The sequence below is a fragment of the Apis laboriosa genome, unplaced genomic scaffold, assembly GCF_014066325.1.
Source record: "Apis laboriosa isolate Shangri-la unplaced genomic scaffold, ASM1406632v1 scaffold42_cov153, whole genome shotgun sequence".
Taxonomy (NCBI): domain Eukaryota; kingdom Metazoa; phylum Arthropoda; class Insecta; order Hymenoptera; family Apidae; genus Apis; species Apis laboriosa.
The window spans coordinates 1,490,764-1,634,942 of NW_025223257.1; the positions used below are offsets into that span (position 1 = coordinate 1,490,764).

At 42.2% G+C, this 144,179-nt stretch overlaps 5 protein-coding genes across 18 annotated transcripts; 2 read left to right on the plus strand and 3 right to left on the minus strand.

The window, feature by feature from the left end:
• Positions 1 to 29,588: 29,588 nt before the first annotated feature.
• LOC122716079 (dual serine/threonine and tyrosine protein kinase) lies at positions 29,589 to 34,422 on the plus strand. 6 transcript variants are annotated; one of them, XM_043938807.1, is made up of 5 exons: positions 30,042 to 30,150; positions 30,616 to 30,785; positions 30,875 to 33,301; positions 33,376 to 33,621; positions 34,248 to 34,422. In XM_043938807.1, the coding sequence occupies exons 2-5, from the start codon at positions 30,662 to 30,664 to the stop codon at positions 34,277 to 34,279; spliced, it is 2,829 nt and encodes a 942-aa protein (XP_043794742.1). In that variant the 5' UTR covers positions 30,042 to 30,150; positions 30,616 to 30,661; the 3' UTR covers positions 34,280 to 34,422. The 6 variants fall into 6 exon arrangements, with proteins under 6 accessions (XP_043794741.1, XP_043794739.1, XP_043794740.1 ...); XM_043938803.1 differs by lacking the exon at positions 34,248 to 34,422 and adding an exon at positions 30,295 to 30,334 and having other exon boundaries at positions 30,057 to 30,150; positions 33,376 to 33,987; XM_043938806.1 differs by lacking the exons at positions 30,042 to 30,150; positions 34,248 to 34,422 and adding an exon at positions 29,589 to 29,712 and having other exon boundaries at positions 33,376 to 33,987.
• Positions 34,423 to 34,646: 224 nt separating this feature from the next.
• On the minus strand, positions 34,647 to 35,261 carry LOC122716131 (COMM domain-containing protein 7-like). The gene is made up of 2 exons (XM_043938916.1): positions 35,207 to 35,261; positions 34,647 to 34,940 (listed from the first exon to the last, which is right to left on the minus strand). The coding sequence occupies exons 1-2, from the start codon at positions 35,253 to 35,255 to the stop codon at positions 34,765 to 34,767; spliced, it is 225 nt and encodes a 74-aa protein (XP_043794851.1). The 5' UTR covers positions 35,256 to 35,261; the 3' UTR covers positions 34,647 to 34,764.
• Positions 35,262 to 35,967: 706 nt separating this feature from the next.
• Positions 35,968 to 85,903, plus strand: LOC122716075 (lachesin-like). Of its 9 annotated transcripts, none has more exons than XM_043938788.1 (10): positions 35,968 to 36,150; positions 36,575 to 36,630; positions 37,684 to 37,879; positions 40,574 to 40,807; positions 41,741 to 42,076; positions 42,148 to 43,916; positions 50,590 to 53,345; positions 59,343 to 59,539; positions 69,900 to 70,113; positions 74,450 to 85,903. In XM_043938788.1, exons 7-10 carry the CDS (start codon positions 53,210 to 53,212, stop codon positions 74,860 to 74,862), a joined length of 960 nt encoding a protein of 319 aa, XP_043794723.1. In that variant the 5' UTR covers positions 35,968 to 36,150; positions 36,575 to 36,630; positions 37,684 to 37,879; positions 40,574 to 40,807; positions 41,741 to 42,076; positions 42,148 to 43,916; positions 50,590 to 53,209; the 3' UTR covers positions 74,863 to 85,903. The 9 variants fall into 9 exon arrangements, with proteins under 9 accessions (XP_043794723.1, XP_043794724.1, XP_043794728.1 ...); XM_043938789.1 differs by having other exon boundaries at positions 37,821 to 37,879; XM_043938793.1 differs by lacking the exon at positions 37,684 to 37,879 and having other exon boundaries at positions 50,590 to 52,080; positions 52,924 to 53,345.
• Positions 85,904 to 90,435: 4,532 nt separating this feature from the next.
• LOC122716076 (transmembrane reductase CYB561D2-like) lies at positions 90,436 to 93,591 on the minus strand. The gene is made up of 3 exons (XM_043938797.1): positions 93,414 to 93,591; positions 91,631 to 91,900; positions 90,436 to 90,981 (listed from the first exon to the last, which is right to left on the minus strand). Exons 2-3 carry the CDS (start codon positions 91,883 to 91,885, stop codon positions 90,499 to 90,501), a joined length of 738 nt encoding a protein of 245 aa, XP_043794732.1. The 5' UTR covers positions 91,886 to 91,900; positions 93,414 to 93,591; the 3' UTR covers positions 90,436 to 90,498.
• Positions 93,592 to 117,017: 23,426 nt separating this feature from the next.
• LOC122716072 (fez family zinc finger protein erm-like) lies at positions 117,018 to 118,232 on the minus strand. The gene has a single exon (XM_043938784.1). It carries the CDS (start codon positions 118,230 to 118,232, stop codon positions 117,042 to 117,044), a length of 1,191 nt encoding a protein of 396 aa, XP_043794719.1. The 3' UTR covers positions 117,018 to 117,041.
• Between the last annotated feature and the right edge of the window lie 25,947 nt (positions 118,233 to 144,179).

Genomic DNA, 144,179 nt, shown 5'->3' on the forward strand with positions numbered 1-144,179 from the left:
CGATATTATTTGAAGGCACGCGCGACGAAGAGAAATTTGACTAACGCGATGGAATGGAAGATAGAGGAAACGGCAAATTGATTAAAAAAGATAAATCGAATGGAAAGAATCTCGATTTAGGACGGCCCTGGACACGTAAGCAGGCATATCGCGAGTACACGACGGAGTTGTTGAGGATGGGAATGGGTGGACGCAGGGTCGGTACACAGAACGAAGGGGTTGCGAGGAGCGAAGGGGTGTCCAGTGGTGGTAGCGGGGAATGGGACAGCGAGGAGCGGTAGGGGGTCGAAGGGGACAAAACCCCGTTCTATACTATACTACTCTACAATAGTTGTTTACCAGAGTCATACTGATCGATACTCAGTGTTTGCTATCACAGGGAACCATGCATGCCGGGCGCTACTTGCCCAACACCAAAAGTAAACACCCACCCCCGTCCGCTATCACCCCAACAACACTCCCACCGTTCCTCCACCGACTGGTTAGCGGCGAATTCTCGCTCGCACGTGCTATCGTCTCTCCTCCCTCCCTCTCTCTCTCTCTCTCTCTCTCTCTCTCTCTCACTCTTCCAATCTCTCTTAGCGTCCCAACCGATCTTCCCGTGGAATGCATAGACATTCGGTTTGCGTGTTGCACGGTTCATGCATACGTACGTACGATCATAAGTGCAAATGTACATTTCGTACATCGATAACGGAAGACCTCGTACACTGTCCACCTTGGGATCGACGATTCGATCTGCCGGTAAACCAATTGTTAACATATTGATTCTAACGTTCCGTCTTAGGGATTCGAATCGAGCGAAGGGGTTCGCATCGGACGAATGCGAACGTTCAAGGAGGAATTTTTACACCAATTTCACATGGGTGTGAACGCGTGTATCGCATCCTTGTGTCCGTGTGGCGGCTTTCCACGTGTTCAACCATCCCCGTTCACGATATAAACCCGCAGGAACGCGTTGGGGGTTGTCTCTGAACGATGATGGCTAGGTCCAGGTCGTTTCACCTCGTGCATTTGCATAATAGGGGCCTCCGATACTCCGCGTGTCCGAGAACGCGGCACCGGGGGAAATAAGGGCGTTAAATGGTGTGGTAGGGGGGAGGGGAGGGAAAAAATTGTACGCGTCGTAAGATTTTTCGGCGAGCACGGAGATTTTGACGCGACGGTGAACAATGTCGTTAGCGCGGGAGTAACGGGGTATACATAATCATTTCGTGGAGCGAGTATTTGCATAATACGAGAACGAGAATAAGGTTTGCTCATTGTACGGAAGTATGGAATTATCAGTGGTAACGAAGTAATTAACGATATCGTTGGTTATTTTTTCCGTATCTTTCTTCCTCGTCGATTCGCCCTCGATCGATTCTCGCGACAAGACAAGAGTGTTGGCGCGATAACTCGTTATGGTAAACGGCATTCCGAGTAATGATTTTAATACAGAGTCCCGCGAAGAGAGGGTGAGACGCGGCAAAAGCCGGAAAGTCGCCGCAAATCCTGCGCAGAAGGGAACAGAATAGGGAGACCGGTAAACAAACAGTGAAAATAATATAATTTACAGAGGATTAGGAATGGTCGGAACGGTGCAAGGGAGGAAGGGTAGAAAAGGGGCGGAAAAGGGTTTCGGTGCACAGAATAACTGTTTCTGGTTATAATTGATATCCTGGCAAAGCTCTATAATCCCTCCCAGCCGAGCCACCACCCTCTTGAAAGTCGAAACCGACTACGGCAAAAGGTGGAGACCCCAAAACCGCACCACGTTTGGTCATGCTTCTATTTACGGAACATTTTCATAATGGTTTATTTCCGCTAATGTCAGCCGACCAATGGAAAAGACCGTATTTTCTCTACAAATTTCACGGGCAGCCCGTTCCTACGTTCATTTCGATTTATCCCGTGAAGACGAAACTGCAAAATACGTTATTTCATCGTCCAACTTGTTTCAACTTGCGGGTTGCGGGTTTACATGGCCCATTTAGTCCCCGAACTCCCTCCCCTCGACATTTTTCTATGACGTATCGTGTTTTTCCGTAATAAAGCACACGGATTTATCATCGTGGAATTTTATTCATTATTTCAATTTATCCGCACAAAGGATTTCCACGAATCGACCCGACGTCTCTCTTCAAAAAGGGAAGCTGGTCTCGTGTGTTTCAACGTTCGTTTCCGGCATTGAAAATTGCTGATCGAATTAACAAAAACGACGAGAAACGCGGAGGGGGGAAAAAAACATAAAAAAAGAAAAAAAAAAAAAGAAAACGCGGAAAGAAATGCCAACTATAAAAATGAGCAGTAACGAAGTGTAGACGGAAGAGGAGCGTGGAGAAACGGGCGAGAGCGGTGAAAGGAAGAGAGAAATGTAATATCTAGCGAGCACGTAATTATGATTCCATTGAAAAGTTCGCTGGACCGGCCCTTCGCGGACGCATTAATGCGGCTGACCGTCTCTCTCCAATTATAAAAGTCTTCGAACAATGGAAACCGCGAATACCGACATCGGGATGAACGCATGCACGAGCGGGTAAATAATACTCGCATCTGTCCACCTCCGTTTTTCAACGTTTGTTCTTCCGCCCGCCATCCGGATGTCTGTCTCGCTGCATTTCCCTCCCAACGGGATCGCCCTCTCTCTTCTTCTCTCCGCCCCGCTTCTTTCTTCCCTGCACAAGGTTTTTTTTTTTCACAAAATGCGTAATAAGACGAATTCTAGCCATTCTAGAAGGAGCAAAGGGGGTCCAAACGTTGGCAAACGTGATGATAATCCCCCCTCCAGTCGTGCAATCTCCTTGTTTTCGAAGGAGGATGCGTAATTATCGGCCGAATTAAGGATACAATAGGGGGTCGAGGGTAGAGGCGGAGAGTCAGCTCCATTTCCATCGTGACGCGTTGACGAAGAAAAACGAAGGGGTTGACATCTAGCGAACGAACGGGAGACCAAAACGCGGATGAGAGTCGTACGAGAATGACAAATTAACGAAGCGCGGTTTTCTCGAGAACTTTCTACGAAATGGCGCGAATTTCTCCCCCTTTGCTTCGACCAACCAACGATCTAATCCTTCGACAAAACTTCGACGATGCCTTTAAAAGAGATTGATCGTCATCTCGTCACTTGTCCTCGATCTAATTCTTCCTCCCCCTCCTCCACCCAAATGAACCCCGGAGACGACGAATGAAATCTTCACGGTAAATACTTGGCCCAAGTATCGAGACATTAGTCACGTCCTTAAATGTAGATCAACCCTGTAAGGGTACCCCTCTAGAACCGAGGGGTACATTTGCGTAAAAGAAGAAAGCATTAGTAATTCACCCGACGACTTCCAGCTACGATCAACCCGATTTCCAAGGATTTCGACTTATCGAAATACCTAACACTTTGGATCGATTATTAATGAGCCGTCGATTCGAATCGAGCTCTAATCGTGTCAATTTTCAAATTCCTAAGGACACGATCTATATTGTCTCTTCGTGTCAAAAAGTTCGATGTATCCTGTCCAATTATCCACGACAAAATCGAGTAAAGATCGCGTATAAATCGTGTAGTTGAACCGATAATTCTAAAGAGTCGAAAATTTCACGGGAATATCAACTCAAGAATGAATTGCGGCTATGAAAGTGGGGAAGGGGGGGTGTCATTAGAGATCCGGAGGGGTTGCCAACCACCTCTCCAAGTCTCCTACCCTCGCTGTGCCCTTATCCGAGGGGAATTTCTAACTGATTTACGAGAAAACAAGACTGTTTAATATTTCTCTTGGTCCCCTGGCGCCACGGTTGAGACTCCTGCCTCGACGCGTGACTTTCGCGACACGTCCAAAGTCTCGTAACTTGGTTAAATCAGCGCGTTGCGATACGTTATTTTGTTATAATTATATCGTACAAGATCTCCAAGACTTTCCATATCTTTTTTTATTCTTTTTTGAACGAAGAAGAAAGAAATGAAACGCGAGAAGTCGAGAAAATTTCTTTAAAATTGTTTCATTCCGTATCGAAGTGAAGTTTGATCCATATCTCGGCAATGAAATCTCTATCGATCGTTTGTATAAATCTTTCATTTCGGATCTATTCAAAGACACCCCAATCTCGATGCTTTCAACCCTCCGTAAAGTCCTCGTGATTAAACAAGTCGCTCTTGTTTCGAACCCCGCCGTTAAATACGAACGTTAGTTCGTGAACTATTTCCTAAAAATGAAAATTTCCTTTTTTTCTAACTGTATTATTTCTAACTGTACTTTTCACGAAGTAGTTTTCATTTCATTAACAATTTTGTTCTCGTATTGAAAGAGAAAATTCATCGTATAATTACCGTTATAATTTATACAGTGATATATTTTTTTTTATTTTTATCGAAGCAAGTTTGAAAATACGCAACAAGCCTAGAGTCGAGTCGAATAAAATGCGCTTCGAAAAGTTGAAAAGAACACTGTGAAAACATCGATTATCATCAATCTAAACCATCTTTAAAAATTTGATAATTCTTAATCGCTCAGTATCAAACGTTTAAGAGAAAAATTTGCGCTTGCAATCGATATAAATAAAGTTTCTCGTTTTAGATATAGGAATCTCTTCGAGGAATTATTTATATCCATGGCGCCAAATCATTAATAAGACGTCTAACAGACTTTTAGCTTCGAAGAAACAATTGAGAAGAAGACTGCAAGAAGGACTGGCAAAAAGGATTGCAAAAGAGTGGTTCTAGAAAAACTCGCTCAAAGTTAGTAAAAATTAGAACGTTAATGAACGAAAACTTAAAGAACATTAACTCGCGTCGTAATAAAATTCGATACGAAATTATATCGTAAGAGATATATTTATAAAATAAAAAAGAAAAAAGCTTCCCTCTTGTAAGCAAATAAAATTGAGAGACGGGACGAAACAAGTTCGTGCAGTGGTATATGCCGATCTGGGTCAGACGAGGAGATGCTGCCCAATTGTCGTTTCCAAATAATTAGCCACGAGGCCAGAAATTGTCCTCGTTCAAACATTAGAATCTCCGTGCATCGATACGAGTTTTAATAATTTGAAAACGCACGGTCACACAGGGGAATTGATAATCCCACGATGAACCCTCCTAATATTTTTCTCCGCGTTTCCCGCTATTCTCTATCGGGAGAAAAATGGAGAGAGGGGGGGAAAAGGGTAATAGCGGCATAAACACCCGCGATAGCGGGCTCTCGTTATCTCGAATAAATCAAATGACTGGTATGGATGTATAAGCGGACAAAGCAACCCCCGCGGCATTTATTTTCTAGTAAACTTTCCCGAGGAGGTGTGAGCCAAGAGAGATAATAAATGCATGTACACGATACGAAGCAGCCAATATAACACCAGTGAAATTTATATAGACTCCGCACACGACTCCGTGGCCCGCGTACGTGCACAAGGGATGCTTCGTTTTATTGTGCTCTTCTGGCAGCTGCCCGCGGTAAATAGCCCGATTATAAATAACAGTAGCGGCAATATTACCCTTGCGGCACAGGGTGCACCACACCAACGTACATCTACCATCGTTCGAAACATCGACGATGCACCCTGCAACAACCGCCGATGCAATTGCAACTGATAAGAACGTTTGCCAAACGTTGCGCGCTGCTCGCGGATCCCTCTTAACGAATTCGTCGGTTTCCATCCCATCCCCGCCCCTCTCTCGGTCCAATTCGACTTCATTCACCCACACCGGCACAACACTGGGCGGTCTCCAGAGTTTTTCCCTTTAACGAACGACCGTTATAAATAATTTCGATGCTTTGTCGTATTGCGTCGGCCGAGCGTGCCGCAAAACTGGATAGGGGGTGACTTCTCCTCGTCTCTCCTTTCTTTTTCTCTTTTTTCCTCGACCGCTTCGCGCGCCAAAAGAGGGTGAACCCCCCGTTCCGGAACAGGAGAGGGGAAGGGAGGAAAGGTTCTCGAGGTTCTCGCTCATTTATTCCTTTATCTCGTTATCAAAAAGAAGAGAAAAAAAAAGAAAGAAAGAAAGAAAGAAAGAAAGATATCCCGTTAAGAAAGGATTAATTAATTAATACAATGCTCGATAATATATTTATGGCATCGACACGGCCACCCGTCCGCGTACCATGGCCGGTGTATTTCATCGAAATTGTTTGATCTAGCTCGCTAGCTACGTTTCGCGGGAATTTATGAAGGTGTGCAATACAGTTTATTGAAAATTATGTGGATCCCAGTTCCGCGAGCGAAAAAAAAAAAAAAAAAGAAAAAAAAAAGAAAAAAAGAGAGAAACAACCAGATAGCTATTCTAATAATCGTGTGTACCGCACTTATAATTCATGGAAGCAAAAGCGCGGCTCAAAGCACAATGCATATACTTGGCCGCGCGATAAATAACCGTTGGCTGTATGAATCATCGCAATTTATATTTCGCCCGGCTATTTTTATCGTTCGGTATATTATTTTTTATACGCCAGAGTATAAACCCCCATAAATCTTTTCTAATTAAAGGATTTAACGTAGGATGTGCGGGGGGAGGGACGAGAGGAGAGAAAGAATAGAGCGCGAATAGAGAGCGAATAATTCGGGCGAAAGTAGCGAAAGGTGACGGGAAAGAACAATAAGTGGTTAAAACCGAGCGAGGCAAGACGAGGAAGAAAGACAGAGGCGGCGAAGATAGAAGCGAAATTAGCCCAGGGGGACTTCTTAACAACTGGTGGAGGATAGTAGGGGGTGGGTGGCTTTTACACGCGGCTCTAACCACCCTTACGAGATACAATCCACCCCCTTATGCCTCGCTAACTCTGTCGAATTTGTAGTTAAGGTTGTAAACGTAAACCTGGGAATTCACCCCCGCTAAGATTCACCCGCCTCACCGTTCCGCGCTTTCTCATTCCAACCCTTTTCCATCCTTCTTCGCGCTCGCCAAGTATATGTATGTACGCGTATACGCGACACTGCTACGCAAATGTTAGACTATGTTTGCAAACCCTCTCGTACGTAACACGCGCCTCGTCCTTCTACAACCCTGAGTATATGTACCTCCCACATCTTACAACCTCCCTCCGTGGATAACGAGCACGATGTAAATCCTCTCCTATCTTCTCTCACTCTCTCTCGACATTCCTCTTCCCGCAATAACTTTTCGAACACGCGAAATTATCCAAGGGCGATGCACGCGGGAATATTTTCTCCTGCTGGGAAAACACGTGTTCCTTGTGTGCTCGATTCGTTAATCCGTAAGAGAGGACGACGACGACGACGACGACGACGACGACGACGACGATTCCGACACGTGCTCACACCTTTAGGAAAAATCTACGTACAAACTAGCAAAGAGAGAGCCGGATGGGTTATACTCGCCATCGCTGAGTATATCGAATCCGCAGTGGAAACGTGCTCGGGAAATGGTTGCGGATATTGGCCATAGATATATTTCTGAGGGAGCAAAAGGGAGCGCGTTGGAACATAAAAAGATCGGCTCGCCTTATAGCAAACGGCAAACCACCCACTCACCCCCATCCCCCTCCGCCACCGGCGTTCACAACCACCCTCCGATTTATGGAGCATTCTGTACATTCGATATTTTCTATTGTCGATCGCCCCTATTTGTCTTATTTATGTTTCTTTTAGGGACCACCCTCGGTCACCCTCCGCCGTTTCTGCCTTGGCTTGGCCGCCGTCCACCCCCTTCCCTCCCCGGCCAAGTATCGCGTCCACTCTCGTGCGAAATTCACCCCCTACGGATACGGAAGGTCCGGACCGGCCACTGGATATTCCCAAGGATTTGCTCGCGATGCAAACGCGCCGCTATATTAAAACGATATATTTCGGGGAGGCGTAGAAAATTAAATACGAGGAGGGGAGGGCGTTTAACGCGATGTTCGAATAATTTTGAACGACCAGTATTTTCCTTTTCGAGAGAATATGAGGGGGAAGAGAGAAGGAAACAAACAAGCGTAAAAATGCAATGTGTCACCATATGATGATGGTGATGGTGATGGTGGTGATGGTGTCGCCGAATTGACGATGATCCGGCACATTTTGTACAAAGGATACAAAAGGGGCAAAGCTATTTTCTGCATAAATGGATAAGCGTATTTTATACTTGATGTACCGTGAAAATTGAAAATACCAGAGGAGGGGAAGAAACTAATATAATAAGTTATCAAGGAGCCGAGACTCTTTAGCTCTCGTGAAGACAAAACAATTGGAGGGAAAACGAACGAGCGTCTTACTACGAAATCCAGCTCAGCCGATAGTGTCTTCTTCCTGTACGGTGTACACGATTTGTCTTCGGCTAGTTTAGACTCGGTGTTAATACGAGAATAAACAGCGAGGTAAGATCCCTCTTGGCTTAACGCGTCTCTCCTTGAGTAAGCCCGGTTAAGACTAGAGGGAGGTTCGAGATTCGAGGTTCCAGGTTTCAGCTCTGGACGGCCTCGAGGTGGAATGAGCGAGGGCTTTCTAATTAAGATCGTTAAACTGCCATGAAATTCAAATTACGTTTACTGCTGTCCTTACTTCCCTTCGCGGACCCTTTTGCGGACGATGGCGAAGCGCCGTTTCTTCGCCGGAATCTTCGGTCAGAAATTAACCGTATCTTTTTATTTTTTCCTTTTTCTTTTTTTTTTTTTTTTTTTTTAAAGTTCCTCGAACGTACGAGAAACGAGGAGGCGCGGCCTTTTCCCCATCGTGGGAAAAAAAATACGGATACGAGAATAGATAGCTCCGATATCCTCGACGATATTTATTATGTATGCACGTTGGACGAAACGAAAAGAAACGAAGCGTTTTGTCATACGCCGGTGCAAGAGATTAATCGATATCGAAATTTCAATAATACTGCAATCTGTGAGCACTTGCCAGACTAATCTGACGATATTAGCATAGATTCTCGGACGTTAGATAAGTTGGAATCTTGAAGGGTCGAGAGAGGAAGGGGGTCGAGGGACGTCTGATAACCGCCCCTTGTAAGTTAGCGTATCAGCCAGTGAGAAAGGGTAAGGAAAGGGCTGGTTTAGGGCAGCACGCGTCCCTTCTATTAAATTAACGTAAGGTAAAGGGGTGGAAACCACCTCCTCCCCCTCCTCCTCGGATACTAGGTCAACCGATTCAACCTCTGAGAATCCCAAGTGGTTCGTACATCGTCCCCCTCCCCGTGACTTCTCGCATAAGACAAATTTTCGAAATGACGAAAGAAGAAGTGACGGCGTGAAAGTTGTCCAACTGAACGGTTAACCTATACCCTCCCCCTGCCGAATTCGAGAAGTGAAGGAAATAGATAAGAGCAGGTTCCTTGCCCTTGACAAACACTGAATTTCAAGGAAGTTCTGGCTCGCTTGCACCCGCAGACGTGATGTCAGAAGCGGAGCAACTGATTAAACTATCACTCGTTATACAAACTACCCCCATAGACAAGGGGTCGGCCAGTTGAGCTCACGTTGTCCGTGAGCAAGAGGCGATCACGGGTGTCCCCCGCATAATGCGATCAAATATTATTAATCATTTATATTATTAATCATCGTTAAACGAAATCGTTTCAATTTTAGAAGGAAAGTACGTAAGATCGATCGAAGCGGCAAACGAGACACGTTCGTCGTTCGCTGGTTTTCATATTTTCACCGAGAAATATATGGATCGGACAAACACGAGGAGGATGTTTTTGAGATAAGCAAGGAGTACATCAGGGTAGTTGGGACCCGTACGAGTTCGAACGAAGAAAGGGTGTGTCGGGCGACCGTGTCCTGTCATGTTCGATAGCGATATACCTTGGGCCTCTTGGCTCCCTTAGAATTTCCTGATTCCCGTTTCTCTAATTGCATAATAGGATGCCCGCATGTAGGGAAAAGATGGGTGGTTAGTATAGACGTCGGTGATCCAAGTATGAGGGCAGCAATGGAAATACGAATCAGAAACGCTTTGCCCGTTATCTGTTACGTTATCTGATCAGAGATCGAGATCTCCCCTTTCTGCGTCGATTATATCGTCGATTGCTTCGCCTTTGTCGTTAAATTATTTCTTTTTTTTTTTTTTCTTTTCTTTTTTCGTTTAATCGCCAATTCCACCGATACCGTTTCTTTTCCGATATCGTGCAACTCGAACGCGTTATCGACACACACAGGAACCGACTTAAACGAACGAGTGACCACACACCATTGTTCCATTAACATGGTAAGAATGAGTACAGGGGAGAATGGGATGGCGATAAAGCTCTTGTACAGACAAAAGAGGAAGGTTTGTTTACGCAACGCTTTATCGTTAGAGGGTTGGTCGGATTTTCTTGTTGATCCTCCCGCTTCTTCTAATAGTGATTTTGGTTTATTTTGGTTAACAAATTAAAGTGCTTCCTTTCCACGCAGCGTAAACCTTTAAAAATTGTTCCTCTTTCGTTTCCCTCGACTCGGTAAATATTTATGGAACTTTAACTTTAAGGGAGAGAGAAAATTGGCCGGGAATATTATAAATTTCCATTATGCTGGAAATGGTTGGAGGAGGCAGAGAAACCGAGAGATCGTAGTCTTCCAAGACTTTAGTTCGCTTTAGAAACGAGACCATGTCTGTTTGCTTATTTGTCGAGACAATTAGCATCGCGTCACCTCTCGCAGATTGGAAGAACAACGGTACTCGATCGTTTCGTTTTGACGTTATTCCGCGCTGCAAACGCGCAAATTACAATTACTATAAAATACACGATGACCGAAAAGCAACCGATAAGGTCGGTTTCGAGTTGAGATCGACCTCGATCTATCCTCCTATTCCTTTTGAAATTTAAAACGTTAGGAACGATCGACGAATGAACAACTGACGAAAGAAAAGTTTCGTCCTTGTTGAAACGAAAAGGATTAAAAAATACGAGCTATTAATTCGAAGCATCTCTGTAGGTGAAATTTGTGAAGTGGTTGAGAAACGTTAAGAATAAATTGATGAGGCACCGCCGGTCTCGCGATAAGATGAATACGTTATAAGGATAGGACACTCGCCGTGTTATTAATTAACACTTCACCGAGAAAGTCCTCATCATTCTGCTTCGACATATCCCGTGTTACCAAGTAGCCCCGATAAGTGCTCGACTGATCGATATTATGGTCTCGAATGTACATGTGGTTCTAACTTCTTCGCTCGATACGTTAAAAAAAAAAAGAAAAAAGAAAAAAAAAAAATATTTTTTCACCGACAAAATTTCTAAATTTTCTCTTCGCGTTCATTTAAAGGAAAGGAAAAATATGGAGGGGGAAAAAACCGAAGAACGATCGATAATTTGAACTCGAGGTTCATCTTGTAGTTAAAGATATTTTTTTTCTTTTTTTCTTTTTTTTTTTTTCTTTTTTTTAAAGCGAGGAAGCGACTAAGACCGAGGTAACGAATGAAGTTTTTCATCGTTACGCCTATGAAAAAAGACTTGGCCCAGGAAATAAATACAAATTGTCGGATTACCGGAGACTTTTCACACCGATATGGGACCCCATGCTCTTCACGCGACAACGTTCTCCATTTTCCGAATACTCCGCATAACTTACGACAAGCCGCTTCATGAAACCCAAATGCGCCCCGGAATGTTTCCTCGGATAATAATAGGAAAAAATATATATCGAAACAAAAGGTCTAATTAGCGAAGCGAAATTTCAAGGAAAATATTTGCGAATATGTTCGGATATTTCAAATGAAATGCGAGTTATAACGTTGGTTAATTTATTCCGCCATTAATAAAGTGGACGTTTAATGGATGTTTTTGTCGTAAAATAGCCTCGAGAGAATCCGGATTTGCCTCGCGATGAAAGGCGTTAAAAGTTCCGAAAATATTGCACTCGTTTGTGAAAAAATAAAAAAGAAAAAGAAAAAGAAAAAAAGAAACAACAAAAGGAACGAGATTTCGTTCCAACTTTTATAATGAATGAGATAAAAAGCAAGAGACGTATCTAGTCAAATTTCCAGTTTATCGTTACTCGTTTACTTATCGTCCCTCGTAATTTTATCCTCAATAAAGGAGGAAGTTCGTAAACGGTTTTGTCTTATTTTCGAGAGATTCGAAGTGAATTCGATCGAGCGAAGCAAGTAAAAGATCTGTACAATTATCGGTTCATATCTCATCCAATCCTCTGGCATTCGATGTACAAAATTATTCAAATTTCCGTTTAACCTTACGAAATCTAAAATAATTATAATTCATGAATATGTTCATCGAACGTTAATCAGAATTTTAGCCATTTCTCGTTTTTGACGTCTCATGAATCGCAATGGAACCATATCAGAAAGATCTGAAAGTCAACCCAAAAGCGGATTAACCTTTTAAAATTCTTTTCTTATTTCCCAAGAAAATAAAGGTATCCTCCAGAGCGATAATTTAAATTTCGATAAAAAGTTTCTTATTAACGTTTAAAAAAAAAAAGAAGAAGAAGAAGAAGAAAGAGAGAAAAAAAAATCGCTCGGCGGTTTCGATTCGTGCTTCAAGTTGGTCGCATTTTTGAAACGTTCGAAGCATAGGCGGTGCGCAGGGTTCGAGGAGCGGGGCATGTTAATTAAATAGCCGGAAAGAGTTTACCAATAACATGCGGCGGCGTGTGACACGTGGTCTCGGCAAAAAAAAAAGTCGCCAGGGTTTTCCGACGTCCGGAAATATGCGGCACTCTCTATGGCCATGGACTTTCGATCTTTACTTTAATTAAATATTTTCCACGTGTCAGAGCGTCGCTTTAGCTTCCAACGATCCGTTGCAAGACGAGCCGCAACATTGCCACAGACCACGGGATCACCACGCTATCTTTTTTATTTTAACGATGAAAAAAAAAAAAGAAAAAATAGGTCCTTTTACACGCTCTCCCTTTTCTCGAATTAACGAAAAGTTGTTACGATGTACATCGATGCATGGAGAATTCATAGCTTTCTCGTGATACGGGAATAAAGTGGAGAAACGGATTTAACAACAAAGAAACGTAGAAGAAAAAGTATAACGGCGCTGTTAAAAAATGTACATCTTAATAGATTAATTAATATAATCTCCGACGGTGGTCTTCTGGCAGACGAACAACTTCGTCCCCCGGTATGAAAAATGAATATTGTTGAGGTTAATTATAATTGGAAGAAACCTTGAGCAAATATTTCAACTGCTAAGTCGGAGAACGAAGAAAAAGATAGAGAGAAGAGAAAGGAAGGCAGGAAGTGCTACTTTCTTTGTATCAAAACCAGAGATTTTTCATCGTCTGGCTACGCGAAGAACGTGAACTCGTTGAATCTAGTACGAGCCTCGTTTCGTTTCTTTCTTTTTTTTTTTTTTTTTTTCTCCTTCCCTTCCCTCATGCTCGTTTTATCAATTACCGTAATAATATTTTTACGCATTTTACACGGCCATTCCTTTTCAGACGAGCATACACGACGCGTACGACGTACATACGATATCTGAACGCTAATTAAACCAATTTAAACCATTCCGTCGGCTCTCTATTGTATTTCCATTAATATAAGTTGCTACGTATACTTCATTATGCGTAGAAGGAATTTCAGATTATTACATCAAAGTAAAGAGGGACGAAGGGGACAAAGGATTTTCTGAAAACTTCAACTAAACTCCACTGTCGCCTTCTTCTCAAACTTCCTCGCCACAATGCCCGGATATTAAATGTGGATGAATATTTATGAACAATAATTGTATTTATACAATGTGTCGACGCACACCCGGCCAACCAAGCCGACGCTCTAATTAAATTCATGCTAATAAGAGTACATACCGAGCGGAAAAAATAACTTTCGTTTCGACGTTTGTTTTAAAGCAAATTCGAATTTACGAATGTATAAATAAATGAACAAGCGGTAAAAAGTTCAAAACGTGAATAATAATTTCGATTTAATGCATCGGGAGGGGAAAAAAGGGGGGAAATTACGTGGCCGTAAAAACACGGAGGAGTACAAGACAATGCGTAAGTTATTTATATAACCCTGAGACGCCACCCTCGTTCATGGCAGTTAATTATACGTCTCCAAGGATATAATCAACCACTCTTTTCAAAAGTTGTTCCACTCGCTTAACGCTTAAAAGTAAGTCGATACAAACGTCCGCGGCAAAAGTAAATTAATTGTTCCAATTGTTTAAACGATTGACAAACCAACGAATTACGAATCGTACATAACTTTGCGATCGATCGATCAGGAATAATCTTATCGCTGCAACATGGAATACAACATGGAATTTTCGAGTTAATGCAAATGACGAAGACCGAACAACGAGGACAGCAACGAAGCCGGACAAACTCTGTTTTCGTATGCACAAAGGACTCGTAGTCGGCAAAGGTTTTGCCGACCATATGTGCTACAACCACCCTCAATTGCTTCACCCCTCCTAAGTTTCATTATCTCCACTGTCTGAGGAGTTTCTTCTATCACGTTTCACTGGTGCTAATAATTATACAATCCCATCACGATGTATTATATCCGAAGACAAGAAGGAAGATAGAAAAAAAAAAAAAAAAGAAAAAAAAAGCAATTAGCGTTCCTTCCCCTTTGTTTTTCATTTTCAGCATCCATTAAATAAAAAAAAAAAAAAAGGAAAGAAAGGAAAGAAAGAAGTGAATAGACCGGATAGGACGGATGACGAAAGAAGAAACAATAAGCTTCCAACCAGACAATTATCGGAACCCTTTCGTGCAGAATCATTTGAAAGTTGCACGGCTCGAAAGCCCCACGATCGCTGGAAATAATTCGAACTTTCATCAACAAAGAATCCAATCAACGGAGACAAATGTTCGAGTGGTATGGCAAAAATTAAAAAGGATAAAGAGGAAGACTCGTGAAAACTTCGGCGGGTACTCGAGGCCAAATTGACACCTACGATCCGACAGAAGAGGAGGAAGTGCCGTTGAGGTAAATTGAGGGCTCGATGGGAGGACGTCGGGGGTGGAGTGCCGGCAGTCTTCTTCGAAGGGTTGGCGAGGGTTGTTCGTAAGCAGTAGGGAGGAAGAAAAAGGAGGAAAAAAAGGAGGAGGGAAGGGGAAAGAAGGGGAGAAGAAAAAGAAAGGTGGAGGCCCATTACCGGTGAGCGTGTGTCTCGAAACTGCCTAAAGCGGATCTAAAAGAGGGTAAAAAAGAAGCGACGCTCGCATGTCTCATTGCAATCTGCAAATATTGAGAATGTTTTCCGGCATTGCGGGATTGCTGGGGTAGCGCGCGCGCGGTTTCCACACTTCCAACCAATTGCGATTATCTGACAGAGATACCACCGGGTGGATCCATCGTTTCGCTCGTATAATCCGAGTCCGCACGCGGAATTAGGTGTTCTCGTGTGTCCCGTGATACAAGGAACAAAAAAGATTAGCTAATAGCGTTTCTATCGGCCCGACTATTTCCTATCCTTATCCCCCTTTTTCCTTTTTTTATCGATTCTACATAGTTTTCGATAAAACGTATGATACCTCTTTTTTTTTAACTTGAAATTCCTTCTCTCTCTCTTTCTCTCTTTTTCTTTCTTTCCTCAAAGCGTGTACATTACGCGAGTGTTACATTACATATACATACGTAAAGTTGCAGTAACTTGTCTCTGTCAAATTTCGTTTCACACTTTCCCCTGAAAAATCTCTTACGAAGGAGAAGGGGAAGGGGATGGAGCAATTAAGATCGTAAAACGATAAGTTGGCGAGGCAAAGATACGTAATGGGACAAAAGTCACATCCTGAACCCTTCCACCGTGTTCATACCCTCGACTGATCTCGGTACGCCGTCATTACGCCTGGTATCGGGCATGTCCGTCACCGTAAAGAAGAACAATTAAAATATGACAATCGTTAGATTTAATTATCGGGACAAAGGGCAGCGGGTAACCCTCCGATTGTCGGGCAAGACTGCTGCGCGCAGCTGAAAACTTGAAAGACATTTAAAAGCGCGGCTAAAGGGATGGAAGGGTGGCGGCTCGCCTTCTCACGCCTGATTTCGCCGCCATCCGACTCGAGCTCGCTCTTTTCGCCAAGATATTATTAAGTACAGGGCATAACAATCAAAGAACGAATCTTCCGAATCATTTATAACAGGCGTTATGGTAATAACAATTATCGCGACGACCTCTTATCCACGTTGGAAGATTCTTCTCGAGAAGAAGTTCTTGTCCCTTCGAGAACATCCAGCTTGCGGAAAAAGAAGAAGAAGAAAAGAAAGAATCTGATATTTATGATGCTGTCATTATATCTTTGCCTCGCTCTTTTGCTGCACCATCGATCCGCTTAATCGCGACACGAGGATGGAAATAGGTCCTCCTTCCACCATACTATAATTATTTCAGTCGGTATCGAGGACCAGCTGTGTCATTCTCGTAGGGGTGAGTTGGTGTATTCGCAATTAAAAATACGACTCACAATTGCTAAAGCTGCGTGACGTGTCTATAAGGAGAATCATTCGAAAATACTCGTTCGTGACATTTATTATTGGAGATTGACATGCAAGAGGATATGATGCAACCGTGTCAATATATCGAATTCGAATATCCCCATTTTCTCGTATATCAAGAAGATATACAAAAATGCTCTTCGAGTAGAAAGATCGATTGTTATTATTTATTATTAGTTTTTTAATTTTTTCCAACATCGATTTAGGAGGAACGCGCTCTTTAATAATCGTCCTCTTCAAACTTTTCCTCCATCACTTACATTCACCGTTCTTCTTCAACAGGATATATTTTACCTTTGGAAAAACTTTTCCACCCTTACCGAATTTTATACCGAAACAAGTTTACTTTGGTTTAAAAGAATAGAAGGAAAGGAAGCATTGCGATAATAGTCTTTGATTTCAACGTGCAACGAGTGTCTACGCGGAACATAATTATCTCGTGGGATTAAAATATTCAAGGCGAAATAGGGGAAGGCCACCGTGGAAAACTAGTTTACTGGAAGCCGAGCGAAATTACACGATTTAAGCTCGACATCTTGGCAGTCGCGAGGAAGACGGAAACACGGTCTTCCAGGAATGTGAACAAGACGTCGCCGATGTTATTTTCCACCGTCACACCAGGTTAATCATCCTCCAAAGTTACGAAAACGACACGACTGACGAGCAAACAAGAACGGCGAGGAGGATCGTCGCTCTTGCGCGCCCAAGTTTCCTTCCCGCTGTAGTGTTAAACCGCGACAAAACACGCTTAAAAAACTTTTCAAATTTAACCCCATCCTGGAGCCAGCCCCTTTTTTCACCGAAGAAAAATGCGAATGCAGTATACACGAGATGACGAGCAGCATCTCGGTAGACTCTCGTAAAAAGGAGAGTCTCTTCAAAAAAGTTACATCGAATTGATTCCTTTAAAAACTTTCTCTACTACCGTCTATTCGAACGGACCCCTCGTTTCTTTATCATTTTCACCATTCTTTCCTAGACCCTTATTATATATTTCTTTCTATACCTTCGAAAATCTAATATTTAATTTGATTTGTACAAAGAAGAGACGATGATATGAGAAATCGCGCGCATGATTCCATCTCGCAATCGACCGAATTAAATCGGTATCGAAATCGGTATCGAAATCGGTATCGAGCGATATAAAAAGATCGGGCAAAGTTCGATCCCGTTCGTTTCGTTTCGTTTCGCGGAGAGCGCAGAGAAAGTAATAGGACGAGGATCATCGAAAGTTGCAGAAAACGGCGTAAACGCAAAACTGTTGGGTCTGGGGGAGTCTCTGTTCCTCTCGAGGAACGGAGCCACAATGACTCTGGCGCGAGACGGGGAGGGAGGGTTTGCCGCGATTCGGAGTTTTGCCTCGATTTGTATCGAAAAGGGAGACGGCGACGTGAAGTTTTCCAATTAAACGCGGATTATATCGCTTTGTCTCGGTATTGAAAATACATCGATACCGCCGCTTCGACCACCGCCATACCTGTACAGAGTAGGGAGGGAACCCCAGGCAACCGGCCTCGCACATAATCGGCCAGGCACGAGTTGAATCTTTCTCTCCGACCAGAATCATCGAAACTTCGGTCAACAACGACTCGGCGATATCTCGATGTATCACGAAGCAGACGAGAAGCGGGATTACCCCTGGCCTTTCCCCCTTTTTTTTTTCCTTCCACCTCGTTTTCCCTTCGGCGATTGTTTAAACCGTCTGCCGGCTGCCGCCTAGCCGCTGCCGCCCCGATTCCACGTGGAACGATTGTACGCGAAAGAGAATGTGAAAATTTCAAGCAGGCTTGCACACTTGTACACACCATCCGCGATACCCGATGTTTGCCCAAGTTCAACCAAAACGGCCTACGCTCTGTCAACCCTGAATCCGATTAAACATTGTTCCTCTCCCCCCGTCTATTCAAGAAATTTTCAATCTTTCTTCGCGATTTATCATTACACACCGGAGCACCGATATCGATCCGTGTACCCTACGACACCGATCCTCCGTTCGTATCGTTCGCAACGCGTGTAATCGAACGAAGAAAGAGGGGAAGGGTGGGGGAAGAGGAGGGAATATTATAGACAATTTTTTTCCCACGCGATACACTACACCGTTCCATTTCGTCGAAACGAGAAACGAGCGGAGGAACGATGCAATTTGAATTCGATGTAGGAGTACAAGACTCGTATGGCTCGGCTAGTGATCTGTAAATACATCGGTTGGATTGGATTGCCCCTTCCCTCCTATCAACCTAACTCCCCGTCTACGACCAACTTTCGTACTTTTGCAAACTCGCTCCCTTGGAAAGAAAAAAAGAAAAAAGAAAAAGCTCGCGTAATAGCCACTCCGCCCAACTGTTCGCAACGGAATTCCACGTTTCGGTTTCGAAAAATCGGGCGAGAATCGGGGAGAAAAATATTAATCGCCGCGAACGCTATCTCGAGGGGCAAATCATCTCGGGAGAGTTATTTAATTTTTACGAACACGATCGAAACGACGAGGAACTTTTAATAACCCGATCTCTGCTCTCTCTCCCTCCTCCCCTCCCCTCCCTCGCCTCTTCCTTCCCTTCCTCCCGATCCGGCTACGTTTTCTTTACGTCCCAAGATTAACGATCCCTTACTACCCTTCCCTAGGAAGCGATCGCGCGCGGAGGTGAAAACGAGCGTATGCAGGCACGCGTATGAACACTATCGATTCCTGAAATTATGGCAGTGGGTCAAAGAGGGGTGAAACAGTGCCGGGGGCGGAAAGAGGAGCAGCATCATCGAGCATACTCAGACGGGGGGAGAGCAGAGTGGAGGGTGGACTTTTTGTTCTGAAAAGGATGAAATGATCCTCTTTAAGAATCGTCCGTACGCAAATAAAACGCTTTGACAAGCCGGTTACTCGGCTACGGTCTAATAATACCTTTCAAACGCACGAAAATATTCGAGTTGCCTGGCAACGTTTAGGGAGAGAGGGGAAAAAAAAAAAAAAAAAATGAAGAAGAAAAATAGAGGAGAAAAAAAGATGGGGGAGGAGGAAAAAAAAGAAACGCAACAGGAACGAGAACGAAAAAAAAAAAAAAAATGGCTCCCCTTTTATGCTTTCGATTTCCAAGCGGTACGGGAACACCCTCCAATAGGAAGCAGGCAAGCAGGCAGGCAGGAAGGCAGGCAGGCAGGCAAAAGATATTAAAACAATCGGGCGTTGTAGGGACCTTCCCCCTTCCCCTTCGGTTCCCTTTAAAATTTGCAAATACACGAGTGAAGTGCGAATTTATTCGTCGCTCTCTAACCGCGCGCGGCTTCTCCTCCACGGCTCGAACTCGATTCAACGCCGTGAGCCGTTTGCGGCATCCGCGAAATGGAAAAACGGGTTTTCCTTCTCTCTGGGAGAGGAGAGGAACGACTGCGTGCCGCGAGAGGGATTAGCATAGCCCCCTCATTAAAATACAAACACAATTCCATCGGTCCGTACACCCGCCCTCCACCCACCAATCTCAAATACCAACCCGTTTCTACGCTCGGTTCAACGTCCCTTTCTCTTTCGCCATCTTCGCCCCCTCCCTCCCCCCTCTCTCTCTCTCTCTTTCTCTCCTTCACTTTTTCTCCGTTTTCACTCCCCTCCTCATAGTATCGCCTCGAAGAAATTTTAATCCACATTCGTTAAGTCTCCTCCGAGCAACTTTTGACATTTAAGCCGGTTTATTATTTTGTTGAAGGGGTAAAAAGACAATAGGGGACAAGGGGGAGAGGGATGGTAAATGGAGATTTTTGTCGATTCTGAAAATTGAATTGGGAAAGCCGGGTGAATTAACGGGGAGGGGAGTACGTGAAAAGGGTTGGGCGGGGGGAAAAAGGGAAAAGAAAGAAAGAAAGAAAAAAAGCAAACCGCCTAAGAGCAAAAGACGATGAAAACGACGTTTCTTCCGCATGGTCGATCGGCACATGCAAATGCTCTCTACCGTCGCGCTACCCTTAAACTTAACTGCGATATTTCCCGTCCAATTCGGTCCCATTGTTTTTACTTTCGCGGTGTTCCCACATCTGATTTTTACGAAGGGCGCATCGCACATCACGGCAGCTTCGCTAATAAAACCTCTCTGAATGGTAAAACCGTAACATCGTCTCTCGAACGATGAAAAGCAACAAACACGAAAAGTTTTCCAGCGGGAAAAACGAAGCGAAATCCGCGCACTTGTAGAATAATCAAAAAATGTTTCGCGGATGAAATTCGTAGGGCGAAATATCTGTATCTGTATTCGAAAAAATGGGATGGGATGGGCAAAGTTTTATCCTTCGGAGGGAAGGAAATACGGTAAAAAATAGTCGTTGCAACGTCAGCAATTAGGAAAACTGGATGGACAGATGGACGGTCTCTAGGGGTGGTTAAACCTTATTGACCAGAAAAAGAAAAGTAGCCGTAAACAACCCTCCTAAATACCCCCGGCCTCTTATTGGCCTCTATAGTCATCAGTTTAACCATTGCTGTAACGACCCTCGCTTGTTTACCGATCGGGGATACCCTTACGTGATTGAAGCATCTACTTGGTGGTGAACGAACAAATCTACTCCTCGCAAACGACCCTTTCTCGATTTACTTCGAAACACCTGAACTTTTCTCTCTCTCTATCTCTCTCTTTCTCTCTCCTTTCATCTGGTAAATTCAACTATCGGGATAAAATCGAGACAATACGCGATCTTGACAGAGAAAAAAATCACGTAAATGTATATAAATATATATACACATATATATAGAGAGAGAGAGAGAGAAAGAGAGAGAGAAAGAAAGAGCAAACATATGTCAGGGCTGATACGCGAGAATTTCGTGTACTCCGTAAATACCGACGGATCTACCTTGGAAATTGTTAAAAGCTACACCCCCAGCCGGAAGTTGGAATATTTTCAACGCAAACAACCCGCTTACCGGCACTAATCGTAGGAGAAGCTTATGCCGAGCACGTGGCACTTCTTTGAAGGGGTTTGGACGAGTGTAGGCCTTGCCAAATACAGAATCCGTTTGACCGTCAAACGTACAGAGCGGAAAGCTTTTATCCTTTCTACCCTTTCGGCTCATCCTGCCGCCTAGAGGAGCCTCTTCAACCCCTTCGGATCTTTGTCCCGAAAAAGGGAAATATTTACAAATATTTCGCAACTTATAAAACCGTTTCGCACCGCGGACCAGTTTCCATCACCTTTCAAGAGCGAGTACACCGACGTTTTTACGTTTCCTCTTCTGTTGTCTTTTCGTTTCGATGTTTCAGCGTAGATATGAAATTTTCACCGGCAATTTTTTTGCCAAAACGAATTACCAGTTAATATTTTTAAAAACGGAAAACTCCGAAAAACTTTTCCCTCCAAATGTGTTATATTTTTCCGTTCGATCGAATGATAGGTATTATTAGAGAAATAAAGAGTAGAAAAGGGAGGCCTAACTCGATTTCATCCCTATAGATCTCTTTATGGAGTATTCGTTGCGTTGATACATATGCAGACTCGATATCTTTGGTAGTTATTCTTTCTTGGCTTACCAGGGAGAGAGATAAGAGTAAACCCGCCAGTAATTTGAACTTAAAGGAAGCCACCGATAAAACGGCAGCTTTGATGTCTTTGTTAAACGTTTAGACTATTTTCACTGTGAAAAGCGAAAGTTATTTATATTTCAACTCGAATTTACATATTTCTTCAACGAGTAAATCTAAATCTCGATTAGCATGGAAGACAAAGGGATGATGAGAACTCATCGTTGAAGGCCAGTAGGGTGTGGCTAACGGTCGAGTAAATGAAGGGTCACATTACGAGTTAATGTTCAGCTGTTACGTTTGTGTGACTCGCCTAATTGTTCGGCCCGAGAGAGAGGTTTCGAAATAACCTTTGTTTCGTGCACCTAATATGACGATCTGCAATTACACCAATTACTCGCGAAATTTAAGACAAACGTATTATTTCATCGATATATAAACTATTAAAAAAAAAAAGAGAGAGAGAGAGAGGGAGAGAGAGAGAGAGAGAGTAGGCGCCACCCTTAAATATTCACAAAGCGATTGCCTCTGGATATATCGCTTTCATTAATAAAAATGAGCGTGCAAAATTGAAACGAAGATTAAATTTTCACTCTGTTAAAAGCTCCGCAAACCTGAACACTCGATCGACTGAAAAAAAATATCGAATCAAATATGTTTCGATCGATTCTGCTCGACCTAGAAAAAAGAAAGAAAAAAAAAAAATCTCCACGAAAGTATAGAATTTGCTTGAAAAAAAAATCTTCGAGGAAAGATCGAGGAGAAGAATGAAGGAAAGCATCGCCGATGAAACTCGCGTGTCGATACAGAAGAAAAAAAAAAAGGAGAAGAAAAAGAAGAAGAAGAAGAAGAAGAAGATGTAGCGTAGGTAGGACTGTCGGGACAGGAAGCTAAAGAGGGCGGTTAACAGGAGCTTCGGGGCAATAAGCGACTCTACAAGCTTTGGGAGGCGACGAGAGATGACCGCACAGGAAAAGCCGCACTGGTCAGCAGAAACAGCTCGCAAAAACACGGTCGGCCAGCCTCTTCTCTGCCCCACAGCAGCGGCAACCCCAGGGAAAGCTCCACCGACCACCCACACCTAAACCCTACTCCCACCATTTCCCTTGCTAGTGGCTCTTCCCCCCCTCCTCCTCCTCCTCCTCCTCCTCCTCCTCTTCCTCGTTCTTCGTCGTTTCCTCGCTCCTTTCCGCACCAACTACCGCCACACGTTAAGGGTTGCTTAGGTAGTTGGTACAGGGGTAGAAGAGAACCGAGTGGAGGAGTTGGAGGGGTTTGCTCGGTGGCAAGATTACGGCGAAGTTGCGCTCATTTAAATAATGCGCACAATAAAGTATGCAATGGCTAAGAGTGGAGAGAGAGGGGGAGGGGTTGGCCTGGGGTTCCGTTAGCGCTCGATGTTCCTGTTTCAAGAGTAGAAGGGATGGCGCTCCCGGGTGCAGTCACGTACTCTTGAAGAAGGAACGTCTGGGAATCTAGGCATACGTACACGCGCTAACGATTGGACGTGGAAAGTTTATACGTGCGCGATTAGATTTATGATTAATATTCAAGTGTGGAAAACTTTGATTGGAAAAAGCGTTGATCCTTTTTTTTTTTTTTTTTTTTTTTTTTTTAATTAATTAATTATTACGAGAAGAAAGAAAAAGAAAAAGTTCGGAAACGATTGATTAGAAACGATCCTTTTGTAAAATTTGCATACTGGTCGTGCAAGCATGCGTGAGATTACTTTCACGTCGAACGAAACTCCTATCGCGAATGTATCAGAAGGGTGAGTTTGAGCGTTCCGCCCCAAAGGTTTCGCCGATCGATTGCGATTCCCAAGGTCATCTAAGTTTTCCGACCATGGACATTGCGTGGAATGACCCGCTTCGATAGGTTACAGGGATTCCGGAATAAATCCCTCCTAGTCGAAGCAAAAGTTTTTTTCCACGGTAATCTTGCATCTCCGACACCCTAAATTCGCTTTCTTTTTCTTTCCCTCCCCGCCTCTTAGACCGAAATGCGATCGTTCGTCAGGATGAAATCGAGTATGCTAAAAATGATTTTACGCGTTGATTTCTTTTTTTTTTTTTTTTTTTTTTTTCCCCTTATCAACTTTAACGGAACGTTCGTAATTGTCCGGTTTTTAAAGGATAACGCACGAACGATCAATAGAAAGAAAAGAAGAATAATAAGAGATATCTCACTTTGAAAGGATTTAAAAAATTAAAAGAACGAGAATAACAATCGATTTCCTTTGGTCGAAGGAAATAAAGTGGGAGAAGTGCCAAAAATGAGAATAGTAAATAATATATTCGAGTAATAGGGGTGTTCTTTCTTCGCTACTATACCCATTCCGCCGGTGTATCTTATGAGAATAAAAAGGGAGGCGTGAAGATGAATGTAATGAAAAACTGGGGCTGCTTAAATAAAATAAAGCTTGTTGGCATATTATTGGCGGGAGGGTTGCATTTTATCTTCTTTCTTTCTACCCTCTATCCCTGTCTCTTATACTTCATTTTTTCAGTTTATTCTTCATCCACGAGAAGAAGTCTTTCATTTGCTCGATAACGTTATATCTCGCGACGGATTTTTAACGATGCAAATACTACCGAGCCGTTTCATAAACGTCACATTTTTATCCTAACCACTCAATTATGTAACAAGAAGAAATGTATATTGGAGCATTGCCAGCTAAGAATACACGATCTACTTCACCGCGACAGTGTTAAACGATAACTATTTCGATTATCAAACGATGAAACTGTTAAACGATATTCGCGAATCTAAATACGATAAATACTAATCACATCGTAATGTCATCGTAATGAGACATGAATTTATTTGTTACGCTGCCCGTAATAACATAATTGAAACCCTGACTTTAACTTTTCGTTACGCAATAGCTTCTTCTTGTTCCTGTATCCCCAACAGATTAACTCGACAAAAATGACAAATAGCGTGGCAAAGGAGGCGTCTAATTTACATATCCACTAATCTCTGTCTCTCTTGGTGTCTCCTGCTCTAATTCCACGCTAATTTGCCACCCTACAGGAAAACAGCGATGAGATCGTTCGAAAAACACGATACTTATCACTCGTCTGGTCTCGAAGACAGATAAATAAAATTTCAAGTTCGTTCAAACATAGAACGTAATTATAAAAGAATTAAAAAAAAAAAAAAAAAGAATTGAGATAATCTTTGAGGAGATATCAGATCAAGCTTCACGTTTCACTTTCTAAGCGTAATTAACGATATTAATCTAATTGGGCATCAATTAAACTCGAATCAGTGTGTCGTTTCATCTATGCTTCATCCTAATGAAGGATGTAACAGCACCGCCCCATAAACATTTCGAAATTGTGCAGGTGCTGTCCTTGATTTATGATAGGCAATTAGAATCTGACTACCTTATTTGCCGTCGTTGCCACTAAGAAGTGCCGCCAGCATGTGAATACGACGCATCCTAATCTATGCCCGAACACCCTAATTTTGAACGGACGCCAGATGTTATAGAACGAAGAAAGAAAATTTAAAATATAAATAAATTATTGAAAAAACATACCATACCATATATTGATTAGAACAAAATTTTTAATTGAATATATTGGACGCATCGAGAATACAATTAATTGTCACAAACAATTAGTTGTATTCTCGATGCTAATTAAAGATCAATGTATATGATTAATAATCAATGAACACGATAAATAATGAAGGTATGTTAAGTGCAGAATAAATAATGTGAATCGCGTAATGAAACTATGTATACCGTTAGCTGATTATAGAATCTAAGGGTAAAGTCGATGTCGGAAGGAGATAAATGAAGAGAGATGGTTTGTGGAAACTGGAAATGCAATATTCCGTGAAACCTGTCACCAGGAGGATCGTAAAATAAATAGATATACGCGATTAGAATTCTTTAGCTAATTCGAGAATTTCGTCATTCTTAATTAAAGATAGTTGATGCCTGTGTTAATGGATTCTGATTGATAACAAATTATCTTGGAAGGAAAAATAAATTGCATAACATTATACAGATAGATAAGAATGAAGAAAATGATTAGATCCTACATTGTTCCTAAATTCTATCAACGTTATTGTAATCAACGATTGGACGATTCGAAGAACTCTAAGCTAATTCTGCCAATCCGCCCCTCTTGCTCTCGGTAATATCCAGCGGAAGAAAAAACATTGTGCTTCGATAAATTCATCTCTGCGGAACAAGTGATTGTTTTCCCAATGAACCTGATAAGGACAGAGGCGGAAATGAGTAAAAGGGGAACCAGTCCGACAGAAAGCTCCGAGAATAGTAGAAAGGAGTAAGAGAAGGAGATGGAGACGACGGAGTATAGGAGGACTTGGGGTAGAGATGGCCCGGCGTTCATCGGACATTTATCCAATTAACCGATTCGAGTTGAGTAACCGGGGGTCAGAAGATCGTTCGAATACCTATATAGACAATGCACACGGTTTGGTATACGAATGTACCCCAATAATAGATACGCGTTCATACGGAAAACGAGGAAGCTCGGTTATGTAATGTCGAATGTTGATCTGTTATGTTTAATTACGGAAACTGATATTGACGGGTCGGTATGTACGGAATAGAAAAGGAAGAATCGTTAAAACGAAGAGGATGGAGGGTGAGATCGGTGCTAGATGCTTGTTCGTAAAGTTACCCCTTTCTCTGCGTAGGGTTAGCTCCGAAAAGGGGTTCGGGAACGGAGGAGAACTACTGAGGCGCTTGGGCACTGTCGAACGAAATGGCCAGCAATATTGTCGTCGTGGTTCGGGAGATTTGCGTGGGGCAGATCGAGGAAGAGCAGGGAAAGGGCTCAGAGTGACATGGGAAATTAATTATACGCTCCTGAAAATCCTGACCTCCGTCTGAACACTAAAACGGATCATTGTCTATCTCCATGTATCTTTGTCTTATTTTTAATCCCACCAATTACGTTTGAATGATGTAAAAATTTTTAACGAGTATCTAACTTCCAATGTTACTTATAAATATTATATCAAATTATTTAAAATAATTTTGCATTGATAAATAATTTTGATATATAAATTTACTAATTTAAAAAGTGAATAAAAATGTTAAAAAATAAGTTTGTAGTTTCAAGCAAAAATTAAATTAGTTTTTATGAATATATATAATAAAAAGATACGCATATTCATAATATATAAATTCTATGATAATACAACGAATAAAATATTTTAAAAGCGCATAAATGCATTCTAATGTAACATAGAATTTGTTCATCATAGAATTTGTATCAATGCAATGTATCGATATCGTGAGAGATAGAAATAAAGATAGACTCACGAAACAGCAGCCCTGGAAGTACATCCGGGGATCCATTATCCAGATCTTGGAATTCAACTGCCCGAAACGACCATAAGATTTGTGTTTGCACTTTTGTGTAAGAGTAATCTGCCTTGATGTTTGTCATTCTAATAGTTTCATATTCACTTTATAATTAAGATATCTATGATAAAAAAAATAAAAAATAAACAGTAAGTTATATAAAAATTTATACTAAAATGAAAATAAACATAATTTAATAATTTAACAAACCATACTTAGTAACTTTGATGATGTTAAATCGTTGTTAAATTTCTTAAATCGCTTTCCAAACTTGAAATCTAAAAATAAAAAACAATATGTTTTAAAATATGTTTGATTTTATATATTGTTATGGGATAAACACAAAAAGAATTTTTCTATTTCTTTTCTCATATTTCATTACTACATTATCAATTTTCCTTCGTAAATTTGTATTAATTTACTTTATTAATAAATTTTATAATAACCTATATAAATCTTATGTAATACTGTATAATATCTATGTACATAAAAAATTGTATTTGTAAAAAAAAATTATTCATATTCATATTACATCACTTTAATATCTTTAAGGCGTAGCTTGCAAAGTTAGCGGCTACTAGCGAGTCCACTAAATCTTGTACCCTGAACCACCTTCCCGTACCATCTCTAAAATCACCCTACCTAGCCATTCTTATTCCCTCGTTACTTGCAGCTTCGCTCGAGGCGGCTCTCTCCTTATTATATCGTCTTTCCACGCCATAAAATCGGAAAAGAATTTCGCTCCCCAAGACAATAGAAACTAATAAATTTGATTACTGATTACTCTTGCGAATTTTTTAGATTAAAAACTGATTGTAAAACAAATCGTAATTAAAACAAGATTTTTATATAATTATTGTATGCATATTGTGCGTACATTTTAATTTTGCGGCCATTTTGTTTCGCTTTCATGCTATCGAAATGCTATATATACGTCGCAATATAACTCCTAACCATAAAACCAATGAATAAAACAATGAATACTTTAAATTCTAGAAATTAGAAACTATTTATGTTATTAAATCTAAACACCTTAAAATACAGAATAAACTTATTTTATATCTTATATAACTGCAGAAATTGCATATCATTTTGTTCAAACTAACCACAAGCAACAATGATAAATAATTACAAGTCAATGAAAAAATTAAAACTAGAATAAATACAACAATATTAATATTCGTTTTTAAAAAGATATATACTTACATATTTCAATTAATCAATAGTGTAACAGTTGAAACACACTTGTATTTTTATAAATTGTTGAACTCTACGACACTTTGACGAGACAAGAAAAAGTACTAATGGTTGCCTAAAAGCGCGGTAATTTCAAGTTTTGTATGCGACACCTAAACAGTAACAGAAAATACATTCAGATCCATCTATAATGTTACTAGATCTTATAATTCATTTTAACCTCACGTTGATAATGTAGAAAGGATAATGTAGAAAACAAGGATAATGTATAATACAAACAAGATAAATTTTCTATACAATGTTTTTACTATCATACAGAAAATTTTAGTAATAATTTTAGTAATAATTTTAGTAATAATTTTATTATAATTTTAGTAATAATTTTAGTAATAATTTTATAATTTTAATTTAGTAATAATTTTATATATATAAATTTGATTATTATAATATAAATTATAAAATAAAACTAAAGTATTAATAATAAGTAAAATTAAAACTAAATATTATGGAATTGTAAATAAAATATAAATATTTATTATCCAATGCAATCTTTATCTGATGATGAAATAACGACTAAATGATTGAATAGTAATTTCTGATCTAGTAACTTTTGTTTAATGTTTTAATTATTTAACACTATTTTTTTCATTGAAAATAAATTAAAGCAGTTAAAATCTGTATTTATCAACAACTGTTAAGTAAGCTATCGTAACAGAAATAAAGATTAAAGCACAGACGATTCTGATTCGATTCTGATTGATTATTTAATACTAAATTGACTGTTGCATTTGTAGTTATTTTCAATAGCAACAATAGACAATTATCAATATTTAAATTTAATATTTATTACTAAAAATTTTCATGATTAAAGATTCCACTAAAAATATTATATCAGATGCTAAAAACATAGAATATAAAAATTAATAATATTATATATAAAAAAATATTTGAAAAAAATATATGTAAATTATCAATATAATACAAATATAATAATAATGTTTAAGTTATCACACAATACAAAATTATTTAATAAATAGAACGTATTGACTTTATTTTTTTATATTTATTATGCTCAAATTTTATGAACAAATTTTAATATATATATATATATACACACACACACACACACGTATATACACATTAAGAAATGCATAATATATAACGATTAATACATAAGTATTATATTATAGATTAATATAAACGTATTTATGTATATTCATTAAAATATGTGCATGTGAGAAAATCTGTTGTAGATAAACATTGATACGAATTATGTGTATAATATGTACATATGTATATTTATAATGAAGTATTTTTTTAAAATATTCGATAAATTATTTTTAATTGGTATAATAAATATTATGATACGTAAGTATATATTATTATAGCTATAAATTTTTTACAACTATTAATATGTAATATTAATATGTCAAAGGATATTATTTCTTAAAATAGAAGGAATCTTGTTTACTCTACATTTTTTATTCGTGTTTTCTTAATCGTATAAAATGAGGATACATATGCATATGTTAAAGTAGTATATCATTTCAAGTAAATGGTGCATACGATTTATCATCCAATTCAATATTTTCTTGTCATTTGTAGTCAATACCAGAATACAAACGCAGTTATAATAAACGGTTTATGTTTGAGTCAAAATAACCGCGCTTCATCATGTATCAAGTGTGTACTGTTCGTAAAAACTTTATTTTTAAGTAAATAATTCTTCTAATTTAAGTAATAATTGACATTAATAGATTAAGTGCTTAAATTTTTACTTGATATTTATATATCAGTACATATGTGGTGAGAATTTAAATAGATTATTTTTATATAAATTAGTTCAGTAGTGTAGTACATTTTCAGTAATAAGGAAATTAAAAATACATTAAATTGATATTACATGGATAATAAAATATTAAAAAAATATATTATTATGTCGATAAATAGGTCTTCGATTAAAACAATTAATATATTGGCTGTTTTAATGGTTAGTAATTTAGTAAAAGTATCAGATTTTAAAAATAGCATATTACGATTTATAAAATTAATTAATAATAATATTACATGATTTGATTTTATCTCAATACATTATTTTTCATTTTAATCAAAAAATTTATTAGTAGAATACTTAATACTTTATTTTACTGAATATTATGATTCGAGAAAGAAAAGAAATATTTAAAAATTTATTTATATTAATGATTTAAATATCAAGTATTAACAAAATTTTTATAAAAACATTTTTATAAAACATGAAATTCTTAACAGGATAAAGATTTTGAAGTGTCAAAAATTTTAAAATAATATTGAAAAAATGGTAAGCAAATTACCACAAGAATTTAGAAGGTATTTACGTAATCGAAATCAATTACAACATGTTCTTGAAGAAACTCAACAAGCATTAGAACTTATTAACCTAGAAAACTTTTTTCCTGAAGGTAAATATTTGACTTTTTAAGCTATAACAATATTAGAATAAAATTTGATTCAATTATATTATATCAATTATATTCAATTATATTTACAGAAAATGTTGTGGAAGAATTATTACCTCCTTTAACATTGAACAGAATCACGCATATTTTAGCAAATTCTCCAGCTATTATAATTCTTGGACAAGATAGCAAGGCAAAGGCAATAGTAGTTAATACATTAATATCTAATGATATTTTACCAGTATGTAATGGATTATGGCGATGGATTAGACTTACTTATGGTCAAACAAATCACATTAGTCTCACATTAGATCTAGAATATGAATTAGTTGAAAATTTACAAGCAAATGAAAAACCTTGGAGTACTCTTCCAATTGAAGATTTAACAAAGTCTGATAATGAAGATATAACTTATCCAACTGTGCTTGAAGTTCAGCTTAATCTGCCTATATTAAAAGATGGTGTTCAAATTTTTATTGCTCCAAATAATGGGGCAGTAAAAGTTCTTGCAAATGAATTCTTATCTATTTTACCAATATTTTTATATGCACTTGGTGAACAACCTTTAACAGAACAAAATTTAGAAGAATTAAGAGATTTAAAAGAAACATATCCTTTTAATCCTGTACTTTTTATCTCATCCTTGGAAAATATATCATTGAATGGTATTGATCCTGAATTGACAGAATCTGAACAACATAGACTTCAAAATCGATTATATACTAATGATTCTACATCAAGTAAAACTAATGATGATAGTATTGATTTTGACAGAATGAATTCACTTGGATTATCATGGTTAGATCAACTAACAAATTTAGGTTTTCTTGGAATGAAAGAATCTGTTGAAGTTGATCAATTATCTTGGCTAGGTAGTGGACAATATATAAGTGACTTTGTGGGTTCATGTAGAAAAACAGATCAAATTTTATATTTTATTCGTGGATGTTTGCAAACTTATCTTATTAATGCTAGCACTTATTTAAATGAAGTACATACAGCAAGCTTAAGAAAATTCATTTTAAGTGCTTTTGATATGGCACGTATAATTCAAATAACTCCTAAAAGAATACAATATGCTCAACATAAAGAAAATGAATTGTATGCCAATCTAATGAAAATTGTTCATGAAAAACAACAAGAAATAACTGGATTAATACAAAACATTATTCAAGAAATGAAAAATGATGTTTTATTATCTAATAATGATGTTTATTTGTATCAAAACACCATGTCTAATAATAATCAAAGGACAGAGTGGTCTGCAACTGTTAAAGCTGCAATTTCTGAAGTTCAGAGAGTAGTGCTTGGTCGTCTATGCGAAAAAGTCGCAAAACAACTTGTAAATTCCGTGAATTGTTTGCGTGAGAGTTTTATTGGTACATTACAGCGTTGTTTATTAAGTCTTGAAAAAACATATGAACGCGATACTTGTTTATTAGCAAGTGATGCTTTGAAACAAATACTCTCAGCTGCATATAATGTTGAATTACATAATTCTTCACCATTTTCAATATATTCATTTTTAGAAAGATTAAATTTAATTTTTATGTCTTCATCCTTGCAATGGTCATCAACTCACACCTTAGATGTAGCTTGGAGAAGAAAAGTGACAATAGAAATATTAAATTCTTTATCTGCAACAAAACTATCCAAAATAATATTGATGCAATTTGGAGATAAACTTGAATCATCACATGATTCATTTCAAGCAGCTCTCAGATCTATAGAAAATTATTATTCTGGAAAATTAGAAAGAACAGAAGAACAAAGAATAGCTCTTAGAAAATATCATGCTCCTAGATTAGCTAAATTAGCATTAGAATCAACTTCAATGATAGATGTTGTTCGTTATGGAAAACCTCATTGTGCTGAAGAAATTGGCCGTGGCCAATATGGAATTGTATTTGCTTGTGATGGTTGGGGTGGTAAAGCTGGTCCTTGTGCAATTAAATCAGTTGTTCCATCAGATGAAAGCCATTGGAATGATCTGGCTATGGAATTTTATTATAATAGATCTATTCCTGATCATAAAAGAATAGTAAAACTTAGAGGATCAATTATTGATCATTCTTATGGTGGAGGATTTGGATTTGGATCTGCTGTTCTTTTGATATCAGATCGTTTAAGTCGTGATCTATATTGCGGAATACGTGCTGGCTTGTCGTGGTTAGAACGTATACAAATAGCATTAGATGTGTTAGAAGGAATACGTTATCTTCATTCTCAAGGACTTGTACATCGAGATGTTAAGTTGAAAAACGTCCTTCTTGATATTGAAAATAGAGCGAAATTAACTGATTTTGGATTTTGCATCACAGAAGTTATGATGTTAGGAAGCATTGTGGGAACACCTGTCCATATGGCACCAGAATTACTTTCTGGTCATTATGATAGTAGTGTTGATGTATATGCATTTGGGATTTTATTTTGGTATTTATGCGCAGGACATGTAAGATTACCATACACTTTTGAACAATTCCATAATAAAGAACTATTATGGACCAGTGTGAAAAAAGGTAATTTTGAAAATCAAAATAATTATTTAATTTCGTATATTTTTTTGCAATAATGATTGCATTAATGATTGTAGGTATACGTCCAGAAAGATTACCTTCTTTTGATGATGAATGTTGGAGATTAATGGAACAATGTTGGTCTGGAGAACCATCTAAACGTCCTTTACTTGGAGCTATTGTACCAGTATTAGAATCTATTCAACAAAAAGCAAAAAGAAGCAAATCCTTACAAGAAGTCTCCTCAGATAAATTACAAGAAAATTCAACAACAGATTCAAGAAATCCTGCATTAGCACTAGCAGAACCTTATAATCAAAGAGGTACTGTAGTCAGTCCTCCTCCTACAAAACGTAGGACAATGAAAGTTGTGAAATACCATCTTTTTCTTACTAATTTATACATTCAAATGCGGGAATTATAAAGCATTTATTTTCTATATATTCTTTGTATTTGTCATATGTCTAATGATTCAACTTTATGTAATCTCAATTCTAAACGTATTTTCAAAAAAATTTATAATATTTTACTGCATATATTTGACGCTTTTTAAATAGTATTTTAAATGAGTATCAGTATTAATTTGACAACTTTCTTATTACTCTTATACTCTCAATAATTTTTTAATCTCATATTCATCTTAATTGAACTATTAATAATAAAGTAATTAAATTATGTAAATATGAGACATAATTAAGTAATTATAAAGATTGTATAAATTTATTTTTATATTAGAGACATAAGTAATTATGATATTTGATGAATCACATATGTAATTAATGAATGATATACATTTTATTGTGATAAAAAAACTAATATGATAGAAAATAAGATAATCAAAGATTGTATATTCACTATTGAAAAATAAATAAAGGTTCCCAATTTTCTATTTATTGTTTCAGTATTGTTATAACTTTTTTTTATTTATAAAAATTTATATTGTTTTCAGATGACAAATTCTTCAAAACAAAATCTACATAAACCTTTAAATGGAATTTCAAAATGTGATAATGTTTAAATACTTTTATCATTTGACAAGAAATATTGTTTTTATCTTTTGGATTATAGTATACATAGATTCTCAATTAGCAACAGCTATTAAATCAAACGATTATATATTTTAAAACTAGTGGAAGCATTTCTCTAAGGTATGGTATTTAATGAATTAAATTTATTTATATTATAATATTTTTATTTACATTTAAGTAATAACATAATGAAATATACTTTTCTTATATTTTTATATTTTAAATTTTTTAATTTTTGTATAAAGTCATAATGGATTTGTAAATATATGTTATTAATCATTTCTTAATATAATAATGCTCTTATTTGATTAAAGTTTATTTCTTGTATGTATTTTTCTTAAATGATATGAAAAATATTGTTAATAATATAATTAAAAATAATACATTATTAAAATATTAAAATGATTCAATTCACAACTAAATTATTGTAAATATTATCTAAAGTAATAAATCAAGATTACACTTTGCTTTTTCTAAATCATGCACAAATTTATAAAATTCACTTATTGTCATTTCTATAAAAACATTCTTAGTTTTGCCATTTTTTTCTAAACTTAATTTTAGATGAAGAAATGATTTTCCCATGTTGTCAGATTCATTGCTTGCTGCAGTTACTGTAAAAATTTAGTTTCAATGCTACATTATTTTATACACATATATTTTATAACTATCCATAAAAAAAAAAAAAAATTTTTTTTTATCATCAAAGAGAAATATTATGTTAAGAAATTATTACATTTTTATTTGCTTAAATTTTAATTACAAAAACAAAATATTTAATTTTTATTTAATAAAAAACAAATTTATTATTTATTAACTTAAAAAGATATTTAATGCATAAGAATTTTTTAAATAATTTGTTTTGAGGTTAGATTCATACCACCAAATCTCCATGAAATATCAAGAATTTTTACAATATCTTTAACCATTTTGAATATAAACTTAATTTTTTATTAATTAATTATTATTTTATTTATGGTTTATTTATTAATAAATATCAAATATATTACAAATAAGATATAGAATAGACTTATTAAATTATTACGAAATCTCACGTCCAAAAAAACGAAATGTATCATTTATTATATGTTTGTTACTATTGTACATTAAATTAATAATTATTAATAAAATTAAATAAGTAAATTATATGAATTATAAAATAATATGAATATATGAATAAAATATGAATTTAAACATTTAGATATAAGTTAAAATTTTTTACTAAAAATATAATTTTATTTTATGTTAACAAATATTGTCTATAATTATTTCCTTTATTCACTAATCAATATTATCTAAAATAAATCAATACATACAAATTTTCAAATATATTATGTATTTATATCTTAAAATTATAATTTTTTTAATGAAATAAAATATTTTAATTTTCGCGCAATATTGAATAAAAACTTTCAGCCAATAATAAAATTTATGTGGGTTCGACTGAAAATTTGCAACTAATAAGAAATTCGCGTGATTCTGATTGGAAATTCTTAACCAATAGAAAATTTGCTAGACAAATTGCGTCGTTCTACCGATGCCACGATACTTATAATCAGTGGGTTATTAAAAACCAGTGAAAATTCTTTCAAAATTTTTGTAAAACTTTTGTTCTTCGAAATAATTGAATATATCAAGAATAATACTGTAATATATATTTTTTTCATTTATATTGTCGTGAAAGTGTCATTCGTTAAAAGTTAAAAGATTTTATGGCATTTATTTCTTTTTTAACTATTTTATTGAAACATCGTTCGCTAATTTTTGAATGGCTTAAACAAGTTGTATAAATTCTTGCATCATGGATACATATTTTTCAAGTAGGTACGTTATTCTTTCAAAATTTTATTTTTTTAACATATATATGCTATAAATATAATATATATTATTTAATATTTGAAAATAATTTATAATTCAAATTTTTTTTTCGATTATAAAATTTTATTAACGATTTTATTAAACTTTCGAGTGAGTTTCAATATTCTTTTCAGTATCATTATTATAAGTTATTTTTTCTTTAATATTATCCTATTGAAAGGATATTTTATTTATTGTTTTGTTAGTTTTCGTCTCTTTTATTCGTTTTCCATTTGATCATACAAGTAATTGCGTAGTAGTAATTAGTTTAGTAATTACAGTAGTTTTTATCATGAACTTTTGGACTTTAGTATAATTATTGCTATTTTATTTTAATTTTATGCACTTATTTTAAATCTTTTATTATTATTATTTTTTTTTTTTTGTTCAGATTATTAAGGATGCCATGATAATCAATGAGCCAAATCGATGTTTGCAGTAAAGCAGGTACGGTAACATATTCTTTATCAATAATTTATTTTTATGAAGATTATTTTATTCATATTATCGGATATGTTTGAATTCAACATAAAACGCGGTTTTTATGTAATAATATCATTTTTTTTTTATTTTTTTTTATTTGAACGTATTGATTTGTCGTAAATATTTTCGAATATTTATGAAATGTGACAGTTTGAAAGCATGTTTTAAATTCTAATAACGAACATTTACGTTGAATAATATTTCGTATTTAATATATATATATTTTTTTATATAACACACACACACACACACACACACACACATGCACGTACAATACATATATAATAATTTCTTTTCATATTCCCTAAATACGACAAAATATCTTATGATCTCTAATATATTATAATTTCGTATTATTAATGATATATAATTATTTATTAAAACAATAGTCTTCTGAATACTTTGATAGAAAATAGAAAGAAAATATGAAAAGAAAATATTTTTTTATTTCCTTTTCTATCCTATTTTTCTTTTACTAACACAGTTTTACTCGGTGAATTATCACGCGATCAATCAGAATCAGAATTTTCTGATTTATTTTTATTATTTTTATTATGTAATGGAGATTTAAAAAAATCTTTAATCTATAAATATAAGAATTATAGAAATAATATAATATATAATAATATATAATAACTTTTCTTTAAGTTATATTAAGTTATCAATATATTATTTTTAGGTTATTTTAAGAATTTGTTAAATTCAAGAATTTATAGATTTCTTAAATGTAGAAATTTTATGATATAAATAGATAGATTATAATTAAAACTGTTTAAAATAGAATAGATTTGTAATTGCATGCATAATTTTGATAATAAAATGATATTAATAGAAATGAATCAATAAAATATGGAACATACGTGGAACATATTTTATTTTTTTTTTTTTTGTAATTATTATTTTCAAGGAAATGAAAATATAAAATATTGATATATATATATATGGATTTATGATACATATTTTAATTATAAAGTTATATATAATATTTAGATTACAAGATGTAATTTTTGTTTTCAGATTTAGTTTATGACATCGAATTTTTTTTAAAAATCTTTTTATTTTGCACAACAATCAAAGATTGAACATTTTACAAACTCAAATTAAAAGAAGATTTATTATTGATATTGATTAATTAAATTTTTGCTTATTAAAAGAACGTGAATAGGATCGCGGATAGAATGGATCTTCATCCGTAACCTAATTTTCCTGCTAGGTTAGTATTATTTGATAATATTAATACTTGATAATATTAATTGATAATACATTATTATTTATGAACAATTATTATTTTTTTGTACGCTATTTTTTAGATATATTTTTTAAATATATTATTTATTAGATATATTAAGATTAAATTATTGTGATTTTTAAGACATAGATTGTAAAATGCATTTTATATTTTTTTTCTAATGTACATAATGTACATAGTTTATGGTTATATGGTTAATGAATATTGTTAGCTATCTCTATAGTTAAGAGAATGCAACAAGTGTAGATTATGAAGATATGAATATGTAAATATATGTCACGCTTAAGATGCGCAAATTATGAAAAATATTTCATAGATTCTATTAATATTAAAATTATTTTTTATATTCAAATTTAACTACGCAATTTTTATTTTTATTTTACATTTATTTTATTTAAAAAAGATCATCAAATCACAATGATTATTTGCCAAATTATATCGAATACTTTGTTTATAGCGAAATACATATTCATGGTCAGAAACTTCAATTTTCATTTTATATGTTATTGGACTGTTTATCGCGCATTATCATATTTCGATGCTTCGTTTGCTTCTACAATATTATTCAGGGGACTAACTTTATAACAATTAGTTTTTTTGAGCTAAATACAATTTATTGCGTTAATTTTGACAAATCAGAGAAAACAATGAAATATTTCAAATCTATATATCTATACGTAGAGTGTTGGTAGTTTTAAAACGCTTACCAGAAATCTTTCAAAAGCGAGAAAATTGGTTTAATAAATCCTTCGGTTGTCATGATTGTTCGGTTTAAAACAAAAATATCTAAAATCAAGAAACAGGATGCAATAAAACCTAATATTAGTTTTCTAGTATCTCGAATAAGATTGCGAGATAGATTTACAAAAGCTAGAGTTCATTTCTTCCATATCTCTACCGTGATATGTTGAAGAGAAAACTCGAAACTTGCTGCCATAACAGTATCAAATATAATTTAAATTTTTAGAATAATAGAAGTTGAGATGGAAAGCGGATAATATTCATATCAAGTTAGAATTTTTATTTTTTTCTTTTAAATATGGATTCGGATAACAATAATAATGAGATCTTTGTAACTTGTATAATCTTTTTTTATCATTATATAAGAAAACATCGATGTAAATTTAGTCTTATTATAATAAAATAATATATAATTAAATATAAAATCGATGTTATTAGAAATTGATTGATAACCGTTAATTGGATTTTTAATTACGTAAATGTTTGCTCTATAATACGATACGGACTTCATTCGTTATTCGTAGTGAGATTTCTTTCGTTCCATATTTTCTCAAAGGTAGGTTCGTTATATTCTTTCGTAGTAATAACTTATAACAAATGCAGGGCAATTCGCAAAGTGTAGCAGTATTTAATTTAATTCTTGAACTATAGTCCTCGAAGAAAATAATCTCGGATTTTTGTAAAGTACGGATATTTCTTATAGCGAAATATTCGCGACAAATCCTACAATCGTAACAAATATAAATGCTCCTATATAACCGACTGCAAACTAAAAATAATATCCTCCGGACACAACCACTTTGGACAGTGAACGTTATCCCAGATATTTTTATATGATAAAGAATGGAAAAGAATATATCATAGTTCCAGAGAGACGTCGCGATTAGAACTTACGAAGTAACTCGTCGGTCATGTTTCGTTCGGTTATTCGTGTCGATTAAGGACGAGAGGCATCGTACGCCGTGCTCTTTGAATTTATATGCAAATTTTCTCTATACCGTGCCATTGTTTTCCAGACATTCATAAATAAGGGATAGTAGAATCACGGATGAATCTCTTAACCAAAAGACCGTGGTTTAGTTTCACGCAAACGGTACATCGGAACTTTCGAAATACGCCATATTTGTTGCTCAAGCTTGTTAGAATTTCTAATTAAACCACACACCGAAATGATAAATCTGTCTTAAGCTACTCCGGCTTTAGGTCACTTGGTAATAAGTTCGCAAAGTTTCTTCGTGCGTACTAGCTCCAAGACGGCGAAGATTATGATCAAGTTATCATAATTACCAGAGCCTAAACGTTATTTTCGTTCCTGGCCTACGGGGAAAATTTAAGCTTCCGACAGTTTCTTATTGATCCTTGCATTTTCTATCTTTTATATCTCCTCTCTCAATTCGTTGCAGAAGATATAAAAAAAAAAAAAAAAAAAAAAAAAATGAGAGAGCGTACCACTGATTATATTACATTGTTAGAATATATGTTACTAGGAAAATAGTACTTGATATTTGTGGAAAATAATTCAAACATCTCATTTCCATTCCAGTTTCGAAACGGACTGATGATTAAAACTTTTAAATGTTACGTTATACTTCCCTTGATGTATACATACACTTATAATTTATTCTCTTCAATTATTATTGAATTATTTTCAAAGTTATGGATACTACTATGGATACTAATGTTAATACTAAAACTACATAAATGCAATGCTAATTTAATAAATTTATACGTATAAATTTTTCACGTATTCTTGAGAATATTATATATAGAGACATTGATGATTTTTTCATGATTTTTTAATAATTAATATTAACTTCAGTATATAATATTTTTTCATTTGATTTTTATTTACCTCATCAATTATTTTCGAGAATAAACAAACTTTGTAAAAGTCATTCAATAGATTTTTGATTTCAGATACATACATCTTTGGATTTTTGTTAATCGAGCTACGTTTGTTCTGGTTGACGACAGTCAAACATTTGACAAAAGGGAACTGGAGTTAGGTGATTCGATTAAATAACTCGGTAACAAGAAGAAGGAAAGAACAATAGCTATAAACTCGAGAAAAGGGAACAAGACATTACACAGTATCCCAGCTGAACATCAGTTCAAGCAGAAAATTCGCATAAGCAGCAGCTTTTTAAAAAGGTGACTATTTTAGGACATTTCTTTTTTGTCTTCTTATAGTCTTGACATTTTGCACACTGTTTCAGTATTTTATACTTCATCATTGTCTCGTGATAATTTGACAAATATTGAGTCGCTTTGAACTTTGTAATTTTTTCCGTTTGTTCACGACAGAAAGAAAGTTATAATAAGAATTTCAAGTTAAGATAAATTCGGATAATATTCCTTTTCTTCTCGTACCATAGATTATTAAAAGAACAATTCGTGCGTTCGTATATGTGAATAAAAGATGCGTTATCGAGATTTTTAATAGATGTTTTTTAATATTGGAATAATTTTGCGTGGGAGATAAAAAGAGAAAATTTGTGCGACAATCGTTTGCAAAAAGTTGATCGATCGGTTGGTAAATTTTGCAGGCCAGTTTTTCAGCGAGAAATTTTTCTCGGCTGTGAAATGACATATAATAAAGCACACAGTGTATAATTTAGTAAATTATCGTCGAATTAATGCGGCTATGTATGCAGTTTTACACTTCACCCAAGTTTAATAAAATTCATCCGGTAACCGTAGCCACGTGCATCGCGTTGTGCACACAGAGGATCCTCTTCGTGTTCCTTCAATACCATCGCAGTATCACGATGGTGTTGGTGACGATTCCTGCAATTCTGCTGGGTGGGGCGGCGCGCGGGCGCCTGCGTCAGATAAGATATCCAGGAGCGTGTCTCTTGGGTTATCCTTAAAATATCCAAGCTACCCTATTACCACGAAATTCGAATCGGTAGGTTTATCATTAATCACGACCTTCCTTCGACGAGTGTGCTCGCACACCACTTCTCCAATATCCTTTTCCATCCCTTCTCACGGTTTAGAACGCGATCGTCATGTTTCGACTTTCCCTTCCCGATGTTTTCCTTTTACCTTCTCTTTTACGATATCTTTTCGATTTCTATACAGGTCGTCGTTTGGCCGTCGTTTCTCCTCGAGAAAAGAGACGATTCACCGCTGAACCACTGAAAGAGAACGAAGCGGCGATAAATCTACGAACGATGAACGGTAGTGCTCGGCTGCTTGCTCACTCGATCGACTTTTATTTCAAAGGCGGCTGGAAAGGGATAGTCGAAAGAGGAAGAGAAAAGTACGAGGCTGGGAAAGAGATAGGGAAATAGCAGGTTGAGCCTAAGGGAAAAATAAGGGCGAAGAGGGAAGGGAAATCGAGGGGAGAGTTTGGATGCGCGTACGACGTGAAACACGGCCCAGTAATTTGGAGAAAATTTAAAGCGCTCCGTCGGGGTAATTGCATAGGCGTCTCTATGCCGTTCTCTTTTTTCCCTTCTTTATTTTTTTTTTTCTTTCTTTTTCAGTGGGTTTGTTTTTCATCGAGAGGCGAGAAGACTGAAAGGGTTTAATTAAATGATACGCTAGCGCGTTCCCGCCGACAAAGAACGTATCAAACGCGTGTACGAGATGAAATTCTATGGAAAAGAAGAAACAGAGGCGAATAGAAAAGATGAAACACGTCCGCAGATACAAATATGGGACGATCCACTTTTGGACAGTGTACTCAGCTTTGCTCGCGATACACGGAAACTTATTACTATAGAGATCCACGTTACTTATCGTGGCGGATGTATTATCCCCGCGGCTTCGTGTCACAGAAGAAAGAAAAGAAAAAAGGGAAGAAAGAACAGGCAGGTCGTACAGAGAAGAAAGAAACGGATAAATTTTGGGCAAGCTTGGATAAATCGCGATTGTCTGACAGGATCAGACAACCGATCGTTAAAACACGAGGGATCCAATCCTTTTCATTTTTAAAAAATGGCGCGTTCCGAGAAGTTTCTAAATGCGGTGCACGATGCTAACGAGTCGTCTCCACTCGGAAAAGTATCCTAGGAGCCTACGTCGAGTCGTCGCGTAATTTCCACCGCCGAACGTGTACGCCGACGCGTAATAAACGACAAAAAGAAAGAAAAAAAATAACTCCACCCAGCGGGAAAAAGAACAAGTTTGCGTGCATGGACGGACGGAGAGAAGTGTACGGTTCTGTAAGACCAGTGGCAGAGAAAAAGAGAGGAGAGAGGATAAATGCGAATGTAAGCGGGAAGGAGAAAAGACGAGAGGAGTGACGGCGTGTGTAGCGGTCCGTTCCGGAGCGACACGATGTGTTTCCCCACGTTTTTTGTTTTAATTTCATAGAGGCCACCAGCTCTCGCGCCTTCTTTCCCTCATCCCTCTCTTTTTCTCTTGTTTCCTCTCTCATGGGAGCCCCGCGAAATGTACCACGGTGGTTTTCAGCACTGTGGATGCTGCCGCCTATATATCCATCCTCTTCCCCTTTTCCGTCCTCATCCTCCCACCATCCCTCTTCTCTCTTACTATCGCCAACCCCCTCTTGCTTCTCACTCTTCCCCTTCCCTCCTTCTCTCCATCCTGTTATCCCTTCTCCTTGCACGCTTTCGTCGCCACCCCTACGAGTCGGTAAAGGGCTGAACCGGCCAGTGCAATCCACGACGAGTTCGAGGTCGAATCCACGCGTCTCCCGCGTCTCGTTATTACGCGATTTTTTCACGCGTTGCTCGAGTTTTGCCGCGCTGTAAATCGTTTCGTTCTATCATCGTTCGTTTCGTCGTTTCGCGTCCCGTTTACCGTGTCGATCGGCTCGCTTTGGTCCATTCGTTGATCCGGATGCGAAGTGGGAAAAAAACCACGTACGTACATGCCACGTTCCACGATTCACGTCGAGCTCGTTCCATTAGAGACGCTTTTGTTCGCGCCTATGGCTCGTCTTCTCTCGCCTCTTACTTTCACATCGTTTCGAACAGTCTCGTTACGCGTCTCCTCTCCTCTCGTCGCGTCGTCGCCCGTATTTATCCTCCCTTAGGTTAATTAGCGTGCGGCCCAGTTTAATGATCTTTCGAAACGTCATTAAACTTGCCGCTCTATCGGAGTGCACTCTGTGAACTTGGACTGGGGAACAAGTAGCTGGAAAATGATACGTTTAGGACGACGACGTAACTTCTAGGGTCGTTAAGCGCGCCGACAACTTATCGGCGGGATGTCAACATCGTGCCTGTCTCCTGTCCAACTCGACGATCTCGTAATCTATCGACGCCACGAAATGTCTTCGCGACACGTAAGTCATCGGTATTTTCAATTTGTCGTTTTCACCCCCGCTTTCCAATCCCCTTTCGTCTCACGCTCCCTCTCGATTCATTGGTTGATTTTCGTTGGTCGATTTCGATCCTTGGGGGGTGTATTCGCGATACAGTCGCCGGTCCGTTTAAAGCTGTACAAAGTGCGATTGTCGAGAAAGGAAAAAAAAGGATCGGTTCGAAAGGAGTCAATAGCGGTCGGGAAACTTGGAAAAAAAATGTATAACTCGGATAATCTCGTGATTCATTGAATATATTTTCTCTCCCCTTTTTCCCTTTAGCGGCGGTTCAGGTTTTTTTACGGCTTGGGAACTCGTTGAGTATTCATTCAATACACGCGTTTTTTCTGCGGCCTGTACCTCATCCTCCTCCTCCTCCATCTCCTCTTTTTCTTCGACGTGTATAGTACAAGTGTCTGTCTGTGTAACAACGTCCGTATCTACTTGAATTCTTTTCGAGTGTCAGACGTTTTTTTTCGTAAAAGCGGGTCAAAAGAACGGACGGAATCTTTCCGCACATCGCGTTATTCGCAGTGTTTGTACGTGTATATATGTATATATGCGTGTAATTGTACGTGCATGCATCTCTTTCTCTCTTTCTTTTTTTTTTCACTGCCTCTATACGCGTTGTTCGTGAAAGATGCGTGTAATTCTCGAAATTTTGTTTAACGTTTCAAAGTAACCATGTTACATCGCATACGTACAGAGAGTGCGCGCAATACCGTGCTAGATTCGCTTTAATTCTTCGACCTGGAAACTACTCGACGAAACTGAATTTTAACTTGGATTGATAAATTTTCATCGAGCACCTGTGCGTCTGTTGACTTATCCATCGAGTAATCGAGTGACAATTCAATAACCGTGATTATATAATTGGAGAGTGTAAATAGTCTGTAAATGACGTAGAATGGGTAGATGAAACGAAATTATTGAATAAATGGAAACTTGGCGGAATTGTTTGGCAGAGGGTGCGGGATTGCTGGTTCGTTGTCAAGCGGAGCTTAGAAAACCGGGGAAAGGAAACGGTGTATTCATGCAAGGAAACAGTTACGCTATATTTCTATCGTCGACAGGATACAACTAAAAACCGGTGACGTGTTTCGCTTCGTTCAAGGATTGGAGAGGAATGGGAGGGGGAGGGAGGGAGGAAGTTTGAAGTTGCAAGAAGCGAGAAAAGAGTTAGGAGTAGCGAGGAGTAGAGTAGGGAAGAAAAAAAAAAGAAGGGGAGGGGGGACTCATTAATTCTGTTTTTTCGTGCACGATAATGGAAACCCGGTTGAACTTTCTTATTCCTTCGTTAGCCACTCTTGGCGCCGTGAAAAGGCAGAGTCTTATTTCGTCTAGAACCGACAAAGAAGAAACTTGTCATCCGAGAGGGTAATTAAACGGCGATAATTGCGGTGATTACAACCGGATAAATCGTTGGGTTATCGGAAGTTTCACTCGGCATATTAATTTTATCGGCATGGCATCCGATCGCTGCTCAAACGATTACTTTAATTGGCCCATCGTGTTTCATCCGTGTTTCGTCCGATAATTCAATAATAAAATAACGCAAGACTATGCCATCGGCTTCGATGCTAGCTGGATTAAACTAGCGTTGATTTCGGGCTACACGCGATAGTGTGACCGGTGAAATTCATTCGATCTCAAAACGAATCGTTTCACCGTGAAACGAGACTTTGTGGTCGTTAAAATAACCCGTTAAAAGTACTTCGTGATTCGAATTTCGCATTTCGAAGAAAAAAAAAAAAAAGAAAGAAAAAGAAAAAAAAGAGGACCGCTAGTTTGTAAACGGGTAATTAAATAGACCGGCCAATAGAGTGCTCGAAACGTGATTATGTCTAATGAGCCACTTGGAAAACTTGGTGTGAAATTAGGATTAGGAAACGGAATTTTAAATCGGATCGGAAAAATTAATTCCCGGTGAAACAACAAGGAAATTTTTCCCTTGCCCCTCCCCATTTCTTATCACCCTCGTTAATTCTCGTCTTCTTTCCATTTTCTCTTTCCCCTCCCCCTCCCGTCACGAATCGACAAATATTATTCTTGGGAACACGGTAGTACGGTTGATTTACGCGTTATGTCGTTTAACTTTAAAAAGGTCCATTCACGATGGATTTCATTGCTGTTAACACCATGCTCCGCGTTTGTCATTGACGTGGACTCGTGTACGCTTTGTCAGTGGGACAGCTCGAACGTCCCCGTTGATTGCTTTCTTCGATTCCACGCTTCTACGCTATGATCAATAACACTGTCAATAGGTGATGGACGACTGGTAGAAAATATATTTTCACCCCGAACGGGTCGTACGTTCCAATAATCTGCCCTCTACGAATTTCATTCGTAGGAATCGCCGCCTTCCCCATTTCGATCCCATTTCCAATTGATTCACGTTCGGACTAATTTCACGGGGAGATCCCCGTGATTGTTCTCGTGGAGACATGGGCAAACATCCGCTCGTGGAAGAAGCTTGCATAGATGATATAACCTGATATCGTATCGGGGAATGACAAACATGGATGTCGTTCTAAATTTTCCGGATCGTTTCAGAACAACTAAATTAAGCGGGAAATAATTGTAATCGATGTACCGTCATCGCGATAATGCCACGTCCGGGACGAATAAATATTGGTCCATTAGCATGTTTTATTGTATACCGGTATAAATTTTCGGCCGGTGCTCCACGGAGAATTGAAAATATATCAACAATTTGCAATAATTTACCTTTGCGATTCGTACGTAACGAATTTCATATACTTTCTCGCCGCCAACATTGAAATAACCGGTTGTTGCACCGCTTTACTTTTTTAATAACGCTTTCGCTATGTTATTTTTTTATCTACGAAAAAAAAAATATATATATATGAAAAAAAAGAGAGGAATTATTAAATGATCAACACGGGAGAGAGGGATGGGGGAATGTTTAACGCTTTAATCGCTTTAACAAAGCGATTTATTTTTTTCTCTGCGCAATATCAAACGCGTAAAACGTTTCCACGCCGCGAGGAAAGGCTTTTCGGAAAAATCTTGATCGGTAGTGACCATCATCCCGACCGTGATGCCGCCTTTATATCTCTCTTCTCCCTTTTTCTCGCGCTTCTCCACCTCCTCTTCCTCCGCCTCTTCCTCTCCTCTTTCTTCTTCCTCCTCCGCTACTCGACGAAAAGTATTTCTTTCCTGGGAGACAAAACGTTGCTTCCATTCTAAACTTTCCTCCCCATTTAATAACCGCGCGATACAAACCGACGCTTAACGTCATCGTATAATATTCTCCTTCGGGGGTGCTTCGAGCTCTTTACAACTGTTTTTCAAAGCTTCATCCCGGTCATAGCGAGAAACAAAAGCATGACTTTTCCTCTTACAATCGTGAGAATGTTAATCACACTTGACGGAACTCTCTCTTTGGAAAAACGAACTTCTGCTCGGTCGGAAATCCAATCCAGAAAAGTTTCAATCGTTCCTCTCGGGTATCGAGGTGAGAAAGAGAAAGAGACAGAGAGAGAGAGAAAAAAATATTTGACCGTACGAAGCGTGCTTGCGTGCAAAATTATGCACATATGTAATACGAATCGATAATACCCGTATACCCGATATGAATGAATACCAAACAGGATGATACAGATTTTCAATTAACCATTCTTTCCACGCGCGTATTCGTCGTTGATTCGTTTTCGTTTTCGTTCCGTTCCGTTCCGTTCCGTTTCGTTCCGTTTCGTTGTAAAATGAACGTACACAGATGGATACACGGATGGATGCGGACAAAGGGGAACGGGGTGAAACGTATTGCGTCGCCGTGCCGTTTGCCACGATACCGTTGTCCCGGCGGAATAAAGGGCAACGATTTTCATTTAAATGTCTTCGGGTCAGTCAAGTGGCCAAATAGGACGTGGCATCCGACGACGATTGACCCGATAATTGATACCGAGCCATAGGTTAAATCGATGCTCAGGATTATCGGCACTTTAATCGGCACGGCAATGGTGCAATTTCGTGTACCATCGGCGGACAGAGAGAGAGAGAGAAAGAGAGAGAGAGAGAGAGAGAGAGAGAGGGGGTGGTACACACCGAGGCGAACTTAATTACCAAGTACGGATGCCAAATCCTGGCAGAATCGTTCCATCCTGTTCACGTACGAGCGATACGTGTTTATGCGAAAGTGAGAGAGGTGGATGCAGCCCAGGGGTGGAGGGAGAGGGGAATGTACATTATTCAACGGTCGGCTCTTTCCAAGCCTTCTTTACGTAATGCGCTCTTCTTCTTTCGGTATTAAGTTTTTCGTTATCCCTGTCTCTCTGTGACGGCCGATCCATCGGGGATGTACCTATTCAATGAACTTCCTCGAGATATGATGGGGGAGGGGAGGAGGGTTCACATCCGATAAACCCGATAAATTCCGCCCGACAAATGTCCTTCCGTAATACCAATTAGTATTCATAAAGTCGACCGCTCTTTATCCTCCCTTCTCCCTGATCCTAAATCCTTGATCCTCCATATTTCCCGAGAAGATACGCGGCGTTCGTGAACTCTGTGACTTTCCTCTTTCGATGAAGACGAATTCCGGAAATCGTACCTCGTTGATGATCGTACGATTAAATGGATCGAGTTTCCTCCACAGTTGGAAGTGGAGGTACGGTATTCTGTGCATTCTGTAAATTTCGTGTGTAACTTTTTAAAACAGGGGAAAAATTGAAGGATGTTCATTATAAATTTGGTGAATCCACGGATCTCGGGATTCATTGAAAAGGAACTCTCTGGGAAAGATAAAGAAAAATGTTTGTATCGAGGGACGAAGGATAACGTTGAGTTATACGTTGTTAGTTATTCACTGCCAGTCAAAAGCTACGGACTTATTAAGGACGGTTCATATTTTCTAGCGTACTTATTATTCAAAACGATTCATCGTTGAGTTTATGCAAAATTCCCCGCGAAGATGGCAGTTTAAAATATCAAATCTTTTCACTTACCTCCAACTTTTAAACGGTTCGGTGAAAGATTCAGGAAACGGTTCCCCTCCCCGTTTCCCTCGAGGATGGATTTCTTTTATTAAAACGAAAGCACGTTGTAAAAGTGACCGAAACCCAGGGTCACTTAAAACGGAATCGGCAATTTTCAACGAAACTTTTTCCCTTGTACAGATTGAGAGAAATCGAGAGAAGAATCGTTGGCCCATGTTTTTAATCTTCATTGAACGATTTGGAAAATATTTGATAGTTAATAGAGCTGTATTTCATTGGAGCGTAAAATATATACGACTTTAGAATATTCTCACGAGTGAGATAATAGCCCTGTGGCAGTAACCATAATCGTTACACCCGCAGACCTTAAAGTAGACTAAGATAGTATGTACTCTAAAGCTGAAAGACATTGCGCGTACATACGCGTGCCACCGCTTCATCCTGAATATATAATCATGATTCGCCACGTTGTAACTTTCGTGATATAAAAAAAAAGAAAAAGAAACTACGAGATAATATATCGTCGACTATTTTTTCCTTTCTTCTTTCTTTTCTCTTTCTTCTCAATCTCGCACACAATCTTCAAAACTTAATCCCGCATCACTTCCGAGTCGTTGATTTATTATTAGTTTATCTTAAAGTATGCATTTACGTCGCAAGATTTACCACAATTTCACTTCTGTCTCGCGCACCATCTCGCACGTATTCCAGGCTTATCGTTGATGGTTCCGGTGATGGTTGCCGCCTCTTCCACCGGCGTGGAAGGCCGCATCATCGTTCATATCCCGTTCGTTGCCACAGCCCCGTTCCTCCTCGTCTTTTTTATTGCTCCGAATTGCTCGCGACCTTAGTCGCTCGTTAAATTTCGCCCCATCTTCCGTGAGCTTAACGCTCGGCACAGTGAGTAAAAGATAGAAGAGGAATAAGTGCTCTCGTGGCCAAGGGAAAATTCGCTTTTCACGGAATGTATCGCGAAGCGGCCGGCGCGTCAACGATTCGTTCGTTCCTCGAGGATCACTCTAATAAGTAATCGGTCTTTTAATAAATGTCGCCCTCCGTCTGTGCTTTTTCATCTTTGATCTTGCCACGCCGTTCCGAGTGAAAATTTTCGATGCGCCGTCCACTCGTGTCGCGAAGAGTCTTCTCCCGTTTCAAAACGATCTCTCTTCTTTCTCCTCTCGTTTCTCTCGTCCCTCGTAATTCTCACTCGCTGTCGCGTTTTGTTAGAAACGAAACTCTATCTCTACGAAAGGATGGGCTTTTTATACTCTCGCGAGATATTGTTGCTCCCTAAATAAATTTATTATTCCAAAATGATCGAAATTATAAATATCAGCGCAACGATGGATGCGTTTCAGATTAATTAATCGGTTCGATCGATTTAATTATCGGATGTTGTTGAAAGAGATTAAATTCGCGAAAATCGCTCGGTCATTTCAAGGGAATCGCTCAGAGAGAGAGAGAGAGAGAGAGAGAGAGAGAGAGAGAGAAAAAGAGAGCAAAAAAGGAATGACTTCTAAATTGAAGTACTACTTGGTTTCTCGCTCGATCCATTTCATTTTAGTCGTCTCGAAAGAGATTTCGATCTTCAAAGATACGAACGAAAAATAAAAAGGATCGTTTACCATTAAGATTTCACGAATTCCAATCGCGTTTCCGTCACATCAATTACTACATTCATTCCGCTCGAATTTCAGGAGGATGATCGGCAGAGGCAGCAGCCGACGCTTAAGGAATCGAGTCAGCCGTAATCCCTGAAACGGTTTAGGCCTTGCACGGATACCAACCGCGGGACAGCTGAAATTCCTCAAAGGAGCTGGTTAACCACGACGATCTTGCACGAAGACACGCTACACGTTGCCGTCGTTCGCGTTTATGTACGCAGGTGGACGTTCCTGGATAGGAAGTTGAGCAGGAGAAGGGAAAGGGTGGCCTAAAGGCAGCAACCACCGCCACCAGAACCGGTTAACTCGGCCGGCTAAAGACACAGTCGTCTGGTAGCCGCAACATTCCACAAACTTGCACAATATCCACAAACCCGGGAGGCCGCGAAATTCTTTGGCAAATCTTTTGGTGCTTGCTTCCCCGAGACGAGACGGAACGGAACGCAACGCGTGTGTGTGAAACGACGGCCGAAACGACGACGGTCTGTCGAGCGGAGGGTGTGTCGCCTCCGTGTCCCCGGTTGAGGGGCAGTCGAGCGACGAAAATGCAGCGTTGAAAAGGGTCTCGAGAAGAAGGTGGAAACGTCGCGGGGGAGGGGGGGGGGAGAGGGTTCTGTTAACGCGCGCGACAAGTGACGTCGCGTTGGAACAGTCGAGACATCTGTAAATGAGGAAGCAGGGAAAATAGGCGTGACAAGGGTCCGCTTAAAGCGGAATATTAGTCGTGTCACCTAATGATCGTCGTGCTTCACGTCCATTCGGCCCCGGTCGTAATATCAAGCGAAATTTCCACTCGTCCTCTGCGAATCGCCCGTGTATTTTGCAGCCCCGTTGTGTACACCCTTCTCTTTCACCCTTCTCCACAATTTCCTATAGTTCTCCAATTAAAACCGGGGAGGGAGGGAGGAGGATTCGAAGCAGAAGAAAGACAGTCGTGACAGTTGGCCATCGTTTTAAAGACGATGGTAATTCCGATTACCGTTTTATCGATGTTGATGCGGCCAAGTAGACCGGTGATATACGTTATGCTATAAGAGGATCTATACGGACGGCGAAGCAAGAGAAGAGGGCAATCGACGTGGAAGCTTTCAAGGCTATGGTAATATTAACGTTAGAAATTAAACCATCGGCCGTGGTACGATGGATGTTCGCTAAAAGCATCGCGATCGTATTAACATCCAACTGGAAAGGAAGAAAAGGAAAGAAAAATCTTGTAGCGAAATAGCAGGCAGTAGAAATTAGGAAGAAGAAGCGTGAACGTTACTCTTTCTCTCTTTCTCTCTCTCTCTCTCTCTCTCTCTCTGTATATATCTCTTTCTTTCTCTCCCTCTTCCATCCTGCTCAACAGTGTCTCTGTATTGTCGGATAAAAAGGAAGGCAGAGATTTCTTCACAGAAGTAGCCCGTTGGCTGTGGAACAGTAGCGACGGAATCCTGAAAGCCACTCGAGGAAGAAAGAGCCGCGGAAGAACGCTTGGTTCTATGGCCTAGAGCATCCTGTATTTCTGATAACGTACAGAACTCGGTAAGCTTCCCAACAAGAAGGTTTGTGAATGAAACCGAATGAGAAACCGGTAAGCAAGGAGAGGAGGAGCCCTTTCGCCCGAAGGTACTCTATTAACCTTATTGCCAAAGGATATCGTCCCAACGTTTTGCGCCAACTCCGACAATATTCGCCTTGATACGGTTCAAGTTCGATGACAAGTTTCGACGCGTATACCTTTCACTTTGTTCCTAGATCGAAGAGAATCCGTACGAAAAGGAACTTGCCTCGAAATAATTTCGAAGAGGTCGTAATCTATAATCGTGGAAGAATAGAAACCGGAACACGGAACGACGATCGAGGAGTAACTCGCCAAACTTGCCTTTTTTCCTTGACATTCGGTTGGCTCGTGCAGTTCATGGATCCCGATAACGGGAGGCGAACAAAATTAGCTTCCGCCTCGTTTCTAACGAAGAGAAAGAAGCCCTTTTGCGAGAAACCTCTCTTGCTCCCTTGGCCATCGAGGAAGGAACGGTTCACCGATAATTTTATGAATTAACGACAGTTTAACGACCCTAACGACCATCGTTGCACTCCGATACTTTGGAACGCGATTCACGACCCACGTAGAAACTCCGGTAATCCGTGAATTCGCGCGGTATCTTTGAGAGACCGAGGAATTGATCTAGCCAACTTACCCTCGCCGCAAGGAGAGATGTTTTAGCCCCTTAGGACGGAGGCCAGTTCTGCCCCTAGGTTTCCAGGGCAACAGAAACTTTCCTCTTTTCCCCGGTTGCGCTAATCAATCCTTGGAAAGGGAGGCGACCCCGGTAAACAATTGCAACACGGTGGAACGCGATAAAAGGTTCCCTCTCTTATTCCAAGGTATCGAAAGCACCGACTCGACTCGATTCGATTCGATTCGATTCGACTCGACTCGACTCGCGGGAGAATCGAATTTCCTTCAACGACGAACCTGAAGAGTAGCGACGAGTTTGTTCGCGCAACGTCCCTTGCTTCGCCCGGGGAACGGGATTTCCAATCTCTGATAAAACGTGGAAGGTTGGAGACGGGTTAACGGAGGCTGGAACGGAGGAACGACGCGGTGAATGTGGGCTGGGGACGAGGCAATCGGTGGCGAGCCGGGTGAAAAAGGGCGAGGCAGAGAAATATGGTGCACGAGGCCACGGGTCTATGGCACGGCGCGGGATTCAGCGTATCGAGGTGGCTGATGATCATAATACACGGATACCGGGCCACCACCCTTTTGCTATCCATTCTACTTAACGTGCTGGTGCGAACTGCCGGTGAGTATAGACGTGTATACGATATGGTTCTCGGTTTCCACGCCACGTTTGTTTCACTCTCCGCCGCATAGGCCCTCTCTCGAGTGTTTGCGTTTCGCTCGATGGAACTGTTTCGTCGTTTCGCCCACGGCGGCGAATCCATTCCGTGCTACACAGCGCTCGTAATCGTCGCTTTGCCGGGGTCAAAGTAATACAGGGACCGTCGCGCGTACTACCACCACCGCGTACGGTCCGAATTCAGTTTCGAGATGCCTACGATCATCGCTTTTACAGATCTTCCGAATCAAGCGCGAACCATCCTGCAATTTCACTTTGCCATCGCGCCAATAATATCTAATACCCTTCCGATCAGTCGTAAAAACTTTAACGCGACCATCGTCCGATGGGGATGGATTCTACTTTGGTTTTAACAGATTCCGACCGAATTATCGAGCGCGCCGGCACGAGTAATTCGTTTATGGAGCGTCGCAGAAGGTACGACGCTTCTTTATCAATCGATAATAATCCCGGGATAATCGGTCAAAGGTGATTTTTTATCTTTTTTTACCTCGTCCGCTTAATTTTGTCCGCGTTCGTTCTTATATCGTAAGAACGGGCAGACTGAAAGTTAAAGTTCAATGAAATTACAATTTTATTATTCATTATCGGAACGCGAATATAAATTTTCCATTGATTGACAGATATATATATATATATATGTATAAGTATAAAGGGAAGGATACTCGTGGAAATTCGAGAGACGTGTATAATTAATCGGTTCCGACTCGAATTGATCGCAATCGTTCCGGCGTTAATGGATTCACCCTTAAAAGTTCGCGTCTTTATTCGTCCCCAGGCATATCGTGTGTACTTTATCGATCGTTTATAAATCCTCTGGAAAGACATCGGATCACGATAAAATTCATCTCGAGAGCAACACCGAATCCACCCCCTCGAATAGACCGAACGAACCATTGTATAAAGTTCTTAATATAACCATTTAACGTGCTAATGCGATCCTATGCTAAGTTTCCGGCCCTCGTTCCTCTCTTCAAGAAGTTAACTCGATACTTTTCCCCGACCTTTAAGCACCGAAAACCTTTAATCTCTTCTCTGTTCGTTATTTCACTATCGTTACCGTTGTCCTTTTACACCCTGTTTAACGCCTTCGTTCACTTTTTCGTTCACGTTAATCGGGCAAATACTATTCGTAAATTCGTGGGATAAGTGCTCTCGGCCGTTTTACGTGGGCCGCCCATTCTCAAAGCGAGTGTCTATTACTCGCTCGATCGGGAAAGAAGGGTTTCGAACGTGCAAATTACACCTTCGTTAATGTGCAATTAACCGGAGGGGTTTCATAAATTACGGCCAGATGTACCCCTCCAACGCGTTATAATATATTCGCGCGTAACGTGGAAAATAACTGGTTCGGTGTCGATTAGCAGAGAACTCTTGATACGTGACCATTATTGGTATCGAATTACCGCTTCATCGAGTCGAAATTGCAATCGATTCGAAATTCGATCATTTTCGAGAGTCATTTCGAGAGTCAACGTTCTTCAGCGTTACGATTCTACGGGCAAGACTGCGCGCGAGTTTGCAAAGAATCTCTCTTTCGCTCTCGTTCACTTTCCTTTCCTTTTTTTTTTTTTATCCTCGCTCCTATAATCCTTGTTCGATAATCATTCTGTTCATTCCTTTTTTCCCCTTTCTTTCCTTCGTTCGTAATTTAACCGGACAATAAGCCCGATTTTCGCAGTTTTCAATTTCGTTATGAACGCGTGCAAGGATTAACGACAACGTCACGCGTTTTCGTTATGCAAATGAACGAACGAAAGTTTGTAAATAAACTTCGCTTGTTGTAAATCGCGATTCCCGCGATTCATACGCGAACAAACGCATAGATTTGTGAATATTTTTGCCATTAATTACGGGCATAGATGTATTCCACAACGGACAGTTTCGTACGAATATATACGTTTTAAGCAAGCTAATAAAGCATCCTCCCATCGCGTTCCATCGTTTTCGAAACATCGCAACTGTTCTTCCCACGAGTTGTTACAACTTGTTACAACGTTTATCGTATCCATCGATTCGCTTCCGACTCAATTCGATACCTAACGTTCGTAACAAACTGCAAGTTATTTACTTAATTTGCATCGAGCAAATTATTAAAAGGAATGGAAAAGGAATATAAACAAAACGATCCATCTCCTCCTCCATTTTCTCCGTTGCCTCCTCGATGAAAAATAACCGCGATATCTCACCCTCGCGTCAAATCTAAGTCAGGCTTAAGTCAAATTTAATCCCCCCTGAATTTCATCTCCCCTGTTTCCATCTCCTCGAGGGTTTGATTACACGTTGTTCGCCATTCTCCTTTCGCCCAAGAAAATCGGTCGCCCGCCACGCCACGCCACGCCACGCCACGCCGCGCCGCAGATTCCTCGCTTCGTTTAGGCTTACCGTGCCTCGCGCGCTTAATTCAATCTATTTTCCTCGAACGGATAGCAGCAGGGTTACTCGTTGTACGATTTGGGAACACGGCGAGAGATCACCGGGATGCATTCCCCGTTGATGCAAATTTTAGACGCTCGTGCACACAGAGCCGCGCCGCGCCCCAACTTCCTTCCTTCCGCGGAAGGAAGGTTACTGCTACTTCGCTAAGGGAGGGAGGGGGTGACAAAACTCGCGTGTCTTCTATTTAATTATATCGGGATTATGCCGGGAAAGTTTATAGTTTCCCCTCGTCGGAGGGGCCACCTCGTCCGAGGCTTGGTTATGGCTCGTTTATGCGCGTTACACGCTTTATTGCGCCCGTGGCCGAACAAAAAAGCCGCCCGCCTCTCCTCTCCGCAAAGTACAGTCTATGTAAAGAGCGGCGGTGAAAAGGCGGCTTTCAACGTGACACGTGTGCCGGATCGTGTAAAAAAGCAAGGAAAAAGAGATACTTACACGAGATGGGAAAGGATGAACCGGTATGCCGCGGCTGTTCATCACTTTTACCCGCTAAATATACTTGAACGAACGGCGGTGGAGGGAAAGCGAAACGGTTCAACCTCGGGTATTCTGTATCTATCTATCTGGCCATCTGGTGCCGGCTGGTGGCCGCGTGTGAAGCTTCGTTTTGCTCGTGCCGCCATGTACAATTTCTGGCCTGAAAAATAGTTTACGCGATATCTCGTTCGAAACGAACGGGTCGGTATAATTTCGTTCGTATTTCGATTTCGTATTTCACGAGTGTTGATCGATACCGCATACGCCCCCGGGGTTATAATCCGCTCTCTATCGCACCCACTGTTTCCAACTCGAAACCATAGTTATTATAATATAGCTTAGGCGTGTGTCAGACGCTGTCGGAAACACGTCGGACCGCGTTTCGAACCGCGTTGCCGAGAAATTTCCTTACCTGATCCTCGGATTTACGCCCCCGATCCATCCATGCGATACACAGGTACGCTTTGAGGGGGAGTTTCGAAGATTTCGGAAAGTGTACGGACGGATCTTTCGACGGGAGAGAGTACGAAAGAAGCAAACTCTCTCCTCGCGTCATGCGAGGAGTCATGGCACCTCGCATTCGTAATAAATTTCCACGGAAGGCGAAGTTGAAGTTGGGAGCGAGGGAGGGGAGGGGGTGTAAGGGAGCGTGGCAGTAGGTAGCGAACTTATGGCGGTGGAACAAACGAGCTCGACATCGTGCTGTTTTATTTCTAGTTTAGCGCGCGTCGAGGAAAAGTTGGTAGTTAAATTGGTCTGAAAGACGCTTAGCGCACGGGAATTTACGAATATTGCTGTTCCTTTAAGAACCCCGCAAGTATCTCATTTTCCAAGTTTTCAGTAATAACGACACCTTACAGTCGATTATTCCAGTCATGGGATTACTACTTTCTTTTCTCCTGTCTATAAGGTAATATACCGGTCGACCCCTTCCTTGTTTGACTAACGCCCGTCAGAATGATTACAAGAAGAAAAAAAATGTTGTCGTCGGGAAAATCGATTTACGTCTCGTAAAAAGAGAAAAAAAGACAAGATACCTTTTAAAATGTTGATTGCCTCGTTCGGCCCTACGATCCTACGTTAATTAAATTATCCCTGACGATAACGCGAAATAACGGGGGTACATTATATTTCCGTTTAATGGGGGGGTTTATTACATATACACGTGTATAATTCCTCGTTCGATAACTTCTTTGGAGGAGAGAAAAAAAAAAAAAAAAGAAAAAAATGGTCGCGCAAACAAAATTCTCAACCGGACTGGCATCTTCGCGGAATCTTTTTATCTTGCCACGAATTGCTCCTCGTGCCGTTTCGCGGCGTACGTTCCATAACAACGTGGCTCGTTCGAGTTCTTATTATTTTAATAGAAATTCTTGGCACGGTCTCGTTCCAAAATAATGAAACTTTTCCCGGATAGCCTTTGAAAGTTTCGCTATTTGTTTTTACCGGTCTCGCACCGGTATTCTCGTACGTGTATACGTGCATACATCCGACGGGTCTCGAGAGTCCGAAGTTAAATCGAGCAGCGTCGAACGGATGGAAAAATCCGACTAGTAAATTTGACGTTCCATTGAATAATAATCGTGCCGCGAATCCATCTTCTTGCATTCGTTAAACACTCGGCCATAAATTTTCTCCTTATCCTCGAGAAACTTTTATTTCGTCCTTTATTTCACCGACTCTTTCTCTGAGAAACCTGACTTCTTTCCCGAAAGGACGATTAACTCGCCCTAAAGTAGAATCTCAACCTTTGTCCATAAGATTTTGTCCGCGCGCATCTCTTGTAATTGTTGGACAATCGTGTATTAAATTCACGAAGGGGAAAATTTGTTTTTTAAATAACGCGCTTTTATATATTTAATTTCGATGATTTCCCGATTAAAATTGCAATTTTCGATTTGCTTTTGCTCTAGGCGAGGATATTATAAAAATTCATCGAGGTATGTTAAAGATTCATGAGGATATTACCACAGGCTATCCTGTTTTCCTGTTTGTATAAAGTTCCCGTCTGTATAAAAGGGGAGTAATCTAATTAATATACACGTAAAACTCTGCCGCAATCTCTAACTTTAATTTTTTACTTTTCTTTTCTTTTTTTTTTTTTTTTTTTTTTTTGTATCTCGCTTTTTTATTTCGGGTAATATACTCGTGGAAGGAACGAAAACCAGCGAACGAGCCACCAGCATAAGTAAGGAAGCGACCTCGCTGACAAGAGGATCTTTTTCTTTTCGAGAAGATGAAGTTTCCTAAACTTTAGCCGAGCAACAGTAAGTCCGTGGTTACCCAGTCTTTCTAAGAGTGGAAACTTTAAATTATCATTAAAATGATTCGCGGATCGTATCATCCTTTAGAAAGGGCACCAACTTTCCCCCTTGTTTTCCTACCTGTTATTTCGTTGACAAGAATTATTACCTCCACGCCCTTAGTTTCGCGTGAAAATTACGCTTTAATCCGATCGATCGTACTTGGAAAATTTTCCTACGCTTATCGGGATCGTTCATCAACATTCGTTTTAATCCACACACACACACACACAGTTCGATCGAACCTCGTTCGAAAACGTAACACCGTTTGTATTAAAATTACGAACCATCCTGTGAACATATCAGGATCGATATGAAAGTTTGACCACATTCTACATCGCATTATCGAATATTTAGAGTTCGAGCCATCGAAATGTATACACGATCGCATTTTCGCCTTGCGTTTCTTTTCCTCCCATTTCCATTTGACACCCCTATCGCATCTCGTTGTTGGCAAATAAACACAACAGGAAAGAACAATCCTCGGTTTCCAACAAATCCTCCAGGGCTATTGGAACGAGGCGCGCATAAATATTTGAAGGGGTCGATTGGGTAGGGCGAGAAGGGGTTAAGTAAAGTCCAGAGGAAAGCCTCTTAACGAGAATCCCTCCTCGCGGGGGCTAGGTAGGTAGATAGCAGGTTTGTTGCCGTGGAACCCACGTTCGATCCTTCCACCAACGACATGCCACCAATTTTCCTTGATTCGATGCCTATTTTTCAGAGTATCCGACAGCGGCCACGGCGGAGATCGTGCCGACAAATGGGAATTCGTTAGAAGCGAGCATGAAACCATTGGACATCGATCTACCGCCCACGCTTCCGATGAGCTTCGGCACCGAAAATTCGACGGTGATCTCCGCCCAATCTGGATCCACCGCGCTCCTGCCTTGCGTCGTTCATAATCTCGGGGATGGAATGGTGAGATTCCGGGAACATTCTTCAAAAAGTTTTTGAAAAGGCATTACCTGCCCTCCCTCCCCCAGGGTTTCAGACGATCCGGGCTCCCAAGAGCGTAGAAAAGTTATTATCATATCAACGTAAGAGCCGAACGGCTGGTCTTTGGGGGAATCGAGGGAAACGGGGGGTGAGGACGGTCCGGAGGAGAAGTGGTATGTGCTGTAGGACTTTTTCTCTTTTTTTAGAAAAAGGAAGGAAGGATAAAAACGAATCGTCGTCTCTTCCTCTTCGCGTACACGGATTTCCACGAGGAATTAAACGCCTCTCGTTTAGATTCATCGTACCTCTAGATCAACGTCATTTCTCTAAACTGTACGAATCCTTTTGACCCTCTCTTATATCACGATTATGAATGAATATATCGGGGGGAGGGGGAGGGAAACGTACGGACGGAAAGAAAGATTTTAATCGAAATAAGGACAGCCGGGACCTTTCTAAATTGAAAGGTTTATTTGCGGACCGGATGAAAATGGAATTAAAATGTCGAGAGTGGAAGAACATGGGATTTTTAACTTTTCACCCGTGTCCCGTCTCTCCCGATTATATTGTTAAGGGACGAGTGGTTTTCAACATGCTAATACTTTTCAATTATATCCTATGAAACGGCAGATGTAGCCGGATGTTTTATTATAGTTTCTCGGGGAATTCCGTCCGTATAGAATAAAATACTCGAGTATGAGTGCGATTGCCTCAATGAAATTTTTCGACAAGGGGAGGAAAAAAAAAAAAATCGGAGATCGAAAAATCGGGGAGGAGAGAGAGGATAAATCCGAGAGGAAATTTAGTCTCTTTAACTCGACGAGTTTAGAAAGTTTCGAAATAAAATGTTTGCGTTTCCCTTCGTTCGTTAGACGAACTTGCCTCCTCGATTCCTTTGTTAGTTTTAGTTTACCTGTAAACTAAGACTCTAAGGCGGTACAAGACTTCGAAATCAATGCGAGTACCGATTCGATATCTTCAACTTTCCTATAAATTCTTCGTGTAAAAAAAAAAAAAGGCTTTGGATGAAACGAAACTTAACGCTTCGAAGAAGAAAAAAGAAAAAGAGAAAAAAAGAGAAGATCGTGCATTGTTTTATAGTCTTGTAGAGCGTGTACGACAAAGAGAGAAAAAGAGGGGGAATAAGCACGTTTCAAATTATAATAAAATTAATTCGATTCAAATTAATAATAAAATTCCATAATACGGCATAAGCATCTCTCGAGGAGAACGAAAAACGTTTTCGTTTCGTAAATATTACGAAAGTCAAACGAGTAAATAGCGGTGTGTATATCGTCTTAATCGTTTCCCGGAACTTTATCGCCGCTCTGTTATGTTTCAATAGTAAACACTTTCCGTGTCGTGCGCAATTAGTTTCGTTCGAGAGTCGATCGCGTTCACGTCGTCGTATATACGTTACGCGATACGCGCGATTCAACGTGATTTAAAAGTGTAAAAAAGTGGGAAAAATGCAGTGTTCCCGTGACCTTCGTTTACTCGTTGGGCAAGAAAAGGGAGGAGACCATCAATGCCGAGCGTTATTCCCGCGGAACGACAAATCTAAGCAAGAAAAGTTCGACAGGCTGAAAATCTTTTTCACATCCAATCGTACCGCGTTCGTTTCTACGTTACGCGCGTGCAACGCAAGAGCATTGTCGCGATTCGAAATTCCTCGCTCGAACGAGGAGAGAAAAGGAACGAAAGAATTTCTACCGTGTTCTCGCAATATTCACGAAAATTATCGCCGCGTTATTTGTCTCCGTATTCGCTCGTACGATGGCCGAGTTACGCAATAATTGGGTGGTCGAGCACGGACTATCGGGGGTGGAGCGAGAACAGGGGATAAACCGGTTGGAAAGGGGAAAAGAGAAGGTTACGGGAGGGGGATGAATACCGAGGTCGAGTTAAATCGACGCAGGTGGAAATCAATAGGAAGGTCGACGTCGAACAATTCGCACGCTACTTCTATTGCCGCTACGTGCTCGGTGGCCCGCTCGTATAAAATTTCATTGCGTGGTCGGGCGGGTACGGAGAAGGAAAAGAAAAGCGGAAGAAAGCGGGTAAAAATGGAAAGAGGGAAGGGAAAGAAGATAATGAAACTGGCCGTATCGCTGTGCCCGTGCATCGCCGGATCTCGTGCAAAGTCTTTTGCAATTTTGCGAGAACCTTGTCCTCTAATTGAATGCGACATCTTCGAACTGAAAGAAGTCTATGTACGTTTCGACTTATCCCTTCAAGATTGCTTTCTCCCTTTATACGCGATACGAAATTCCTCTTGGCTGGCCAACGGTGATAGGGAGAAGAAAACGGGGGGCGGATACATCGTATCGACGAGCGAAGTTTTCCCTATGACGTTCCGCAAGATCGAAACGGCAGTTACAATATGCGACGCATATTTACGTGTTTCGCGTAAAGAGAGTCGTTGGTGTTCCACGGGAGATAGAGGAAATAAGGCATGGAAATAAGGACAAGTATTTAAGCGCGCAGGAATTTACCTACATGCGATTCGATTTTCCAAGTTTCTTTGTCCCGCGATTCATTGTGAACGGCTTCTTCAATGTACATCGGCATCCGTCATTTCTGACTGCGTGCGTGCATTGTACGCGGTGCATTTATAAAGAGGTAAACAGATCGTCTCGAGAAACTTAATAATACCGCAGCTATTTCAACCTCGTATATTCTTGTCTCTTTAATTAATAGCGTGAAAATCGAGCGACGCGTGTAAATTACGCTTCCTCGTATAAATTCCTATGTCCTAGCTCGTTCGAAATTTTCACATTTTTCGATTAATTTTTCGATTAATTACATCCTTTTACATCCGTTCTTTTTTCCCCCCCTCCCTCCGTGTTATTATTAAACCTCTCATTAATGCTAAGTAATACGCGCGATCCAAGGTCTTTCTCCTTTATCCTTCTCCGTTTCGCTATCTCTACTCTTGCCATTTCGCTGCAGCCCTGTATTACAGTAATGGGTATTTTGGTTAAACGGTAGCTTGATAATCCGCATTCCACCCCGCCACGTGACAGCATTTGTGCCGCTCTTTGAAGCTTTTATCCCGATTGCACCGGTCGAAAGTTGAACGAGTGTCCCCTCTTCTTTTTCTTCCTTTCTTTTTTCTTTTTTTTATCCATAGTTAGCTAACTGCGTTCCGAAAAAAAGAAAAAAAAAAAAGAAAAAAGACAGAAAGAAAGAGGTTTAAACTTGATCGGTTAACGGAAATAAGATCTCGAGAGAGGCTTATAAATAAGGCTCGAGAGAGGTAGGTTATGGGTGGTGGTCGCCTTTCAGACCACGTAATTTATAATAATATTTAGATTCGGTTGAAACGAGACGGGATCGAAACGCGATGTAAATCTAATTATATCGAACCGCGGTCGGATCGCGCGATTGCCCTCTCTTTCCTCTCTTTTCCACGCGAATTCCGATGAAAATATCGCGAGAAATTGCGACGATATTTGCCAGATACCGTCTGCTCGTATCGGGGAATCGCGTTATTCCCCGTCCTATAAATGTTGGTTAAGAGAGAACGCGGCGGATGAATTTATTTTAACGAGAGGTTACACGAGCGCAAAACAGGGGAAGCGAGGAAACAGGTCGGTCGGTCGGTCGAGCGAGCGGCCGGGTTGTTGTACAGACGATAGTTTGCTCGGTTCATGAATAATAATCCTCCCTTTCGAGTTACGATTTAAAGGCAAGAAAATAGCAATTACTCACGAGGCACTCGTGTTTCGCGAGTTCTTTCTCGCGGTCTAAATTTAACGCGAGAAATTACGTTAAGACGTGGAGGATCCAGACTCGGTATTCGTTGGATGTCGTGGAAACGGGACGACAAAACTCGGGCGGGGATCATTAATATGGATCGAATCGGATATTTTCGAACGGAGGATGCACAGCAGGAATACACAGAGTTCGTTTATAAGCTCTGGCTGCGTTCTAGCTTATTGGTCGAGGGACGATATTCCTCGTTTTCCGCGGGGACAAAAGTTTCATAAAGGTGTGCACAGGCAACATCATTACGTGTTGCGGGGAAGGGAATACGGAATCAAAGCGAGCACGAACGAGCTTTTTGATCGGATTGCGCGACGTTTATATCAGTTTTTTTTTTTTTTTTTTTTTATAACTCTGTTCTCTTCTCTTATACAATCTTTTGCGTTTTTCGTATTATTATTATCGAACACGCCCCGTTCCATCGCGGAATTTATCTTTATTTTATTCTATCTTATAAACGATATTGGTGAACTTCTTGTTGCGGGTACACGCGCGATTTGTGTAGAGGAGAGGGGGAAAAAAAAGGAGAATTTTCCGGAGTCGAAAAGGGAGAAGTTTTCGAGGCCGGGCTCGCATTGTGCGCGGGGATCTCTTTGGAAATCACTAACGATCTGTATCCTAGTAATTGGGTGGGCTCGCGATGCACGAGCTCGATGGGAGCGGGGGGAACGTGAAAGCGATGTATGGCATCGCGCTCTGGGAACTTGTGTCTGCATTCATGTCGGGGAATTGCTCAATAAGCGTGAACCGTTAGAAGGGGGTGTCTTGAGACCGGCATAGAACATACATAAGACTGATTTCCAGATAGACGACCAAACTTCGCCACTCTGTTTCTCCTCGACCTCCTCGAGAAACTTCCCGCGTCCCCCCTTCCCACGCCCCCCCTCCTGCAAATTCTTTCCCGCCCATTTCCTCGTACCATCGTTTTTTATTTTTATACCGTCATAATTTTTCCCGTTCGCTGTATTCTCCGCGAAGATTTAAGAGTTTGGAAATCGTAATGAAATCGATGATTTCACACGTAAAAGAATAAAAGGTAGATAGATAGATAGATAGATAGCTAGATAGATAGATATAGAGAGAAAGAGAGAGAGAGAGAGAGAGAGAGAGAGAGAATATCGATAAAAAAATAAAAGGAATTCACAGGCGATCATTTCGAACGCTTTGTAAATTCTCTTCATTTAAAAATTTTATCTCGTCGCAATTAAAATATCGTCAAAAGATTCGTGCCACCGACGGTAATAATCTGTGACCGATTACACACCAATTTTCACGAAACTTTTTTTTTCGCGCGTGTTCATTCGCTCATTTATTATCTTCCGAAAAAAGTAAAGTATTTCGAAGAAAATAAATTTCTCTTTTTTTTTTGTCAAATTATCGGTGGCCGATAATCTCTTCTCCTCCTTGTAAGCAATTTACGTATTTCGAGCCGTATCGCTGTTTTGTTGCAGTTCTGGAAGAGAGGAAGAGAGAGAGAGAGAGAGAGAGAGAGAGAGAGAGCTATTAACAGCGGGAACATCGTTTCTCAAAGGATAGTCTCTAATAGTACAAACTGCATATCTCGACACGTTGTTGGACCCTTGGAGTGTTTGCAACGTTCTCGGTAGCCGGTTCCTCCTTAAAGCGCGTAGGATACACGGATTGACGAAGTTTGGCTCGGTTATTCGAGAACCACCACTCCTGTACCACGAGTTCACTCCACTCCTATGGAGTTTCATTCAACACGGGTGGCGCGCGCCTCCGCAAACCGGTATTCGGTTGCTCTATCCGCGAGAATGGCAAATATAACACGGCAACGACGATTGTGTAAGAAAACGAGCGCGATCTCGGTTCCCTCGAAATTTCGTTACGCAACAGGCGTGGATTCGATTAAAGATGAAGAAAAGTAGAGGCGGGCGAGAGACGAGATCTCGGGGCGAGGCGAGGCGAGGCGAAAACTCGTGGGTGGACCACAACAGGGTTTCGAAACGAAACCTTGGGGTGGGATGGGTAGAGAAATTTACTTTCGGGGAAGGGATGTGTGATTCGTGTTTGGATAAGGGAAACTGCGGTAAACATGGTTCACGTATCAGTGACACGAGACGGGAGGCTTTCCTTTCAAAATACACGTATGAATGGTCGGGCCGTGTGTCTCATTTCCGATTCATTAAATTCTAAAGAGTTGTTCCGTGACGAGGCGGCACCGAGATAGGCGGCCGGGTCGCGCGCTCGCAACCGTTTCTACATTATGCGCGCACGGACTTTAATAATAATTTAAACGGGATGTAAATCGAATGGAAGACTGCGGGGAACACCGCGCTGCATAGAAATGCACGTGGCTTAATTAAAACGCCGCTTTTATGAAACAAATATTTATCGCGATGCACCAACCAAGACTAAATTAATCGGTTGCGTGATGAAACCTGCATTTCTTTCTGATTTTTTTCTATCTTTTCTCTCTCTCTCTCCCTCTCTCTTTCTCTCTCCCTCTCCCTCTCTATCTCTATCTCCATCTCTCTCTCACATTTTTGGTTTATACACTTTACTCGTTATATGGGTATGAAATGGGGAAAAAGAGAGAGGGGAAAAAAAAAAGCGAACCGATGGAAGGATAGAACAGAAACTCTCTTTGACGGTCAATATTTGTAAACGTTTATTTATCGATACGCATTGTCCATTCGTAAATTGAATACTGGGTGAAAAACTATACATTTCAATGGGACACATGGTATCCCAGTTTATTTGCCGTATGCAGTTTTTTTTTCCCCCAATGAAACAAATTTCATTGTTTCGCTTTTTTATAATAAGTATCGATTCGAAGAGAGCGGTGCGCACGTATCCAATCCCCGATCCACCAACCGATCGACCTGTTTGCACTCTCCAGCAGCTACCACGTCCTTTCTAATTCGCTCGTTTCGTTTCACGTTTCGCTCCCTTCTGAATTCGACCCAACACACGACGCAACTTGCCGCGATTCGAACAGTCATTTAACCCGATCCCAACTTACGCGATTTTGGCTTTCGTTCAGTTTTCGTTTTCCAAACTTCCGATGAAACTCCAAGATATATACCCGTACCCGATTCGAACGCGCGGAATAATTTACGCGTTTATGATTTGAATATATATATATCGTTCGTTTAACGTGCGAAACGTTTCTCGAATCCGTGTATAAATATGCCTGTACACATTAATCGAGCGCGAAGTATAATCGACTCGACGAGGCGGGGCGTGGTAACGTTTCGAAGGTTTTAAAGGAAAACGTGATCCGAATATCGTATTTATTCCTCCCTTTATCTACTTGATTGTAGTTCGATTGAAATTCGTTACGTTACCCGACTTATTATGGGGACACGTCCTCTACCGATTTTCCTCGTTATTTTTTTCTCTATCTCGCCGCGTTCTTTTTTCTTTTTTATTATTATTCTCGTGAATATCTCAACCTGTAAAAAACGATGGAAATTCCGCGAGCAAATTTCGAACGTACGTGAGCAACCGTCCCCAGAGGTTGCCATACCACTTTCTTCCCTTCCGTTTTACACCGTGTCACCTGTTTATCCCGTGTCTCGTTTCTCATTATTTTTCCCCAGATGCATCCCCAAATGCTCGGTTCGCGATGTAATCGTTTCATTGGTTTTATATGTATATGTATAGCGTTTCGAATTTTTTTAAAAAACAGCTATCGAATTTCGGAAGGCGAGACTTGTTACGTAAAAGTTTCGTGGAGGACGAGTAACGTGGAAAATGGCGGAGGAAAAATCGTGGCGGAATATAAAAGCGACGATACATAAAGTATCGTCTCGGATGAAATATGCCCGTTACATGTTAATGAGGGGCACGCGTCCTCGTGGTAAGTGGAGCAATTCTCGCGGAAAGTTCTCTCTCTCTCTCTCTCTCTCTCTCTCTCTCTCTCTCTCTCTCTCTCTCGCGCGCGCGCGCGCGACATTGTCGGACTTAACGCGCCGGTTGAAACCTTATCGTTCCAAGACAAATCTTCTCCTCCTCCCTTTCCAATCTCACGGTCAATTTTTCTACCTCTACGAGCCGTGAGTAATTCTTCTCCTCACCCGTGGCAGCCGAATCATTCCATTTAATCTCTCGTTGAGTGTTTGATATCGTTTCGAGGAGAGACGAGAAGTACCTTGCGTTTCCTCGATACAAGTGGTACGGCTCGCTGGATTATTTCGGTTTTCTTCCTCTCTTCTTTTTCTTCTTCTTCTTCTTCTTCTTCTTCTCTTCGTTCCCCTCCACTTTTTTCCCAGAGTAAATTAAAAGATTAAAAGCAGAGGGAAGACGTAATTGACCGATCCTTTTGGAGGAGGAGCAAGGAAAAGATTAACTCTCTTCCCACTCTCGTTACGTCATTCGATCGGGATTATACATTTCGTGCAGAGACAAACACCGGGAATTCAATCTCACGGCACGAGATAAATATACCTCGTATATACCTCGTTACCAGCTGCCTAAAACTTTACGATAGACGTATAAAGACGAGAGGGACGCTATCGTCTGAGACGGAGATCTACTTTTTCCCTCCCTCGTTTCCCACGTTTCACGGCCAATTCCGAGTACTCCATCATATCGCGGCAACCTCGAAGGATTATCCTCGTTGATGGCACTTCTTGCAATAGGGTTGCTCGGTTTTAAATAAGCGGGGGAAAGCCAGGCGTGAAACGAGGGAAATGGTCGTTGGATCGCCTCGGTTGGAATAAAAGTCACGGTACATTTACAATGGCTCGCCTATTTACAATCCCGAATTGCCTCTGTGCGTGGTGTAAGTTTTATAAATTGTACGCCCGCGTCGATATTTCGAGGGGGGCAAATGTTGAGCGCGAAACGTGGGAAAAAACCGTCACGTTTGCGCGGTTACCTTTTATTCCAACGAGCCCGCATTGCGTCAACTTTTAATCTAATCCTTGTTTCGGATAACTATTTCTTTATTTGAATTTTTTTTTTTCTTTTTTATCGATACGTACGATGCATACGATACGATACGTCGTATTCATGCCGAACTACTAATTCGAACTGCTATAATATATATACGTACGTATAAAGTTACATCCGCTGAAATGGGGCTCGTTCGGAAGTTATAAAGAGTAGTCAAAGTCGTGTGCCATCGTTTAAAACTTGTAAAATAATGGTTGTACGTTGATATTACCTAAGCAGTATTACCGTGATCCCTCTATTCGTGATCTCTCCGCCTGGATACTGTGTCTACTTTCCAAAGGAGCGATTCAAAGGTAATGGGGAGGGAAGGGAAGTTTATATCTCGAAAATGATCGGAATCTAGTAGCAATAGATGATTTATCGAATAAACACGTAGCGGGGCGTACTCGTAGTGCGTGGTACCAAGAGGTTCGATTAATTCCGGTCACGAATCGAGCAATCATCCCGCGTCACAGTTGTAGAAATTATTCTGGTCGAGAGGTATTTCTTGCTTACACTCGGCTACACGAAATCAAGTGAGAGTTCGCGTAGGGCAATTACCGATCGTTATTGACGTAGTACATTTACCTGACTGTAATACGTGTACGGTATTTACCGGCCAGTTACTGGTCCTCGAAAGTTAGGCAACTACGGAATGGCGAATCGATAGTTACACTTTCGTAAACTTTTCGACTCTATTAATGAGAATGGTGGGAAAGGAAAGATTTAACTCGCGTGCATCGCGATATCCTTTAATTAAAAAATTATTTGATTGATCCGTACACGTAGCGTACACGATCGTCCAGTATCACTTTTTCCAACCTTTTTTTCTTTTTTCCTCTGCGTCGAGGAAGATTTTACGTTTTCGAGACCTCGAGAGGTTATTTTCTTCGATATCGATTCAAAAGGATTCAACACGGGTCGATCGACGCGTAGAAGAAGAAGAAGAAGAAGAAGAGGGAGAAGAAGAGTTAATGACCGTTGCAAAATGGACACCGCCATGTAGATAGAAAATACCGTGACTAATGGCGGCGTACTAGTACCCCGCCGTAACTGTCGGGACACCAGTAGTTACTGACCGTAATAGACGGACAATGGCAGAAGCCGGGGAGAGCTCGATATTACGTGGAAGTGAATAGTGAGCGTCGCGAGCAGACACGAAGCTTATTTGTTCCTTGGAGCAATATCAAGGTAGCTTATTTCGAAGAAATCGTTTCCCCGCTGCCATCCGATAGAATCCGATAGTTGCGAATTATTGTACACGGGGAGAAGCATCGGCGATTAATTAAAATCTGGACCTGTTACGGAGCACATTTGTCGATAGAACGAGCTACGTATAGAAGGGAACTAAATTACTTCCCCTTCGTTTTTCATCGAACGATTTTTAGCGGAGGAAGAACATTTCCAATTTAGCGAGGAGGGGAGGGGAGGGGATAGAGGGGTACAAAATGATGAAAAATTCGTTCCGGGATAAAGGCGGGGCATGCGTTCCGTCCGTGGTAACGTGAAATTTTTAACCAGCTTCATGCAAAGAGGCGTAGATGTAAAACCGAATCCCTTGTCATTAGGGCAGGCAGATCCTTCTTTTTCTCGGCTCACAATTTCACGGACCAATTCTGGCCCGGAGCCTGGGATTTATTCTTGTTAACGAGTCTTTTTGCTGGTTCTCCAGGTGTCGTGGATCAAGCGGAAGAACGTCCAGGAGTTGCTCACCGTAGGACTGACAACGTACGCGAACGACGAGCGTTTCCAGGCAATTCATTTCCACCACAGCGAGGATTGGACTCTTCAAATAAAATACGTTCAACCGAGGGATGCTGGATTGTACCAGTGCCAAGTATCCACCCATCCACCCACGAGTATATTTCTGTTCCTCGAGGTTGTTGGTAAGCGTGATATTAAACACCGATATAAGCTATTTGCGTGCGGTCTCTGCCCGATTTTCGGCTATCACAGATCGACCGCCGTGTCGATCCGATTTTTTTCACGTTTCTTTCTTTTTCTTTTTTTTTTTTTTTTCTCAACACGCTTCTCACCGCGTCTAGCTCGAATTCCCGAATTACAATGGCAATAACCCGACCCCGTTTCCCCGATCAGACATCGACGATAAATCAAATTTTAGTTTATTTCGTTGAATGGTTAATGAAATTGAAACAAACGTTTGTAAAAAAAAAAAAAAAAAAAAAAACAGCGTTTCTTCGTGTCGTTGTTCGCATTTACGTAAACGGTCATATTCTCGACAATTGCGAACGAGCATTGGGAAAATATCATCAGTTCGATTACCCTTATCGATCTTCCTATCCCTTGTTTTTTTTATCAACGTTAAAAATTCAGCGCATGACGACTCTCCGTTCATGCAACATCCTCTACGCATTTATACATAGTTTTCATACGCTGATGCGAGCATCGATTCCTTCCCCGTTTTCCTTTTCTTCCCTGTTGCGTCTCGTATATTCTCATTGCTCGTTTCGTTTTGCAATTACGAATATATTATTTGGAGCGAGGGAATAAAACACGTATCAAATAAAGTAGATAGTACGCGTGTTCCTTTTGTTCGACGTCCTCGTAAGTGTCAGCTCAAAGAGAGAGGTAATCCTTTCTTCGAAAAGGGGGGCAAACGAAAATTGTTCTTACCAAGAGACAATGTACTCTTGTCCGGTTTGCTGATAAGAGTTGCAACGCCCCACTATCTATAACGAGAAGAGACGCTTTTTCTCCTTATACACTGGCTCGAGAAGAGGAAGACTTTAGAGTTTAAGAATTCCCTCTTTTATCAGATTGCCTATTTTTACCTATTTCCTTTTCCTTCCCTCCCTTATTCTCCCTCTTCCCCCTCCCCTTCCCGCTTTTTCATCCGCATCGGTCTCGTTCCCTATTCCAATTGCAATTTCTTTTCTTCATCCACGAATCGAGCGTTTACATTTTCGTTCGTATCCACGCAGCCTGCACGCCGTCCAGGTCCGGGTCCAGCTCCTTTTGTTCGAAAAAGAAGTCGAAGAGTCCACTTTTATCTGGATTTTATTAAGCAGACGGCCGATCGATAAAAGCGAGAAAACGCTTTTTATCAGACGCAGGGAGGTAGAAGTTTCGTGAATTACGATGTTCGGCCCTGGTGTCGCCGTTTTAACCGACGCCCTCCCTCCTCCCTCTGTCTGTACGTGTATTTGCATTTAGATTCTACTTTTTGGAAGTACACTCCCCCTACATCTATATCCATAAATATATTTATACACCTATACCTTATATACGCATACATGTTCCTTACAAACGTACCTGTGTGTATGTGTGTATGTGTGTATATGTACGAACGTATGAATAGTCGCGCGCGCACATCGGTTACTATCTAATTTCGTCCCGGTTTCCGGGTCTGTGTTTTTGTCGTGACATCTGACGAATACGTACGAGAGCTTTTCTCAGGTACCTTTAATATTTATCCTCGCGTCTGTCCTCAAACTACCCCTTCGCTCTCGAATCTGGAACGTGTAATATTTTACGTTCCTTCTTGCAACGCTTGAAATTCAAGTGAGATTTTTTTTCTTTTCTTTTCTTTTCTTTTTTTTTTTTTTTCTTTTTTGTTGATTCGAAGATGACGGTACAGTGGGCGTGCCATTTCGATTGTACCATTTTATACACTGGTTAAACGGTTAAATGGTGGTTTATTACGGAAGAGACGAACGAATGTTTCGCCGGATGCCGGCCGAAATATCCCGGATTTTCGATTCGCGATACATCCTCGTACCCCTGTGAAATCGATTTGTTAATTACAGTCCTCCCTTTGGCACGAATTTAAAGCTCCCCCTCCGTTTAAAACTATGTTTCACGGTAATTTATTACGTCGAATTTTCGTCGAAACAAAGTTTCGCGTGTAAAGATTTAAAAGAGAGACGTCGATGATAAAATCGTCACCGAGGAAATAACCGATACTCATAAAAGAGGGTTCGATCGTTTCACTCGATTCGTATAGTTTCTCGGATAAATTCCTCAAACGCGAGATATCGTATCGCGGTTTCAATAAAAGATATTTCGGCCGTAAATTGACCGTATTTTGTGCCCAGATTCCGACCGTGCATTCCGTCCTTTGCCGATCCCCCGGCTTAGAAAATCTACGAAAAATCGATTGTTCCCGAGTGGCGGCTGGCTGACTACGCGCGGACCTATTCCCCTTCGTAGCGTAATTCGTGCGCGCAGCGAACGATTGCGAAAGACCGAGGACCGAGTTAATACGATCATTCGATCAATTCGAATTAATCGAATCAGCATTTGCTGGACGTTTCCATCGTCGTCGGTTATTAACGATTCCTCCCGTTGAAGGAAAAGGAAAGAGAGGGGAAAAAAAAAAAAGAAAAAAAAGAAAGAGAAAGAGAAAAGAGAAATTGGATTTACGTAGCTTGCTCGCTAATTAAAACACGATCGAGAAGAATGGATCGAGCCATTTCTCGAATCAACAGTATGCGCGTCCGCTAGTGGCTGAAAATCAAATTGGATTACCAGAGAATAAGAAGTTGGGTAAAGACGTATTTAACGGGGGCATCGGCTTGGAAGGAATCTTATCTTCTCTTCAACTTTGGAATCAATAACGATCTTCGGTATTGTCACGACGAGAAACGAAGGCAACTTTCGAAAGTTGACCCTTAATGACCGTCTCATTAAAGAGCAATTAGACGAATATATGCGGTAAAAGAAAGAAAGAAAAAAGGAGAGAGAGAAAGAGAGAGAAAAAGGAATTTAACGCCTAGAGATAAATAAATTGCTTCGGCCGGTACGGTACATCGACCTCTTCGAGTATGTGCACGAGCGAGCGAGCGAGCGCGCGCGCGTTGGATCTAATTTTAATCATCCGATATTGCTACATCATCCTTAAAACTTTGATCATAGAAGGGAGGAAGGATTAGATCATACGGTATTTAATAAGCTTCTCAATTTCTACCGGATGTCCAGAACACGGGTTAATAATTCTTTTCCTTGGCTTGGGAATTAATTAAGAAGCTAAGATCGTTATATAAATATATCCCGGATAATTCGATCAGCGTAATTAAAAGCTTCTCCGTGAAGGTGTGAAAGGATTGAGATAATAAAAAAAAAAAAAAAAAAAAAAGGAAAAAAAGGAAAGAAAAGAAATTGGTGCAGAGCGAAATATAATTAAAACAAGACGGAGAGAATTGACGCAAGAGGGAAAGGGATTGAGGGAGCAAAAATTGGCCCGACGAAGCGTATAAACAAAACGAAGCCCAATCGTTTTAACGGATCGGTTAAAATTCACGTATTGGAGCTGCGATTTGGAAATGCGTATTCCGATGGAAAACTAGGGAATAGTTTGATAAACGAACGATCGAGGGAATTGCGAACGTTCTTGAATCGTGACGTTTTAATAAATTTTCGACGTGTCGACTACTGACCACGTTGATCTCGCGACGAATTCTTTTTTTTTCTTTTTTTTTTTATTCACGGTACACGTACGGGACAGATCCGTGTGTACGTTCTTTTGCATCTGTGCCGCTCCCCCGATATATTCGCGATGACCGATCGAGGAGAGAGAGAGAGAGAGAGAGAGAGAGAGAGAGAGAGAGAGAGAGAGAGAGAGAAAGAGAGGAGCACTTGGAACGTGGACGGTTCAAAAGAGCGCGGTTGTAGCACGGGGAGAAGCGCTTAAAACTCGATCCACACCTCCGTTCACGTGCGTCGGTCCGTGACACGACGTGAAACGGAAGCCCTGTCGCCGGGGTTTGAAGGCGGCCGGGCAAAAGTGTATCCGGTGGAGGGATAGCGAAGGTTTTGCTCCGTGTTTACAACGTGCCGTCACACCTGATCCTATACCAGCTGTCTCATGGCTGTCGCGTCAGTCTGCGTGGATCGGTCATAGCAGAGCGGAGGGCAACGACGACTCGAGCGAAAAAATGGTTGGCCCGAAGCTAGTCGAGAGAGGGACGTGGTGCTCGCGACCACGCTTAAGGGCAACTTAAAATTCTGGAGATCGTGTCGAGGCTGTAGGGGAGAGGGATAGGGGAAAAGGTTACTCTTGGCTGCGATGGTTGAAAGAATACAAGAGCGAGAGGGAGAGCGCGAGTGGGATTTGGTACGCTATCCCCGTACGATCCTTAACCAGCCACGATGCATGCCTCATCCTTCCTTACCTCTCATAACCACCTTGGACCCTGGTAAACAATATGGGATAGGACGTGGTAAGCTGGTCACGTCTGACGTGTCACGTTCCGCCATTTGCAGAGGCCAGAGCAGAGATAGCCGGTCCCTCGGAGAAGTTCGTGAGGCCAGGTAGCACTTTGCAGCTTCACTGCCTCGTAAAAAAATCGACGGAGACGCCTTCCTATTTATTCTGGTACCATAACTTCCGGATGATCAACTACGACGTCGATCAGGGGGTGAACGTCAGTACAGATCTGGTGGGGCGGGAGAGTTGGCTGGAGGTACCCCGTGCGTCCGATCGCCATTCCGGAAATTACACCTGCGAGGCGAGTAACGCTCAACCGGCGCGAGTGCTGGTGCACGTGTTCAAAGGAGATAATCCAGCCGCGATGCAGCACAGCATCGCATCGTCTCCATCTGTCATGGCTTGCAGCGCCCTATTGATGATGTTCACCACGTTGAAACTCGTGCTGCATTCCACGACCACGAACTGACCATTGTGTCCCGCCACGTGTGTCGTGCGAAATATAGAAAAATAAACGTTGTGATAATATTTCGAAAGGGATATAAAGTTGGGAGTAATTTAAAGGGGATAAGAGGGAGAATAAATTTCGTCGAAGTTGCGTGCATGCGTGTATGTGTGTATGTATGCGTGTATGTTTTACGACATTACAGGTGCAGTTTGTTTCTCGACGAGATTGCATCGTGTCGAGAGACTATGGTTGGATCTAGAACTACCAATTTTTGATCTTCGAGAGGTGAGCGACTTTATCGTGATACGTTACGTAATTCTTAAGGGGTCGAATCGAGAGTGAGGAAGAGGGATGACGTGTGCCTGCGTGTACCAACCGGCATGTGTGCGGAAAAAGAAAAAAGAAAATGAAGCAAAAGGATGATATTTGTGTAAAATAACGAAACGGGTCCGGGTATGCATCCTTTAAGGCCGTGGTACTTTCGAACGATGCATGGCGCGAATGACCAAAAAGAATCGTCGCCGATGATATTAGAAAATCTCTCTTCGTTTTAGAATAAACGATAAAAAATTTCGCAAACGTTTCGTTAAACGTGTCGGCAAGCGTGTTTGCTCAAAAGTTGCCGTTTCGCGCGATTCGCCGACACCATTGTTAACCACCGTTTGTGATGTGTGTAAATGTGTAAGCCGTGTATAACTATCACGACCGTAGAAGCGTAATTGTGTAATCTGTCCTGTGACGAGTGGCGCGATTAATGGCGATAATCCTGTCGCATTTTACCGGGCAAAACTTTCCAACGATGCTCACCAAACCTGGTAGCGGCAACTTTATTCGGTTGCAACCGGTGTTAACTATCTCCCTTTCTCTCGTTCTCCTCTCGTGAAATTTGTCGCGTTAATGGGAACGATGAGAGATCGCTACACAATATCGCGTTCCCATCGGTTGCCAACCAACCTGTGCCAACGTAATTTCGTAAAAAAGGCGCGAATGACAAAAGTGTGAAAACGATCGCGGCGCCCTTCTCGTTCGGGAAACAATAACGAATCGTTGACCCCCTCCCCTCCAAAGCTCTTAAACGTGGAGCGAGGGGAAAAAAAGGGGGGGAACGTTCGCCTCGATTTATATGGAATATTACGTATTCGGCCTACACACGTACAGGTGCGCGTAATTAATCGTGATAATCCCGGTGTAATGCAGCACAGCCTAACGACATTATCTTCCATTGCCTTGCTCCGCACAGACGACCTTGCTCATAATGTCCAAATTAGTTCTATCTACGAAATGGCCGTGCTCAGATGCGTTGTACACCGTTGGAAGGAACACCTTCGGTGATTATTAACGGGTTATGGGAAATTATCGTGAAGAAGCGTGAAAATTCGTCGGGAGGGGGCGACGATTTTTTAGAATTCGACGTGAGCGAGTGAATTTTTTTTTAGCGTATCGCGTTAGAGAGAAACGGAAACAGAAGGATTGTAGGGATCCAAAGTCGATCGATCGCGCCAATCGATCTTTCGTTCCCGATTGTTCGTTGAATCAAATTTTATTGTACATATATTTTCTATGTCGGTTGTTAGTCGATCTATAAATTATATGATAAATCTTTTATAGAGAGAGAAAGAGAGAGAATCCCCGTTATCACGAGAGAAGAACGCAAGACGACTTTCTTGGACCACGATGTTTCGCAGCGTTAGTATTACCGCATGTTTCCAAAGCTAATCCACTATTTCCTAGGTAGACAGCTGTTTCTCGTAACCGTACACATTGTCAACGAGGATAATCCAGTTTCTGCAAATAATAAACCGAATGGTATTATCAAGCTTGCGTGCCCGGATTTCGATGGGAGCAAACGAAAAGCTCTCGTGTGTGAACATGTACGTCGAGATAGAGAGAGAAAGAGAGAGAAAGAAAGAGAGAAAGAGAGTGAGTATACATACCGAGAGAGATCTGTTCATACAAGATGGATCGATCCCGATCATTCGATCGATTTTAAACGATAATATTTCTTCCACCGCTCGGCCATCATCATCGTTCGACGAGGAATTTGATTTATGTAAGTTAAAGCGATGGATAATTTAATGTGATGTTCGATGATATAGTCGCTGTCTGTTGTATATGTACATACGTATACATAACATATATATAAATATGTTACGAACGTCGCACAATGTTAATCTCATTTACGGTTGAATAAAATTTTCATATAAATTCCATGCTCGACTTTGAAAGCTCGAAGAGAAAGGCGAGAGAAAAATTCAATTATTCACGGCATTCGTAATGGTAATAGACCATTTATATCACCGCTCGGTTCGAATGTCTCGAATAAATTTTTTTTGTTTCTTTCTTTTTCATTTTTTATCGTCCCGATGTCTCTCTAATCTTTGTACAGATCCGTGGTCCAGCCAAATGGGAGATGGATGTAAGTAATGAATTATATCCCGACACTGTTTCGCGACACAATAGTCTCGATATTTTCATTCGCCCGTGTAATGTAACCGGGGCTCTTTATCAAAGTAAAAATACTAACGGAACGCGATGAGTTCGTGGCGCATAAGCATTTTCATTCATATCTCTCTCTCTCTCGTTTCCAAACCTTCCTTCCCCCTTTCTCTCTCACTCTCTCTCTCTCTCTCTCTTCCCTTCGTCTCCCTTCTTTTCTCCACTTCTCCAGAGATAGGGAATAATTTCGCCGTGACACAGTTCAAGCCTCGGTCTCCGATAATAGCTGCATGCTAATGGCATTGTTTGCCACATTAAAATTACCGCTCCTCTCAATCGGCACTAATTGATTATTACGCCGCATCGAAACTATTCAAGAATTATGATCCCATTAATTGACGTAGAGTGGATGCTCAAACGATCCGTTACCGCGGTGGAAAAAATTTGCGGTTGCGTCGAGGGGATGATGTATCGTTTCCCCCTTTGCATTACCAAGATTCCATCGTCGAAATTATGCAAACCGGATGATTTATTTATCGGGAAATCGGTTTAGACGATAGCCGGGGAACGTGATCGAAACTAAATTTCGCGAACACGAATCGCAAGTATATCCCCCGATTAAAGACGGTTTTAATCGGCACTCGATTATATGTTTACCATACACACCATCAAACGCACTTGATCGAGTGGTTCGATACCGAGCTGGAATGCAACGAGAATTACCTTCCCAGAGGTGATTTCACCTTCCTCCTCGACTTGCCCGGAATATTGCACCGTTGGGGAATACTAAGCTTCCGGCCGATATATTCAAAGACCGAATTCCAAAATTAAAACATTTATATCATCCTGCTTGCATTCCGATGAAATCTATTCGATCCTATATACGAATAATCGTATCTCGCCTTATAATCGTGTACGATTATAAGAAAAAAAGAAAAAAAAAAGGGGGGGAAATTTGTCTAAATTTTTACGTTCGCTCGTTTCTTTTTTTATCCTTTCTCTTTCTTTTCTTTTTCTTTTTTTTTTTTTCTTTCAAGGAACCATTTCCCGTTGACCCGATTTTAAGGAGGCGCGAATCACCCTCGGCCCGCAATCACCGACCGGCATTCGAGCGTGATAAATTTGAATCGTTAATATCGTGTACCAACAGCTACCAGATCTGGACGTCATTATTCCAGAAAGATGACTCTAATCTATTCGGAATCGTCTCGTCAACGGGAACAGGATCGAACGGATCGTTTCCAAATCGTGTCTTCGATAGTGGTGGGATTATTTCCTGCAAGATCGGATTCCATCCTCCACCCATCCGTTGCCACAACGAAACACGTACGTATTTACACATGGATAGAAGAGACGTTATACGAATATGAAAATCAGGTATACTCTTTTTTTTTTTTTTCATTCATTTTTCAAAGAAACTCGGTCGATATATTATGATGATTAATTCCAATGATTAATATCGATCCAACGTTCTCAGGGTTGGGTGGGATTTTAGGTGGTGGCAAGCCGTGGTTGTAACCGGAGCGCGTGCAACGTTTCCAAGTTTCAGCTTTGGAACAAGATCGCGACTAGGAAGCGAATCACGTTACTACGACGTTAACAGATATCGATGTCCACGTAGCACAAAGGAGCCCGCTCTCCCAATTCCGGTTGGAGACGCGTGCGATCGGTTGTAGGCCAGACAGATCCGGGAGGGGGGCACTTTCCACAGATGCGAATCAATTGTATTCTCCAGCATGCTCTGTTTCTCTTGCGCCGCGCTCGTACACATCGGTAATTCGAAACTCCCCGGCCGCGTCACTCCGCTCATTTTACAACCCTCGTCGATATGCGAGCAATCCTTTACGGGGACGGGGATGAAATGATTCCGTGACGATGATCGATCGGAAAACGGAGCCGCCGACTCGAGAACCACCAACCGACTGGAACTCTTCAACGCGGCCCCCGTAATTTTGAACGGGAAACCGTTGGACGGAAAATTAAATGGAAATTTTGCTAATGCTTTGCCTCAACTTTCGTGACCGACATCGGCCACTGTTTCAACTTCGTAACACTGCGCTCGCCATTCCTCGGGTTGGCCCCGAGTTTCATTTTTGATGGATTTCTCGCTCCTATCGATTTGAATAAGGAAGCGGAAGGGAGAGGGGAAAGGGAAGAGCGAAAACGAGGACGAAGATTGATGCGCGAACCAAGCTAACGAATTAGAAGTTGGCGGCATCAAAACCTGGAAAGTGTAAGAGACATCCCACCCGTAATCTCAGTTGGTAACTGCTTCAAGTTTTAATGCACTTAGGCGGCAATTCTGGTAAAGGCTATTCAAACTTTATCTTCGCTCGAATCGTCATTCACCCCGCATCCGTTTATTCATCCTTGCAAATATATACTCGTCCTGTTCTTTCAACTCGCAACTAGGGAACAGAACGCCTCGAAAATCGACGAAAGAAACGTTCTCGTTTCGTAATATCAAGTACCGGTCAGCCGAATACAATTTCCTTTCGCTAACTTTTCGGGATTAACGGATTAATGGAAGGCTATTCGGAAGGATCGAGGCGAACCAATTCTATGAAGCTTGATTAAACCGGTTTAGCGATATCCGTATTCTTAATTGTTTCGCAATTAGCAAGCAAAAGCTTGTAGAGGCGGTCGACCGACACCACCGAGGTGGAGATCGATAAGAATGCTTATTGCGGACGATGCTCGGTTTTGCGGTGTTTTGGAAAAACACTGGAAAAGAACAGAATCGAAAACTAGGTTTCCACGTCTTAAATAAATTAGAATTTAGATTTTTTTCCACGTTTCATGCAATTTCGACAACGAATTGTTCCCGTGATTCAATTTAGGATATCGCTTTTTAAAATGATACTTTTGTAAAAGACATTGCGTTAATCGCATCATTCGAGTTTCTGCAAATAAATCTAAACACCAAGATCTAAACACCAAGATACATAAGAAATCCAAAGATCGTATTCGTGTGTTTCGTCGTCTTCCCATGTTACGTCTCTTCGATCTCGAAGAATAAAATTATCCATTTTCTTTTCAATTATATATTCGCCAATTATATATTCGATCTAGAATCGAGAAGATTTCGTTCTTGCAACACCAGGAACACCAAGTTTTAATCAGGCTCGTTAAAAATCGGGGCGGTCCAACTCGGTATATTATTCGGGAGACGGCCCGTGGAACGTGTTTCTCGTCCATCTTGGGCGAATTTCCGGAAGAAATTTCAAGCCCATAATACGGCCACTAAGCCCTACCCGCTCGTCAACGAGGATAATTCTACCAAGTACCTGGTCGGTGTCGGGAAATGACTGTGTTCGCCAGCTCGATGACCTTATCGACCAGGCTGGGATTGACCCACGCCTCGTCAGCCTTTTACCGACGAACCGTGATAAGCCCTGATTGTTATATACGACGATCGAGCTAGCTCGTGCCATCACAAGCCAGAACAAATTCGTTTTGGATGCCCTTTGGACCGCGTCATCCACTTAAGATGGTCGCCCGACATCGATCCACGTCTCAGAAAAATTTGTTTGTGCTCCTCCTCTGGTGGTTAAGAAGGTGGATCAAGATGTACGATGGTTACTGCATACGTGTATACGTGTATATGCATCTTTACGTATATATATATAAAAAGCGTGAGAGGCATACAAATAGTTCGATGTTGGTTTCAACCGAAGCGAGCATTCTTCGAAATCAACGATTTTCCATTATTATAAATCCACGGTGTGCGCGATTGTTAGAAGAAAAAATAAAAGGGGAGGGAGAAAAATACAAAAAAAGAAAGAAATAATAAAAAAGAAAAAAAGAAAATGAAAAAGAGTAATCGGAAAATGTGACCACTGTGCGCACATGTAGAAAATGTAAAATATCGTTACTTGTCGTAACAATTAATTTGTCGAACAACGGAAAGGGAAAATTTTAGCTTAAACGTGTCTAATTGCAACGACATGCTTCCAGACACAGAGGTGGCTAACGTAATCGCGGTAAAACATGCATTTGAAAGCCTTTAAATATTGAACGTGGTTCCGATGAATATTTCAAGGTACGAAGGGTCGGACGTACACGGTTAATAGTCCGTGAATTTTATCGTATACCGCCAAAGCTAGCCTGATTCCGTGAAAAAAGTAAAAATTCGTGCACATCGTGCACGATTCACGCACAATTTCCTTTGTGAAGCGGCACGAATCGCGGATACTTTTTTCCCACCGTGGTAATGGGATCGCGAGCAAAAAAAAAAAAAAAAGGAGAAAAAGAAGAAGAAAGTGTTGTAAACTAGACCACGCATACTTGCGGTTCCCTTTACATCGAAACAGGGAAATATTTTTATACTCGACCGGGACAAATACGTTTTTCGTGCTGGATTAGATTTCCCCGTCGGACCTCGGGTAAAATGGTTTTTGACGCGTCTACCTTGTGACAAGTTCACGGTGTTATGCATACAACAGCGAGCTTGTCCCCGTTGTCGAAGGATTATACGCTGCCTGGCGCGGATGTAACGACTTTGACGAAACAACAGGATGATCCAATGGAGGATAGGTGCTCGCGTATACATGCATATAGATACAACGCGATACCACGCGTGGGTTTCTCGGGCTACGCAAAATGCATTTTAAAAGAAATATTTATGCGGTTGCCCGCGCGCATACATCCGAGGGCGTGATACACTTTTCAGAGGGAAGGATATCCTTTTTTCTCTCATCGAGGGAGAAACTCGATGCCACGGTGAGAGCTTCGGTTTAAAAAGAAAGATGATACATCGCATTAGGATACGTACACAATACTCGATAATATTCCATTTTCGACTTTTTTACGGGGAATTTTATAACACGTGACACGTTCCACTGTCGCGAAAAATTCTGCTGCGAAATAGAAGGATGGGGTCGGGACTCTTTGAGGAATTACCATTAACATTCCCGTGTACAGCCGGGAAATACCTGAAGCGACTTTTTCCAATCGCGAATCGGTATATATGCGCCTCCATTCGTCGCGAAACGTACATTCTTTATGGAACGGTGGCAAACCATCCGGGGGCGGAATAAAAATGGAACAACGGGATCGATATCGAGCCTGTTAATGCTTATATCTGGTCTTATACAAAAATAATTTCTATCGGAACAAAGGGCGGAGCGTGGGCATTGTGCATTGTGGGTGGGAAGGGGGAGAGAGGATAAATTGAATTTTGCAAAAATGTAAGAGAGGGAGAAAAAAATTCGATTTCGAGCTAGTTGCACGTCGCGGTATCGGCAATCATTATCGCCACTTTATCACCATACGCACGATGTCGGATCGAAAAAAAATCGAAGAGTAAAGTTTTACTTTTACCGTGGACTTTATCGCTGAGCATCTGCTTTATTCTCACTTTGAATCGCGCCGGATACGAGAACTAATCTCGCTGCGCGAGCAAATACATTTTGAATAAATCCTGTATAAATTATAAGGCGGCCGATGATTCAAGCATACTTTCTTGAAGCTTTTTTTTTTGATAAAGACTTTGTCCCAGCGTCGAACGATTGAAATTCCATCCCCCACAAGTCTCGTAGCACAAAAGATGCACACGATCTGGCGTTAGATCGGATCCAATCGTAGGAACGATCGTAGAAACGCGGCCTATTCTAACGACATAATGGCGTACGATCACGAAGCGGTTGACTCTTTTGTTAAAGGGAGAGATGACAAACCGCGATTCGCATGGGTAATTCGTTCTGGGGTCGATCGATCGCGGGATTCGAAATTACAGAAGAGGTGTATCCCAACAACCAAGTGCAATCGAGTAACTCCTCCCTCGCTCGAAGAGAGAAAGGAAAGATCGTTTCGCAATTTCTGCTTCTGGTTCAAACGAAACGTAGTCACCTCGTTCACGGAGAAGCACCATCATCGATCGCTATCGCGTGGTTATCTCGAGCAACGCGATCGAAGTGTTTCGAAACGATGTCGTCTGTTTCTCATCGATTCTACGCCTTATCGTGAATTACGTCGTCGAAAGGATCCCCCGATTCACGGGGAAGATTTCAAAATGGGAGTCCATTTGGCAAGGCGGAGAAGGATGGAAAATGAGATAAGTTAGATCGATGGAAGAAAGATATCGCGGGCCGGACGTGAAAAAAAAAAAGAAAAACTAGTGTGAAAAGGTAAGTTAGTTAAGAAGCAAAGATGCCTCTTTTCCCGCGGCTTCCTCTCCCGCACGAGTTTCCGATCCCTTGCTTGATTGCATAAGGTTGGATTTAAGACGGGTTTCGAACTAAGTTTCACCCGTGAGAAGGAAAAAAGGAGTGACGACGCCTTAAGACTGTAAGAAGAGGAAGAATTTCTCGTTTCGTACGTACGTATATCTGTATAGCGCGAACTTTCGTCCAGATCGAGGGACCGAGTTTAAAGTTGGGGGGGGAGGGGGAACAGAAAGAGAGAGAGAGTTCGTGATCGATTTTCAAACGGAGTTAAACTTCCTTCTCTTCTTACGTGAATGATAATCGATCGTGAAAATTTTATCGAATCCGCGTATTTTTTTTTTTTTTCCTTTTCCTCTTTCTTTTCCTCATTCCATTTTCCTTGTTGACACGAGGCTGTCATCCAAGGCCAAGCGTTCAATTCGTTGAAACCGATCGACAGAAGAAATCGTCGTCACGTTTGTACGGATGCACGTTTTCCTCCTAGCGGCCTTCGCCGGCCGGATTTTTTCCCGCGCGTATCGCTATCGTTGCGTTTTCGTCGTTATCGAGGAATATACCCGGGGAATCCCAAACTATGCTTTTCCAGATATAACTTGTTGATACTACGGATATAACGATTCCATAAGGAAAGAATGGCTGGTTTCGTTTGATAGACCGGTTATTGCAATATAACCATTCCTTTTTCCCTTTCTCTCTCTCTCTCTCTCTTTTCTTTTTCGTCGAACGAAATTGCAAATGATTTACGATTGTGTTACGAGAGGGATTTCGACGAGCCAATAATTTATTCCCCGAAATATGACCGATTTTATTGTAATTTACGAACCGTTTAGCCGGACAAATTCGAACGAACGAATGATTGACAAATTGACGATGATGGAGGGAATCCCGCCGCGATGAAGTTGCGAGCCTACGATCAGATATCTGAATGAAATTCGAAATCGAGCAAAACGAATATATCCATGGATATAACGAAGTCACGTTTCGAACGACTCTCTCTCTCTCTCTTTCTCTCTCTGTAGTTTCGTTTCGCAAAAGAATTACGCGTTGCGGGAATGATTTATATATCCTATTTCCTGTAGTTAAATCAATTTCTCTACCGTTAGAACGGAAAAGGGGGAGGGGGAAGGAAAATATTTCGTCTCGCGCAAACAGGGGAGCGAATGGAAATAACCGGTATACGCGAAACAGCAGATAAATGCGTTCTGTCCCAAGTCTGTGTGTCCGAGCGGCGCGTATTTAATGAGTTTAAAATCTGGCGTTGACCCAAAATCATCCTCCCCCCTCGTTCGCACCGTGTCAACCGTATTAATCGGACGCACGTTTCGGACGAGATAACATAGCGGCTCGAGCACAACGGATGGGAGGAAAAAAAAAAAAGAAAAGGAAACGAATCGATACGAGAATTATTCGTCGACTTATTTCCCCTTGGATAATTAAGAGGTAAAACTTGCACCGTATCACGGTGCAAAAGTTATATTTCATACGAAAACGTCGGAACGCTCGTTTCTTCACGCTCCCTTTCCCGCGTTTCTTATAAATTTACTCGGACTTTAAACTCCCGCTCGAACTTGTTCCGTATTCCACCAACGTAACGACACGAGGAGGGGCGAGAGGAGGAGGAGGAGGAGGAGGAGGAGGAGGAGGAGGAAAGAGGTTCCGTCATGGTCCATCTATCAATCGAACCGGTAAAAGTTTCACGAAGGTGTTCAAAGCGAGTCGATATTCCCTTTCTGACCGGCGGGTATACACCTCCTCCCCCGATGGTCTTTCCCTCCCTCGATTCGGTTCCATTAGAATCGTGGCAGGCCGAAATGAAACATAACCGGTTCGCTCGGTGCACCGCACCGCGTGTCGTTATCGTCGACGTCCGCCAACTTGCGGACATAATTCAACCGCGCGCACAATCGGCCCGCCGACAGTCGCGTGTAATCTTGCGTGTACGCGTGGCCCGATATCAGCTCGGAATAGAATCGTAGCTGGTCAGAGGATGCACGAGATGGCACGTATTCCCTTTTCGATGGACGATCATGACCATGTGTACATATGTATATATATGTATATATATTTGTGATTGTGCGGGCTTCTCTTTCGTTCGTCGGCTTTTGATTTACATTAATTGATTTCCCAGACCGATACCTGTGGCCTAGTGGATGAATGATAACCACGACGAGATTCGATTCGCGCATGCATATGTATAATTCTAGCTCCAATCGAGGAGGAGCGTGATCGAAGAGAGAGAGAGAGAGAGAGAGAGAGAGCGAAGGGGATGATTTACGAGGAAAAAATGAAACTAGCCTTTGGTTGACGGGCAATATCGAGCCGCTTTTCGGCATGGAACAAAAGCGGGTTTATTAACCGTTAATTCATGACGTATGTTAATTACGGGGGATAATGAATACATTGTGAAACATGAAAGTTAAAAGACCACCGATCCGATATTATAGTCTCTACAGTTATTATCTGTCGCGTTTGATTAACAATATCGTTGTTCCTCCCTTTTCGTCCTTTAAAAACGACGAAATGTAATTGTCATCCCAATTTTTTCTTTTTTCTCCCTCTCTACCTTTTATCCCACCTTTATCCGTGTTCTTGTTTTTCCCTCGCCCGTGTCATATTCCTTTTTTCGTTTTAATTAAACCCCGTCTCTCGTTTTGCCACTCTTGAGGAATTTAAATATTTCATCGAGGATTACACGATTCTCCTGTCCCATCGGTGAAACGAATATCCTAAAATACAGTAGAGCGGGGTGGCCATATCCGAAACCACACTTATTGGAGGGAACGTCTAGCCAAAACCGATGAGAAATTTGCTACCGTTAATTCCCGTTTTGCCCGTTCCAGGATTAACAACATGTCCGTTTCTCGCTCGATTTCGCGGCTCGATACTCGGCCGTGAGATAGGCGGAAAGAGAGAGATCGATCGCAAACGAGAGAGAGAGAGAGGGAGGGAACGCAATGGAGATTCTGGAGTAGTAGAAATTTCGAAATCGTTATTATTATACACTCGAATTCGGCATAAAAGGGAATAGAGACACGCAGTTACGTTCGATCGAGCGTGGAACCAGGGTAGAATTTTATGGTTGAGAACTTCGCAAGAGTCGTGCATGCGGTGTAACTTTGTTTCGTCCGTCACTTGGTTGTCGGATACGGATTATAAAAGTTCCCGGTCGATTTTAGGTGACCGCGAACCTACGCGCATATACATGCACGTCAGCCGGTGATCTACGGGGTGATCAAACTTCGCTGTGGCGTACGTTGTTCGCCTTAAAAATGGACGAGATTATTCCTTGTTTCACTCTCTTCTTTCTCCACTCTCATCCTTATTTTACTCGCTTCTACTTTTCGAAAAGTTTCCAACTTTACGAATAAAATATAGCGTTCAATCCGTTGCTTTATGATTTTTTCTTTTTTTTCCCCTATAGCTACGCGGTACAAAGTTATTTTCTGGTACTGTGACAACGATGAACCCATGAAAAAATTACGAGAAGATTAAAATAGAGAATTTTATCAACGAAAGAATTTTTGATCCCGCACAATTTGATCCAGTGATTGGATGTTATAAAAAAAGAAAAGAAATTACGATTAATCGACGATTTATCGTTATAAAGCGTTGAAGAGGTATGAAACGCGATTAATTTGGCTTACGTGGTAATCGCGAAAGCAAAGCAGCTGTACCATTAATCTCGGTCAATCTTGGCGGAATGACGTTTCGTGCTATCCCCGTGTGAAACGTGATCTCACACTCTTGCTCGACGCTGTACGCTAAGAGGGATTAGGGCAAGTCGCGGTTCGAAGCATCGACACGCAATTAAAGATCACCCTGTATTCGATATCGGTCGTTGCGGAACGTTATCAGCACCTACGTTACAATTTTCCGTTCCAATGCCGGGCTGCGAACGTCGAATCGACGATATGCGGCCTGCATGCAACTAAACAATGCACCCTGTCGCCAACCGTGGACGGCCGTAAATGCATCAGCATAAATCGTCCATTCGATGGAGCTATCGAGTGGTGGGGAAAAAAAAAAAAAAAAAAAAGTCACTAGACCGAAGCCGCTGGAACAAAGGCTCAGGTGAACGTTTCTTTTTTCTTTTATTTCCTTTTTTTCTTTTATTTCCTTTTTTTCTTTTTTTTAACAGCACGTAGAGTGGGTGGCGAGAAGAGAGTGAAACTACGGATTAAGGGGAAGAGGAGGATCCGTTGCGTGAGGAGGGGGAAGTAATGGCGAAACGTCTGTAATAATGGTAACTGCGCTCTCACGGTAGACCATTCAAATTTGCGCGTAAAAAGCACGTCGAATTGCTTTCCTGTTTTTTTTCCTCCATCGTTTTTGTTTTAACTCTATTTTTCAGCGGAGAAATGATTCCGTTCCGCGGGATCACCACCGTAGATACCGTAACTTCCCTCTTTTTCATTAATTCGTGATTAATTCACCCGCCGGCTCGCCGTTTCACTGGTCACGCGTTTAAAATAGTTTTTCACCCAACTTTTTGCACAATTCTCCTCCCGCGGAACTTTTGCTCGCGTTACGCTCGTTCATTTTTTCCGCCCTCCCTCCTTTTCTTTTTTTTTTCGGTCCCGGTTACTCGTTTCCTCCCTCTCTTTTTTTTTTTTTTTTTTTTTTTATTATTCCCCGTTCCAACAATTTTTAGGCTTCGACGTTCGTTCGAGCCGCGGAGCGAGATTCGAAACCTGGCGAAAAGCAGCGCGAAGAAAGGGCCGCGCTCTCGGAATGACCAGAGCGGCTCGCTGGTCTTAATATGAAAAATTCAAACGTCTGTTCGAATTTAACGCACGCCCCGTGAATATTTAATGCGTTATAAGTTGACGATGAAACGTGAATTATTCATACAATAGGTGAACTCCCGTTAAACGGGGGAACGAGTTTAAACTACATGCGTGTACGTACGTACGTACCTCTTTCCCCGATTGCTTTTGAATATAATGTTAATATTTATAATGACTTTGCGCTGCCAAGTTGTATCTGGACCGTGGCGCTGTTTTCACCCTGGATTTCTAAAGTTTCTTCTCGTTCCTTCATTTTCGTTGCTACAAACGGCCGATATGTAATTCTAATTAAATTTTTACATATTTCAACACACGGTTGCGGTGCTGGGGCTACAGGTGCGTTGTATTCGCTCGTTATATACCCTCGGCAAAAATGGAATCTCTATTTCATTTCTGCAATATTTTTCGAGCCGGCCATTTTTTTTCAGCCAAGAGTATCGTTGGGAAAAACGTCGTGTCGTTTATTTAGCGTCTAACGAATTAATATAGAGATGACGGCCGAATAATTTCACGGTTTAACGAGGTAATTCGAATCAATCGACGAGCGCAAATAATATACGATAACGAACTGTAACGATTAATAATTCCCTCGAATAAGTCCATATACTTTTTTTATTTATTTCATCTTTTTTCCCCTTTTATTTATTTATTTAATTGTTTATCTCTCTCTCTCTCTCTCTTTCTCTCTCTCTCCCTCTCTGTCTCTTTTTCTCGTAGCAAATTCGTAAATTTGATATTCAGAATAATAATTTATATCCATCTCTGTGATCAATTAATATCGAAACGCGTGTCGCGAAAAATTGAGAAAATAATACGAATTTTTTGTATTATTAAAATACGAAATGAAAATTACTTCGAAAAAAAGCGTTCGAATATTTTACGTTGCGCCGCAAATACAAATGTTTTCTAACAGGGATATCGAACGGGATGTTCGAAACGTGTATCGAAACGTGTATGATTCGACGAAGAAGTATCGAAATGATGATTTAAAAAAAAAAAAAATTCATAAGTGCTTTCGATATATTCGTCCTATATAAGATCAGGTCAGATCGATTCGACGAGGGGGGAAGACAAACGTTTCCCCCCCTCATTTAAATTAGCGTTCTCTCGATCGCGTTTTCAAAACTCTTCCTTTCTTTCTTCCCCTCCTCTCCTCCTCCTGCCATTCTTTTTCTCCTCGTGAAAAAAAATTAGATCACTCATCAAGAATAACGAAGATGGGTCGCGTATCATCTCTTAATTAATGCGCTCACGTTTGACTCTATTCGCAAACGTCGTTCGTATTTGCGTGCACACGAATATGCATCGACGTGCGTGTTTGCGTCATCGTACACACCGGCGAAGCGTATTGCGTCCTCGAGAAAGCATCGTCTACACCTTTCAATATGGTAAACAGACGCCACTCGCGAATAAATATTCGTTAGACGTTTCTCGTGATCGTCTAATACCAACGCATAAATACACGTGTTCGTATCATACATATAATACACGTGATCGTATATATATATATATATACATATCGAACGATCGAACGCTTCTCGAAACGTTGAAAATTTCTCGGAACGATGCTTTCTTTCAATTTGTTACACGTGCCAACGAACGGGTTAATAGTAACGCCGGATAAAAGAGCGTTTTTTTTAAAACAACGTTACGCTAATTTTCCAATCTTTTTTCCAACCTTTTCGACGCGCGTTAATCGAGCTTCCCTAATCGGATTTCGTTTATCGTCAATTGACAGATAACAATCGTGAGCACGCGGTCCGATGAATAATCTATTCCCCGATTCGACGCGAAAAAAAAAAAGAAAAAAAAAAAAAAAAAAAACGACATATAATTCAATGAAAGATATATAATTCGATGTCGCTCTTCTTGTTCGTGGAAACGGAAACGTGTGTATATAATAATCGTCCATGTAAACATGAACACGACGAGATGGATAACCAACGAACGCGCTCGTCGAAACGTAAAGGCGTAATGACTTTATATAATTGAACTTTGATCACGCGTTCGTATCGTGTCATTCGTTAATGGAATATGTATTTTCCAATGGGCGTTGATCGGATTCCCCTGTGCAACATTGGCGCGAGTGCAACAATGTTTTGTGCACAGTATCGTTTTAAGGATCGAATTATGATATTACGTAATAATATGTCTAGACCGATTCTCGCTCGATGAAAGGGAATAAAAGATAGAAAAGGAGAGATTCCCGTCTCATTTTTATTCCCCGATCGAAGCTCTTCCCCTAAAGAGAGAAAGAGAGAAATAATTTATCTGAACAAGCCTAGGAATTGTCGGAAGAGAGACGGAATTGCTCTTCTTATAGAGAGAGCGATGATCGCAACCACGATGATTATAAAAACGAATTTAAGGTCCGACTTGAAGATGTAAGTGTAACCGTAACACTGAGCTGCCATCCCGATGGCGAAGCATGATATACCCAAGAAGTTGTGGGCGAACTTAATCGCGACCGGTTTTATCGCATTTCGAAGTTTGGCCGCTATAAAAACGGGATAACCGGCCACGGACAAGAAGACGGCCAGAACGGCGGAAGTGATGCCCAGAATCCCGTGAATGGACTTGAAATGCACCGGTTTCACTCGATACATGACCATCACGCCGGAAACGATGAGGATCAGGCCGAGAATTTGCAGGATCCAGTGAAGGTGGCGTTTGGCACCCCTTGAAAGAAACTTGGTGAAAACACTGTCACCGGCAAACACGACAATGGCCTCCGACATCAGCAGGACGTACTGAAAAGGGTAAGAGATCGAGTCGTGAGCGGTCACGGAAGTTGCAGTCGTTGGGCGAAGTCGTTAGAACTTCTTTGGCCACTTCGGTTAGCTCGGCTCTCGGTCTTTCCCCCTCGGGAGAGGGACAAAGTCGTATAAGTTGGAGTATAGGCGAGCACAGGTCTCAGATAGTTGAATTTCGATCTCTGTTGTTGCAGGAGGTGTGTGTAAGTGGAAAATAAACGATGCGATTTGAATCGGGCGCAATCGTCACGGAGGATACTCTTGGGCAAGCGAAAACTTTTTCCACGCTTCTTTGGGATTTTTTTTTTTTTTTTTTTTCTTTTTGTTTCCCCTTCCTTTATTCCCCTTTCTTTTTGTCCGCCAGCTACCAAAGAAGCTTTCGCCTTCTTTTGAGCGATTAAACCGCGAACGATGTTCGCGCAAAGTTCTCTCCGATTCAATTTCACAGTTTACGTTGGACGTTTCATCTGGAAATTTCTTCGGTTTGTTCGCCTTTTCCCGTTCGCGGCACTTCTTTATCTTTTGCGATGGAGGAGGAGGAGGAGGAGGAGGCGTTGGAAGAAATTGCATGGAATCCGAGAGGGATGATCTTAAACCGAGGGAATGCGTTTGAAAAATGTTTTATCATCGACCGAGATATACATACCCCAATCGTGCAAAAGATGGTGTGCAAATTGACCACGTTGGAACCCCACGAACGATAGAGGGTGTACGCCGTTAGACCAACGATAAGCGCATGATTAACGAGGTCGAGTACGGCGAGGCACGTGCCGCGTGTGCTTCGTCTCGACTCGTTGGAATCTTCCAAATTTGTTGAATTATCCGGAAAACCTAAAGCTCGCCCGGCATCCACTTTTTCCATCGAAAATGACTTCTCGTTTCTTCTTCCCGCTTCTTCCATAATTTTCAGATCTGTCTGTAAAAATAAAATAAAGAAAGAATTATAAGGTCAGTTTTAAATCAGGAAGAATTTTATCGCCCGACTGCATGGAATAGCTTGGTAAAATGAAACTATTCCATAACATTCTTCGACCAACTTCTATCCGGCATTTGATTAAATTACTTTATACCGTGATATTGCTCGATATTATCTGTTTCATCGATACCTGTTATTTAACATTCCAAGCTTCTCTCTATCGTCTAAACTTCGCCTCTTGTTCATTTCTCGTTTCTCTCTCTCTCTCTCTCTCTTTTTTCTTTTTTCTTTTTTTTTTTTTGCTAATTTTTCATCGGACGAATCGGTGCATAGATAATCAAGGGTAAAAATCTCTTCGACTAATTTCTCAATGGTGCACGACAGCCGGAGAAATCGTCGACCTTCTTCCCGTATCGACGTAAAGTTCTTTACGACAAGGCTTGAAAATATTTACGAAATAGTCAAAGAGCCAGCCGGGCGGCAATAGTAATTACTAGGCACGATAAGGGGAATTACAAAGAGGACTGGCTGGTATTTGTGTTGAAGTGATTACATCTGGGAGCACGATGGTACTGACCCCTTTAAAATCAGGCCACTGATCGAAAGAAATGAAAATGAGTTCGTTGATCCTGAATATTCCGCAGGAAACGAAAATGTAAAAAGAAAAGAAAAAAAAAAAAGGCATATGACGAACGAGAAAATGAAAAATTTGAATGACGATTAATTTACAAATCCGATCGATGATTTTCGATCGAATATCGTATATCGTATAGAGACAAGAAATTGTACGGATGATCGATCCTTCCGTCGAAAAGAAAAAAAAAAAANAAAAAAAAAAAAAGAAAAGAAAAAGAAAAAAAAGGAAAGGAAAGTTTCTGCTCGCTGAAACGTGATTTTCTTTTTTCGATCGAGACACCGTAATCTGTTGAAGTGAATCGAACTCGACTGAATAAAACAAACAAGTATTCCTTCCTCCGTCGAAAGAGGAGAGTGGTACGCTCCAACCTTCGTCGTCCTTACATTTTTATTTTCTCGATTTATTTTGTTCACAATATAGTTCGTTAGACCGCTTCCTTCGTTTCGATTTTTCTCTCCGCTCCCCGTTTGGGAGACGGATTGCTGACTGGCCGCAACTTGAGATTCGCCTTCGATTTCTTTCTCTCATCCGCGGCGCGAGTTGAAAAATTGTTTTACCTCCCCGGTTTATTACAAACATCGCGTCCGCGTTGGCAATCAACTGGCATCGCGACGAGAAATCAGAAATATTACGATCGTTTAATCGAATCGCGCGAGATTTATCCTCCCTCGAGTTTTCGCGGCCGGAAGGGAGGGGCGAATTACAGCGTCTCGTGTCCATGGGAGAGATGGGGGGAGGGGAGGAAGGGGAGAAAGGAGGTTGGAAAAAAATTTCAACGACGCCGTTGGTGCCGCCGCGACGTCGGTTCCGGGTTTGCGAGAAAAAAAAAAAAAAGAAACGAGATTTCGTAGAATTTTAAACGACTCGTTAACTCACCAAACAGTCCCCTCCTTGGTCCGAAATTAAGCGAATTCTTCTTAAATTATAGCCGCACTGCGTACGGCAACACCCACTTCGCGCTTTCAAATCTCAGAACTCTCAAAATTTGTCCGTTTATTGTATTTGGCGGAGCGTAAATCTCGATGACGATCCAAGTGCGACTCGATTCGTACTAATTGCGGAAATCCTTCGATCGGGCGGAATCCGCTCGTTGCCGCGATATTGAACATTTCTTTCCTTCTTTCCTTCTTCCCTCCCCCTCGCGTCTCCCTCACTCTCGCCGCGAGAATCAAGCCAGATAATTGGAATGGTGATGGTGACCACGTGACCACTCGGTTTTCATTAATTAAAAGCATCATACTGTTACGTGACGCTGATAATCACGGATGTCATTTTTACGCGACAAATCGTAGACGAAGCCCTGCCGTTCTCTTCCCTTTCTTATCCCTTTTTCCCTTCCCTCTCTTTCTTTTCTTATCCCCTTTCTGCTCCGAATCCATCTCGCCTTTCTCCGTGACCTCTTCGATCCTCCTCCTCCTCCTCCTCCTCCTCCTCCTTCTGCTTTTCCTCCTCGCACCCCCTTCCTCTTCGTATTGTCCTCCGAAAAGTTTATTCTCACGCGTCAGGTGCGAGCCCAACTGTAGCGCGGCTCGAAATTTTCCAATGCAAATCGGGCGCAATTTCATCGAATCAGATTATCGAATTTAGGATTCGATTGAAATGAGAAATGGAATTACAGGAGAAAAAGTTTGGATCGATCGGAAAGGCTCCTCTCCGGGCCTTTAATTGAGATTAACGCGCGTTCTTTCGCGCGCTCCCAATTTTCCAAGTGAGCCGCTATTGCGTGCTATTGCGCGCCATCAAAAATATCCCCCCTCATCCGCATCCACATATACATATACATTCCCGGTAACAATTTTATTTCGATTCAATCTATCCGATGGACGATTGGATTTAACCGGAAAGATCGGTGGAAAATCCGGTGGAATATAATTTATTTAATCATAATTATCACTGATTACGCAAAGAGGAATTATTTGTACGATGGATTCGGTAAAAAATGAAAACAATGACAGGATAGTCCGGGATACAATGAGTAGCGTATTAATTCGCGCGGATCGCGTGCTCGCGTGTTATTTGCCTCTATTCAGCGAGCGGGGCCGTGCTATCTCAAAAACATCTATCCATTGTTTGAAAATGTACGGAGCTTCGATTCACGCGCGGTGCGCTTTCGTTTCGAGGAGACATTTCCGGCGTAATATCGAGACGCGATTCGCGAATTCCTGTGAAAACGGTAGCGTGAAAAATGGGAAAAATTGGATTCTTCGTAGCTTTTTTCCAACCTTCCTGCCTGCTTGCAGGAATACGGCAAAAAAAAGAAAAAGAAAAAAAAATGTATTCCCATTTTATCTTTAACATTGTATCTTCTCGCAGAAATAAATAATTTGGAGAAATGAATGGGACAGTGTGGGATATCGGTAACGTCATCGGGGCTTTCGCGCCACTCCGCTTTAATCCAGAAAATAATCCGAAACAAATATTTATATTAATTATCCTAATTTCCGCTAACGATGTTGTTTTGCCGAGATCTTGAACTTTCTTCTTTTCTTTTTTTTTCTTTTTTTTCTTTTTTTTTTTTTTTTTTTTTAATTATCGTTAATCCGGATAACGAATATGTCTTATCGCTATAACCCAATTAGAGGTCGAGTATTATGTAATAATTAGTCGACTTTTTCCCCCTTCCCGGGCCGTATCTTTACGCAAGAACATAAAAGAGGTGTACTTTATCCGATAGCGTGTGTGCATTGATTGGTTTGTTGACATCGTTGTTGGGAGCGCGACGTAATCCTACGTGTCTCTTCTCACGTAGAGATAATACTTTTGATTCTTGGGCGTGATTAAATACGTAGCTTTATCGTTAATAGATTCGATATCGAACCGTTATATAGATACGTTATCGAACCGTTTATCCTTTTCTTTTCTTTTCTTTTTCTTTTTTTCTACGTCTCTTTTTGTCCATCCCGAAAAATCTGGAAATTTCGACGTTCTTCTTCTTTCTACGTATATTTCTTCCCTTTTTCTTTCTCTTTTCCTTTTTCTTTTTTAATCCCCTTTTTTCGATTCATTTCTTTTCCTAAGGATATCTTCTTTAATAACAACCCGTGAGAGTGAAGAAGTGAAGAATCGAACGAAAGGAAACAAAGTAAAAAGAAAAAAAAAAAAAAAATTAAAGAGGAGAAAAAGGGAAAGAGAATGGAACGGAGAGGGGAGAATCGGCGGTGAAATTAATTATCAGAGTAGTCGCGATAGTGGTTTATCAATTTTAATTACCTCTGGCTTAACGAACTCTTAATTAGAAACGGAGACTCATAATTAACATCTACGAGGAGCAATTTATTTTTATCGCTAGATAACAATTGGGCGAGTGTAAGAATAGCTGTGATACGGGATTTACGAGTGAACGAGTCGTTGCAAGTTTTCTAAATATACATAGTTACACGATAAAGAGTGTACACGATAGCGAAGCGTTGACTTCGAAAGAGTTTCTCCTCGTAGTTTCGTTATCCTCTTCCCCTTTCTCTTCCACCGCTCTCTTTCTCGCTCTCTAATATTTCCCGGCCGCATTAGCATTTTGAGTGGCCGGCTGACATAAATTTATTCTTAGGTTTCCATTAAGTCTGGCGGACAGTTATCCCAAACAGTTTCCCCGGCCCTTCCGCTTCTACGTTTATATCACGTCCATTTCACGTTCCGGAAAATAAAGGCACTCCGCCTAATATATCTGTGAATTCTTCCTAACACTGTTTCCGCTCTGATATATTATCGATTTCTATCGCGATTAAGAAATTTTATTGAAATAGATTTCGACGATCGAAAGAAACGAGACGAGGAATGAGCAATGATACATAATCAATTTTCCAAGTGTAAATAATTTCGAAATTTGATTTGTTTTTCACCGAATCGATTATTCGCGCGAATTTCCTTGACCTGTTTTAACCCTTTGAATATTTAACGATTTCTTATTATTCGAGAAAAAACAAGATCAAAACATAAAATCCTCTGCTTATCGGAGCAAGATAATTCATTTTCGATCAATAAAGGCTAATAGACGTTATCGTGCATATTTTTGCAGATACCCACGGTTGATAGAAACTGTCGAATCATCGATAAAGAAGCGCGTTGGTGGGTAAGAAAATATCGTAGTGGTCAGGAGTTACCGTTTGGTAGTAAGGTTAGGGGTTGATTTGACTCGCAGAGGGCGCGTCAACCTTCCTTATCGACAGAGTTCAACCCCTATTTCGACGATGCGAGAAACTTACGCTTGTTCGCATCCAGATGTCAGTGTCTCCTCGATCAAGGGATAGAACGGATAAAGGTTTGATTTAAATTCGTCTTTTTAGAGAATAGAAGAGATAATATTCTTCGATATATATATATATATATTCTCATTAATCGATTGATCGATTTTATTTCATTCGCTTTCACGATATATATATATATATTTTTTTTAATATTATCTTTACGTTTACAAGCAAAAGTTACGTTAAAAAAGATTGACCGATTGAAAAGATCGTCAAAATCATTATAGTACTTGTAACGTAATAGAATTTCTTTGGCATCGTTTCATCGAAACGTATGACAAAGGAGAGCCGAACACAGGTAGCCTGGAATGTAATCGCCTTAAACGATATTCCCGGATTTCGTGCCAGAAACGTGCAGACGTTCCATAATAGATATTTGCCATACGTAATGATAATCCCATAATGCAAGGATTCCTATTCCGAACAGGGCACCACAAATGTCAAATTTCTTCCGCTTGACGTGCGTCGAAATCATATTTCTTATTCGCTTCCTCACCGACCCTAGGTATATTGCACGGCCTCTGGCGCAAAGAACGGGCTGGAATGTGTATCGAAGCGGAAAAAAAATTTATACGTGTATACCTCGATATCTCGATCGATGATGGTTTTCATACTTTTGCACGGCAGAGCGGATCGGGCAAGACTTGTATAGACTTGTTGAATAATCTCTGCAAATAAGAAGCGATCGGTGGATGGAAATTTCACGATGGTTCAAGTTACACGTATCGTACGAATGATCCTGTGCACGTAAGAATGAATTTTTAACAAAGCTGCGATACATGATTAAAATGTACACACTTTTCACAGACATCTCGAGCCAGTTACGCCAACTCAAGAATGCAGAGTGTAACCGTGATTAAAGTACGAAGATTAGCCATCAAACGACCACAAAAGGACACGGGGAGACAGGTGACACTTGAAACCCAAATTAATTGCAACTCTGAGGGAGTGTCACAATAAATAGACGGTAATACAACGAAACTGTTTTCCAGCAGGGAAAATCGTCAAAGATTTTATTTACATATTTACAAAGAAAGTGAAGTAGAAGTGGAAGCCATAAGGATGAGCAAGCCGACTGGTGAGGGAATAAGTGAATAAGAGAAAGAGAGAGAAAGAGAAAGAGAGGGAGGGGGAGGGGGAACAGTTTCAATTTGCATGATGGCCGTGTGGCTTCGCCAGGATAACTGTAATCTCTCTCGACGTCACGAGAGAAGAGTAAATTTTATCGCAGCCATCCCGGAATCGCAGTCAGACGGAAAGACAGGCGGGGATCGGAGGTCCTGGAAGGCTTTTGCCAAAGGGGCAAAAGCTCAACCTTTCATATCCATGTTTGCACTGGGCGAAAGCAGCCAGGAGGTACGGAGAGGCCAGAGTCCGCAAGGACGGAAGTAAGTATACATTCGGCCTTTACCTCTCTGTATCAACCTACAGACCTGCCGACCTGTCTGCCTACCAACCTTTTCAAGGCGTAATTAAATGGCGGCGTGCTGCTGCGCGACCTTTTCGCGAGTATGCCCTAGGTTGTCTGCGTGTAAACGTGCAATGGAAACCGTGGCACACCGACGGGGGCTGGGAAAAGTGCGTTTAATTCCATTTGAATCGCACTGTGCAGGAAGAGAGGGAGAGAGAGGGAGAGAGAGGGAGAGAGAGCGAGTGGTGTCGAGCCGTGTGGTTTCCCGTTCACTGGAGAATCGACGGACATGTAAGATCTCGTTCAGCCTCTTTCATTCGTCTCTACTAGGGTTGGGTACGGTGACAACCCGGTGTCAAACTCGTTGAGACGGAGCGTCGCTCGAGATTAAACCGACGATGCCATCGTCACACCTGTTTGCTGCGAAATCCTTCATTGTTTCACACGGTTCTTGATACCCTAAGCGAGATACCGTCCCTTTGCCACGATACGACGAGTTCTGCATTGATTCGAGTTCCGTTCGAACGATGACGAGATTATTATTTCGTTTCAGGATCGAGCGAGGCAAAGGCCGTTGGAATAGAATCAATTTTTCCCGTTGGATGGTTTCTTTTGACCTTTGATTGAAATTCGATTTTAACTCTGACTCTGGATCATACTACTATCTGAAAGCAAAATATGAATTTCTTTGATTCCTTGCGGAAGAATAAATGATTCGATTGGCGCGAATAAAAATGGTGCGGAATGGTGACGAATCTTTCGTTCTTTCTTTTCAACGGTGATTTCGACGAAACGGAAGACGGAAGAAAAGGAGGGAGGGAGTGGGGAGGAATAAGAGAAAAGAATTCTCTTTTCATTTCTCCGCTTGCCCCCTCCTGTCCTCACCTCCGGAAGCAAAAACCGATACGGACCCCCACGAGGAGAACTCGAAACATTAAAGAAAGCGCACGGTTGTTAATGCAAAAATGCAAAGGTATACAATATGACGGGGTCATTATTTGAAAAGTACAGTTGAGCTTCGACCAGGCCGGGGAAGTTGTTTGAGTAATAAAGAGCGAAAGGTTCGCAGGGGCTGTGAGGACCTCGACATCGCAGCCGTGCCTTTGATCAATTTACCGGCGTTTCCCCCGACTAAACGCGCGCTGATCTCCCATGAATATGGAGAATCCGTCAGCAGAGGTTACGCCGAGGTACTACCGTCATCTAATTGTCGTCTTTTAAGCCTTGGACGAGGTGCGACGTCGCGCTGCCACGAAATTCCTCCAAGAACGAATCATCCTCGATGCAATCGATCTCACCCCTCCCCTATCGACCTAAACATGGATCAATTTCCAAATAATCCAAACCGAACTTAGTCGCTTTATATTGTTAAACTTGTTTTCACTTATCTTTTTCACAATTCAGAGGAGAGAAGAAGAAGATCCGATATTTCACGTGGTGGTACGATGAAAAATACGAATTTCTTTTCTTTTTTTTTCTTTTTTTTAAAACAGAATCAAAAGACGAGATATGCATATGTTCCAGTTAAATAATGGATCTTTTCCATACGCTGTTGTATCCATTATTCGCAGCAAAGGACGCCGTTTTGGTCCAGTGACTCGGATACGGAGAAATCCACTCCCTAACGAGACAATGAATTCGTTTGATAAACAGGAACCGAAAAAAAGAACGCGACGATACTCGTCGTGTCCGTTTCTCTCTCTCTCTCTCTCTCTCTCTCTATACACGTGTTTACGTGTGTTGCGCGCAAAGGGGGTGGAAGGAGGAGGGAAGGGAGGCGAATACGAAAAAACAATCGCACAGGCGTCATTCCTTTACCAACCGATGACTGCGAGCACCAGAGCATGCACGGTTAAGAGTACCTTCGACTCTCTGAAGCGTTCTCCAAGTGGATAAAATAACAGTGGGGCGTGCGTGTGCGGGGGTGGTAGTTCTGGAGGCCGGCATAGATCAAAGCTAAGCTGCGGGGGTGACCGACGACCTACCGACGAGAGAATACCGACTCGCGACTACATTTCTCTCTCTCTTTCTCTCTCTCTCTCGATCTCGATCTCTCTCTCTCTCTCTCTCTCTCTATCTCTCCCTTCCCCCATTCCTCTACCTTTATTTCGTCGAGCCTCGTCCTTATTCGTCCCGTGCATTCGCTTGCACTCCAACTCGTTCAAGTGGCATCGGCTCTCGAGAATCGAGAAAGGAATAAAGAACGGTCGCGGCCTCATGCGTAAAACGATGCCACTGCAAACAATCCCCCTCCGATTTGTTTAGGTATAACAATCTGTCTCACCCCATCGGGAAGACCCTCTTCTTCTTCTTCTTCTTCTTCTTCTTCCTCCTCCTCCCCCTCCTGATACTCCTCGTTTCGTCTTCTTTTCAATTTACATGCACTTGCCAATCGACCGACTGACCAAACGACTTTGAACTTCTATTTTCTCGTTTCTCTTTTTTTTTTTTTTCTGTTTTGGATGGAATTTAATTATTCGTTCTTCTTTTCTTCCTTTTTCTTCCAAGTTTCCGAAGCGAACGAGGAGGGTTGAACGGAACAGAATGGGACGGAATGGGACAGAATGAAAAATCGATTGTCGTGGGAAAAGACAAGGGAATATTCTCGTTTTTCCTTTTCTTCCGGTACGTCTACGATTACTAGCGCTATATAGCAGTAGATTTCTCGTGACACGTTGAATCGAGGGATCCCCCACGACTGATTAGCTGTTATCGCAATAATAGGTGACGTGACGTGTATGCGGAAGTCTCCCTCTCGGCAGGGGGAGGGGAGGGGTTGAAGTCCATTGTCTTTCGATCGAGCGTCCTTTTCCAATTCGCCGCCTGCCAATTCCTCCTCGTACAGGGACGAAGACCCGAGACTCGATCGGATCTCTCCATGAAAAATCGAAAAAAAGCCTTGAGCATATTTCCGTTTTTCCGTTGTTCGTTGCGTCGATCGACCAACGGGGGGGATTTTCGCTCGTCGAAAGAAAGGAAGGAAGGGAGAAAAGGAAGGAGGAAAAGGAAGAAAGGAGGAGAGGGGGAAAAACGGAAACGCGGTACTCGCGTCAATCTCGCGTCCCGTAGTTTCGTGATATAAAACTCTTCAAAGGGAACTCGATTGTCCCTCTTGGCTGACAATTTATCTAATTGCTATCGTTTTCTATGCGCCGACGGTTTACTTTTGTTTCCGTGGTCCGTCAGTCTTTCATCTCTCTTATGTTCGCGGAGGGTGTTACCAAGTGGAAGAACTCTTGGTGCGGGGTTGAAGTGTCAGGATCGGTAAAACAATAAACCGCCGCTATTACTTTTGCCGGATAATCAGCCAATCACGGAATCGGCGTCGTTCGTGATCCTCTTAAGGGCGGCTTTTCGAGAGCGAGCGAAGCTCGTTATCGCGTCTTAATCCGGGCAAATCCTTTCAACTTTCAGCCGTGTCTACGCTTTTCCAACCTAACTAAAGGATTCCTCTGTAAGCATGCCATCTCTCTCTCTCTCTCTCTCTCTCTCTCTCTCTCTCTCTCTCTCTCTCTCTGTCCTGTTTCCCTTCCCATCGCTCTCCTTCTTCCCTCGAGAATTCCATCCGGTGTCTCTGTTTCCTTGCTCCACCCTGGATCCCTCCCCCAGACTTCTCTCCACCGTTCTTTATCTTCCCCGGGCGGGCAGCTCGTCGCGCGATTATTCCGTTTCCGTTCGCGGCGAGCAACTTGGCCGGGTTGCATTAACGAGTGTCATGGAAATTAGTGGAGTAAGGTAAACGCGGAAATTAAAGCGTTTGCGCGTCAAAGAATCGGCGGGGGAGAAAAATAGAGGATGAACGCGTCGATTTGATTTAATCGAAATAAAATAAAATAAAAAAAAAAAAAAAAGAAGGGAAAAAATAGCGATTGATCACTTCGTTCGCTAGTTTGAAAATTAAACGAAAGAGAACGAAACGAATAAGAGATAATGTTCGAAGAAATGGAGAGAATTTTTTTTTAATATATATATATCTCGATCGATGGGAAAGAAGAGGAGGATTTTTCTGGAAACGGAGCACAGTTTGCGCGTGTTATTTTCTTTCGCGGACGAAAACCATCGCTCGGCCAACAAGAGGTTAAAATGGAGGCTGTGATGCGAACAAACCTTAGGCGTGGAAGAGGGTCCGGAATAGCGGAGGCAACAGCAGTGCCAGAGGCCGGTTCAGGGGTTGGGTGTGAAGAAGGAACGCTAAGGGATAGGAACGGATGGAGAATGGATATGGGGGGATGAAACACGGGGTTGGCTAGATAGATGGGCTGGTGGATGGTTGGCTGCTTAGCCAGTAGGTTCCTCATTACCGAGAACGCTCTATTCACACCTTCTCTAGAGCTTTAGGGATGTATACGAACCACGTTCGATATTTTTCTTCTCTCCCGTTTTACGTTTCCTTGCGTCTTTTTTCTTTTTCTTTTTCTTTCCTTTTTTTTTTATTATAATTTGATAATTTCATATATAATAATATAAATGTTTTATACGTTTTTATTTTTTTAATTGAGCAGTCGAATTATATATATAAATACAATGAAGGTTTAATTTTATCGTATCTGTTTTATTCGAATCAAAAAAGTTCATAAATACATTCGCCAGTAAAAACGTTCGATTTTAAGCTTTAGACAATCATAGCTAACAGTTGTTTCTCATCTAACTCGGATCATTTCGTATAATATTTCTCCCTCTCTCTCTCTCTCTCTCTCTTTATCAAACGAACTAAGAGCTAATTCACCTCGTGTTTCCTACATACATCAACGGTGATATAATACACGGACAAGAGAAAGCGGGAAACTTAAGAGGATAATATCGAGCGCGAATAGCTTCCAAGCTAACCGATATGTACCGTCCAAGTTCGCCTCGTTAATCGAGTAGTTAAGTCGAAGATTAAACAGAACGTAAGAACGAAGCTGAGGATGCCTCGCCATTTTATCTCGTTGTTCTGTTGGCCTACGATCATCTAATCTTCAATTGAATTTGAAGTGGTATGTAAATCGCTGTTCTCTATATACCCCATTTCTCTCGCGCCTGCCAACCGAATTGGGAAGGGTGGAAACGTGGACCGTCGATCTACGGTCATCTGAACGAAAAGAAGGGTCCGAAGTAACCAGATGAGCGTAAAACCGTGTGTGCCCGGCGAGGGGGGGCAAACATTGACATATGTCCGCGTTAAATCTAACCGCGAGACTCGAATCGAAACTCTCCCACGCAAACAACTTCCCTCCCCTTTAAATTACCTGATACTCTTTTGCAAAAAATCCTTTAGTTAGACGTTCAACGACCAATTCACATTGGAATATTTCCTTGATCTTCGCGTACGTTTCTTCTTCTTGTCCCTTTTTCGCAATTTCTTTCTTCTTTCCGCGAATAAGGAAAAATAAAAAATTGTGGGACGACGGTTCGAGATTCGATTCGTATCGTTGCGAAAGTATTCGATTTGCTTTCCAAAGAATCCAGAGATCAAGTAGGATGGATACGCAGAGCTCAAACGAGCGCACAGGAGTTTAGGCGTATTTGTATCGTGGTATACAGCCCTCACAAAAGTTTGTGAAAAACGTAAACGGGGTCAGGAGGATCGCCTTTATGCTCTAATACCACAATGCTCGTATACCAGAGCGTCATGAAAATGGGGTCGTTCGACGTAAGTATATTTGCTTTTAATACCTGGCCAAAGCCAAAGTATTAGCAGCATTAGGGAGATAATCCGCGTGTCCTTTCACCATCGTCAAATCTGCTTGTTGTTGTTGTTGTTGTCGTCGTCTACTACTAGTATCGTTGCTTTTGGAAATGGAGACTGTAAAAGGGTTGCGATACCGAAACGAGCGAAATCGTTCAACGAACATCGTATTAGCTGTTGAAATCGATGAACCAAGATATCCTTTCCAGAATTTTAAGAGTCTTTTCGTCGTCTACCGACTCTTACAATTCTCGTATATTCAATCTCGGTAACGAGAAGGATTACGATCTCAAAGAAACTTTCCAAGAAGAATCAACGATAATCCTTTATTAATCAACCCTCGAGACAGAGAGAGAAAGAAAGAAAGAGAGAGAGAATAAATCTAATCTCCGCGTATATTTTATTAATTTCTCTCGTACGTACGTTCAAGAGGATATTAATTCTCCATTACTGTCCTCTTTTACATCCCCAATATTAAATCTCTCGAAAAAATCTCCCTCTCGTACACGTGCAACAATCTTCCATACTACGTTCTTAATAATCGTTGAATATCTGAACGGTATTATATACCGATACCGATAACGGTCTCCAAATTTTTCAAAGAAACGAAACGTGACGAAACGTCCACGTCGCGTTCGTCGAATCGTTTCTCCTTGCGGCGAAATGCACGGTACATTATCCGATTAATTGCATCGATCTCGCGATAAAACCGGGGATCATCACCTATCGGCGAGGAAGCTCAAGGGACGAGGAAGCATGAAACTGGAGCAGACGTTTAGAACCGCGTGTTTGGAAAGGCTGTCGGCCCTTGTCATCGTCATTGAGGATCCGTAGGGATTCTCCCCCCCGGTAGCTGCGGGCATCACGGGAGCGTTAGGTCGGCGAGGACTCTTACATGGAGATTTCACGAGCTTTACCGCCGTTCCACCCGGATACACGTGTATCGTATCGTATGTATGCGCGTGTGTACACGCATGTGTCGGAGGAACCGAATCATCGGCCTATAACCTTTATCTCCGGTAGCGGGCACGTTAAGGCCGGCTTAACTATTTATAGACCGTCCTTACGCCCCATTGGTGTGCAGCTACGAATTTTTCCGGCGGTGTTCTTTCAATGGGAATGTTACCTTCTAGAGGATTGGCTCCCTTGAAATGATGCGCCGTTGAAAAAAGAAAAAAAAAAATTTCGTATCTTTTTTTTCTTTTTCTTTTTCTTTCTTCTTTTTTGGCAAGAAATTTGGCGAAAAATCGGAAAGGGATTAAACAAGCGATTGAATAAGAAGAGAAACGATCGAAAAATGTGTTCGATACGGTGTTGTAGAAGGGTTGATTTGGTATATAATAGCTCGAATCGCGCGTGGGGAATTTTTCTTTTTTTTTTTTTTTTTTTTTTCTTCTTACAAATCCAGTTGAAAAATTTGTATTGTTCCGATCGCGATAATTTTCGTCGGGCTCTCGCTCTCTTTGATTCGAGATTGGACATCGGTATCGAGTGTTTTCATCGAGATCCAGAATTTATTTTCCAAATTTCTGAATTGCGAGATCGCAGAAGAGTCTGTGACAAAGACCAATTGCTGCGTCGGCGGTACGCATGAAACGATGGTGGATACCTGTCACGCCAGGAGATCGCGTTCTATTTATTTTCATAGAGCTCTCTCTCTCTTGCTCCCTCGTTCCCGCTCTCGATATTTTTTTTTCAAATTTCAAGCGCTCGTGTCACTCAACCGCAGTTTTCCGCACTCTTTAACACCGAACAATCGTCCTGTCACGGCAATACCACCGCGGCGGAATTAATCGAGATTGAAAAAGTTTGATCTCGCTTTGACGTATAGCGGATCGTTCTTGGAACGACGTAATATTGATTTTTAATAGCGAAGAAGTGGGTCATCCTCCTTCGCCAAAATTGTCCGTCTCTTGAGAAATTGAGAAAGAGGGAGGTAGTAGCGAGGGTGTAATAAAATTTTATTTCATTTTATCTTATTTTATTTCATTTATTTTTTTTCTTTTTTCGTTTCGATTTTTAATATCGAAACGATTATACATACGTGGACGAAGAATGGACAAGGAAGAAATAAGAAACGATTGGAAAGCGATCTTACGAATCGTTACGTACAAAAGACCGAGGGTCTTTTCATGCTTCCCATTAGATTGTCCATTTGAACCCTGGCGATAATATAGATACAAAATCTTGGGTACAGGCTCAAGAGGCCGTGCACTTGCGCATCTCCGGAGCATCATAATGCGAGCATTGTGTGTTATTTTATAGGCTAGATACATATGGACGGATACACGAAGGAACATACTTAAACGGCGCGTCCCATCGAAGGGTGAGGTTGGCCTGGGACAACATTTGGTACACACAGCAGCACTTTTTTGTGCAGACAGCTTGCCACTTTGCTTCTAAATCGGGGCTAACTCATTGTCCATCCGGTTTGCAGATCGTTCAATAGCCGTTCTATAGTCGAGCCTGCACCCTCTCGTCGTTATTTTCATCGTTATTTGGTAAAAAATTTAAATTATACATTTATTCTCACTTTTTCCTCGAGATAAAATATACGGATTCTTCTTTTTCCCGCGGCAAGCAATTCAATCAGAAGATTACCAAGATTCTAAAATTTATATAAAGTGGAAAGATTTTCAAGGAACGTGTGGCTGAGATCGGTAAAAAAAGGAAGAGAGAAAAGAAACGAGGGGTGAAAGTCGCGTAGGCAAGATACAGAAGTTTGGGATTGAGAAAACGGTGGCCCTCCCCTTCCTCTTCACGCATTGCCACGCACAGCGGACACGTACACGCGCAGGCACAGGGACGGGGCAGGGGTGTGGCGAAGCATCCCTCCAGAATTGGCGAGATTTCAGTGTCTGCTCGAAATCCACCCCTTCTGTTCTCTCGCGTTTCTCCTGCTGGTTTCTGCTCTTCCTCCTCCTCCTCCTCCTGCTGGCGCTGCTCTGCCTCCTCTCTTCACCCAACGAAATCCCCGTCGGGCGTGTCATGCACGTTGTATTGTTGTATTGTCGGGTGCAATCTCGCTAAGCGTTTCACAGGGACACAGAAATCCCTGGTGCGCGTTAACCTGTCCACCCACGTCACGCACATCCCGCACAACACCGCAGAGGCGTGCACACATATCGCGACACGCGCTTCGACTGCTTGATTTCAAGAATCTGGTCCACCCTCCATCCAGAAAGACCTTTTTGTTCTTTTGCGTGCACCCGCAATCGGCACGAACCGCGACGTCGCTTACATTTCCTTTTTTTTTTTTTTTTTTTTAACTCCCCCTTTCTTTTATCCTCTTTTCCTCTTTTCTTTTCTTCTTTTTTTTTTTCTTTTTTACGGTCGATTGTTTCTCTGGTTCATCGACGCTGATCGACGCTCCTGGCTTCTCTGATGCTCCTCTGTCCTAACCCTGTCCTTTTCCTTCGTTCTCGGTTCGCTCGCTTTCTCGGTTTTCTTTTTTTCAATTCCTCATTTCTATTTCAAACGCTAATCTCTCTACTAATCTTCTCTAAAAAAAAAATTATTTTTTCTCTCTTACAGAACAGACGTTGTGCAGAAAATTGCGATTCCGTCGAAAGTGTTTTCTTCCGAACAGGAGGGAGGTAACAAGAGGGTTAAAACGCGAACGCGACGGGCCATTGGATTATACAAAATGGGGAGGGGGACTGGGAAGCCACGGTTTAACTCTTAACGTGTCAATCGCAGGAGGCATTAAATACCGATCGACGATCTTTGCTCGTTTCAGCCCCCCCGATTAATCCCACGCCGGCTCCCCTGAATTCATCCCCGCTCGCTTGTTATTAAATTAAATTGGACCCTAAAATTGCCGCGCTCTTCCGCGTGACAAAGAGATCGTGGCCGCTCTCCACTCATTTTTCGTATCATTGATTTATCCCGGCAAATAAGCACCTGTTATTTCGATTGGACAACAGCCATCGATAAGCCTGTACATATATATATACCCTCTATTCCTCCACCACGATATCTCTATTCCGTCCACGATTCGTTCGATTAATTGAAATAGTACCGTCGCTCGCTACGAGTTTTTCCCCCGCTTTTTGCACCGTTTCCGTCCATCAAATTCGCGGACACAGAGAATTTCATCGATTCCCGGGTAATGACAAATAACGATAATAACGATAATAACGATATATGTCCATGAGAGGAAGAAGGGGCTTTCTTTCTCTTTTTCTTTTTTTTTTTTTTTTCTTCTTTTCACGCGAAACATTTTCACGGCTTTTTTCACCGGTAATCCAGTACCGCACGAACTGGAGGCAAAAAAAAAGGGAGGGGGTTCAAACGTTCATTGAAAATCTTGAATGAACTCACCTTGGAGGGAGGATAGACCGTAGAAACGTAAACGAGCCGCACTAAACAGATAATCGTTAATCTATTAGATTATTATGGGAATTAGTGAAATGAACCGTGGCCCAATTTATTGGTCATAATCTCGGCTACGCCTCCCATTGTCGTTGGTGCGCGTTGTTGTTGCGATTGCCGTCGACGGTCGGGGGCCTTTAATCTGCCTTGGCCTAGACTTGGCGAAGTCTACTGGCGAAGGTCTCTTGTCGGTTCTCTTTAGCGTCAAACCGGCCTGGGACTGGAAGAAGCTGGTGGCGATCGTTTCCCAGCTTTTCAACGGTGTACACGTCAGATCTCGCCATTGATACACCCACCACGACATCGAGAATGCCCGGTTGCTTTAATTGACGTTGAAACCTCGGGGATTTTTAACCGACAATGCCAGGCTTTACTCCTTTCCTTCCCTTCTCTCTAAATCTCTTTCGATTTTTAAAAGAAATTTTTTTCGTATTCTCGCAACTCATCGACCAAACTTACTCCAAACTTGCACGATTCGTTCGATTTCTTGTGTTGCGTTTCGAAGAATTGTTGGGAAAAGAAATCTCACTGAGATGATATCGCTGATAGATTCGATAAACTTTGCGAAACTTCTTGCGATTAAAATTTATTCCTCTTCGTCTTCGTGCGAGTACGAGGAAAAGAAGTTGATGAGAAGAAGTCAGATGAGAAAAAGTTTTTCAAAAGTTTGGTGAGAGAAAAAAGATTTAGAAAAAATTAGAGACTGTTGGTCATAAAAACTGTTGTGTGCTCGAATTTTGAGGGGAGAAAGAAGAGGGAAAAGAGAGAAAAACGAGAGTCAAAGAGAAGAGATTGGTTGGAGCTTCCGTTTCCTGAATCGGTGTCCGGTCCATTGAAGATTTTCAGGATGTTCGCTCGAGCTGGAGGCAGGTATGAAGCCGGCGCAGACACAATGGTGGCTGTTACCGCGCTCCCGTGGCGTCTCAATGGGTCCTTATTATCGCCACTGTCGAAACAAGTTTCAGAAACACATTCGTTCGTCATTCATTCGTGTGTCGGTCTGGAACGCGCCGCCTCCGCCTCCTGTTGAAAGCGAAAAGAACGAAAAGGATGAAACGAGCGTACCTCGTAAATACGTAATCTCCGTATGCCGGCGCAATAATTGAATCGTGCACCGGCCAATTCCGGCTTGGACTCCGGCGAGGATAATAATAGAGGATAACAGTCTGGCCTGCCAATTTTTCTTTTTTCTTTTTTCCTTCTTGTTTTTTAGAAAAAAATTTATCCCGGGACACATCTTCGCGAAGCTTCGTGTGAATTTAAAAAAAAAAAAAGAAAAATACGAAAACGTTGAAATTAATATTTTTAATATAAAATCGATTAAACTCGGACTATCCTCGATATACCTTAATATAATAAAAATAAATTTCTATTAAACGAGAAAAATGGCAAAGAATGTCAATGATTAACGATAAAGAAAGAACGAAAGAATCAACGTCATCGATTAATTACCACGTTATCCTCGCTTCATCCTCTCGCCTCGACGACTCGTCTCTCCTCCAGCCGATGTCGTCGGCTGGTTCACCCGGCTATTTCCGGTTCGATGACCTTACCGCGTCGGCGGTTGGTCCGCGGCTCGCCTCGCAAAGGGGTAGCTGGTTAATTATCCAACGAAAGTGGACTAAAGAGAGAGGGATGGCGGGTCGTATTCAGTAGCGATCAGAAGAGAAGCGCAGCGAAAGCGAGAGCGAGGGAAAAAATGGAGAGGAAGAGTGGGAGAAAAGGGTGACAGAGAGAGAGAGAGAGAGAGAGAGAGACAAAGGGGAGGAGAGAAAAAGATTCGCCTCATAAACACTTGAAGTGTGACACGGTGGTGTTGAGTGCACACATCAAAGCACCGGTGCAAGGGGCGTAATCTCGCGCCAACTCGTAGGCAACTTTGGCTGCTCTCGAAGGCTGCTAGGCCGAACGAGAAAGGAAGATGGACGGAGAACCGGTTACGGGCGGGACGAAGATGGAACGATTGTTTGTCGCTTTGTTTGATTTTGCATTCACGGAGATAGCTTTCACTTACGCACCACGGGCCAAGATTAAACAGATTCGAAAATGTCTCCGGCACCCTCGGCGGCGACCTCGCCTCGGTCCAACCCTTTTCGCTCGACGACCGTCTTTCCAACCCTCTCTCACCTTGGATATGCGTGACTCGTTGCGTGGATCGTACACTGTGATTACACCTTTTTTCTTTTTTTTCCTCCTCCCCCCGCCCGCTCTAATTTGACCTACATTCGTTTAATTAAATCGTGCTAATCTTAAGTCAGTCGCATGACACGCGACGATTAACCCTCGCCTCGAGGTGTGAAACAGTTTTCCCCAGTTCCCAGCAAGGAAAATTGTACGGTTTATTTCCATTTTTCACGACATCTCGCTCGTTCGATTTTTACCGCTTTACTTTATACGAGTAATTTATAGACAATTTTGATAGTTTGTACTCTTGTCTCGTCGTCGATCGTTCTAACGAATACGAATAATTAACCTAGAAGGGGTTAAGCTAGAAACAAGTCCAATGGTCGATGACATAATATCACGTTCTATATTGAGGATCAATTCGTTCTGTGGGATCTCTCGTTCGATCGAATCAATTATGAATCGTTCTTCTTTTTTTTTTTTTTGGATCCCATTCCTTTCTCATTTCGAGATAGACGTTCGAAGATAGACGTGATAACGAGAAAGATAGGCGTTGGAAGGAACGAAGAAGAATGATAGAGGATAGAGAGTGATGGAGAAGTAGGAAGTAGCAGGACGGAGGGGAGGGTCGGGCGAATCGATGGCACTCCGCTCGAGCAAGAATCGAGAACGAAGGTGTCGAGAAATGGAACTCTTCACATTTGCTGCCGTGGCTCGAAGAGGGCCGTCATTATAATACCAAACGTCGCGTTTCCCTCTCGCCTCTCTTTCCTTCTCTTTGACGCTCGTTAGATCGCACGCAAGAATTTGCACTCGACCATTTTCTTCTTCAACCGTTTCGCCAATCTGTATATAAACCTATATACAGATACGATGTTTGAACTTTCTTCGTGTCGCGACACTTATCTAACTGTGTGCAACCTGCAATCCAATTTATTTCCCTCGTCCGTGTTATGACACAATAAACTTTGATTATCATGATATCCGCCTCGTTTCTGGAAACTCGAGCCAACAGGCCAGGAGCACGTCATTATAACGCGCTCGGTTCCTCGTTAGCTCGCCAGACGAACCTTTTGCACGACGATCATCTGCCGCGATTACTCCGGATGGAATTTTTCCATTAGCCAGGAAGCGTACGGGGAGCGTAACCCACCACCGGGTGGAGAAGGAACGAGAGGGAAAAGAGAGAGATTGAAACGAATTTCGCGTTCGCGAGTGGCGAATGTGTTTTTTTCCCTTCCCCTCCAACTAAACCCACCCTCTTCAATCGAAATCATGAAGAGGATAGATTAATTAAAATAACCGAGAAGCTTGTTCGCTGCAAATTTCGCGTCTATTCTTTATTTTCTTTCTTCTCTTTCTCTCTCTCTCTCTCTCTATCTCTCTTCTTTCTTTTTTTCCTTTTTTTTCGAATTTCATTGAACGTGTCGATGAAATGGACACGCAACTACGAGATCGTCCTTTGTTATCGCGTGAAAGGATCTCTGGAAGCTGCGTGTCACGTGATAACAAAAGGAAACGGTGTCGGTAGCTAAAATAGATATACGCGGAGGGAGAGAAGGGGAGATGGTTCGTCGATCTCTTTCACCACCTCTTTCTTTCCAATTCACCCTCGACCATTCGAAGATCGCTAAGTATTCCGTTTAGTCGACCGACTCGAGTCGAGCGATTCGGGATGAATCGAGCGACTAGCGCGCGTCCCCCCACGGCGTTTTACGTAGGCGTCGAACCGTGTATAATGATCGACCGGAACACAATGATCGGAGGAAAAAGGAGAGAGAGAGAGAGAGAGAGCTTCGATTCCCCGTCGGTGACACCTGATACCGCGTAATTAGATGGGGCACCCATAGCTTTTTAGGGGTTCGAAAGTTGAACGATCGATCTCACGGTGTGACTAGGTGTGAATCAAAGGAAAGAAAAGAAAAAAAAGAAAAAAAAAGAATACCGTTCCATTCGTTATTTTTCCATCTTACTGCCCAAATCTCTTTAAATTATCTCGCGTATCCGTATCCCTCGGCGAGAGTTTCTGAGCGTGAATTTTGCCGAAACGTTGTTTAAACCGTTCGATATTTCGCGACAATCCGCGAAACGTTTCCACGGAGATGATCCATATTTTTCCCCTCCCCCGCTCCCTCTTTTCTCCTCTTCTCAAACACGGATGTAGTCGGACGAACGAAAATTGTGCTGCTCGATGCGGTATTTCGAAGCGTGTAAATCCAGTCGACTGGATTCTTTCATGAACCCCGTAACGAGCCAGGCGTGCATCGGCGATCCGATGGCACAATGACACGACCGGGCATCGTGTAATGCCGCTGTACAACACCGATACAACACCGACGATCTATCGAGGGATGAAGAGGGTAATGAAGAGGTGTTGAACCGTATCCCATAAACCCCCATCGTCGCGAGAACCGAGGGTCTCTTTGCATAATAACTTACAGTTCGCTCATCAGTTACGGGTTTTAACCAATTACGGGGATATTAATAGGGGGAGTAATGGCGGAGGGCGTGTGTCCCAAAACACAGGACACACGGGGGATGAGTACTCGACGTTTCGCGTAACTCCGACGTTGTATCGTTCGCGCCAAGGGATTTTCTGCCGCGTTTCCGCCGCTGCGTCGCGTTTTCCCTCGCTTCGAAATATTTGTTTGCCTTCGTTTGATATTCCATATTGTTGATGTTGTTCCACCTGCGATTCAACAATTTCGAATTCCACGTATTTTTAACGCGTTCGATCGTTATACTCGATATTCGGATTTTATCGGAAATCCCCTATTTATAAATCATTTCTTTGAATCAATTTCTTCTCGGACGAGGAACGAGTGAAAAAAAGAAAAAAAGTGAGGAAGATGCAAGATCGTGACGAAAGCAGGAAACGTCGATTAATCTGGCGCGAGGAGTGTAGAGGTTCGGCAGATTTTCAAACAAAATTTCACGCTCCTGTGGATTTAACGCGGTGTTTTCCTTTTTTTTCTTGTTGGATGGATCAGGTCGAAAAATACCGGAATCGCGGTAGAACGAGTCAGTCACGTGGATAAGGGAAACGTTTGGAGGTTTAACGTTTTGCGGTCCCCTATGATCGTCGACGGGAAAGTTTTCTTCTCGTCTAACTCTCGACTCAGCGAGCGACTCGTGGAACAGCGTGATGCCGACTCCAGGTGTTAATAATCCTTCCCTAATTGTCACACCTCCGCCTCCGGATAATTCCCATTAAACGCTTCTAAATACTTGTTTGTATACAACCCCCGCTGGTCGACGAGATTCTTTTCGACGCCTCTCTTGTAACGAAGGATTTCCTGCTGATTTTTAAGAAACACGTTATATAGTTAGTTTCCTTCGTCGTATCGCCGGGGTGTGAAAGATCGAGAAATACTTTTCTACCGATTCTCTCCCTCGGAAGAAGAAATCTATTGGTATTATCTCTCGATCATCTTCTATTCATATTCATCATCGATAAGTATTTCCGATGCTGTGAATAGAAAAATTGATGACCAAAGAAGATTTGGTTCGTTTCGATCTTGGAACATCACCACTCTCGAGTGATTTAATTTGAACGCGTCAACCCGGAAACACGAAATTCCTCGTTGACACGTATACGTATACGTGCTACAGGGGTGGCGTTCGTAACAGTGGCGTTTGATAAGGGACCGGTGTTGGGATGGCGGTCGGACGAGTCTCGATTTAATGGATAGAGGACAGATTCTGCAGATACATCAGAAGGTCGGCGCGATATCTCGAGCGTAAATCAGAACAGAAGCACGTCGTCCTCTCTGTCTATCCTCCCTTCTGATAGGAATATCCTATCCTCCAACCCCTCGATGTTTCGACCACCCTCTATGCATCGATCCGTCTCTTTTCTCACCTTTGACTAACTTTCGCCCCCTTTCTCGCACCACCCGTGCATCCGATACACCGCTTCCTATACACACAAGGTCTCGCCTCTTTCTAAACTAAACGCGATAGATTGCATCGCGTCTAATGGCAGATGATGCGGCTGACCTCTCTCTCTCTCTCTCTCTCTTCCTCCTTCCCTCTCTCCCTCTTTCTCCACGCTTTTCCTTTTTTTAACCGACGCTTTCCTTCTCTTTCTTTCCAAGGAGAGAAGAGATCGGATCGAGAGTATGAGACGATGTGCTTAAGGGTCGGTTCTTTCTTCCACGGTAGCTAACAGATTAGGGATCGAATGGATGATGCGGCCAAGAGATTAGAACTCTCCTACCCTCGTTACGTACATTATACCGAGGGGTTACGAGTCTTCTCGTTCCTCTTCTCTAGGCCAATCGATGCTCTCGGGTATTGAGGATAAAGAGTTGCAAATTTTGTCGCAACTTCTCGATGAAATTATAATACGTGATTGTATATACGCGAAGGATCTTCACTTCGATCGAAAGATACGTGTGAGATTAAGAGGACTTTCTTCTTTTTTTCTTTTTTTTTTTTTTTTTTAATACAAGTACGAGTAGTACAACGAGGGTTGGCATTGTTGGCGAAGAGGGTGTAAAAACGAAACGAATAAATAATTCATTGGTATCGATGATTTTATTGCATTGGATCGACTCATATTTACAATAGGGGACACATACATATGCATTTTCATCTACTCTACCGATTATCTACATATATAATTCGTTTCTTTATTTTCGCCATTTTAATCATGCTTAATTCATTAATTTCGCCTCGTCGTTAATGGCGGCTTACCTAGTTCCGTATCGTAGAAACGTGAAATATCGAATCGATTAAGGAGGAATTTCTCCCTGGAGGAATCTGTTTCGATTGTGTTCGAGTTAACCATCGTTCGTAAAGGAGAAAAGGAACGGGGGAAGGGAGAGAAATTAAAATTTCAAAATTTCGTTCCGCGAGTGAAAGTCAAAAGGAAGAAGGATGGAGAGCATAGGGATGGAACGGAAGAATCGCGGTGAATAAACTTTAAAAAAAAAAAAAAAACGAGGTGAGACGTAAATAAAAATGCATAATGAAGATGAGATTGAACACGCGGGAAAACGGAGAACAACGGAGCGACTCGTGTTCCCTACGTTCTCACTATTGCAAATCTCTCTCGAAACGATCGCGTACAAATCTTCGATCGGTCAAATCCACATCGATCGATCGCCGAACCTAGTATCTAGGCGTAATTTTACAACGGATAGTAAATTGAACGGCCAACACTTCCTTGCTCGTTACGCGCGTCGCCACTTAAAAGCTACTATCACACCGATTTATACATTTCGTCTAAGGAATAGATAAAGATAATCGTGGCCAAACGTGTCTGTTCCTCTCTACGCTTTTCCTCCATCTTGGAGGAAGCTTGCACGCGAGCCCTCCAAGCTTCGATCCGAGCTCTGATCCAATACTCTCGCGCGATGTCTCGCGTCGAATCGTCGCTGAAGAACCAACCACCATCTCGCTTTTTTCCTCTCTTTTCTTTTTTCTTTTTTTTTCGTCGATAATTTCCGGCCACCGTTAATGCGCCGCAATAACGAGATCACTCTCTGTCGCAGGTACAAATATTTACAAGTATTTACATAAATAAGTAATCATCTCTCGCCAGGATACCATCGATTGAGCTTTCATGCGATTAATCCGATGCCATGGGGGATCCGGTATCCAGTTTATAACGATCCTGCCAATATGCACTTATGTTATCTCTCTGGTTCCTCTGTCTATCTGTTGATTTACCTCCCGGCATGGTTTATTTCGCCCGATACGACCGATTATTTGCTTTCTCCGATATATTCACGCTCCGTGTTTTGCAGCTGGCAACTGCTCGTTCGGTTAAAATATCATTGTGCTCCCGGAATTGTCCGCGACGAATCGTCTAATTCGATTACTCGTCCTATTTGCCCACCGTTTTTGCCCTCGTCGTCGCGTTGGTTCATCCTCGAAATTAAGGATATTATTCACCCGTCACGTTCCGTCGAAAATTCGTGTTCCCAATGTAAATTAATGCACCTGTCCATCGTTGTTGGATTTTTATCGAGCCTTGTTTTCCACCAATGTTTGTTGACGATCGTTTCTATCCACGGTATGATATTGCGAATCGTTTTCAATTTTTAGTTCCCTCGTAAATTCGCGATCGCGTAAACAGGTAGAACTTTGAGTATAGATGCGTATATATACGTATGTGTGTGTGTGTGTGTTTGCGAGATACTGCGTGATCAAAGAAAAGAAAAAAAGAAATTTGGAAACGGAGGTATCCGAAGAAAGTACTTGTGCAACTTTTGATTAAATGATATAACGTATATATCGTTACATCGTGACGGAAAAAGGCCTGAGACTAGTCTTAAAACAGGAATAATCTGCTACAATTTAGTTGCTGTAGTAGATGAGGTAGTTGGTTGTCTCGAAACAATACGGTAACACGGTACACGTTTCCCCGCGTTGTCGAAGCGTCTGTTGCCCGAGTCTTTGGTATCTCTGTCTTCTTGGGTCGTCTCTCCCTCTATCGGAGAGACAAATTACTCTCGCGGTGAAAAACCTAAGGACGATCCTCGAGATCTAATCTAATCGTCCAATTTCCAGCTTCACCCCTCGATATTCCGTGATAATTCTTAATAATCACCAATATCTTTTCCTCGCCCCCTTCATTTCGAGGGTTGAGTCAACTGGCCGATGTCCCCCGTGTAACAAGGCGGGCCAAGGATCAAAGGGCACTGCGTCTTTCTCGGATAATGAACGCCGTCGCCTTGTCACAACATTTTGCTCAAGTAACTGGTGGTACCTGGCGGCGGAAGCAGGAAAGGACTGACGAACGAGTGGGCACCGGGTCCGTGGTGGACGGACGCGTAACCGGACTGTTGATTGTGACTCTGCGCCGAAGTACCTAGGCCGTTCAACACGGGTGATCCGCTGTCGTGCAATTTTCTCATGTGTTTCTTCAAATCGAAGTTCCTGCAGAACCCCTTCCCGCAGATCTTGCACGAGAATGGTTTCTTGTCGTTGTGGGTGTGCATGTGGAAGGTGAGATTGTAAATCTGGTGGAACGCCTTGTTGCAAATGTTGCACTTGTACGCCTTTTCGCCGCTGTGCGTCAACTTGTGATTCTTGTAGTTTCCCTTCTGATGGAACCCCTTCCCGCAATACTCGCACACGAACGGTTTGTAGTTGGCGTGGATGCGCCTGTGCGTGTTCAAGGTCGAGCTTCGGTTGAAAGCTTTGCCGCAGGTAGGACACTTGTGCGGCTTCTCCGCCGTGTGGATGATCTTGTGCCTGCACAGAGTGCTCGCTTGGCGAAACCCTTTGCCGCATATCTTGCAGACGAACGGCCGCGCCCCCGTGTGGACGGGCATGTGTCTGGTCAGATTGTAGTGGGCGTTGAACACCTTGCCGCATTCAGGGCAGGTGAATGTCTTCTGTTTGTTCGTCGTACTGAGTTCGTTACTCCGTGGTCCGGGGCTCTTCTTTTCACGCTGGCTCTCGGGCGAGATCGCAGCCAGGCTCATCTTCGAGAAAGCTTTTTGAATGGTGATGGGGGGCGGCGAATTCTGTGGGACGGCGGGGGTGGCGGGTGGCGGAGCCGGGAAGGCACTCAGCAGCGAGTTGGGATGATAATAGAGAAGGGAGTACGGTTGCAAGAGATTCTGTTGCCTCAACGTTGGCACGTACTTCTTGAACGCTGATTCCAAGTGGGCCGAATAATTTAACGAGGGGATGCTGGGCGGCGGTGGTTGCGGCGGCGTCGTCGCCGTCGTCGTCGTCGTCGTCGCCGTCGTCGTTTGCTGATTGTTGTTGCTCTGCTCGGTCAGACGTTTGTCCGGCTCCATGATTTTCGCGATCGAGAAGGTCAAGTTCTTGCACGGCGCCGGTGAGGTAACTCTCTCCGGTGGGAGGCTGGTCGGTGTCTCGCTCGCCATTGTGCTGCCGGTCGAGAACGGTTGCATGGTAGAGATCCTGCAATCAGGGAACAGGAATCGAGATCAAGTTTTCCATCAAATTTTCCAACGAACAAAACTCTCCATCTCTAATAATTTTAATATAATTTTGTTCGAGGTGGTGGGACGGGAGAAGAAACGGAATCGAGGAGAGAAGGGAAGAACGATCGTCGTTTGAAAATTTCTCCTTAACCGAATCGATTGGTCAATTGGTGGTGGGCAACGACGCGAAGCATGGTGAGGGAGAGGGAGATAGCCAAATCATGGCATGATCAATTTGATGATTTCGAGGACTCGGTCGTTAGTGGCCGCTACGATCCTCCCTTCGCAGAAGTCTGTTAGTGTTTTGATGCGCGTACGCACCAAAGAGAGAGAAGGAACGGGACGGAACCCACATGTCAAAGGCGAATCCGAGCGAAACATGTGGTACCGCTATTATATCCGCTCAATTGGCCCTCGTGTTGACATAAAAAAAAAAGCACGGTCCGCATTGAACGATGGGGGCTGGGCGCAAACGTCGAAACGACGACGGAGGGAATGCCCTGTTTCGCACTTCGCGCTTCGAGCCAAACATCGTTGACTTCCATCTTCCTCGCCCAATCGTCGAATGTAATTCGAACGAATTTTTTACACACGGCGCGATGTGTAAGAATGGATAAAATTCGCGAATCCAACGATAGAATCCTTCGATGCGTGTAATCACGTATGCGTACGCAATTTGAAGGTTGATTCGCGCGCAAAAATAGCGTGAATATACTGGTAGCCATTAAGCATGTGCAACATGGAAAAGGGAGATGAATGGCGGGGCTGAATGAGTCGCGAAATGGTCAGCACAGTTGAAGAGCAAGCTTCCCCGAGGTATCATGGAAGGTTTGCACGGACGAAAAGTAGAAATGTTTGCTCCGTAGAATAGCGTTATGTTTGGACTTGGAATGACGGTTGGAATTGGATAGGACTGGTGGTTTCGTAAAACACTCGTTTCTTCGTCTTTACCGAACTTTACGAGTCTCTTCGCAAGAAGAAAGAAGAAGAAGAGGGAGAAGAAGAAAAGGAGGAAGAGAAAGAAGCATACGTGAATTCTAAAATTCTAAAAATCTGAATCATACACGATGAAAAATCGATGAAAAGAAAAAAAAATGGGAAAATTTAATAAGCGAAAAGCGCGAAGCGAAAATTCGAGCGAATGGCAACAATGAAAATATCCGATATCGGGGAGAGAGCAAACATGCTGCTTAACCACGATGAAAAATGCATGCTTCCAGAAACGATGGAAATACCGAACCCCCGTCGACAGGGTGGAATATGACGCAGTGGTTCTGCCCAAAAGCTCCGCCCATTAGCCGGTACCTTTCGATTGTCCCACAGCGAAAGGCAGCCCTAATAACCAGGGAACAAGGAGCGGAAAAGCAAGGCCGGTGTGAGAAGCGAGGCTCGAGAAGGGAAACGATCTCCTCGCGTAACCCCCGAAACGCCCCTATGACCTATAGAAAACCGTAGACTCCGACTTTATCGTCATGGAGCCGCGCAACTGTCGTCGTAAATCACAAAAGGTATGATTATGCGTCTTCGAGCACTTCGAAACGTAAGCCTGGTCTCGAACCACCCTCCTTCCTTCGCGTTGACTTCGATTTCCATCCCCTTCCTTGCGTAATTTCTTTCAAACACTTTTCCCATAATCTCTCACTCTTCTCCCCCTTAAATGAATAGGTGAATCTTGTCCATCTACTTTTTAGTTACACTTTTCTCGCTCATTCGTTTGTCTTTTTTTCACTTCTTTTCCTGTTTCTCACCCTTTCCCGTTACATTTCCTCTCGCTCTCTTTCTCTTTCCTTCTTTCTCTTCTTTTTCTTCTTTTTCTTCTTCCTTCTCCTCCTCCTCTTCTTCTTCTCCTCTTGGTTTTTCTTTGCACCGTGTTCTTTGCACGCTTTTACGATTCAAATGTACGCTCTCTCTCTCTCTCCCTCTCTCTCTCGCACTGAACGTGGTGTCACGCTGGCTCCCTCCTTCCTTGTTCCTCGCACTCTACATAGGCAGACCCCTCACTCGGTATGTATCCATCATTCTCTTCCTCTTTCTGGCTTATCGTCACTTGCCGTTTTCTAACCCGTTGCAGCCGACACGGGGCGAGAAGAAGACACGAAATGCAGGGTGAAAGGGTGGGGAACGAGGCGACAGGATTGGCCAACGGATCTATCACCCTCGCAAAAGTGATACGAGAGGGGAGAATCGTATGGGACGTGGTGGGGGTTAGTATTGTTACAGTACTTAACGAGCGGTCGAGGTAATCAGTATTGCTCCTTGCGGCAGCCAACAATTCTGCCAATTTGCTTCAATCTCCACTCTGAAGTATGGCCGACTCTGCTTCGGGACCATTTTGTTTCCTTTCTCGCGCGATTGGTATCGATTTGTCTGAAATTTGCTAATTTTTCTTCCACCGCTTTTTCTTCGCTTACTTACTTCTTACATCTCTCCTCCCTCGCCTCGTTCTTTATTATTTCGATTGAAATTTTCACGACGATTTTTATTTGCACTATTAGTCGAGACCATGGAAGAACCGAAAAAGAATTTCGGGAGGGAACGCTAGAAGGTCGATAGAAGGGTTGAAAACGATAGCCAGCCAGATTTCGTGAGCCACTCCTGAGTGACGAACACCTCCGTTACCATTTCTATCCCCGTCAGGTGAAGAGTTGGCGTTAAATGTACAAAGTTTACCGATGCGATTACAAATCGTCGGAAGAATTCAATCACCTACAGTAAACTATCAAACGGTAACGGACGAATGGAAGCTGAGGAAAGTTGAAGCGGTTGGAAGAAACTTGAAATGGCTTTGCAAATTTACCCGTCCCGTTGTCGACTCATTAATTATCTCCTCTCTTAACGAAGTGGAACGATCAAACTTTCGTTTTCTTATTCCACTTGCTTCCAACGATTGCCTCCGTTGTCACGATGCGAGCGTTATTGCGGTTTGAACCGGTTGAACGTTTCAAATATCGCAAAATCTAAAATTGGAAAATTGTAAATAAAAAATGGAACGTTTTCGAGATGGACATTTATCAAGATAATACACCGGTTAACCTCGATAAGCAAGGATGATTCGAATCAACGAGACTCCCCAATATGAACATTCCGAATCGGAAGGGGTGAAAGTGGGCGGATAGGAGTTTTGCGTGTACAGAGTGCATCAATCAGCGAGTCCTTCTGCGAATAATACCGGTTCATGAGGTCACACGCCTATCGCTCTTTTCTCTTAAGTGGCGATAAGGGAATAAATTGGCCCTGACGAATTTTGTCGCTTAAACTTTCTTATATTTATCTGTGGCGGCTTACGTACCTATGAATGACGATAAAAAAACTGTATCTCACGCGTGTGATCTACTTTTCCAAAAATAGAATGGAAAGGAGGGGCACGACGACGGGTGACACATTTTTTGTTGGAATTAAAAAACACGGATTTTCCCGGATTTCCTTGTCAGACGTGACAGAAACGACGCAATTTTCGCAAATGAAGACACCGTGTAATTTTTATTAGAACGTCTGAAAAGTTTGTGCAACGTCTTTGGTGTGGAAGAGGCCCATTAGCCCGAGCCACCCTCATTGTTCCATCCCTGACACTCGGCCTTCCGTGATATGGCGCGTGAACGGTTGACATATAATTAGCATTTGGGGTAACGAAAGCTCGACTGAGGATGACAGGAGGCACAATACACACCCACTTGGTTATCCTCTGTCCCATAACTCGGCCACAAAACCCGCCCTTTCTCTCCCGTTCCCAAACAGCGTGTCGCGTAAGCCGATTCGAAAATTAACCGGCTTATAATCCTTCCAACCGATTCTTCGATTCTCTCCGCGAAACACTATTCTTTTTCTTCTTCTTCCTTTTCCTCTTCCTCTTCTTCTTCCTCTTCTTCTTTTCTCACTCCGTTTCTCTTTATCTTCGATTATTTCGAATAATTTTTTCGCCAATTTTGCCGGATGCCAACCGGATGCAATGGAAGAGAGGGAAAACTTGGATAGTTAAATATTGTATTGGAACGCGAGGGTGGTGGTAAACCGGGCGGAATTTGAATCGCAATTGTACGTGGAGAACGAGGGTGAAATGAAAACGATCTCGCGCGTTCTTTTTTTCCCAGGGAATTTAAACGCGCACCATGACTCCTGATTTCGAAGTTTCGCGTTATGAGGAGGACTCGCCGAGAGGGTGATTTAAAGTTAATTGGAGAGTGGCGGTGGCAGAGGCGTAGAGAGAGAGAGAGAGAGAGAGAGAGAGAAGGGGGGAGAGGGGGCGAAGAGGAATAAATTGCGAGTCGCCTCGCACGGATAGGAAAGAAGGGGAAGGAGGGGGCTCCCCGGTGTTATATTGCGCCGCGCCGTGTATTCTGAATTAAGTCGCTCAGTTGTGCGCCGTTTACTTTGCTCCTCGACTGCTCTCGAATCGTGTACGAGGGAGGAAAGGAGGAGGGAGGGAGGGAGGGAGGGAGAGGGAGAGGATGGCTTAATTTTAAGGAAACTTTGCACCCGTTCCACCAAGTTTAATTCTATCCGTCGAACAACCTTCCAACCGTGTCCAACGACATGTCCCGATAATTGTGCCCGAAAATTGCCTTTCGTGTATCACTAGACTATATATATATCCCGCCTATCTGATAGTTTTAAATTTCGTTTGAAACGTTGGCCCAACTTCGAGTTGCGACTGGAAAAAAAAATTTAACCGCGCAGAGATAGAGGTTTATATGTATAGATATTGCATGGAAATCGGAGAGAGAGAGAGAGAGAGAAAGAGGAACGAATTATTCGATGGAATTTCACAAAATTGGAGAGCATGTATTATCGAGTATTGTTTGAGGAAAAAAGTAAAAAAAAAAAAAAGAAAACTCGCTCGACAGAGACAAAATTTCAGTGGGAAAACGGAGCGAAGGACAAAAGGCGCATTGTTTAAAACGAAAACGAAGTGATTCCAGAGAGCCCTGCGTATGAGCAAGCGTGCAAGGGTCGGATAAAAAAAAAAAAAAAGAAAAAAAAAAATTGGTGCCCACGTGCGTGGCCGTATGAATACGGGCGGCTTTCCAAAATGGCAACGAGTCCCGCTGGGCTCGATGCATCTCGAATTCACGTAGTTCGACGTATCGTCGAGTCGAGCAGGGTTGGCGGGGGGTTCACAGCTGCGCAGTCTACGGGGGTTTGTTACCCCTCGCCCCGTGCCGTTTCAACTCCCGGTTGGAACACCTCGTTATCACCGATTCGTCGTTTCTTCTCGTTTCTTCCCTTAAGTTCAATCCACCTATCTTGTTAACAATTTTCAAATCTTTTTCTTCATCTTAATCGTTAGAGGTGGCGTCTCGTCTCTCTTTCGATCTCTTTCCATCTCTAATTTCTAATTCAAAATTGAATTGCTTATCACGTTTAAATAATCGTGTGTTTAATTTGTTAATCGTTGAATCTCAATGGCTTGCAAACTGGTTTGTTTATCGAGAAACAAACACAAAGGAGGCTGTGGATTAAATACAAGAGTGCACACGTGCCGTTTGCCGTGACGCGAGTTCACGATCGCCACAGCGGGCGCCTCGGGTTCGCCGTTTGTGCGCGTTCATTTCGCATTTTTCGGCGTCGTTACCGCGCCCCGCTGACAAAAGCCGCGTAACTCGAGATCGGCCGGCCTTCGCCGAGCATAATGACGATCGCCAACGACGATCATAATAGTCTCACGGAATAATAAGTGGGATAAAAGTCAGGAAAACAATTGGCACCGCCATTGTCACTTCGCGGCCCATTCAGCCACCCCACAGCCCTGTTTGCGTTCACCTCGTTTTGTCGAGGAACTCCTCGGACGCGATGGGAATCGTTCGCTCTCGCAATAGAGGAAATCAAATTATTATCGACTCGCTTATAACGACCATGATCGCTTCGACCTCCTCCGGCTCGTCGATCGAATAGCGGACTTTTCTGAAAGGATCTTTTTAATAAAAGAAGAAAAAAATAAAAAAATAAAAAATGTATAGATCGACGCGTAAATCAATGGAAAACAGGGAAGGGAAAAAATTATCGTTGCCTCGCACAAATTCTCTTCCCATCTATAATTCCATAATTGTTTAATAGCTTTAATTTCTAAACTCTAGAACGAAATTCTTAACTTGTCACCCGAGTTTTGCCAGCCTCGTAGAGTCTTGTTTCTCCTTTATTCTTATTCCCAGCCGCCCTCCTCCCACCACCACTACTAGTCTAGACAATGTACATTTACAAAAGAGGTTTTTCGTCAAGCGCGTTACGTACACAGAAACGGTGGTCTGGTACGTCTGCAAGCGCCCTTCCGCCGCTTCCGCTCGCGCTATTGAATCGCGCGATCACGATTCTCGAAGGAAGAATGGACCAAACTCGACACCGCACCAGGGGATACTGCAAAGATGGATAGGGGTGGCACCGGAAGTCTTGCGTGCCATTTGCCTCGTACGACATACTTATCCACGTCTTCAAGAATCATCAGGATGGTGAAGGAAGGGAGTCTTGTTGAGTGGCGCGTGCCCCGCCGCCTCCGGATTTTCGAGTCTATAGTCTACCTTTCAAATGATCAACCTCCGTGTCGTATCGTATTTTTCTTTTGAATAAAATGACGAACAGATGACGAACAACGCCCCCTTTTCCAGACATCAAACCATCGGTTTAAATCTTTCGGCCAATCTTTTTCCCTTTCACTTCGCATTTCATCGACGATTTGCGATACGAAATCATTCGTTCGAAATTCATCATCGAAGAATTATTAAAATTTGGAAGGGATCTTTCCTATTCCTAAATTTCTGAATTTCGTAAATTTTTTTTATTTTACGAGACAAAAAAGATATTTTTAATATAATTCAATAAATATTTCATTGCAACAAGGAATAAATTTACACGATCGCGAATCGCCCCAAGATGCCATCGACGCTTCATCGACAAAAACGTGAATTAAATACGAATATGTGTTCGAGACGAAACACGGTGGCAGGTTTCCCGTAATTTGCTAGGATAGTTGATGGAGAGAGTTCACCGTGCCTCGTGTTTCTCGAAATCGGGAAATAAATTTCCTTAGGCACGAACGCGAGCGAGCAAAGGGGGCTAGGGCATGAATAGTCACACGCAAATCCCGTCACGGCTATTGGTTCCTTATCAGATATCAGTTATGTGCTCGATTTGGGGTGCGTGCAGCCTATTACATCTGTGATCCATTGATAAGCACGTCAAATCCGCCAACAACACACTCCTGCCCGGGCGAACCGGCATTCGAAGCCCCTCGAAAACCGCACTTCCTCGCTACTCGAATCGATTACCGAGACCTTCCCGCGATTCGAGTAGCTTCGATTCAACCTGTCTTACTGCGTGTCTCAATCACTCGTCCCTCTTCCCCTCCATCCCTCCTCCCTTCTCCTCTACCAAATTATTATCAACTTCTCTCTTCATCGTTTCCAACTTCGCGTTCGAGCATCATCTCGTTGATCGTGCGTACGACTTTAATCGATCGGAAATCTGTCCGATCTGTTATTCAGAAATTATAAAAAGAGTGGAAAAAAAAGAAAAAAAAGAAATGCGTAAAACGGAAAGAGAAGAAGGAGAAGAAGGCGTATGAGAAAGATCGCGTTCGTTACGATCGCGCGTATCCCCTTTCAAGGGTTAAGTCTACCGATTCTGACGGGTTAAAGTGTTGGAAAGAACTGGTTGGACGGCTGCCATCTGCCACCCCCAACCCCCGGGGGGGTTTCTAACGGAGGACGCAGAAGCAGAGAGTTCAGAATTCTCGCGAGTGGCTTGGACGGCTCAATGCCTTTAACCGTCTCTTGGCCACCCTCGAGAAACCACCCTCTTCCTCTCTTCCTTCTCTTCCCTCTCTTCCCCATTCTCTTTCTCTCTCGTCTTTATTCCATCGTGAACCATAACGCTTTTCGTACAAGATTATACAGGATATTACGCATTAAATGTCGCAATTCGTTCTTTCGCCGTTTCTCTCTCGATCCCTATGTCTCTCTCTCTCTCTCTCTCTTTCTCTCTCTCGTTTCGTTCAAATACGAAGGAAGAAGGATAAAAGGGAGAACCCCTCGCGATTTACTCAGAAAAATTGGAAAAGACACGCAGCATCGAACTCGGTCTGTTATATTTACTCGCGAAACGATCCTTGGCTTTTCTTCTCTTCTGGAAAGGGGAACGATCTCGCCGAAATGAAAAGTGCTTTCCATCGGGTAGTCGAAAACCAATCGAGATACTGAATCTGTCTGAATCGATTCGAGGGTCTCGAGTTTAAACTCGCGGTAAAAAGTGTACGCGATCTTCGATATAATAATAATTTCGAAGGATAAAAAACGATCGATCGAAAGAGAGGAGAGGATAAAAAAAGAAATCAGAAATCCACGGTGTACGATATTATATAAAAGAGAACAGATGATGAAAGCGAGACGAAGCGAGGAAGGAAAAAAAGAGGCGTACGACGAACAAAAAATATCGTCCGTACGACCCACTCCCCCAATTTTGATCCAACTCGAAACAGCTGCCTCGTTTCGTGAATTCCATTTGAATAATTCCATCGTTCTGGCGCGTGCCGTCGCCGCTTCGCTTCTGGACCTTCGCCTCAATCGGCCACGAGATTGGTCACCTTCCTCTCTGCCTCGAATCTCATTGGTCCATCGGTCGGCTAAGGACACGTGGCCGGATGTCTACTACCTTCCAAGCGTTTCCGCTCGTCGATGAATAATACCGTCTCGCCTCGTACCGCAACGCTCCTCTTTCGATCGATCCTTTGTTCGCTTTCATGCCCCGTCTTGGCTATGCCCAGCCGCAAAGGTGTGCGCACGGAATTTGAGATTCTTTTAATTCCATCACGAATTACCTTTGGTGGATTAATTTTGGACAACTCCATCTAGATTTCCAGAGCTTCCAACTCTGCTGTTTCGTTCCTCTCTTCTCAGAAACGAAACTTTTTCGATTCTAAAACTAGTAATAACGATTATAAATAGGAATAAGAAAGTTGGCTCGATCGAGATCGTGCTTCCTTCGATTCCGTCGAGTCGAATTCGATTGAAAATTTTCGAGTGGAAGGAGGAGGAGGAAGAGGAATCGAATAAAGGGGAGGGAAAAAAAGAAAAAAGAAAAATAGGGGGCGGTTAGGCCCCTATAATCAAAGTGACCACTCGGCGATTTATGTGATAAACGGTTGATGGGGTCGCGGAAGGGGATGCGGTCTACGTCGATGGAGGTGAGAAGTTTATTTAAGACCAAATCATCCTTCGTCGATTAAGGTAAGAGAGGGTGCGTGCAACGGGGCACGACGGGAACGACGTTGTAAGAAGAGGGAGGGAAGAGGGAGGGCGGTACGTGTTATTGCTTGTATTGTGGCGCAACCCCTCGAATCGTCGGTAGGGGTTGGTTTTAGTCGGCAAACTCTCCCCGGAGACTTGCAAGTTCTCATTGCCGTTAAACGGGACGCTGACATGAGGGATTCGAGTGAAAGCTACTTGTTGGCCGGTATATACCAGGGAAACGCCATAAAATACACTCTCTCTATAGATAAAGAAAATTTATCGCGATATATCCTTTTGTCCATCGATTTCTCCTTCCCGAGTATTTATTAACTCGTACTTCCATGAACTCGATGTTGTGTTTCGCTTCTCCTCTTATTTCTTTCTTTAAAATATTACGAGAAAAATAAATTCCATTAAATTCCACCGCGAAATCTTCTTGATTCACGCGCATTTTTCGCGTTCGCGAAATAAGCGTTAAAAAGCAGGGAAACCCTCGAAACAGCACAAAAGTCTCAACGATAAACCCACTTTAACAGATGCACATGCCGCCTTTACTCTCCCAGATAGAGAATCACGAAGTCGAAGCGACAGGCAGCAACAACAGCGAAAGGATATTTTTCTGCGAGAACCGTCCGCTCAGATCGATATCGTCTCCTTAACATGCCCGTAGCAACTTGTCCGAATAATTCCCTTATCTCGAGGGCGAGCATTATGAGCCCCTGCCTGGCCCCGTAAATATTTTCTTTGTACGTTTCTTTCTCCCTCTCCTTTCTCTCTCTCTCTCTCTCTCTCTCTCTCTCCTCTCTCCTCTCTCTCTCCGCGAGCATTCCACTTCTCACCTTCGCAGCGGGTACCTTCGTCGAACCGAAATTTCCCCGGCTCGACCTCGTTTGCATTAATTATCCCTCCGTTGTATTCCGTCTTGCGCGTAATTGCGGATGCACACGCACGCTCCAACACGGATTCATCCACGCGTACACCCACACGATCACGCACACGAGCGACCCGCGCCGTCCAACTCGTACCCGTTTATCAGCCGCTATATACCAGATATATACATATATACATACATATATATATATATATATATATATATATATATAGGGTTNTATATATATCGGGTTATATCAATCTTGCTAAGTGAGCAATGCATATGCTTATGGCGACGGAAGGTTTTCGACAAGCGGCGAAGAGGAACGGAGCGAGGAAGGAGTGAGAGCGTGGGCGTAGAATGCCCACTGGGTATCTGGGTATCTTTTTTATGCATATATATGCATATGTATGCACACGCATGCAACACCGGCCGGATATAAACACCTGCCCATCATCATGCTCGCCCATAGGTCCCGGTCTTCGTCCACGTGTGTGAAGGGCCCTTTAAATTCTAAAACGGGGGAGGGGGAGGTTGGTTTGTATTTATTGCCAAAGGTGCTACCGCGAACGTTTATGATGCACGAGTGAATTAACGACGCCAATTAGCCGTACCTACCGTACCGGTTCAGAAACGGTTGACATTGTCGCGTTATCTCTCACCCGATGACGATTATAACGCAATCCGCATTGAACCTCGTCCCTTATCGATTTGGTACTTATGTAAATTCTTCCTTCCTTCCTTCCTTCCTTCCTTCCTTTCCCCTTCTTCCGTGGTTTCATTGTAAAAAAAAAAAAAAAAACCTCGTCGAGGCACGAGGTTTCGAGTTGATATCGATGAAACGATCCGAGAGGAAGGATCGTGAATGAACGAGACGAGCGTTTGGTTGAAAAAAATGATCAGTCGCCATTTTGCATAGGGAACGCTACGGATTCACCCTCTGATCTCTGATGGGGGGAACTGATGGTCCACGAGGATACGAAAAGAAAAAAAAAAGAAAAAAAAAAAGACCTCATCCACGTTTTGAAAAGCAGTTCAGTTCCTGAGCAGCGAATCTTATCTGATGCCGAGAGCTGATTGATATCGCGATATAGCCCTCGAGTAGGAAGGTAGAGATAGGTTCGAGTCTCATCCACCATAAACCACCCCCATCGTCGGTTTTATGAAGGCGGGTGCGGTGGCGGGGGCCGGTGGTGAACATTTAGTGCCTTCGAGGTAGGTACACATTTAATCATAATCTAATATTTAAAAGGTAATTTCACGGCCTGTTTACCTCGTACGATCCACCCTCAATCTCCTCCCCCCCCCCGCCCCGGTTTTTGTCGGTTTTTCCTCCCTTATTTCGTGCGTGCCCACGATGAATCGTGAGAATCGCGTTTTTCCCACTCAATCGTATCGAATTCTTTTCATCCTTTCGTTTTCCAAGATTTTTCCAAGATTTTTCCAAGTGACGTATAATGTTACGTCTACCATCGTTCTTTCTTTTCGTTTTTTAGCAGCCACATCGAAATATGACCGAGTACGATATATTTCGCGAATGAAATGGAGGAAGGAGAAGCAGAAAAGGCGATTATTTGTACCAGGAGAGGCCAGGTATCGCAAGGTAGACACGATCGTGTCCACGTGGCGGCATAATGAAAAAGCTAATATATTCGTTTACCGGTCGTAAACAAGGCTGGCGTTGTTATTATCACGGGCAAGCCGCCATTGCGATTAATCGTCTGCCGTTGATTCATTCGGTTTAATTTATACGTAAATTATACCCGGTCGCCCTTTCGGTGCTCAGTGAATAAGCATGAACTTCCGGTGTCCATAAACTTCCGTTACAATCTAGCTCACTCTGTTACTTCTACTCGCGTACCACGCGTACTTCGTTCTTCCGCGATCGTGGAACGAAAAATTTATCGTGGAGAGAGAGAGAGAGAGAGAGAGAGAAATATTAAAAATATTTTTCAACGAGATAGAACAATCTATCTAGGCTGGCAAAAAAAAAGAAAAAATAGACGGATAAATTTAGTTTAATCGGACGAGCGTGCAAGATACGTCGCGTGAACGAGGTCATCGGCTAATGGAGGCGCGCGTAAAAATTAAAATAGCAAATTGGTGACACGGAGGTCTGTTGCATATGCATAGGTCGCGAGACGCGAACGTTCGTGCGAACGTTTCATTCAGAAACGATCTGATTAATTAAAATAATCGAGATAATCGGAACAGCCGAGTAATTGTGCATCCGATGGTAATAATATGCATCGGTTTCGAAAGCAATTTCGCGACTTCGAAACAACTGCTTTACGGAGTACACCGAGGCGTGTAAAAATTTCAAACGAATAATAAATTTCAAGATTTTTCTGAACGATGGAAAGATGGGAGGGAGGCGAGGAATATAAATATAGGGAGGGAGAAACGATGAAATGGATCGAAAAGGCATCGTAACTTGAACAGTCGTTAATACGATGCGTGTTAAATTGCATTACATCTGCTTATTAGTCACGGCACGGGTAACCCGCGTGCGACGTTGAAAAGGCAATCGTGTAATACGTCATAATTTCCATAGCGTGACTGGACACTCCTCCGGTGCCCTCCATGCAACATCACGTTAACACCTATAAATGAGAATTTATTATTTTCCCGTGTCTCGTGGAAACACCGGTCTACCTGTCATCTTATCTATCTTTCTTCTTCTTCTTCAATTATCTATAACGATGGAGAAATAATTTTCCCCAGATCTTTCGTCAATTTTTGATTATTATTATTATTATTAACAAGGATGAGACATCCTGAATAATGATAAATTTTCAAGATTAAAAATTGTAAATTGACGCACAAATTTTTCTATCTTGGCCGGAGGAACTCATAATTCTTTCAGTTTTCTCTCTTTCCGCTATAAAATATGTTAGAAATATCTCCACTAACGCGATAATCAAACGATACCGGGTCTTTCCCCCTTTTCTACGATTCTTATTCGTTCTCTAATTAAAATAAAGACCGCGCGAAATGAGTAATAAGTAAGTAAGTAAGTACTTTTTACGCTACTTCTTCCCTCCGCGCGAACTTCTTTCTTGCGATTATTTTTACCACGTCTGATAAATAGTCCTGATACACATTTTTCGACGCGACTCACCTCTTTCGTTTGCGCGCCGGAACGCATTTATGGAAATGCTCGGCCACATTGCACCGTTCCGGCCAACGAGTTTCCATCTGTGAATGGCCACACAGGATTTTTCCCTTCTTTCGATCTCAAATCTACCGACGAAATGAACGGCCGCTTTTTTCCTTTTTTTCCTTCGTTCGAAAGTAATTTTTTTACGTTTAAGAAAAAAATAGCGGGGCAACAGGATTAAGACAATATTTTACGAGTTTATCTAAGGCAAAACGACACGTGATGATCCTGATGAGTCGGGCATCACCTGCCCGTTACTCGTATATTTTCACTATAAAGTCTGAAGCTCGTTGCGAACGGCGAGTCGAATTAATGTCATCGTTCGTTTCGAGATGGAACGGCGGGGGACGAGGAATACCGATATCTTTGATCTGGTGTAAAACACTGGATACGTCGCACCTTTCCCTCGCCAACGAACCTTCGATAATTCAGGGACAGGAAATATCCGTCGGCCAATTAAAACCGTTCCGAAGATACGGATGAGTCATAGAAGTTGCTCGATCAGTGTCAACGAGCGATGTCCATGGGAAATTCGAATGCGTTTCGTTTCTTTGCTAAACGATCAAATGGAGCGGTTGATTAATTTTGCATTAGATTAGCGAACGAACAGCCGCGCCTGTACTTCTCGTTTTTCGAAACCGGTCCGAATACACACCATTCTGCACCATTCGCGGTGTACCGATTAAATCGATCTCCCGGAAGGAATTTTTTTCCCCCAGGATCGTCGATTCCAATTCCACTCAACGAATCATGGAGCAATCACGAGGCACGATGATTACGTTTACGTTTTTTTTGTAGCTAGTATGGTTTCGATATGAAAGAGATTACAAAAAAAAGAAAAAAGAAAAAAAGGAAGGAAGAAAGAAAGAAGGAGAAAAAAGAAAAATAGGAGAAATATCGTAGAATTGGCGAGTACGAAACAGCGAAATCGAAACGAATTTCGTGGAAATTGAATTTTATTCGAGCGGAATCAACCCGATTGAAAAAGAAAAAAAATATCGTGAAAAGTGTATCTTCGAGGCGAGTTATCGAAAGTTAAGTCGAGGTTGCTAGAACTCATCGAATAAATAAAGGGCACGCTGGTACACTGCAATTGGAGGTTACGTTGGGAGAGGAAGTGGTGCATTAATTTCGAGTTACCCCTCGAATTTCCTTCAACCCCGTACGTGTGACCACTACAAAACCGGGGACGGGACTTGCGAGTAGCAGTTACCCCGAGGTGTTCGGGACGGCTGGTAATTTGTAGGTAGATATACGATAGACAATAACACCGGTGAGGGGCGGCAGGGCCGACTAATTTGTTTATCATAACTTTATCTTGATTTATTGCGCGACCACGGTGCGCGCCCGTTTCGTAACGCCAATCGCGCACGTTCGTGCGCACCCTTTGACGTACCCTTGCACGTGCACCAATTAAAAGGAGAGAAAGAAAAATCGACGGAAAAATGCTGGAACGATCTCTCGTTCTTTCACAAATCCCTTCGATCACATACCAGCCAGATATCTTTTATCGAAAGGAAAAAGAAATTTTCGTTCCCTTCTTTTTCCGTTGCACACGAAGTTTTTTTTTCTTTTTTCTACCTCGATTAACTCGATCCTTAAACTTTTTTTTCAATTTCTCCCTTACCAATTATCCGCATTCCACAAGAGAGAGATTATTTCACAAGATGAACGCGATTCGACTTGACAGCAATTACACAAATTCCCAAATGATCGTTTCGTCGTGCGTAAATTACCATGTTGGAAAAAAAGAAAAATACGATCGCACAGTAACCATCAGCCAACCAGTTAGTGATGCCAACTACGCGAGAAAGCAACGCGACAAGATAAAAAACCGCGAGTCGCGCGGTGTCGGGCAGCGCTCGCATCGAGCAGCTAATTTTTTAAAGAGCACAGCGAAAAGGGGGTGCGAACAGGCGGGGCGAACCCCCCCGGCCCTATCCCTTCCTTCTAACCCTCTCCCTATCTTTATCCGTGTGCGCGGCTCGATCGGTGTGCACACGCAAGCCTCTGGAAGAGGTTCGTGGCCGGCTCGTATTTCTCGCCCTCCAACAAGATACCGACCACCTTTAGCCCCATCCTCGACCTCGTGCCTCGCCGCACACGTACCGCCGCCCACAGAGACACCCCTGCGATGTATCTACACGCGCATACTTGGAGAGGGTAGATAACGCCTTGCACGTACCGTACGTACGTACGTACGTAGGCGTAGGTAAAGGTAAAGGTGCGCCGTTGTGTAAAGGTGCAGTGACTAACGTGTGCCACACTTACATTTACACACGTATCTCGAAAAGGCAGATATGGTGTGTTCACGCGCACGGTGTATACGATACACGGAGGAGAAGAGATACGAAGACGCGAAAGTGTGCAATATAACCGACATCCACCCGCGTGCAAACCCTGTAACGCGAGCGAGCTGCCTATCTGGCTAACTATCGCTGATTCTTGGCGCGAGACGGGCCCCACGGGGGAGAGGTGAGGGGAAAATAGGCGGAAGGGGTGGTCTCTCCGTGTCGTCGTGGATCGTTTAAAACGGAACCTGCCACGGGAAGAAGCCCGTTTGGCGCATCCGTGAAATATTTTTCCGCCTAGAAGGAGATTGGATTAATTTTTCTTTTCTTTTTTATGACAAATTTCATTCTTCGAATTCGAACCGATTTTCGAAGAATATATATTTTTAGAAAGTTTTGACGAAAGGAAAGTGTGATAACGGTGCGATAATTGGCTTCGAAATCGCTTCGAAAACGATCCAACCCCTTCGTTCGAATAGTTGAAATACTTGGATATACCTGCTCGCGTGTTCTTCTTCATCGAGCTTTTGCAACGTTTCCCCATTGCCTTTAGAATTTCGCGATAGAAGATTTATTCTATAACGAGCAGTGTGGCGAGGAGAATTTTAAAGTTCTTCTAAAAGAGCGACGATGATCCGTTTGTTTTAAAATATTCGAGGCGAAATCGAGAGATCGCGTATTGATACACGAGAAAGACGATGTTGGACAAATTCGTAACGCGGAGTAAAAGGCGGAGAAGAAGGTCGAGAAGCACAAGAGAAGCTAGAGCTTAACGTCCGGTAAGACCCAGGACGTGCACGGGGCCTCCTCAAATATTAGCGGAGGACCGCGGGGTCCCCTTTGAACTCGAATCCCTTAAAAATTTCTATGGCGAATAATCGGAGACAGCTGGCACGATGCGAAATCAAGTAGCGTAATAATGCTTCAGCATCCAGAGCGGGGGAAAAATAAAATGAAGAAGAAAGAGGAGGAGGAAAATGCATGGGTTCCCTTGGATTCGAGTATCTTCACCCCGTCTTACATCCATCTCCTCTTATTTCAAATATTTACGAAGCGAAAATATTATCGGCTGTAATTCGTTTCCTCGTTCTCTTCCCTCCTCCCCGCCCCTAATATGAATTTTCATTCTTAAAAAAAGCTGGCCGAGGAAGAAAGGTTGAAAAAAATAAGTCAATTAGAAGAGCGATATCCCCGCCATTGATTTACGAGCGATTTATTTTATAATTCAAATGAAACTCGTACGATTTCCTCTTTCCGATCTTTCATTGGCCGTTAATTAACGAGCTGATCTCTGCGGTGTCACGAGAAATTTTCGCCTCGTTTATCTCTGTCAATAAAACAAGGACGTTTAACGATTAAAAGGGATCGCGGGATGGAAGCGGGATCGGCTAATAAAATGATATCTCTGTATTCGGGAGAGATACGTGGCCACATCTCAGCGGTCTGATCGACAATTAACGGCCGATGTATAGCCACGTTTCAGCCACGGCCATTCGCGAATAAATGACACACACCACGCGAGTGATAGGTATGCTAATCGCGCGGCCCGCTGTAAAATTTGCTCGTCAGCTGCGCCGCTGTTACCATCGCCAGCTAAATTTCACGCGAACGAGACGAAATTCCCTCGCTCCTTTCTGTCAAATTTCACCATCGATCGATCGATTCCGATCCCGATTCCGATTAGAAAGCAAAGCTGTAACGGAAACGCGATTTTCATCCCTCCCTCTCTCTCCATCTTTTCGTCCCTTGGCGCGATAAAAAGAAAAGAAAAAAGAATATTCGCGCATGCCACGCGCGTGAAAAAAGACACGTCCTGTATCGTCCCTCGGTTGAAAGAAAAGTTAAAGAGAAGGAGGAAGGAGGAGAAAGAAGAAGAAGAAGAAGAAGAAGAAGTGACGGACTGGTATCGGGCAGTTTATCCCGCGGGAGGAGCTACGATACAATGAATAAAGAACGAAGCAGCTTGGTCGAGTGAGCCATGTGAACGAGGCCTTATTGGGATATTAATCGTCGTACCAGGCGAACGCCCTGTCCCCGAGTGTTTGCACGAGGTTTGAAGAGGCTGCAACACCAAAGCTGCCTTGCAGCGAAACCCTCTCCGTAAAACCCCCTCCTTTTTAAGCGCAACGAAACACTACAAGACCCCTTCTCCGAGCCCCTCCAACGTGTTCCTCTTTTCGAGCCGTGATACTCGAAAAGCCTAAGTACTACCACGCTCGAATACTGCTCGGATACTTCGGACACACTCGAACCCCGGAGCCACTTAGGTAAAAGGTTGCGTACACGTTATAGGTAGGTAGGTAGGTAGGTAGGTGGGTATATAAGTTGGTAGGCTTGATAGGCGCGTTGCACGAATGCTTCGAAATAATGGGCCGTCGATCGGTACCGCTTGTTTAGAAAACATAAACCGGGCGAGCTAATTGTTCGCTAATTTCCAGTGCCACTTGTACGGCCGCTCGCCGATTAATGCGTCACGATACGCGAATAGGGTGTTTTCTTTCTACGAGAGTTGTTGGCCGGCCTCGTCGTCCCGTCGTTTTCGAAAGGGATATTTACATATGTCGTTTTTCTCCACCGTATAATGTAATTGTGTTACATGTTGCGAGACGCGTGGAAAACGGAATAAAACGTTCGAGAAAGAACGGCCTTTGATCTCCGACCGCGCTCCACTAAGCGTCCCGACGCTTATTTTCTCGAACGGGAATCGTTCGAAATGGACGCGTTAAAGTGGATTTTCGTCCATTTTTGTATACTTCGATTGATTTTCATCGGGTGGATATACTCTGGTTATACTCCAGTGGATGTTTACATCGTTTATATCGTTGCACGATTTTTCTTTTTTCTTCTTTTTTTTTTTTAGTAATCCGTTGCAATAGATTTCGAACGTGACGTTTCCAAGAGAAACATTTTCTGTAATGGGATACGTGGTTATCGTATTTATTTGAGAACACGCTCAAACGCGTTTAATCCATTTATTTATCAAACAGGATGGAACAGATCTTTGATCCAATTACAAAATCTGGCTAATTGCGCCGAGTCATTCGATTCGTAATCCGTCCCCCATTTATCATTAATCTTGTATTCGTATATACCCAGACAAAATCCGAATGCGCTTCTAATTCTGCTAATTTCAAAGATGACGATGAAATATCGGATACTAGTGGTGATACTCGTTTGGAGCAATTTTGCTAAAATACAAAATAAAATGATGTACTTACGGAATACGTGAAAATTGAGCGGCGGCCCCGTGATCTGAACACCGCGATCCGCTCCTTCGATAATCCTGAACACTTTCACCAAGCTCCGGACTCCAAAAAGCGCAGAGTTGAAACTTCGTGACGAAGTTGCGGCATCAATTTCGATTCTACTTGATCTTGCAGTTCGTTGGTCTAACGCGGGATTCCAGGAACAATTTCATTTGGGTCACCAATTCAAAGAGGCATGGATGCTCACGATGATACGCGACGGCCATCGACAGGTCGGTATCTACCAGCAGAAAGTCTCTCAGATTGGTCGTCGACATTATCGAGACGATCGCACGATCGATCGATCCTTCCGTTTCTATTCTCGATCGCGTTCCATCGTCGAGGGAGGACGATTGTCACGATTGTCATTGACTTGTCAACGAATTGATACTTCCCGTTCCCCCGTTGAATTCATCGCGTCGACTTCGAACGTCCAATTTCTCCAAAAAATTGTATACTCTCGGTGATTACAACAACGGTGATTTAGATTCCGGGGAATAAATAACAACTTGAATTCTTTTTCATTTCGAAGGACGACAGATTCGAAGTATCTCAAAGTAATCAAATCCCCGAAACGTCGGCCATCTCGATTGATATCTCGGTCGAATCTATTCTATTCGATTCCCGAACCGTTCTTCCTCGAAATCAACCACTGTCTTCCATATTCGCGTGCATCTTGGCGAAGCTTTCCCGACGAAACGACACTGTCAATGACGGATTACACGGATTACAAAGGCTCGCGTGTTCGGCGACCGGATGTCGGTCTCACCATCCGTCCGTATAATCTCATAGCGGCGAATAAAATCACACGACGAGAAATCACACGACGAGTCAGTCGCTTCCTTGGAGAAAATTTTGTCTCGCGATGGAAACGTTGATCGGGATGATCCCTGGCAGATGATCGACGGAGATCGCGAACGATCCGTTGGCCGTTGGAGCCGCCGAGTTTGCCGCTGCTGACGTGTGTGCGGTGGCTGCTGGCGAAACCCAACCAAGGTTTCAGCTGCGGACGGAAGGGTGAAGGGAGGTCACGGAGTTGAAGGTAACAGCAACCACCAATGGGGCGGTACCAGGGGCGGAGCAAAGAGCAACCTAAAAACACGCCCATCTCGTTGCACGATCGTAGGCTGCAACACCCCAAGGAATGCTCCATCCCTGTCACGCTCTGTCCCCCAGCTATCGTTCGTCTTTTCCTCTCCGGCTACCTTTTTCTCTCCCCTCCCAATCTTTTTTTTCTTTTCCATTTTCTTTCTCTTTTTTCCTCCCTTTTTTTCTTCTTCTTCTTCTTCCTCCTCCTCCTCCTCCTCCTCCTCTTCTTCTTCTCATTCAATTGGGACGGAGGCGACACGAAGCGCGACGACGTTAAAAGTGCAGGCGGAACGACCACGAGCCTCGACGTTCGACACTCTCTTCATCGATCTCTCTCTCTCTCTCTCTCTCTCTCTCTCTCTCTCTCTCTCTCTCTCTCTCTCTCTCTTTCCTGGTCAAACCTTGTCAGGGGATTACGATCCATCGTTTCCCCATTGGAGGGACGAGGACGAGGAATCGCGCTCGTGGAACGGGAAGTGTTAATGGCTCGATTACGCGTCTATGATCTCGCCTCGTCTACGATAAGGGATGATGATGATGGGAAGAAGGGAGTGGACGAGTTTTGCAATTTTATTTCGCTCTTGTTCGTCGATCATTCGAATTTCGGGGAGTTCTGTGGGGTGTCGAATGGAATTTTTGAATTTTTTCCGCGTCCGAGGAGACCATCCCTCAAGACCCGAGTATCGGGACTACGCGTTAACTATATTCGGGCGAATGGTGCGCGTGCTTATTAAAAAAATATTTGCTTAGAAATATCCGGGGAAAGGTGAAAGCTGGCGGTGAAATGCATTGAAAAGATTCCTGTGACGGTGTACGGAAGGGTGAGTTGCATCGAGCCTCCACGCCGACGAGGTTCGGAAGAGAAAGGAGATGGAACGAAGAGAGAGAGAGAGAGAGAGAGAGAGGGTTTGGATCGAGGGGTCGACGAATGAGGCAGCGAATGAATACCGAGTATGGATTCGTGAGGAGCCAATAGGGGTGCGCGATGTCCTCCCTCGTTCGAGGGAAGCCACGCCAATCGTGGGCGTCCGTCACCCTCCGGGCTTTTCCAGCGAGGGGTGGCGATGGTAGAGACGCACAGCTCGCTTCGAGGGCTTTACCTGGGCCGGCTGATAAAGACAGACAAACCTCTGTCTTCTGTGGCGGATCATGCCAGCTTTGCCAGGCAGACGACCTCGTAGCAACCACACCTCCACCTTTGCATCCACTTTCATTCACTTACAACCACTTTCTACTGACGCCAATGCTCCGACGCCTTTTCTTAGATTACGCGCCTGTTTCCTACCCTCTCTTCCACATCCACCGTGATTAACGGATTATGAAACTCGCCGCTGGAATAGAGAGGAGGGTGGAGAAAGAAAGAAAAAAAAAAAAGGAAAAAAAAAGGAACGGCAAAAATGGAAAAGTATTTTCCTCGCATATTTTTCCAGGCAATGTTTTTTTCCTTTTCTTTTCTTTTCTTTTCTTTTTTTTTCCTTTCTTTTTTTTTTTTTTTGCTACACATTAAGTACGCGGATTTTAAATACGCGGTCGTGGTGGAGGATAAAGGGAGGAATTTAATTAATTGGTTAATTTGATGGAGCGTAGTAGCATATCCTAAAGAGGGAGGGGAGAGAGTATTAACTCCTGGAAGGAATCTCGTCATCGTATGGAGGGATACACGCGTTATTTACGAATCTTATATCGAATGAGATTTTATAGGAACGAAACTGAACACGCGCGAGGTATATACGTATATAAAAGCTTGATTCGTTGTTTGGTTGGCGACGAGTTTGGCGGTGGCACACGTGGCGTGTCATGCGACGAGCGTGGCCGAATGCAGTGCATGCAGTGTCATACGCAACCACTCGAAAAAAAAACAAAGGAAAATTTATATTCCCGCGATATCGACGCCAGTGGTAGTTTTCCATTCTCGTCGAGAGATCGTGGAGAGAGATCGGTCGACGATACTCGTACACGCGCGTGTACACGAGTGCGATACAAGTGAATATTATTACACGTCGAAAGGAAGTGAAAAATTTTCCAGAACGGAAGTAGAGATCGTTCTTCCGCGATCTTCCCTGATGAATAACGATCAATTTCGATCTCTCGCCCGCTTATATTTATATATATATATATATATACACACACACTTTTATTGTTTGCCAGCGTTACCGTTCAGGTGCAGGTATATTTCCGTCAGATATATTTGCGTCACGGTCGAGCGAAGCGGGCGAGGAGAGTCGGCGAGTAATCTCGTTTCCGCACGGTCCACGAAGTTGAAACTCGGCTCGATTGGCGGCCAGCCGCGTCCAGAGCGTCCACGTTTCACCGTTTCGTTTCCTTCCCTCCCTCCCCTTTCCAGGAGGGAATCGTCCGCGGCAAACTTCGAGGGAGAGAGTTACCCCCTCGGACAATATATCAGTTTACAATGATAAAAAGCAAACACGGGAAATAACGCGAGGAATTACTGAACCAAACAATATGTCCCTCGTCTCTGGAGAGACGGAGTATATTTCGACCGAGTAGCTCGGCAGCATCCGACGGAGGGTGTGCCAACACATTTTCCTTACAATGCGCCACGATCTCGTTTTATTTCATGGCGGGGCGATATAGCCGTGGGGACTGTAGGAGATGGATCCACGGATTCATTATCGCCCCGAAAGGAAAGGGGTTGAGAAGGTCCGCTGTAAAGTTGTATCGCTCTTCGTTTCTTCTTTGGTGAAAAAAAAAAAAAAAAAAAAAAGAAAAAGAAATTCTTCCCCCAATCTATCGATTGGGTTAAAACGATCCTTATAAACGAATGGAACGATTCGATTCACGATTCGCGTGTGAATCTTACTCCTCGGCAAAGAAGAAAGGGAGGAGCGGGAGAGGAAGAGAGAGAGGGGTGTGACGAAAGGGATATAGAGGGACATAGAGGATGACTAAAAATTGGTACCCTCTTGCTCCCGGGTGCCTCTTGGTGGGTAGTACTCGTGCAAGCAGCGACTAGTGAGGTAAACTCGAGTATCGGGGGGGGGGGGGAGAGGAGGGGGAGAGAGGGATACGAAGGGTTGAGGAACGAGGAGTGGTCGTCCGCCAGTATGGGTGTAAGGAACGAAGGGATAGCAGTGAATCGGGCTACGTTGCCTACGGGGGTTGAAGGAGGGATGGTTTTTCCTCAGTCTGAGCATTCCGTAGACGATACGCTTCGCTATACACGCTCGCAGCTTGCCTCGCTTCGTCTTGCCTCGCGTTCGACTCGCCACTCTCCCCGACTCGCTCTCTTTTACTCCGATTCAAGAACCGCCCCCTCTCCCATTCTTTTCTACCTTCCGCCTTCTTTATCCTTGCTGCTTCCTCGTCTATCCGCCGGTGGATTCGCGTATAGACGCGGGCCACCGGCAAGAAGTAGACAATTCACAATTAGCAAACACAAACAGAAGTACGAGTGGCTTCAAGTTGGTTGGGACGCGGTGGCAACGGGCTTAGCCGGAAGCGAATGGTGGGGTAGGGACTTCTGGGATGCGAAGCGACTAGCTTGGCAGTCCCTGAGCGTCAGCCTCCGCTCCGGAATACTCTTCTCGACTCCCGGCCCAACAGAGACCGGCGAAGGCGCGTGTATGTTCTGGAGATAACGGGTGTTGTCCTCCTACGCGTACCATATTTCGATTGCTCGAATTCCGGGGTACGAAATCTGTTTCGATTCGATCAATTTCGATTTTTCTTTCGATTCACGTATCCAGATGCGTGTAAATAAGAATTTCGCCCTCCTTTCGTGCTCTTCTCTAGCAAGAGCAGGACGTATCGTATCGATTCCTCGACTCTTTAAATTTTTCTTTTTCATTTCCATATGTGATCGATCGATCACGCGCGCGTTTAAAGATCAGGTGGGTGCAAAGATTCGAGATTTCGTTGGCAACGATTCGATACGATTCTCGTAAAATGTGATAATTGATCGTGGGTGAAATCATGTCACCATGTATCTCGATGACATCTCTTCCGACCGATCAATCGTACGATTTTCTCTGATCCCGTCTGGCCTGGTACACCCGGTATATACGCGCATCGGGCTCTCACCGTTGCGTTGGAACACTTGAAGCCCCAACCAGTTACGGCAACAATAGGCTTTGTCTTCGCGCCGTCGGCGCTCGCAAATTGGTAGAAATCTTGATTAAAGGTGCAATTCCGCTGCTGCCTACGGACAAATATGAATTGCACCCCCAATGCTCCCACTCCCTCGCCTCCCTCCTCCTCCTCCTCCTCCTCCTCCTCCTCCTCCTGCTCTTCCCTCCCCCCTCCCTCCGCTCCTTTTTTTACCGTTCCGACAAATGAAAATGGAAAAAACGTGTTGTGCGCTATCTGTACGCTTCTTATGGCGCGACAAGTCTGCGGCTTTCCAAGGATCAAGATGATGGACCTATCCCCTTTGAAATCAGACACTGTCTCGTCGTTAAAGATATCGTCGATACGGTTAAGAGGGAATGTTGATCGTTTTCTCTCTGTACTCTCTTCCTCTCTCTCTCTCTCTCTCTTTATCCGTATCGTCCCCTTCCCTCCGCTTCCTTGTTACCTCGTTTCGCCCGTATTAAGAAAGATGTGTTTCATCGGGCCAACGATGTATTTATCCGCCGATGCATCCGGTGATTCGATTTCGTTCATAGTTCGAGGAGATAATCCGATTGCGAGATTACACGGCGAGATTCGGATCGATAGAGCATGATCCCGGCAATGGGAAAGGGAGAAACAGCAAGACACGTATAGAAATGGAATATAATAACGCGTTGTATATGACAGATGCGACAGGACCACTTGCGATAATCCGCCTTGGATTTATCCTTTTCGAGAAAATCCCGAAAATAGGTAGGTGTATCATATGCGCATTACCCACCCGAAATTGCTCGTTAACATTTCGATTTGTACTGTTTTTTATGATTAATTAAGATTAATTAATAATTTTATGAATCTTTTTTTCCACGTTCCCTTTGTACGTACACGACACATCACTCTTTTTATTTCTCTATCTAAAAAATTTGAAAATCGAGAAATCTTGATATTATCCGATTGGAATCTCCTGCACACGCATCGATAGTCCCTGAAGGCTTGGACGCGTTCATGCTCATCCTATGCAGAACACACATCACAAAACTGAGTCAATTTACATAACGATAATTGAAACGTACATGAAAGCCCGTTCCCAAGTCATGGCAATACCATCAGTAAACGGGCTTTGAATTTCGAAAAGCGTATCGATATTCTCTGAAATCGTGTATCGATCGAGAGAGGGACTTACGAAATAAATTTGCCTGAAAAATTGCACGAAACGTTATTAATTTTATGTGCATCGCAGATATAGTAAGAATATATTCTCAAAATTTCTATAAAATAAAAATTTTTTAAAATTTGCAAAAAATTTTGATGAGTAGAATGTTACAGAACAATTGCAGTTTCGTTAAAAAATAACGGTAAATATATATATTTATATCCAGCTATAATTAATGTATAAATACTTTCTACGATATCTTTAAAGATATATATATATAAAAGAAATATGTAATATAACATCGATATAAAAAAATATATATATTTAAATGTTAAGATTTTTAATCGAAAGGTTAAGCAAAAAAATACATTTACAACAAAAATACAAAATACAACATTAAAGTTAATAAGATATCGAATCAACCTATTAAGAAGTTTTAGAAAGTATATACAAAAGGAGCAAATAAGTGGGAGAAGGATAGAGATAAAATAAAAATTATGAAATCAGCGCCATCTCCAGAGTGCCGCAAATGAAACACATATAGATAAAGAGAGCAAATAGAAAAAGAAAGATAGATATAGAATCAGAATTAACTCTTAACGCCATCTCTTGAGTGCTATAGATATTTATTTAGGCAGGGTAAAGTAGAATAAGGCAGAATTAAGCATCAGCGCCATCTCTTGAGTGCTATAGACATTTGTCTAGGCAGGGTAAAATAGAATAAAGCAGAATTGAGCGTCAGCGCCATCTGTTGAGTGTTTGTGAAAAAAATGTCTTTTGTATTCAAGAGATGGCGCTGACAGTACGATTTTTCACCTT

Bases quoted from the DNA above. Each gene is read 5' to 3' on its own strand.
- LOC122716131 (XM_043938916.1), bottom strand. From the start codon at position 35,255: ATGGTTAAAGATATTGTAAAAATTCTTGATATTTCATGGAGATTTGGT. The intron at 34,941-35,206 runs GTATGAATCTAA...AAATTTTTACAG, and splicing joins TATTTCATGGAGATTTGGTG to TAACTGCAGCAAGCAATGAA.
- LOC122716072 (XM_043938784.1), bottom strand. From the start codon at position 118,232: ATGCAACCGTTCTCGACCGGCAGCACAATGGCGAGCGAGACACCGACC.
- LOC122716076 (XM_043938797.1), bottom strand. From the start codon at position 91,885: ATGGAAGAAGCGGGAAGAAGAAACGAGAAGTCATTTTCGATGGAAAAA. The intron at 90,982-91,630 runs GTATGTATATCT...TACCCTTTTCAG, and splicing joins CCATCTTTTGCACGATTGGG to TACGTCCTGCTGATGTCGGA.
- LOC122716075 (XM_043938788.1), top strand. From the start codon at position 53,210: ATGGTGCACGAGGCCACGGGTCTATGGCACGGCGCGGGATTCAGCGTA. The intron at 59,540-69,899 runs GTGAGATTCCGG...CTGGTTCTCCAG, and splicing joins ATAATCTCGGGGATGGAATG to GTGTCGTGGATCAAGCGGAA. The intron at 70,114-74,449 runs GTAAGCGTGATA...CGCCATTTGCAG, and splicing joins TCTGTTCCTCGAGGTTGTTG to AGGCCAGAGCAGAGATAGCC.
- LOC122716079 (XM_043938806.1), top strand. From the start codon at position 30,662: ATGGTAAGCAAATTACCACAAGAATTTAGAAGGTATTTACGTAATCGA. The intron at 30,786-30,874 runs GTAAATATTTGA...TTATATTTACAG, and splicing joins AGAAAACTTTTTTCCTGAAG to AAAATGTTGTGGAAGAATTA. The intron at 33,302-33,375 runs GTAATTTTGAAA...TAATGATTGTAG, and splicing joins ATGGACCAGTGTGAAAAAAG to GTATACGTCCAGAAAGATTA.